Source organism: Sminthopsis crassicaudata, chromosome 1 (assembly GCF_048593235.1).
Source record: "Sminthopsis crassicaudata isolate SCR6 chromosome 1, ASM4859323v1, whole genome shotgun sequence".
Lineage (NCBI taxonomy): Eukaryota > Metazoa > Chordata > Mammalia > Dasyuromorphia > Dasyuridae > Sminthopsis > Sminthopsis crassicaudata.
The window spans coordinates 393,898,806-394,020,701 of NC_133617.1; the positions used below are offsets into that span (position 1 = coordinate 393,898,806).

Below are 121,896 nucleotides of genomic sequence, written 5' to 3' on the forward strand. Positions count from 1 at the left end.
TTCCAGGTACTATTCCTTCTCCAGTGGATTAAGGCAAGCAAAGTTAAGTGACTTGCCCGGCAGCTGGAATTGAACTCAGATCTTCCTGATTTTCCTGGTTCCAGGCTTAGTCTTATACCCATCAAGCCATCTAGCAACTCAGAGTCCCTTAATTTCTAGTCTCATACTCTCATTATGCCATACTTAATAAAGGATAGTACCTGGAATATATCTAGAACTTCAGGATTCAAAGGGAATTTAGAGGTCATGTAGTTCAATCTCTTTATTTTATAGGAGAGGAAAATTGAGACCTATAAAGAATAAAAGACTTCCTAGAGGCACACCTTTAAAAATGCATGATTACTGACTTCTCTCTTTGGGATTATAAAGTTCCAGCCTTGTCCCAAGCAGGTTTTCCCAGGTGCTTTCTGATTTAAGGAAATGTGAGCCTACCCTCCTGCAGAAGGAAGGACTCCATGCCTTCAAAAATCTTCCTCTGCTTCTCCACTTCCAGGCTTGAGTAGATGTCATTCAGGGCTGAGATGCTAGGGAGAAGAGCAAGTCAAACTTACTAGTGAATTCTAAGAGCTGCAAGGGACCTTAGGGGCCATCTGGTTCAAACTCTTACAAAGTATAGAAATCCCTTCCTTAGCATCCTTGAAAGGGGGTCACCTGTCCTCTGCTTGAACATACCCAGTGACTAGAAGCTCATCCCATTCTCTGCACTTCAGTGCTGCCAATCCCACAGTTGGATAGCATTTATTGCTAGGTGGGTTTTCCTTATATCCATTTATCTCCCTATAACGACTCTTTATCAGTCCTACTTCTGTCTAAGGTAGGAGCAGAATTCTCAAGAAGAAAGCTTATTGACTAAGGCAAAAATCTCTTTCAGTGGTCACTTACAGATTGTGGAAAGTCTGGCAGGATGTGTTTTGGGCAGTCAGACAGTCAAAGGCTACAGGGTGCAGGAGGAAAGGCTGGAGCCAGGACAGCAACTGGGACCGGGTAGCCTGGGTTTCCCTGGCCTGGAAAGCTGGCCCCAGTCTCATCCACAGGCCATTGAACAATACTGCTGCCCACTGGTCTGAGAGAACTGTTTGAGCGGATGACTGCAAGAGAAAAAAAAAATTTAACAAGGACCATGTCAAATCCAATTTGAATGATTTACAAAGTGTTCTCAAATCCCTTATTCTATTTAAGCATCAAAACAACCCTGAAATCTTGGCAGGACATTGATTATGATTTCTATTTTAAAGATGAGGAAAGAGAAGTCCAAAGAGAAGTAACTTTTTCCAAAATCATAAAGAGCTGACTCTTGTACGATGGACTCCTGATTCCCAGGACGGTATCCTGGTTACATAGGAAGGATTAATCAATCTATCAACCAATGGTTACTGAGCAATATGACCATAACTAAGAATCCAAGGATTACATATGCATACACATATGGGACCCAAGGGCCTGGGACCATTGCTAGAGGCTGTAGGACAAGGACAATATTCTTAAGAGATTGTGGGGTTTATACCATACACCTTGATGGGAAGGGATTTAGATAAAGCTGTTTCCTATCATGCAGATAAATGAGATTAGAGGCAAAAATGGAATGGCAATCCAAGGGTTGGATAGCAATTATTGCTAGGCTAGAATCACATATCTTTAAAAAGCACATAATTACTGACTTCTACTGCAGGTAGGTTTTCCTAGATGCTTTCAAGCTTAAGGAAATGTTAGCCTATCCTCCTGCAGAAGAAGGGCCTCCATGCCTTCAAAATCTTCCTTTGCTTCTTTACTTTCAGGCTTAAGTAGATGAGGGAGTCACGTATTTTTACAGAGGACACATAACCTAACCAAAGCTGACCTTGGTTGCCCATCAAGGGCTGAAGCCCACTGTGCCACCTACCTGCTGGGAAAATTTCTTCAATGTAGCCTCAATTACAAGGAGGTCAATTTTGGAGAAGAGCAGGATGGAGTATGCAGGGTCCAGAGCACTGGGCAGGCCACTGGCCATAAGGCAAGGATATAGGAGGGTCAGAAAATCTTCGTTCCAGACCTGGAGCCATGACCTCTGAGGGAAAGAAATCCCTTAGCTTCACACTCTAATTGCACTCCAGCTTGGAACCTCAAAAATGAACCCTAAATCTGGCCCCAGACTGACCTCTGACTCTAGCCCCAGATTGAAGTCTGATTTCAGCCCCAAAATGACCTTATTTAGCAGAAAGAAAAAGGTCACATGATGAATTATTAGTATACCCCAGGCTATGGCCAAAAAAGAAAAGCTAGAAGGAAAAAGGGGAAGAGATATTGAAATGGGTTGTTCATAATGAGGCTTTTTGGATCACTATAGGATTTCAGTCATACAGGCAAAGTTGGATCCTCACCGGGATGCAGGCATACTGGGCAAACGTCAGCTGGCAGGGGTAATGGTTCCCACTGAAGACTATCCTGACTTCCTCTTTACTGATACTGCAGAATGAAGGGAAGGTTTCAGTCAGGTCTGTCACCCAATAGCCACATACAACATGACCCTTCTCTCCCCTGATCCAGCCCAGTAAGAAGACTGTGGTAGCGAATGCACGAGGTTCAGTGCATGTAATTTAGAGTGCAAGACTGTATTTTCTAAATGGAACTCCCAGAATAAAGCCAGACACTCACCTCTGCACCAAGGAACAGACAGCGGCTTCTGTTCAAAGACACAAAGGAGTTGATGTTAATGGCTAATGTCCTCAGCATCAAAGAAAAATGAGCAAATTCATCAATTATGCTTCTGTTCATGCTTTTATTCTCAAAGCTAGTTATTCATTAAATGAAGGCCTTTTGTCTTTGTCAGGGGCATTGATACATAAAGCTTTTACTGAATACTCTTCTTGGCAAGAAATATAGGCAAGGGTATACTGGAAGCAGCTCCAACTAGTTCATAAACCCAATTGTTAAATTTTCAGCGTGAGCATTTACACTTCATATTAACAAAGACTAAAGAGCAAAGTTTGATTTCTTATTTTGTTGATTGTCTTCAGAAAATGATGGGGAAAATGTAAACAAGGCAGATTAAACTTAAAAATGTGTTGTGCTTACATTTTTTTTCAGAGAGCTTGTTGTTAAACATTTACCAACATACCCCTGTGAAATTCAAAGATGAAAGCAGAAATGCAAGGATGTTTTTATTTAGTAAGGGAAACAACCCAGGCTGAAGTTTAAGAATCAGAAGACTCAGTTTGCTGTAACTGGAAGTAACAGCTCCATTGCCCTGTGCTCTAGATAGTTCACATTTACAAAGCACTGGACCTGAAATCAGAAAATTTGGGATCCAACACTGGCTCCATTAGGCACTACCTAGATGACTTTGAGTAAATTATTTAACCTCCAAAGGGAGAAAGGAAGGGAGGGAAGGAGGGAGGGAGAAAGAAAGGGAGGAAAGAAGGGAAGGAAGGAGGGAGGGAAGGATGGAAGGAGGGAGGGAAGGGAGGAGGGAGAGAGAAAAAGGGAGGGAGGGGAAAAAAGGGAGAGAGGAAGGGAAGGAAAGGGAGGGAGGGAGGAAGGAAGAAAGACAAAGAGAAGGCTTAAACATTGTACTGGGAAAGAGGGACAAGGTTATGTTCTGCTTGCCCCCTGAGTAATGAGTAGATGTCACCAGAGGGTAGATTTCAGTGTCATGCAATTTTCTTAACAAATAGAACTATCCAAAAGCAAAATGGGGTATCTCTGGAGGCAGGGAGTAGGGTCTCCAAGCAGAGATTGGATTATCACTTACTAAGGATTTTATAGAAGGGATTCCTGTTTCAGGTAGGAGTTGGATGAAATGACCTCTGGGACTCGATGTTTTCACTTGATTTGTTTGCTTTATATTCAATCAAATCAAATTGCTTTGGGAATAGATGCTTCTTTCTTGTTCTCTCTATTAACTGAAACTTTGCAGTCATGCTGCAGTTTTCTAAGCCCAGTGCTTGCCTTCAGGAGTAGGACAGAAAGGAGCAGACTTACCATCAACAGATTCTGTGGTACACTGCAACAGGGAACATATCATTAGCACATGTAGCACATTACTCCCTGATACATACCCTACTCTCCAGTCAAACTGGCCTTCTTAATGTTTCCTATCTATACCTTTGCCCCAGCTGTGCCGTCTGTCTGGAATCTACTCACCTCTGTCTCTTAAAATCTGGTTTCTTTCAAGACTCAAACTCCAGCATAAACTTCTACCTCACTCTGCACCTTCCATCTGCTAGTGCCTTTCCTATCCCATATACCTAGAACTGCTTTTTAAAAAATATATCTATATATGCTGTCTTTCCCAGTTAGATTATGAACTCCTTGAGGAGAGGGACTGCTTGTTTTACTTTCATTTTTTTTTTTTTATCTCCGGTGCTTAATCCAGAGTTAGCCCTTAATAAATACTTGTGAATTGATTCTCTGGTTCTTCCAGTTCATTGATATGACAGCATTTTATATTCCCTTTATACACAAACCATAAATTCAGAGCTAGAAGAAAGATTTGAGATGCTCAAATACTTGATTTGACAGGTGTGGACATTGAGCTTCGAGAGGTTAAGTGACATAATTAGTAAACATCTGAAATGTGATATGAATCCAGGTTTTCTGTATCTTTCTATCCACTACACTATTCTAAACCAGATCAAAATGTAATTGGTAAATATTAAATTAAATAAATTAAAATACCATACAACATAGATAATGTTAATTTGTGGTTTTCTAAGTTAACATGCAGCCCTCATGAATTGTTTCTATTTGAGTTTAATACCACTGTACTATACACCATACTGCTCTTGCTTAGATCTTTGGAAGTATGTCTATTAGTACTTGGGTGTCTCCTCTCACCTACTAAATTGTTGTTTGTCTTTTGTTCTCCCTAAGAGGACCATGACAACAGGGAAATGATCCTATGACATGCATGTAAATTGGATTGAAGTGAGGGAGGGCTGTGCAAGGTCACCTGCCTCCTTTCCCCCTCCAGAACCATCTGGGACATGATAGATAAATCAACTGGAGATGGCCCTGGATGAAACAGGGACCTTAGCCTTTTTAAGCTGAGGTCTTTAATATGTTTGTTTGACTGAGGCAGCACCCATTCAGTGATTAAGGCTAGGCAGCAATTAAGGCAAAGAATCTCTTCTTTCACCTAGTTCAAAAAAAAAAATCTAAATAAATAAATGAATTAAAAGCTGCACAGAGAAAGGCTTATCACCCTTTTAATCCCTTTTGGAGTCCACTGCCTAGAAATTCCTTCTCTAAGGACCTGGAATCCTCTCTAGCCAAAGAGAACCTAATTCCATCAAAAAGAGCCTTCTTACCAGTTGGGTTCCTGGAGCTGCAGTACAGCCTAGAAGAAAGAATTGGAAATAAGGCTATTAGGAAAACAAAAAGCTTAGCTCTAGCTTCCCTCTATGTCTGAGGTTGGACTTGGACTTATGTCTGGGTCTGCCTAACTCATGAGCCACTCACAAGTCCACTCATATTTGCCCATAAGCAGGGCAAAGACCTGAGACCACAGTCAACACCTACGCCCTTGCTCCCTTATTCTCTGAGCACTTTTGTCTTCCTTTCATGCCCTCCTCTTTCCTAATATTCTGCTCCAGGGAATTCCACAGTGCCAGCATCTCTAGAACTCTTCCTTGCCAAAGGAATGGTCAGCAGCTGGGTTTGATTGAAGACCCAGAGGAAAAGAAGCTGTGGGGCTCCTGAAGTTTTAGAGGCCCAGGGCTTAGGTCATCCTACTGATGGGCACTGAGGGATGGCCGCTGTTGGTTATGGGAAATGAATCTGGGAGTGGTAAAGGAAGGATCAGATGAACTCCACTGCATCTCCAGGCCTGGTTAGCTTTTGAAGTTCTTCCTAACTCAATTTTCCAGTCTTATTAGATATTACTCCCCTTCCCAAACTGGCCTTCTCTGTGTTCTGAACACAGGAAATCTATCTTCCATCTCCATGCTTTTGAACTAGTCATACCCTGTGCCTGGAATGCACTCCTCATACCTCATGGAAACCCGCTCTTCCTTTAATATTCAGCTCAGGAACTCCACTCTACATGAAGCCTTCTCTCACTTTCTCCCATCTCCAGCTGCTTTTGGCCTCTCTTCTTTTGTAAATCACTTCTTTTTTATTTTCTTTAAACTACGTTGATTCTGCTTCTAGTTAATACCCAATACTTTGCCACTTTACCTCAACCACCTTCTCACTCACCTCTCCCCCTGTGACCTCTTGTCCCATTGGGAATTCCTCCCAAAAATCTTCATTTTAAGAAAGGGCCCCAGATCAGCCATCCTCCATTCTTCTTCCAGTTTTGTTTCTGAACTTTGCCCCCATGTCCCCAGTAAGTACCTTCCCCTTACTTTTCAGCTCTTTTGTATATGTTATTTTTCTTCAATAGAATGTAAGCTCCCTAAGGTAGAGGATTGTATTTCTTTTCACTTATATTTATTATAGTCCTTAGTATGTTAATAAATTCTTGTTTCTGCTGACTATTGATTTATTTTCTCTCTGTGTGTGTATATATACATATATGCGTACATATAAGCATATAAACATGAATACTCAAATACACATAAGTATATACCTATATGCACATATGCATATGTTCATACTCGTGTTGCATGTATACACACATGTACATACATATATCTGTGTCTGCCTTGCTAGAATAAATCCCTTGAGGTAGAGATGCTTCCATTCTTTTGTATTTGTACACCAGTACCCTTTCATTGTATGGGACAGAGAAGGTACTTAAGGAATACATACCAATTGACTGAGAGAATAGTTTTGTGATGAGAGAACAGGCTCTAGTTATTACATAAAACACTGAAGGACTCAGGAAGTACCTGCTTAGAGAGGGAGTTAGTGAGCCCAAATGCACAGAGAGTCCTGGTCTGGAAGAGACTGCCTTGTGACCAGGATCCTAACGCCCACTTTCCAGAGCAATATGAATACTAAGGAAGGAAGAGCAGTGATGGAAGGCTGTATGTAGAGCAGGGTTCTGACACTATATTATATCTGAACCAATCTTCTTCTGGAGAAGAGGTTTCCTGGGAAAGGGCATAGAGTGACTGGGACAGGACCCTATGTGGGTTTCTCTATAGATATAACCCTCCAACACACAAAGGAGTCAGAGGGGTCTAGTCACCCATTTCCACATCCCCATTCCAAGGAACCCTCCTTACTTTACAATTCCTCCACCAGAAAAGTGAAAATCATCCTATTATCAGCATATCATTCCTTCAGGATAAGTCTTCTCTAGCAAAACTCAAGCCACAGAATTATTGTATTTCAGAACTAGAAGGGAACTGAAACTTCATCTAGTCCAGGGCCTGTTAAACTTTCTTCACTAGTGACCCCTTTTTACCTGAGAAATTCTTATGTGACCCTGGGTATACAGGCATATGAAATAGGTATATAAAACAAATATTTGCTGAAAATAAAACATAATTTTGTGACCCTCACATTCAGTTATTTGGTTACAACTCACAGTTTAAGAAGTTTTGTTTTGATCTAGTTTCATCTATATCCTATTAGGAATTCCATTGTACAAAACCCCTGAGAAATGGCTATCTTGGGGGTACAATGGATAGAGAATTAGCTCTGTGCTCAAATTTGACCTCAGACACTTATTAGCTGTGAGACCCTGGGCAAGTAACTCATCCCTAATTGCCTAAAAAAAAAGTTGTTTATCTTCTACTTGAAGACTCCTCAGTGATGTGGCACTCCCTGCCTTTTGAGACAGCCCATACTATGATATGCACCTCCAATTCTTGGGAAATGTCTCCTCATTTCTAGCTGAAAATTTTCTTGTCAGTCTCCACCCATTTCTTTCAGTTCTTCCTTTAGGGGCCCTGTAGAACAAGTCCAGTGTCCCTTCTGCATGACAACCCTTCATATACTCCAAAACAGACCATGTGTTCATCAAACTGGAGCTTGACGGGAGCATAGAGGCTTCCCTTCATTGTGTATTGAGTCCCAATGCCCATTCAGCCTCTTTACTGACCCTATACCTCATGGAGGGGGCAGGAGAATAAAGACGGTGGGGAATATTGTCTGACTGAGACTATGAGAAGACCACTTCCTTATCCTGTCCTGGCAGCCTAAAGCATCTAGTGGTCTAGCCCACAGTCTATAGCCCACACCATAAACGCTACTTCAGCCTCACATTGTTAACCTCACCTTCCAGCAAGTGAAGGGAAGAGCTCTGCAAACCCCCAACCCAAGGCTCCCTCTACTACACCACACTGCACTCCAAGAATCCCAGCAAGGCAGTCCTCCTGGAACTTGAAGCCTTCTGCTCACAGGGACCAGAGAGCAAGTGGCTGACATGTAAGAGGCAAAAGGGATCTAAGAGCATTCGGTGTATAAAAGAGGGAATCAATGAGGATACAAAATCCAATCCCTACCCTTACCTCCCTTCTAAAAGAGCCTAGAGATATGTAGGGAGCCAGAGCTAGAGGGAACCTTAAAGATTATTTAGTCTGACCTTCTTTATTTAAATCTAGAGAAACTGAGTCTCAGGAAGGTAAAGTACTCTTTCCAAGACTACACATAGTTATAAGTGATATTGCCTAGACTGAATACAAAGCAGTATGACAATTTTTCATACAGATATGATCCATGTCTCGTATATAAATGTATATGATAGATGTTTAGTCCTAGAGAAGAAAAGGCTGAGGGGAAGGGAGGCAATAAATCACTGTACTCAATTATTTGAAGGGTTCGTAGAATTATAGATTTAGAGCTGGAGGGCACCTTTGGAATCATCTAACTTTCTCATCTTACAGATGAGGAAACAGAAGTAAACAAAGGTTAAGTGACTTGGCTTAGAGGTAGTGAGTTCCTATCACAGAATGTATTCAAGCAGAAGTTGGATAATTTATTAATCCAGGATTCTGTCAAGAAAACTTCTGCTCCAAGATGGAGAATCTACAGATGTGGAATATTTCATGCATTGTCATATTTTTTTCAGCATATTGTTTGGTTTTCCTGATTTTTCTTCCATTTTTTTCTTTAAAATGTGTTGTTTTATAGAATGGTTGTCTGGGAAAGGAAAAGAAAGGGATAAAGGGGGGAAATGCAGGTGATTTAAGAACAAAACTGCCAATACAATTTTTTTTCCTGCCAATACAATTTTAAAAAGATTTCTAGAAGCACTGTGGTAGTACAGTATATAGAGCACTGGTCCTGAAATCAGGAAGACCCATGCTCAAATCCGGTCTTAGATACTCAGTGCCTATGTGACCTGAATAAGTCACTTAATTCCAATTGCTTCCCACTCCTACCCCCCCCCCAAAAAAAAAAAGATTGCTTTTTTGAATCCTTTTTTGAAATTTGAAGATTCTTGCCCTGACATAGGTTGGCCTAGTTGTGTTCCAAGTCCCCTTCCATCTTTAAGATTCTGTAACGTGACTTGAACCAAGATCACAGGATTCTCAAATATAGTTCTCTTCCAAGATTTTGCAATCAGGGTAAAATCTGGCTGGGGATTATATGAGGCAGATTTGAAGTTGAACCAGAGGGCCAGGTGGTCTCCTAAAGCCCCTTCATCTAAGTCTAATTGGGATAAAAAGGTGATTCCCCATTTCATGACTCAGGCTCCTCCCTCCCCTAATTTTCTGAGGCTGAGAGTGCATCCAGCTTATCCATCATGGGAAGTTGACTGTGATCCTGCCACAAGCAGAAGCATGAATGGAATGAACCTAATTCTCAAGTCCTCAGACTCCCTTTGAACTCAAATTCTTCTAGAACCCAGATCTCAATGCTCAGCTGGGCAGAAGGCCTGGGTCAGACATCCCAATAGTCTTATTTCAGTCTGCCAGGCCTCCTAACCAACATCTCTCAGGGAATAAAGGAAGGGCCCTGACTCTATGGGCACTTAGGTGCTCAATTTAGGATTTTCCCAAGTCCCTAACTTTGGCTGGGCTAGCCCAAGTCCTTAATAGTCTGTCTGGGCTGGCCCACTCTGGAAGTGGTGAGGCTGGGGGTTGGGGGTGTGTGTGAAGGAACCTCATTCCAGGACTTGAGAAAACTGTAAAAAAAAAAGGAGCTAAGAAGAGAGTTCAGTTCTTCTAGTGATCCTACTGAATAAAGATCACCTTATGCTTTCTCCTCTATTAATTTCTCTGGATTTTCACAACAGTGCTAAGGTACAGGTATAGTACCCATCACCACCTCAGAGTGGGAAAATCACTTTTCCAAGGTTACAGAGTGAGTAATGGCTGAACCAGGCATCAGAACCCAGGTTTCCTAAGGCTCTATCCAGGAAAGCTGGTAATGAACAAATAAAACCGAACTCCAGAAGGATGCAGAGAAATTATCAGACCTGAAATAACAAAGATCTAGATTTAAGGCTTCACAAATTTGTTAGGTGGATTTGGAAAAGGCTGGCTGCGCCTCAGTTTACTCATGAGTGACATTGAGTAGGGTGATTTTGTCCCCAAGACCATAAATCTACTGAGGTCAAGGACCAGGGAAAAGAAAATAGATCCTCAGGGAATTCCTGAGACAAGAAAACACCTGTCCTCAGGTGAGCAAGAAAAAGAATTTGAGTTAGTGTCCCATCAGTCCTCTTTGTCCAGCTGTCCATCCATACTCACCCAATGCCAGGAAGAGGAGGAAGACCCCTGGACCACCGAGGAGGGAGCGCTTTGCTTGTGGAGAGGCCATCTGGGAGAGAACAGTGCCCACCTGATCTATAGGGAGGGAGTAAGAAGATAGGATCGGATCTCTGGGACTGAAAGGATCTGACCTATAGGAGCAAGGAGATTCAGTGGAACAGAGAGCAGATCTGGAAGGAATAATGGGGGAATTCTATGGAGCCCAGACTAGATCCTACCTTCATCCTGGAAAAAAAGGATCCTGTGAAGCACAGACAGGATCCCACTCTTGCCCTGTGAGAGAGTGATTGAATACCCAGCAAAGGGCAGTGAACAAGGAGGGAGACACCCAGACCTTTAACAGCCACTAATCAGACCTCTTCTCATTCTCCTCCATCATACCCGCAAGAAATCTGGGAGAAGCAGCACAACTCCTCATCCCACACAATCTTGGCTCCTTATCTTACAAAGTTTTCCCTACATCTTCCCCCAAATGCTACAGTTGCACCCAATAACAGTCACCTGTGACAGATAATCTATTAATGGAGCCATCTTTCCTGAGTCTCTCTGAGAGCACTTAGCTACCCTGGGAGGGGGCAGACACGACTCACTCCAGAGGACCTCCCATTTGGGCTATAGGAGAATGTCTTGTATTGGGGATTGGGGGGAGTTTCAGGCCATGGAAAAGGCAGAGACTGTCCGATTAGGATTCTTGCATCAAGGAAAATTCAAGGCACCCCAGGAGGAGAAAGGAAGAGTTTGGGATTGGGGCCAGAAAGGGAGAACCCCTGGAAGTATTTGGGAAAGGAGCAAGACAGGAAAAAAAAACAAACAACCCAGGGATGGGAAGGACTGGGAGCTAATCTACCCACGTACCTGAGCTGTTCCCTCCTGGAGCTTTGGGAGCCTGACCAGCAGCCCTGCACCTGCTTTTTCAGTCCTTAGTCAGAAGGTGTGGCTCCCTCTCCTCCCAAAAGCCCCGCCTAAGGCAGGAAATTCTACTTAGCGGTGCCTTGTACCCCAGCTGGGAAGGGAGAGTACGGGTTAGGGGGTGGAGAATGGGGCAGGGTGGGGTTGGGCTGACTGAAGAACTTGGACTAGGGGAGAACTTCCAGTGCAGAGAGACTTACCTCCTTTGCTCCTCTCTGTCTCAATTCTTCCATCTTTTAGGCACTGGAGCATGCAGAGAGAAAGTTAAGATCTGATTTCCTCTCTGATTTCATTCTATCCTATTACTCTATGATGCCATCGGTCCTCTTCAGAAATGAAATAGAGTATTGGCCCTGGAGTCAGGAGGAAGAGAGTTCAAATCCAGCCTCAGACACTTACTAGTGTGTGGTCCTGAAAAAGCCATTTAATACTAACTACTTCAACAACAACAACAACAAAAACATTCTATTTGTATTTTCTTTATCCCAGGAAGGAACTGACTCTCCTCTGAAGTCCTGTGATTCTAACTGAATGTCTCTTTTGACAACCTCTCTTCATTTACTACCAGTAAAACTACAGTAACTATTGGCAAAATAGCTAATATTAGCATCTGCCTCACGGGTCTGTTATCAGGATCCAGTCAAATAACTAAGCACTTATTAAGCAGCTACTATGTGCAAGGCACTGTACTAAGTGGATTACAGGAGATGATGCCCATAAAACATTTTATCAATTTTAAAAGTGCATATAAACATCTGCTATTATTATTATGGTGATGTCCTAAAGTAAGGATTTTAAAATATTTTTGTATTGTTTTTTGTGTCCTGTCTTGAAGTCTATTTTCCCCTTCTCAGAATCATGTTTTTCCCCATTTTTTAATTTAATTTATTTTTATTAAATCTTTTTATTTTTCAAATCATATGCATGGACAGAATCATGTTTCTAAATGCATAAAATAAAATGCACAGTATTACAAAGAATATTAATGATATTGAAACAGTTATCACTTAAAGGGAAAAAAAAAGTTCATGGCTCTAGGTTTAGAACACCAATTCTAAAGGTTCTTCCAGCTCTGTCATTCTATCACGTCATGTAGCTTGGAGTGTTGAGGTAACAGTTATGGGACATTATCTCTGAAAGAATTCAAGCTCAGCTAGTCTCCAAGACAAACAAAGGTATTTTGATGACATTATACACTTAGTGAATGGCCATGTTCCCTGAAGGAGTCAGCTATCCAGCAAAGCAAGACAAAGATTTTTATAGAGTAAATCACAAGATGTATAAATTTTGAGATTATGGGAGGAATTTGCTAACATGAAGAGGTCTTAAAGCCTTGGTGGAATTCTACATGTGGTGACCCAGAATGCATACAGAAAAAACCACATGTGGATATTAATTTATGCTGATAATATTATAACTATCATAGGTTCACAGCAAAAAAGAAGAGGGAATTGTGCAGGCACCATGTTGGGGGAAAGGTTTGAGGACTGCAATCCAGTGTCTTATTCTGCATCTTATTTTATCCTACTTTATTATTGGCTGATTTCTGTGTTATGTTTTATGGTAATCATCATGTGGTAACTTGGTGATGTGGTTACAGAATATGCTGGCGTGCTCATTATTCTAGTGAGACCCATGACTAATGATTACTGTGGGACTTGGGGAAAGAATCAGAATTCCATCATTCTCCCCTCAAAGAGCTAGGACCAAATTCATTTGGGAGAAAAATGGGCTTCTGTGACAAGAAAAAGAGAGGGGGCCAAGAATATCAGAGTGGGAAAAAGTCAACACACACTTGAATTGGGGTCTTGCTAGTTAGGTACATAAAGGAGAGAGAAAAAATGAAGGAAAAAATGTTGACAGTACACACAGCCCTCATCTGGAATCTTGGGTCAGCTGTCTCATCTGATTGTTGACTACTGATAGGTCTGTCCATTCAAGAGCAGGGCTTGCTTCAGATGAACTAGGTTTTAAACAATACAATAAAGTTTTACTCACAAATCCCATGATTGCATAATTATATGAAGTCAAGTACAAATTAAATTACTTAGAACAATCACAATGGACTAATTTTGAGTGGGGAGAGTTATATGTCACCAAAGTAACCAAGAAAACTTAAACATTCGTAGATGTTTCATGTAGTTATCTGGTCCCTAAGATATCTTTTCTTGGATGATATACTTTATTCTCAGGACAACTCTGAAAGGAGAATTGCTTCTTTGATCTCAAATCTAGATGTCCTTACCTAATGTAATATAATCACTTGAATTCAAGCTCAGATAATCTCCAACCCAAGCAAAGGTATTTTTTGAAATTTATGCACTCAGTGGGCAGGCCGAGTTCCCTGAAGGGGTCAGCAACCCAGCAAAATAAGACAAGCATTTTTATAGAGTAAATAGTGCTGATCACAAGATATGTAGAATTTGAGGTTACAGGAGGAGTTTTCTAACATGAAGAGATTCTTTTTTTTTTTTTTTTTTTTTTTTTTTTTTTTGGCAATTGGGGCTAAGTGACTTGCCTAGGGTCACACAGCTAGGAAGTGTTAAGTGTCTGAGACCAGATTTGAACTCGGGTCCTCCTGATTTCAGGGCTGGTGCTCTATCCACTGCACCACCTGACTGTCCCTCATGAAGAGATTCTAAAGCCTTGGTGGAATTCTGCATGTGGTGACCCAGAATGCATACAGAAAAGCCCACTTGGAGGGTATTAATTTATGGTAATCATATTAGGTACTTTTTAGCAAAAAGTAGTTTCCCTGTTTATCCCTTTTAATTAATTTAATTTAAATAATTATTTTTTATTTTGCTTTTTCTGAAATCATGATTGCTACCCCTTCTTTTTTTATTTTAGCTACTTCACTCCAGCTCCTTCAAGTGTGTTTCTTATAAACATATTATAAATAACATATTGGTTTTTAGGCCATTCTGCTGTCTACTTCCATTTTAAGGATCCCATTCACATTCACGCTTATGATTACTGTGTCTTTTTTTCCATCCTATTTTCCCTGTTTATCCTTCTCCATCCTTTGACCCTGTTCCTCCTGAAAAGTGTTTTACTGCTGACGACCATCTCCCCCCAAATACAACCTCCCTTCTCTCACCATACCTTCTTTTTATCTGTCTTTGCTCCTACTTGATTTCTCTCTGAGTAAATGTTATTCTTTCTTTGAATCAATTCTTCCCCTCCACAGTAAAAACTCTTTTGTAATCTCTTTTATGGAAAATAATTTATACTCATTCTACCTCTCCTTTTCCTCCTAATGTATTCCCTCCTTTTCATGTCTCAATTTTTTTTAGATATAATCCCATTTCAGTCAACTCATATCTGTACCCTCTGACTATGTACACTCCTCCTAACTATCCTGATAATGATAAAGTATTATCTTCTCATGTAGGAATGTAAACAGAGAGTGAGGAAGAATATGAGAGTTCTTTTGCTAAAATGAATTTTAATCATCTGTCTTTTGCCTTTCTTTGTATTCTTAGCACATAGCCCAGTTCCTTGCACATAGGTACTTAATAAATGTTTATTTGACTGACTTTAAATTTTATTTTAATTTTTTCCTTGTTTTATGACATTTTAAATTCTGAATTATCTCTCCCTCCTTCCCTTCTAGTACTAGAGAAAGCCAGCATGTGAGGCAGATTTATAAATATGTGTAAAACCATACTATGCATATTTCTATCCATCAATTCTTTCTTTGAAGGTCAATAGTATCTTCTGTTACACTTGATCTGAATATTTATATTACTCAGAATAACTTGGTTGTTCACAATTGCTCCTTCACAGGGCAAAGGGTTAGTGAACAGGCTGAGTGATCATTAAGACCCAAATCACAAATAAAGGAAGGCTTTTTTGGTCCATTTCAAGCTCAAAATTGATGGACACATGATCTGTTTTTGAATATATGGAGGGCTATCCTACAGAAGGGATACTGGATTTGTTCTACACAGCCCTTGAGGGGTAAACTTGGAGGAGTGGGTTGAAGCTGCCAAGAAAATTTTCAACTAGAAATAAAGAGACATTTCCCAAGATTTAAAGTTGTGTGAATATAGTACGGGCTCATATGGGCTCAAATATAGTATGGGTCCCTGAAGAAGAAGGGAGTACCTCATAAAGGAAGAGTCTTCAAATAGAGGATAAATAACTATTTCTTTTCTGTTTGTTTTTTAGGCAATCAGGGTTGAGTGATTTGCCCAGGAAGTGTCTAAGGTTGAATTTGAACAATTGTCTTCCACACTTCAGGACTGGTGCTCTATTTATTGTGCCAGCAACATGGCCATTTCTCAGGGATGCTGTAGAAGGGAATTCCTAATCTGGTACAGATTAGACTAGATTAAAACTTTTTGAACTGGAGGCCAAAACCCCATATGGGGCTGCATAACTGAATGCGAGGGTCATGGTTATGATTTATTGCCAGCAAAGTATTAAATTTATATACCTATATATCTGGGGTTGTATAAAAATTTCTCGGGTGCAAAGAAGTCACAAAGTGGGAAAAGTTTAAGAAACCTTGAGTAGATGACCTCCAAGCTCCCTTCTAGTTCTGAGATATAATAAATATAAATACAATAAAACATAAATAATGTTAATTTGTGGTTTTCTAAGTCAATATGCAGCCCTCAGGAAGCCAATTTCTATTTGGGTTTGATACCATTGTACTATACAGCATGCTGCACTTGCCTTGGAATCATCTCTATCCATACATGTGTCTCCTCCCACTTACTAAAATAAAAGCTGTATGTTACAGCATACTCTTTCTTGGATCTACTCATTTCATTTTTCATTATGCAAATCTTTCCATTTTTTTTTCTAAAATCAACTAGCTTATCACTTCTTATACCACATATATCACAGCAAGTTCATCCATTTCCCAGTATGTTCATTAATTTCCACTTCTTTGTGGTAACAAAAAGAACATATAAGTTCTTTTCCTGCCTCCCTTAATCACCTTGGAAAATAGACCCAAAAGTAGAATTGCTAGATCAAAACATATGACTGACTTTTAATTAATTGCAATGCATGGATAATCCAAAATAATAAAATTTGCTCCTATTTCAAATGTGTTTTTTTAATATCATCCTACATAACAGATTATTTTTTAAAAATATTAAATGAATGGTATACTCCAGTCATAGCGGCATGACTGGTGAGGGAAAGAAAGAAAACAAAGATGAAGTGAAGGGATTCATCAACGATTTTTCATTGAGTAGTTCACATTCAGGAGGTTAAGCTGGAAGCAAAAATGCTGCTGTCATGATCCTAGGTGAGTTACTTAACATCTCACTGTCCTATAGAATTCTCAAATACTATAAGTTATAGAACAGCAACACATATACAAAAAGGGAACTTCTTCACTGGAGAGAGTTCCCTTTAAATTCTTCCTAATAGTGAAATACAGGCTGGACCAGAACTGATAATGATGATTGATGATGACAACTAAAACTTGATTTCAGAAAAGCCTGGAAAGACTTACATAAATTGATGCTACATAAAATGACTAGAACCTAGAGAACATTGTACATAACAATAAGAAGATTATATGATGATCTGCTGTGATGGATTTGGTTCTTTTCAAAAATGCTGTAATTCAAGGCAATTCCAATAGGCTTGTGATAGAAACTGCCATCCACATCCAGAGAGTGAATTATGGAGACTGAATATGGATCAAAACAGTATTTTCACTTTATTTTTGTTGTTGTTTGCTTGCTTGCCTTTTTTCCCTCATTTTTTCATTCGCCTTTTAATATGATTTTTCTTGCCCAGAATGCTGAGTATGGAAATATGTTTAGAAGAATTGTATATGTTTAAGCGATATTGGATTGCTTGCTATCTATGGGAGGTAATGAGGGAGAGAGAAAAAATCAGAACACATTATTTTACAAAATGAATGTTAAAACTATCTTTGTATGTGTTTGGTAAAAATTAAAAGCTATTAAAAATGAAAAAAAAATCCAGCAAGAATAAATGGATAGAAGTGGTCCAAGTTTCCCATCTCCAGAGCAGGCATTCCTCTCCATCTCCCTATCTCCCTAGTCCTCTATCCGTGGATGAGCAATATTTCCTTGGCAAGAGTCCAGCCTAGCTGCGTGTCCTCATTTCTAAGCTACTTTGTCCAAGTAGAATGGGTGTGGGGAAGGGACATTCTGGCATCATGGTTTTGCTTGGAGAGAAGTAAAAAAAGTCAAAAGCCATTCATCAGGAGTCCCCACAATGCCGGTAAACAAAGGCCCTCTTGTCTACCTCATCCCTCACTATCAGGTTTCTATTACTGAAAGACTGACTGTTAAGGAGAAACCTCGGCTCCCTTAGGGATCCCAGTTAGGAACAGGTGTGCTGACCCCACCCACCAGATGGCATCTCTGAATCCTTTGGGTCTCTCCCCATAAGAATCAAAAGTTAGGTCTGTGACTCACACCTGTGACTCAGAAGAGGAGGGGGAGGTGTTCAATAGTCCTTAGTCATCCAAGAGAGCCAGTCCTGAGTCCCATGGTCAGTATCAACGTGGTTGATACTGGTAGAATTTGTAACTGCTTATATGGCTCACATATTGTTGTACGAGGGTCCTCCTACATCTAAATGTCTTCCTCCTGTGCCTAAAATCCCACCCTTAGAATTTCAGTCCTTATGGTTAGAGAATTGAAGGCCTTTGTTAATATTTACTAAGCCCCAATTTCTCAGGCTCTAAAGTAGAGACAGAAAGGAACAAGATTCAGTCATTTTCCTTGAGAAATTTTATAAAGTAGGTAACTAGAAAAGAGACACATTAAAGGATACCCTAAAGTGACGCTAATCTAAAAAGAGATTAATTGAATTTGATTTGCATCTATTCTGCACACCTGCCATTAAACAGATAATGGTAATATATATTTTTATTATTTTTAAGGTAAAAGTAGTATGTTATGAGCCACGTTCAATTCCAAAAGTCCTCTCTTTGGATGCTAAGTGACAATAACAATAACTGATTTTTATAAATCTTACTAAAGCTTAAAATATTTTGTTCATGTTGTCATGTCATCCTCAAAAGGATCCTATGAGGGTAGTGCTCTAGATATTATTATTCTCTTTTTTCTTTCTTTTTTTCTTTGCTGAGGCAATTGGGTTAAGTGACTTGCCCAGGGTGACACAGCTAGGAAGTGTTAAGTGTCTGAGGTCAAATTTGAACTCAGGTCCTCCTGACTTCAGGATTGGTGCTCTATCCACTGCGCCACCTAGCTGCCCTTTATTTTCTTTTTACAGAGGACAGGATAAGAAACTTTCCTAGAGTCACACAGCTAATAAATGAATATCTGAAGCAGAATTAAATCCCAGGTTTTCCTGTCTCCAAGTCAAAGCCTTTATCCATGATGCAGCCTACGGAGTAGTTCAGCAGGACTGGTGGAGAGTAGAGAGGGAAGGAAGAGATTATTTGTTCATTTGAAAAGGCCTTTAGGCCTTTTCCTTGGATGGAGTGGAGAAGGCCTAGATAGAAAGTCAAGAGCTTTAATTAGATTTTATTACTGACTAGCTAAGTGACCTTAGATAAGTCTTTTTCCCTTCTTTAACTACCCAGAGAATATAAATTCCTTGAGGGAAGAGACTCCTTCTTCTTCTTCTTCTTCTTCTTCTTCTTCTTCTTCTTCTTCTTCTTCTTCTTCTTCTTCTTCTTCTTCTTCTTCTTCTTCTCCTTCTTTTTCTTCTTCTTCTCCTCCTCCTCCTCCTCCTCCTTCTTCTCCTTCTTCTCCTCCTCCTTCTTCTCCTTCTTCTTCTTCTTCTTCTTCTTCTTCTTCTTCTTCTTCTTCTTCTTCTTCTTCTTCTTCTTCTTCTTCTTCTTCTTCTTCTTCTTCTTCTTCTTCTTCTTCTTCTTCTTCTTAATAATAACTTTTTATTTTTCAAAATACATGCAAAGACAGTTTTCAGTTTTCACTCTTACAAAACCTTGTGTTCCAAATTTTCCCCTTCCTATTCCCCTCATCTCTCCCCTAGATAGCAAGTAATCCAATATAGGTTAAACATATGCAATTCTTCTAAATGTATTTCCACATTTATCATGTTTCACACAAAAAAAATAAAAATGATTCTTTTTTATTGCTCTGTAAGAAATGACCAGCAGGATGATTTCAGAGAGGCTTGGAGAGACATCAATTGATGCTGAGTGAAATGAGCAGAACCAAGAGATCATTATACCCTTCAACAACAATACTGTAGTGTATTCTGATGGAAGTGGATGTCTTTGACAAAGAGAAGATCTAACCCAGATCCAATTGATCAATGATGGACAGAATCAGCTACACCCAGAGAAGGAACACTGAGAAATGAGTGCTAAACTGTTTGCATTTTTGTTTTTCTTCCCAGGTTATTTTTACCTTCCAAATCCAATTCTTCCTGTGCAACAACAAAAAAAAAAATGGTTCTGCACATATATATTGTATATAGGATATACTATAACATATTTAACATGTATGGGACTGCCTGCCATCTAGGGGAGCGGGTGGAGGGAAGGAGGGGGAAATTCAGAACAGAAGGGAGTACAAGGGATAATGTTGTAAAAAATTACCCATGCATATGTACTGTCAAAAAAAATGTTATAATTATAAAATTAATTTTTTTAAATGTTAAAAAAATTTTTTAAAGTTTTTTTTTTCCCCTTTGTTGTTGTTGTCTTGTAATACCTCCTTCTGGAAGACATCATGGAAGGAGTGCTCTGACAAGCAAGTAAATTGGATTTAAATGAGAGTGTGCACCAAGTACAAAGCCTGGTTCATAGTAAGCGCTTAATAAATGTTTTTTGAGTAACAACAGTTGCAAGTATTTTAAGGTCTATAAAGCACTTTATCAATATCATCTCCTTTGATTATCACCACATCCAGAGGAGGTAGGTACTATTATCACCCTGCATTTTGCAGATGAGGAAACTGAGTCAAAGCTTGAGTGATTTGTCCTCTCCTCCTATCAGAACTCGGACTCACAGTCTTCAGACTTTGGGCTCTCATTTCACCCAATACAATAGAGAGATGTTAGAATGGGTCCCTTCCAACATTGATTTTATGTGATTCTATATGGAAGGAATTCTATATGGAAGGGCAGGGCTTAATCAATCCTCCATTAATGGTGGAAGACTTATTTAATTATTTATTTTTAGCATTTTTGTTTTGACTGCATTTTAAATTCTTTCCCTCTCGCCTGCCCCTTCCCCACCCATTGAGAAAACAAACATTATGGTATCAATTATACTTGTGAAATCATGTAAAACATATTCATATTAGCTATATTACAAAAAAAAAGAAAAATAAAGTTTAATAAAGCATACTTCAATACGTATTCAGAGTTTATCAGTTCTCTCTCTAGAAGTGGAAAACATTTTTCATCATGGGTCCTTTGGAATTGTCTTGGATCATTGTATTGATCAGAATAGCTGTCTTTTGAAGTTGATCATCTGTATAATATTCCTATTTGCTGCATAAAATGGTCTGGTTCTCTGGTTCTGCTCACTTCACTCTGCACCAGTTGATATGGGTTGGGGGAGGAGAGGAGGAACTTCTTGGGAAAGGCAGAATTTGAATGTGAGAATGTATCATTTTATTGTATCATTTGATCAGAGCTAACAGGGACAGGGATTGCCTATGTTTAACTAAGGTCTCTAGGGCAGCTTCAATGTATCCACATTGACAAGGCAGGGAAAGTTCTTATTCACTGGAGATATTTCCAGGAAGTTGGATTCCCACAGGTATTTGCACATGGATTTCAGGATTGCATCAGCTGGGAGAAAAGAGAGCACAAGGTATTGCATGGAAAAAAAGACAGAAGGAAATGAGGGTTACAGAGGCACAGGAATGAGGTCTCCTGGGCTTAGCATCGAGAAAGTCCTGGGATATTTCTGAGAAGTTGGGAACAAAGGGATCTGCCCTGGAGTAAGACTACAGGAGGGATCCTGGAGAGATCAGTTAGAGAGGCAAACTTTGGGCTGTGCATGGAGTAGGAAATGGGAAGTCGTGAGGGAAAGGTGATGACCCTGAAACCAAGCCGAGTGGTTTTAGGAGATTCCCTTCTTTTCAGAGAGCTTAGCAGATCTCTTTATCATTCAACAAAAATGCAACTAAAAGAGATTGAGTACCAACTGACAATTTTCTTACTTCATTTCTCTGTGTTCAAAGTTTTCCCTAAGATTTTTCTATTGCATCTGCCACTCAAGAAGTAAAGGAGATTGCAATCTTTTTTGTATGAGCCAGAGAATGACTCAACCATTTGATTTTCTTTTGTTATTAACATTATTTTATGTCTTAATTAAATGCTTTCCCTATTGGATCTATTGTACAACAATAAAATGTTGTACAGAATGGGGGCTCGGGCCTTGATTTTTGTAATAAACTTGAAAAAAGTGTCATGGAAATCCAAAACCAGAGTCCCCAAAGCATGTCAAACTCAAGGCAGTTCTGGGGCCCTTTGAGAAAAGTAGCCCTAGCTATCTCCAAACCACACTTCAGCATTCTGACCTCATCACCATCATCATTTTCCTCCCCCTCCTCTTCTTCCTTCTGTTTCTTCTCCATCCAGAGAACTCACATTCCCAACCCTGAGAATCTAGGCTCTGATTGATGAGCTCTCACCTTTTATTAACTGGTCCCAAGCTCATCACACTACCATTTCCTGACCCCTGTTCTTCAAATTCTTTATCATCCTATTAATTCTAATAGGATATCTAATAGTAAAATCCCTGAGGACAGGGACTATCTTGTTTGCTTTTTTTTTTTTTTTTTTTTTTTTTTTTTTTGTCTTCCAAGGCTAAATTCTCAACAAAACTTCTTTTCATTCATAAGGATTTTATTATGCTCTATGAACCTTTTCCCATAGGGAAACTTTGGAGTTAGAATCAGCAGACCTGGGATTTTAGACATAGGATCATGGATTTGATTGCTGATATAGTCAATTATTCTGATAGTGTTATGCCCTGAATAAAATTATTATGACCACACACATCCCTTCCTTGCCATTAGGACCAGGAGAATTGAGTCATGAAAAACTTTGAAGCTCTGACTACTTTATTTTATATTTACTTTACTTCTCAATCCTTGCTGGGATAATTCCCCCTCCTTTTGAGTATTGCCCCTCCCCTCACCGTGTCCTGTCCTTGACATCTTGACCCCTATCCTGTCAGAATTAAGTTATGATCCTTTCCTGGAATTATGGCTTGTCTGTCCTCCCAGTGTCCTCACCCTCCCTTATCTGCCTTTGTTAAACCCTAGTTAGCAAAAACCCTATATAAATTCCCTGCCTCAGTTCCTCAGGGCCAAATGATTTTGAACATGAGTTCCATTTGGCTGACTAATCTAAATTCTCCATATCAAAAAAATTAAAAATCAATCTCTGTCTTGCCTCAGTTTCTCTGGCACTACAATGGTTCTAATATTGAACCAGCACTGCATTCTTGATATTAATCCCACTTGGTCATAATATATAATCCTTGTGCTATATTGCTGTAATCTCCTGCTAGTACTTTAAAAATTTTGCATCGATATTCATTAAGGGAATTGTCTATAGTTTTCTTATTCTGTTTTCACTCTTCCAGGTTTATGTATCAGCATCATATTTATGTTGTAAAAGGTATTTGGTAAGATTCATTCTTTGCCTATTTTCCCAAATTGGGATTAATTGTTCTTTAAGCGTCTGGTAGAATTTGCTTGTGAATTCATGTAGCCCTGAGCATATTTTCTTAGGTAGTTCATTGATTGCTTCTTCAATTTCTTTTTTCTAATTGTCTATGTTAACAAAAGAAGAAATATAATACTTAAATAAACTCAATTTAAGAATTGTATTTTCTCTTTTGTTAACATGGACAATTTATAATTTTGTAAATATTCTTCCATTTCGTTTAGATTGTCAGATTTATTGGCATCTCATTAGACAAACTAGCTTCTAATAATTGTTTTTAACAAGATCATAAATTTAGAACTGAAAGAGTCTTTGGAGATCATTAGGTCAATCCCTTCACATTATAAATAAGGAAAGCTACCCCCAGATTTCCCAGCAGAGCTCCCTGGATTCTTGGATGGGACGATAAAAAGTCTGGTTTGCCAAGTGAATTATCCTACTTGACTATATGCCAAGGCCTCAGACAAAAGACTGAGTGTCTGGGAACCCTCAGGGACATTGTTGTGGGGCCCAGGCAGGCTCTTGTCAGTCAGCCTTACCCTTAAACGTAATCTAGGGGACTTGCCTGTCAGATCATCTTTATTTCCTGCCTCTTCCCGCTGTGTCTGCTGTCTCCACCGTGGACCCAGAGCAGAAAGGCCACAAAGGATGGGGACTTTGACCAGATGCCAGAAAGGAGTTTCCTCTTACCCAGAGCCCTTTGGGCTTATCCCTGATGCCAGCACATAGAGCAGGGAATCAATCAATTCAGGCACAAGATGGTTTGTTCTCCCTGGAAATAATTAATTCTTGCTACTTAGAGAGTGCTTTATAGTTTACAAAGCAAACTACATCTACTCATGTGAATGTTACAATAATCCTTTGAGGGAATGGCACGGTATTATTGTTGTGATTTTATAGATGAGGAAATTGTGGCAATGATTTGTCTAAGATCACTCAGCTAATAAATGACAGAGTCAGAATTTGAACCACTTAGTACAGCCTATTTGGAATCAAAGTATCTTCATGGCCTTCATGATCCATCACTTAACCTCTCTGGGATTCCATTTAACCTCTATCTACCTCAATTCTCTCAACTGTAGAATGGGGGTAATAATAAGACCTACCTCCCAGTGTTGTCATGAGAATCAAATGAGATAACATTTGTAAATTGCTTAGCACAGTGCCTAGCACATAATAGGTACTCTATAAATACTTCCTTACTTTTCTTTCCTTCCCTCTCTCTCCTTCTTTCCTTCATTTCCTTTCCTCTTTCTTTCTTTCCTTTCCTTCCCTCCTTCCTTCCTTCCCTTCCCTCCTTCCCTCCTTTCTTCCATCTCTCCCTCCTTCCTTCACACATACACACATATGCACATCTATCTATTTATCTATATATCTTGTTTGCTTGTAGTGTCTGTCTCTCTGTGTCTATGTGTCTATTTTATTTGTCTGTCAGCATGTCTGTCTATCCTGTTTGTCTTTCTATCTATCCTATCTCTATGTGTATCTCTATCCTGTTTATCTCTTTGTGTCTATTTATGTCTGTCTATGAAGCTATTCTATTTGTCTGTCCGTCAGTCTGTCTAGCCATCTAGTCTGTTTGTCTGTCTGTCAATCATTCTAGCTATATATACATGCATATATATATATATATATATATGTATATGGGCATATATGTGGGTGTGTGTAAGCTAACATTTATAAGCACCTACTATGTGCCAGACACTGTCCTATTTACTTCACAACTATTATCTCATCTGATCCATACAATAACCTTGGGAAGTAAATATTATTATCCATATTTTACAGGTGAGGGAACTGAAGCAAACAGAGATTAAATGAATCGCCAAAGTCACATAGTTATTAAATGCTTGAGGGAGGATTTGAACTCAAGTCTTTCTGTCATTAGGCCCAGTGATCCATCCAATGAACCACCTAGCTGCTTCTTGAAAACACACACACAGTATGTACATGTATATAGGTAAACACATATGTTCTACATACATGGATATATACTTATATAATTAGACATAAGGCTGGAGACACCCACAATCACAGATGAACCTGAAGAAACCTCTGTGTGTGTATATGTATGTAGTTACAGAAATAAAAATATGCGTACACATGAGGACTCGTGACTACATATATGTAGAATCTCATAAGGATGTTAATTTCTATGACCAAAAATTTCCCCACTGATGTGGACTTCCTTCCCCTGTGAGGAAGAAGCCCGTCTGGTTATTATCAAATATAATCAAGCCCCAGACTATCCTGTTTGTACAGTGATTTGTGGATGGAACTCTTTAGACAGGTCTGGGACCTGGTCTGCCAGGCATTCCACCTGGCTCCTCCTTGACCCCTCCTGAGCTACCAAATTCTTTCTTAGTCCTAAGAAACCCCCAAGCCTAAATTTCCCCTATAAAAGATCTATCCATGATGAAGATCTTTGCTAAGTTTTTTAGGACTAAGCCCACTATGACATACTCTTTCTCTCCAGTGTCTTCCCTTTAATGGAGCTTTTCTCCTTCCTCTAAAAGTTAATCTGCTAAATTCCCTTATGGATCTAACCTTCCAGTCAATGGCATATTCACACCTCATGGAATATTCCTTTACCAGATTCTTCCGATTCTTTTCCTTGGTAGCCCTATCGATCTCCCAACTCCTTCATATTTGCCACACCTGGTGCCTATTTTGCATCTTATTTTGTCTGTCACTTTTTTCCCTAAATAAATTTACCCTTTGGCCTAGGGAATGGGCAAATTTGTAACATGTTTATTTCAAACTAGGAATTGCTACCCTGACCTCATCACCATGGAGTGGCTGTCCCTTTAACGCATATATCAGAGCACCCAGTCTAGGTTTAAGGCTGGGAAACTTCCCTAAAATTCAATTTGCTCTACCTGTGCTTTTCCTCTCAGACCTGTGTAAGCCTGACAGTCATTTCTCCCCTCCAGCCCTCAGTTTTTCCCTCTATAAGATGAGAATAATGTGGTGTAGCTCTTGTAGAGGATGTAACAATAACCCTAAAACTACCTGCCCTTCACCTTAAGGCTACCTGGCCTTGGGGGTGCTGTAGTTCTGCAAACATTGCTGGCTGTGAGAGAACAATCTGTTAATCAGTGATATCAAAGTTTCTGAGACAATAGCAAAGTGTATACCAGACTGATGAGATTCGGCTCCCCTTGATTCCCAGTCAGGGAACCAAATGAGGGGGTTTGGCGCAGGGCAGGGAGTTGTGGGAACCCCCTTCTGGCAACGCAGGTCCTTCATAAATAAATTTATAAACCCAAAAAGTTAAACTGGAAAAAGATTATTATTGGCATGGGAAGTCAGCCTTTACTAAAAAGACTGAATTCTTTGGTGGCAAGGTACCGACAGAGGGATATAAAGTTTTTAGCAGAAAAAGTCTATCCTAGCAGAGAAATCCCAGCAGGAAGGTAAAGAGGGCATAGTCTGGTAGGAAAATAGGTGAGAGAGATAAAGAGGGAGTAATGCTGAAAGAGAATGTCATTTCAGTGGGCAGAGGGTTGCAGCTTATGTCAAGGGGAGAAGGAGGTTCCTTGGCAGGGGATTGAGCTGAGGAAGCTTGTTTTATGGACAGCTCTTGGTGGGAGCTGGGAGCAGTTTGAGCTAGACTCAGAATGGAGAATCTTGGAATTGAATGAGTGTCTCTGGGCTAATTTCCAACTCAATAAAGTTGGACTCTTCAGCTCAGACTAAGTAAGAGTGGTACTGGACTCAACTAGTCCCACGAAGATAACAAAATGAAACCACTTTATCTTGATTCCCAAGGGAGAGCTTAGTGTTCCCCCAAAGTCATAGAGAGAAAGAAAGTTTTGGGGCTCCTCTCATCAAGACTATTCTTGAATTCCTGTGACATGAAGCACCTGGTCTCACTAACTTTTTCCTAAAAAAATTATCTTTTTGCTCTTGATTTTTTTCTAACTTCTTTTAGAACTTAGCCTGCTTTAATTGGCAATACAATTATAATAAACCTTGCCCCCTGACTTGGAGATGGGTCTGAGGCTGTAAATTCTTTTGAGATACCTCACAAAACCAGTCTGGAATCCCAACCTTTTGGGGTCCCCCTTGAACCCTAACATGAGGATTGGACTAGCCTTTTCACTTTCATCTCTCTTTCTTCCCACCCCACGCCCCCTCTGCTCTCCCTCTGAAAAGTACAGAATCTCTATTAGAAATCCTCAAAGATCTGCTGGAAGAGACGAGGAGAGGGGAGAGGAGAAGAGAGGCAGACTTTTGGGGAATTTGAGTTCAGTGCTTCTGGGTGGTCTATCTTTTTATTCACTGACTTGGACTCTCAGGACAAGGAGGGTGGTGGTGGTGATAGTATAACTATGACGCTGCCCCCTAGAATCTTCTCCCTCTACCCAAGGCCTGAAATCTCTATTTTTATCATCAACTTGTTAGAAACCAGAAGTTCTGTCACCACATTCTTTTCAGAACAACCTGGGGAAAAATGTTTAGATACTCCCTGCTTCTTCCCTGCATACCTGTCCTAATTACACTCAAACAAAGGACTTTTTAGAGTTCAAGGAAGGATTGCATAGAAGGAAAGAAGGGATCCTTGAATGGTTGAGGACTGGATAACTGGAATGGGCGAGGGGCCAAGGGTCAAGTTCTTTCATCATAGAGAGGTGGTAACCATGGTATGGGGAAGAAGGGTGGGAAAGGATAAGTAAAGAGAAGTGGAGGGAGGGATATTGGGGAGGGCAGGGAAAAAAGCTGCAAGGGGCAAGGAAGAAGGAAATAAAGGGTGATAAGGGATAAGGACAGCCAGAAGTAGTCATCCAGGGTGAGGTGCCCCCAAGGCCTCGGGCCAAGTTTTCTATTCACACTTCAGTGCCTTCTTTCAATAAACAAAAACCATACATAGACCTTTTTGCTTTCTCCCCAGCTAAACTCAAAGCCACATTCCCCTAGTGGGAGAGGCAGGAAGGTGCCATCAGCAAGCCAACTCCCTTGAAGAGGCCCTACCCCCAGAAGCCTAGAAAATGGGGGGTGGAAGAAAGGAAGATCTATTATAGAATAGGCCCCAGGTTCCCGTTCTAATCTAGGATCTGGGTTGATGGATTATAGGGGTACAGAAGAAGTATTGAACCCCAAAAATATATTAGGGTTTTAGGACTGTCCCATATGGTCCACCAATTGTTGGAGAGAGGGAGTTGAACCTCAAAAGTGTACTGGCCTATCTCAAGGTGTCTTAAAATAATTTGTAGATTTATACCAGATTTTTTTTTTTTTTTTAATTACACAATTGATTGGCAGGCTGAGTTCCAAAAGGGAGTTAGTGATCAACAAGGGCTAAGTCCCCTAACAACTGTCCATTAACAAAGGGGAAAGTGCCATAGGGTAGGCTAAATTCCTAAAAAGTTAATGGGGATGATACCATTGACTGATAGGCTTGCCCTAAAAGGAGTTAGAGTCCTAAAAGGAGTTAGGGATTATGATGCAAGTAAACAAGTAATGGGGAGTTAGTGGAGAAGTGGGTACCAGTAGGTTCTTTCCCAGGAGAAAAATAACTTGGGGATATTGACCATAACTTGTCCCTTAAATTGGATTAAATAACTGTGGGGTCATAATTTTGTCATTGCAAGGAATTCAACCCCCGCCCACCCCAATAAAGGCTTACTTTGAAGAAAACAAAAGATCCAGTTAAAGGGGATAATCCTGTCAGATTCCTCCCTGGTAGCCTCAGGGAGTAGGGTGGGCAGTAATTTAGGTTCTCTCCAGTTAATGCTCCTCCCTATGGCCTATCCACCACCCCCCTCATCAACAAAGACTTGGGGTCTTTATTCATCCCCAGCATGAGTTATCTCTAGCTTTATCTTAGTGAGTACTGAACAATTTAGAGTTCTGACTCTGGTAGCAACTGTTGAGGGATGAGACACCCTAACAGCATTTGGGGGTCCCCAGGTCAGTGTTGCAGGTATTTGGGAAAGAATTAGCAGAGCCAGTCTCCAAGTTGTATCACAGTTCCTTTTTATTGTCCTGCCTCAGTTTCCCTAAATTGTCTTGCCTCAGTTTCCCTAAATTATTCTGCCTCACTTCCTTGAATTGTTCTGCCTCAATCATCCTAGCTGCAATCTTTTTTTTTTTCTGTTCTTTAGAACTGAGATAATTAGGGTTGTGGAGCCAGACGATTAGACTCCAGATGTCCTATCTTAGATACCTAATTAACATTGTTTATACTCTAAGTTTCAGACTTCCTGGCTCTAGTTAGACACCTCCTAAATCCTCTAAATTTGTAATAATTTATAGTCCTACTCCCAATCTGAAAGAACCGAATTGATGGTTCCAGCCTAGAGATTCCAGCTCATCAGAGTTTGGACTCCACCCCCCTTTGTCTACCCAAGTTTAGAGCCATATATATGTCTTTGAGAACTCTCATTCGCTGCTGGGGCCATCGTGCCCCCAGGACAATCTCTCCCTATTCCAATCTTGTCTCAGTTTCTCCGGCATTACAAAATTGGCAAACAAACAAACAAACAAACAAAAAGGTTTATTTTGACACTGAGAATTCTCAGCTGGATAAATTCTTGATTGGAAAGTGGCAAATGACTGAAAGATAGAGTGTAATTTTATTTAATCTTCTGTAGTTTAAGGCTAAGGAGTATGTGTAGATTCCATGACCTGAGGCTAAGAAGCAATTTCTACATGAATTAAGGGTGGTGGGCTAGGTAGTAGTCTCCAGAAGAATTAAGGGCAGAGGATGGTGGGCCTAGGAGTAATCTCCAGTTGAATTAAGCGGTGGTGATTAACCTAGAAGTTTCCTGAAACTAAAAGCTAAAGGGTAATCTCTAGATGAATTAAGGATGGAGGGTAGTAGGCTAGGGAGTAGTTAGAATCAGTAGTTTTCTAAGCCAGAAAATTCAGGGTTTCCTGACCCAGATACCCCAAAAAGATCAGGGGACCATTTACATCAGCAACCACAGTTAAAAGTCCATAAGAAAACATCTATGGCTCATTTCCATTTTGCAGCTCCTAGATCCTAATCTTAATACATGCACACACATGGGTGCAATTGAAGATGCCCACAGATGGATCCGAAAAACCCATATGTGTTTATGTATATGTATGTCTGTAAGCACACAGGAAGATATGCCCCAGGCTAGGAAGATAAACACCTGCCCACACATATGTTGAGTCTTAAGAGCACATGAATTTTGGTGAACAAAAATGAACAAGTATACAAATATGAACATATATGTGAACACCCAGACTTGCTTTAGGGCTGGGAAACCTTCCCAAAATTCAACTTGCTCTTCCTGTGACTTGGATCCCACACCTCTGTGAATTGGCCTAGTCATTCCCCATCCAGACTTGCTGTTAATGTGCAAATGTTGAGGTTCAAAAGGATACCCCAAAAGGTTGGGGTGGCAGACTGGTGTTGCAAGGTATCACAAAAGAATTTTCAGGCTTAAACCCATTCCAAGTAAAGAGGCAAAGTGCATTAAAATTATAATGCCAATTGAATCAGTCTAAGTTCCAAAAAGATTTAGCAAAGAACCAGGAGAAAGAAGATAAATTTATAGGACAAAGAGAGGTCAGAGCTTCATGTTACTTTTTTGCTAATTTTATGGCTTACAGGTAGGTTTGAGGGGAGGTCTACTCATTATTGTCTCAGGGTCACTTGGTTTTCACTGACCAACAGACTGTTTATCTGACACTCAGCAATGTTTGTAGAACTATCCTAAGGCCAGAAGATTTTAGAATCATTGACATATTGTTAGAACAATATCACTCTAAGGTCAGGGGACCTCAGGATCACTGCTGTATTTCCCCTAGAAGTAGTACTCCATCACAATCACCACCTGCCCTCACAAGCATTCCAGTCTGTGATGTAAAGGATGGGGGAATTCCATTTTGTCTCATCACATTCAACCACCTCACCAACCCTCCCACTTTCTGTCTGGCCCTATACCAACCGCTGCTCTTTGCATTCATGAAGTCACTAGCGTCCTTGTAAGCAGCAGCAAGGTAAAGCACTCCTGGCCACCTCATCGATTGGTACCCAAGGTCCCCTGCCTGTCTCTTTCCCAAGTCCCTAGATTGATCCTGAGCCTTCTGATAGCTTTTCAAACTTCCCTCTTATCATGTGACATTAGAAATCATTTATTGAACTCCTACTTTATTCTAATCAGTATTAATCATTTTGGTAGAATCATATCAAAGTCTGTGATAGTTGGTTTTAATATAATGCCTCAGCTAACTACTTCCACACTTCTTTTTCCTTTCACCTAAGGATAGAAGGAAAATGCCAAAGTTAAGCAGAGATGCCCCTAAATTGTCACAGCCTGAGGTTGACACTGTTCCTCTTGCCTCCGTCCTTCTCCCTGATTCTTCTCATCTATAGCAGATCTATAGTATCTCCAAGAGGGTCTATCAATGTCTATTCCATACTGTTTCAGTTCCTGGATGAAGGCACCTGGGTAAATCCACTGAGTATTTTTCAGATGAAGATATCTCCTCAGTTCCAGGATAATAGAGTTACTAAAGAATAAACCATTAACATGGGTATATCAAACTTAGAGAAAAAGTGATAGATGCATGGAATCATGAAGATGAGCCTTCCTGATTCTGGGCCCTGTGGTCTATTCAATTGCCCAAGGTCACACAGCTAGGAAGTATCTGAGACCAGATTTGAACTCAGGTCCCCCTGACTTCAGCACCAGCACTCTATCCACTGCACCATCTATCTACCCCCGTTATTATATTTTAATGTGACCATTTATGCCTTAGAAATGAGCAAATCTACAAATTTACCATTTTGTTGATAATGAAAATGTCAATAATTTAGATTAAATTTTTAAAAGTGCTTTGAATACTTATTTTTTTCCTTTCATGAAAAGGCAGTTATTAAATATTTGTCACTACTCCCCTATACAGAAGGGACTGTGTCCTATCTATGACACCAAGCTGACTTCTGGGATCATAAAAGCATATGTTTAGAAAGTGTTAACAGGCATTCAAGCCAAACATAGATGAGTGTCAATCAAGTTCTCTGTGGGGGGAGATGGCATTTGGGATACTTCTTAGTGACTGCAGAGGGCAGCAGATCCATGAGGGATGGATGGCAGTAGCTGGGAAACTAGGTTCCATAAGCATGAATCATCATATGTCAAAGCTAAAAAGCACCGCAGAAGTCATCTAGTTCAGCTAGAAACTGAGGATATTCATGTCTTTCCAAAGTTCTAGGAGTGAATTATTAGTAGCAAAGGAAGAACTAGTTCCCAGGAGCAATGACTCCCCCTTCAGGTTTTTTTCCAGAAGATTAGAAGTGTGTCTGAATGCACATAATCAGCTAGTTAACACTTCCTAGCTATGTTTGTCTCACCAAAAAATAAACAAACAAATAAGTAAATGGATGGATGAATAAATATATAAACAAATAAACAAATAAATAAGTAAATGAATAGATAAATAAATGAATGAATAAATAAGTAAATAAATAAATAGATAGGCAGATAAATGAATGAATGAAGCCAGTGAGCTAGAATATACCAGTTGGTAGAGATACAGGGAACAAGGCAAGTCCTTAGGCAGTAGGAGATACGAGGTTAGATTGAAGGAGGAACATTCTGAATGGAGCAGCTAACAACAACCTCCCAAGCAGGGTTACATCTTGTTTGCTGGTGCATCTTTGTAGTACAGCATTGTTGTTGTATCATTCAGTCATGTCTGACTCTTCATGACCCCATGGACCACAATCCAAAGACACTGGAGTAGTTTGCCATTTCCTTCTCTAGTGGATTAAGGCAAGCAGATTTCTGATTCCAAGCCGATGCTCTATGCACTGTGCCAACTAAGTGCCCCATGTTCAGATCTTCACGATCCCTTTAAGTTTCTGTTTAATTTTATTTTTGGCAAAGTTACTGAAGTGGTTCCTTTAAGTTTCTGTTTAATTTTATTTTTGGCAAAGTTACTGAAGTGGTTCACCAGTTCCTTCTCCAGTTCATTTCCTAGATGAAGAAACTGAGGCACACAAGGTAAGGGTCAGAATGGATTTGAACTCAAGCTTTCCTGATTCCAGTTCTATCCACTGAGCCACTCAACTGCCTCCTAGAATAGTATTGTGTAAAATGGCTGAAGGAAGAAGTCCCCAGGATTTTATTTTCCATAATTTTCTTGGGGTTAAGAGATATCCATCATTGTGAAAAATTCCCAGGACAATGTTTCTCAGGAGTCAGTAGGTCTGGAGGCAGAATGGTTGGTCTGCCTCCAGAGAAGGAGGACTCTGATGATGAATGTTCTGAAAGACCGGAATTTTTAAAAGTGGAGTGACCAGTTACATGAGATGAGGGGACAAGGCAGATTGTGGTCAAAGGGACAAACATGAAGAAGAACCGAGGGGAATGATACTGCCATGGTATCTTTGAGACCAACACTACTGGCAGAATCAGATGTGCTAGAGCCACCTGAGCTCAGATAAGAGCAGATTGTTAAATTCTCAATGTAAGTATTTACAGCTCAGAAATCTGAAAATGCTACAAATCAAGACAATTTATTGTTTTGTTGATTATCTAGATTAAAGAAAGTGATGAGGAGAATGTTGATGCAGATTAAATACAAATATGCTGTATCTTTTTCTTCAGAGAACTGGTTGTTAAACATTTGCCTATAGAATCCTAACAAATCTAAACCAATAGGAAGCAAATGCCTCCTCTAAGAGCCTTCAACAGTTTCTGAACTGAAACCCCAGTTTTTTTCCACATCCACAGATGTATGAGTTTTGGAGACAATCATTTCCTTCCCCCACTTATGTGAGGGATTAGGGAAGATTAGAATATAATCTTCTGGCCGCCTTTAAAGGGATTACCCCCCTTTTTTTATTGTATTTGGCAGCTTTTTTAGAGTATAGGCATTTCCTCATCTTTATTTTAAGAGAGATATAATAATGAAAAACAGCCAAGAAGAACTAACAAAATGACTGTCTCCAACAGTATGCATGTTTCTCTACATTCCTCAGCCATCATCACTTAGAGTGAAACAGTATAATATTATACTTATCACAATTGGTTTAGCCATTATCTGACTGGTGAACTCCTATTTTATTTACAACTTACTAACATCACCAAAAAAATGTTGCTTTGTACTGGAGAAAATGAAGAACCTTTTCATCTTTGGGATTTATTATGCCCGGTAGTAGTTTAGTGACTTTTCTTGGATGTATTCATTTGTGTACTGGCAGTTGAGAATGATTCAGTTTGTTGAATTTCCCTTATTATTTACTTGGCTATTCTGTTAAAAATATTTTTAAAATTTGGTTTAAGGTTCTTTCCTAGGTATAGTATGGAATGTGAGGGCTCAAGCTACATGTATGTTACCCAGAATACCCAGAATACCCCATGTAGAATCCAGGTAACTCCTCATCAATCCAAGTCCTCCTCTTGAGACCCAAATCACTTTATCTCCAAACCTAGATGCATAGTCCTAGAAAATTTTCACAATATTTCAGAGTGGGATGGGTAACTCCATCCCATAATATTTGTGGTAATAAAAACAATAATAACAACAACTGGCATTTCCATAGTAACTTTAAGGTTTTAAAAATGCACTCCCACAACTGTTGAGCCACAGTTCCCTTTTACTGTCCTGCCTCAGTTTCCCTGAATTGTCCTGCCTCAGTTTCCCTGGTTGCAACCTCCCTTTTCTGCTCATTAGAACTAAGATAATTAGAGCTGTGGAGATTTGGCATTCCAGAAGCTAAAACTCCAGATGTCCTATCTCAGATACCTAATTAGTATCCTCTAAGACCAGACTTCCTGACTTTAGTTGGACACCTCCTTAACTCCCGGTTAGTAAGAATTTATGGTCCTACCCCCAATCTGTCAGAATTGGACTGATGGTCCTTGCCTGGAGATTCCCACTCACCAGAGTTTGGACTCCACCACACTTTGTCTGCCCAAGCTTAGAGCCATATATATGTCATTGAGAACTCACATTTGCTGTTGGATGCTTTAAGACATCAGCCCTGGGGCAGCATGCCCCAGCACAATCTCTCCCTCTCAAATAAAATATTAAAAACTCTCTAATCCCTATCTTGCCTCAGTTTCTCTGGAATTACACAACAATCCTTTAAGGTAAGTAGTACAAGTATTCCTACTTTACAAATGGAGAAATTGAGGCTCTAAAAGGTAAAATGAGCTGCTTGGTCTTATAACTAATAAGTGTAGGAGCTCATATTCAAACTCAGTTTTCTTAAATCTAAATCTAACACCCTTTCAAGTGTGCCATATTGCTTCTCCCTGAAAGAACGCCTAAAACAATACTGATCACATAGTGTAATCAACAGTTATTGAGTATCTGCTGCATTTTTTTCTTCCTCCTTCACTTTCCTCACACTCTACCTCCCTTTTCCTAATTTTTTTGGTTTTGCTGAGGCAATTGAGGTTAAGTGATCTGCCCAGAGTCATACAACTAGAAAGAGTTAAGTGTCTGAGGACAGATTTGAACTCAGGTCCTCCTGACTTCAAGGCTAGTGCTCTATCCACTGAGACACCTAGCTTCCCCTTCCTTTTTTTTTTTTTAAATTTAAAAAAATTTAGGCACATACATTTTAAAAATATTTCCATGAGTCATGTTAGGAGAGAAAAATCAGAATAAAAGGAAAAAACCATGAGGAAAAAAAGAGGACAAAAAAATGGTGAAAATAGTATGTGGTGATCAACATTCAGTCTCCAATTTCTCTGGATGCAGATGATGTTTTCCATCCATAATGCCTTATATCAATGAATTGCTGAAAAGAACCAAGTCTTTCATAATTGACCATCATGCAATCTTATTGTTGCTATATATAATATTGTCCTAGTTCTTCTTGCTTCACTAAGGATCAGTTCATGTAAATCTTTCCAGGCTTTTCTAAAATCAACCGTTCATCATTTTTAAACAAAAAATAACATTCCATTACTTTTGTCATAACTTATTCAGCCATTCCCCCAATTGATGGGTATCCACTCATTTTCCAGGACTCTGTATCCATAAAGAGAAAGGGATATGTGTGAGGGATGTTCTAAAGGCAAAAGGGACAAGATTTGGGAAGAAATTGTAATGAAAGTAAATGGAGTAAAGGGTGAAACTAAGGTTGTGAAGCTGCATGACTGTTTCTGTTCATTCTTTGCTTTGGAAGAGGACCAATGACATCATGAGCTTGATGCCTTCATTTTTTGAGTGAACTGGATCTAAATGAGGCACAGCTTTGAAAAGCCTGAGTGACTGGAAGGATGGAGGTATTTTTTTTTCAGGAAGATTCATTTTATTTTAACATTTTCTTTGACAGTACATATGCATAGGTAATTTTTTTTTTTACAACATTATCCCTTGTACTCCCTTCTGTCCCAAATTTTTCCCCTCCTTCCCTCCACCCCCTCCCCTAGATGGCAGGCATTCCCGTACATATTAAATATCTTATGGTATATCCTAGGTACAATATATATGTGCAGAACCGAATTTTGTTGTTGTTGCAAAGGAAGAATTGTATTCGTAAGGTAAAAATAATCTGGGAAGAAAAACAAAACAAAACAAAACAATGTTCACAGTTTATACTCATTTCCCAGTGTTCCTTCTCTGGATGTAGCTAATTCTGTCCATCATTGATCAATTGGAATTGGATTAGCTCTTCTCTATGTTGAAGATATCCACTTCGGATGGAAGTATTCTTAATAGTAATTGGTAAGTTCAGAATCAAAGAGTGTCTTAGTGGAAAGTTAATGAGCTCTGTTTTGAACATATTGAACTTAGAAAGCCTACAAGGCACCCAGTTTGCCATGTCTGAGAGGTAACTGGGTATGTATGACAGAGAGATAAGAGATAATTATAGAGATCTGAGAATCATCTTCATAAAGATAATGATAATTGAATTCATGGCTTCACCAAGTAAGATGGTAGAGACCAAAAAAAGAAGGGAGCCCTGGATAGATTCTTCAACCTACTCCTGTAGTTAGTGGGCATACCAAGGCTCTAAAAAAAGTGATTGGACAGATAAGAGGAGCTCCAGGAGAGAACAGTGTCTCAAAATTCCAGAGAGAATCTTTTGGGTTTTTTTTTTGCAATGATCCAAAACACAGGTGCTTCTTGCATTGCTGCAATCACTTTAACTAAAGAGGCCTCTCTCCCTAGTACTTTTCCATGTCTAGATAGAGTGAAATGTTTTATTAACTTTTATTACCAAGTAATGTTTCATATTAAAGAAGGTGGATTGAGTTTTAAAGACAAAGCACATTCGTGTATCTTCTCATAGATTAAATGAAATAAAATTAGTAAAACACTTAGCACAGTGCCTGATACATAGTAGGCATTCTATCAATATTTATTCCATCACTTCCTCTCTCCCCCACCCTAAAAAATTATTAGAAACTATTTAGATTTTTGGCCTAAAAGCCATCTTAACTTTAATAAACATCTTCCTTTTTTTTTAATTGGAGGGAGGCAGCTGGACTTTTGATTTTTATTAGAGAACTCCCAGTGAAGAAGTTTCTTTCACAATGCATATAAGCAAAAATAATCGTGAGCCCTTTCTAAACTTGCCCATGATATCCACAATGAATCGTAACCAGGGGTCTAAAAACTATAGCATGATTTATGGACGTGTTAGACTTTCTCATGGAGAATATTCTGAGTAGCAGCAAGGGAATTTTGCAAACTCATTCAAGACAAGGAAGCAGCTTAATATATTGAAACAGAATGGGCTACTTACTGCTTTCCTTTGAAAATTAGTTAATTGTAGAGACGAGGGTGTGGCAGCCCATGCAGCTGTTAAGTGGTTCCAGGTGAGTGAAGACTAGTTATAAGGTTACAAGAAACATCTTTTGTTGAACTAGACAATTCATTCAGAACTAAAAGACTTGATATTGGTACCCAGGATTGTCCCACCCTACTGGCTATAGCCTTGGCTGTGAACCCCATGACGGGATGAGGAATGAGTGGCAGCCACCTTCCTGACACTGATTACTCAGTATCCATGTCTTGGATGTGTCCATGACCTTATTAATGGATGAGGAATTGCCATTAGGTAACAGGTATCAGTCAGCCTGGTTCAATCCTCACTTGTAAATTGTGCTTTAGTTAGGTTGACTCAATGAATTTACATTGAGGTTGGCTCAATGAATTGGTAAGAGAACTTTAAAAGGGGGATAGTGTCTCAGAAAAGACTTGATAGAGGGAAAAGTTGAGATGACTCTAGGAGTAACTGAAGAGAAATTTCTGTCCTAGTTCTTTTTGCTTGAATTAGTAACAATACAAAGGAATTTGGGAAGTGGCTCAAGAAATAAAGAATGTATAAGAAATCACTAAGATGGAGTGATCAAATTCTAATTTTGTTTCCTAAAATTGTAAATGAATGTATTAGAGCTGAATTTCCTTACTTTAGAAGTAGCTTTTTTTAAAGTAACTGAGTTTCTTAAGTCTCTTGTAGTAGTAAATTGTAATAAGTATTGCTGTAGTAACTTATAATTTTAAAGAATCAAGATATGATACAAAACATTAATTCATAATTATTCTATAATTGAAAGTATCCTTGAACAAGAATTTTAAGTTTCTCTTTTTATTAATAAAATAAAATTTTATTTTTAAAATTATTGTGCATTTGTTTTTTCCCCTATCTCCCCCTTCTCAAAAGGAAAGAAGGAAACAAGAAAGGAAGAAAGGGAGGAAAGAAGAAGGGAGGGAGAGAGGGAAGAAAGGAGTCAGAGGGAGGGGAAAAACAGAAAGAAAGAAAGCAGGCAGGCTTCTTTACCTGAATCACATTGGCCCCTAATTTCCTCTTCCCATTCAATGATGGGGGTGATACTTCTGTTAATACAAGCCAGGAATTCAAAATCCAGAATTTTGGAGTTCATACCAGTTTATACCTTCTGTGCAAACGCCAAAGTAACTGCTCTTGATCTAAATACTTCATCTAATAAAATTGGTGTCTAACAGTTTCTTCTTCAGTTCCATAGAAATATATTTTTTATTAGAGTGGGAGAGAGGAGAAGATTGGAAAAAAAATTTTAATATGACTTTTATATTGTAGAAACATATTAATTGAATTGTACTAATTGCTTTAAGCCCCAAATAATACCAGATCTCTTCAGTGAGATTCATTGTTAATCAAAAAAGATTGGGCTAAAATGAATACAAAAAAAAAAAAAAGTGAATGAAGAATCTTTATGCAATTCGATGTATAACCTATTGGTACCTTTATTTTGGAAAGGCACAACTACTGGACAATATATTAGGCACTAAACTGAATAGAAATACATCAATTGATCTATCAACAAGGATATATATGTATGTATATGTAGCCCCTACTATGTGCCAGCCAACATGGCATAGTGGAATGAGACTACCTTGAAATTGGGAAGAACTCAATTCAAGTTCTACTTACTACTTACACTAGTGAGGTAACATGGGACAATGGCAGCATAATGGAACTGGAATCAGGAAGAACCAGGTTCAAATCCTATCTCAGACACTTAATAGCAATGTAACTCTAAGCATGCTAATTAACTCACATAGATCTCATTTTTTCACATCTGAAAAATGGGGGATAATAATAGCATCTACCTCCCAGAATTGTTGACAAGATAAAAAGAAATTCTATTCATAAAGCACTTTGCAAACCTTAATGCAGCATAAAAACATTGTGTTATTGTTATTATTATATTATCCTGGGCAAATACTTAACCTGGAAGAACCTCAGGTAACTCTCTAAGGTCATAAATGACATTCAAGTTATGTTTCTGTATTGGTAGAGGGAGTTTCTTTACTGGAAGTTCCCTATGCTAATTAAATAATAGATCTGGGTTTAGACCCATCTCATTCATATGTTGAGTTCTGGGGGATACAAAATACAAAAAGGAATCAGTTCCTGACCTCGGGGAGTTTAAGTTAATATAATATGTTCACATATAAATAAAATAAGATATACCCAAAAAAGAGAAAAATATAGATAGATGATAGATGCATGGAAAGATGGATAAATGAATGGATGGAAGGTGATTTTTTAAAGGGGCATTGATAACTAAGGAATTAATAAATGCCTCTTAAGGAAAGTGGCTTTTTCTAAATCATTGATTAGAGAAAAGCAAATTGAAATAACTCTGAGATACTACATCATACCTATCATATTGGCTAAGATGACAGGGAAATATAATAATAAAGGAGGTAATGTGGGAAAATTGGGATATTAATGCACTGTTGGTAGAGTTGTGAAATGATCTAACCATTCTGGAGAGCAAAGTGCTACAAAACTGTTCATATTCTTTGATCCAACAGTGTCACTACTTGGTCTGCAAACTTAAGAGATTATAAAAAATGGAAAAGGACCCACATGTACAAAAATGTTTGTGGCAGCTCTTTTTGTGGTAGCAAAGAATTGGAAAGTCAATAGGATGCCCCTCAACTGGAGAATGGCCAAATAACTTATGGTATATGAATATAAGGGAATATTATTGTGCTATAAGAAATTATGAACAAGATGATTTTAGAAAAGCCTGGAAAGATTTATATGAACTGATGCTGAGTTAAATGAGAAGAATCAGGAAAACGTGCACAGCAACAAGGTTGTGTGATGATCAATTATGATAAATTTGGTTCTTCTCAGCAACTCAGTGATCCAAGGCAATTCCAAAAAACTTTGGATGGAAAATACATCTGCAGCCAGAGAGAGAACTGTGAAGACTGAATGCAGATTGAAGCATTCTATTTTCACCCTTTTTTCCTCTTGTTTTTTCCTTTTTCATGGTTTTCCCCTTTTGTTCTTAGTTTTCCCAAGATGATTCACATGGAAATATGGAAAAAAATGAACTTGCATATATAACCTAAAAAATAAAACAAAACAACACAAAACAAAAAAAGTGGCTTTTAAGCAGATTCTTGAAGGGACTGAAGAGTTGCAGAAGGTGTAAGCTGGCTGGCCTTTTGGGAAATTGGTCATGCTTTCAATTATCTCAGTCTGTTCCAGACCACCAAAAAACTCATTTTTTCAACATCAGGAATCCCCTGGTGTTCCTGGATGTTTGTGAATCATAGAGAATCACTCTAGAAAATCAGATTTGCAGATGAAGCAAACAGCAATAGAAAAAAGCTTAATGAAAGATTTAAACAGATCAAGGACAGCAAGAATAGAAGAAATCATCTGAGAAATGTTCAAAAAAATAAGGTGGTAAGCAGGCCAGGAAGCAATCATAAGTAGCGAACGGATAGCCAGAGTTCTTTACTGATTCCCAGGGAAATGCTAAAAATTTTAGAGGAAAAATTCTGAAATTTGGGCTCTATAGGGGAAATTTATAAAAGTACACAAATGAAAAGGCAGAAAGAAATATGGATGGGATACAACCTGAACTCAGTGAAGAAAAACTCACATCACTGAGATTACAGATCATGTAAGGCAACATATTTAATGCAGGCCTTACCATTTCATTTTAAAAAGCCAGAATTCCAAGTTTCAGGATATTAAATAAACCCACATAAATCATCAATATTTCTATATTACTACAAAAGCACAGCAAGAAGAGGTTTTTTTTTTTAAGGGGTTTCAGTTAAGATAATTACAGACAATATAAAATACTTGGGAATCTGTCTACCAAGACAAACTCGGGAACTAGATTAACTCAATTACAAAATACTTTTCACACAAAAAAAGATAGATTTAAACTGAAAAAATTTATTGTTCATAGATAGAGCAAGCTAATATAATAAAAATGACAATTAGATTTTAGATTTTAATTGACTTATTTAGTGCCATACCAAACTACTAAAGAATTATTTTATAGAGCTAGGAAAAAAGCAACAAAAATTCATCTGGATGAACAAAAGATCAAGAAGATGAAAGGAATAAATGAAAGAAAAAACATGAAGGAAGGTGGCCTAGCAGTACCAGATTTTAAACTACATTACAAAGCAGTGCACTGGCCAAGTAACAGAGTAGTATATCAATGGAAATACAAATCAAAATAACTTTGAAGTATTGCCTCATACTTATTAGACTGGCCAACATAAAAGAAAAGGAAAATGATAAATGCTGGAGAAGGTACAAAAAAATAAAGATGAATATTACTGAATACTATGGCACTCTTGGTTAAATCGTGAACTGAGAATTGGAGAGCAATTTGGAATTATACCCAAAAGACTATAAAACTATACATACCCTTTGATCATACCACTACTAGGTCTATATCCCAAAGAGACCAAAGGAAAAGGAAAAGGATTTATGTATACAAAAATACCTATAGCAGTTCTCTTTGTGGTGGCAAAGAATTGGAAATTGAAGGGATTCCCATCAATTGGGGAATAGCTGAACAAGTTGTGATTTATGATTGTGATGGAGTACCAATGTGCTATAAGAAATAATGAGCAGGATAGTTTCAGAAAAACCTGGGAAGACATAAATAAAATGATACAGGGTGAAGTGAGAAGAACCAAGAGATCATAATACATCGTAATATCAATATTGAAATCACAATCAACTGTGAAATATTTGACTATTTTGATCAGTAAAATGATCCAAGGCAATTCCAAAAGACTTCATGATGAAAATACTTCCAGAGAGAAAACTGATGAATTCTGAGTAAAAATTATAATATAATTTATTTCACTTTTGGGGGGCTTTTTTTCAACATAGCTAATATAAAACTATATTTTACATGGTCTTACATGTATTGTTAATATCATATTTCTTGCCTTCTCAATGGATAGGCAAGGATCTGGTAGAAGAGAGAGAATTTGGAATTCAAACTTTTTAAAAATGACTGTTAATAATAATTATTCAAAAAAAAAAAAAGCTAGAGATCCCTAATATGTCAGGTTGATTTAGCTGTAGGGAACGAAATACATTCTTCTTTCTGCATGTGGTCTTATTACAAGCCACTAACCAATCTTCTTGCATTTTGTTCTAGATCATCCAATTGTTGAAGACTCCAGGAAACAGAAGCCATTAGCTTTTCTTGTATGAAAATAACCCCCAGATAAGCAGGGCATACATGCATGCACTGGGAGTTGTGTTTCTAGAAATGAGAATGAGCAGCACTGAGTCATCTGAACTTCCTTGTCCAGTTCCTTGTGAAGGACAGACTTTTTTGTGAACCAGGTCAGAAGTCAGTATTTCTAGAGTCTTAGAAGGATTTAAACCCAACTTTGACCTCAGCAACAAATTCACTAACAGGGATAGACAGTAATGAGACGAATCAGTCCAAATTACAAAAGGTTGGCCAAATTATAAAGAATTAGAAAGCTCATTGTAAGGATTATCAGCTAGCTTCCCTGCTTGCCTTATATTCAGGGAAATGGGAGATAATTTTGCTTAGGTGCTCTCCTTTTGTTCCCCTACGGTTTTTAGGCAGCTTTTTTTGATCACCCAGGGCCACAAAGGTCCTTTCTTCCTGCATTTCCTCATGTTGTTAGAGATTTACTCATGTATAGACTGTAAACTCACTGGGGGCCAGAATTACCTGATTCATTTCTGCCCCTGCATAAAGCTGAACACATAGCAGATGGTCATTAGCTATCTTTTGGGCTGATTCTCTAATTCTTCCATTATTCCTTTAAAGTCTGGTTTAGGAGATGATGATTTCAATCCTTTAAGAACTTGTTGTCCTGGACATCCTCTACTTAGCAATTCTTGCTTGGTACCAATGGAGACAAGATTTGGCTCCTTCTTTCACCAATGCCTCTCCATGTCCTCAGGGTCTTATCTGCAGTCTTTCATTTTTCTCTGGCTTTTGGTCCTCTAGAGACCAGAATGTTTTATGGCACCAGTGCAGAGAATGTTGAATTTAGAGTCAAGAAGCCCTTACTAGCTGTGTGACTGCTGGAAAGTCATTTAAATCCTCATAGCATTATTGTTATTCATGGAGGTATTGGTGGTGATCTATGGGCATGCAATAATACACATATATAATACATGTGATATATCATATTAATCATATATTAGGTACCTTATAAACCTGAAACTCTATGTAGATGTTTACTATTAATTATTATAATAAATATTTTAGTAAATACCTTTAACATATGCATATTTACTTATTTTAAAATTATAAATATGTACTAATAAGTATGTACATTATAAAACTTCAATAAGAAATTCAAAATTAGATTACAAAATAGTATTTTCACCTGTTTTGCTGTTGTTTCCTTACTTTTTTTTCTTTCTCATTTTTTTCCTTTTTCATTTGATTTTTCTTGTTCAGCATGATAAATGTGGAAATAGGTTTAGAAGAATTGCACATGTTTAACCTATATTGGATTACTTGCTGTCTAAAGGAGGATGGAGAAAAAATATGGAACACAAAGGTTTTCAAGGATGAATGTTGAAAACCATCTTTGCATGTATTTTGAAAATAAAAATCTATTATCAAAAATTTTAAAGAAAATAGAAATTTAAAAGATCTTACAATCAAAAGAGAATCATTGTTAGTTATTGAGCAGGAGAGTAACATGGGCAGATCTTAGCTTTTGGAAATCAGTTTGGCAACTGGGAGAAGATGTGAAGATTTAGTCTGAAACAGGTATAGTTTAAAGGAGAGGTGATCAGGTCCTGAACTAGTATGATGGCTGTGTGACTAGAGAGAAGGGACAGATGTAGAGTCCACAGTGACTGCTTCATAATTAGAATAAGATAAAATTTCTCTTTTCTTTCATTCCATTTTTCTGCCCCCACCCCATGTTCCTCCATTTTCCCAACTAGCATACTCTATAGATCTGTGTCTATCTCTGCTAGTACAAAACATGGACATTCATGGGTTAAAATGTCCCAGTTGGTGCCTCAGTTTCTGTGGTTTTATACTTTAGAAAGACTCTTTCTGGAAGGATATTATGTTTCCCCCTTTTCTCAGTCTCCCCATTTGACTTTTTGGTGTTGTAATTGGTAAGGACTCAAACTCTTAAGAAAAGATGGCTTCAGATCAGTAATAATGAGAGAAATGAAAATCAAAATTACTCTGAGATTTCACCTTATGCTATTGGTGAATTGGTAATTATGAGAAAAAAAGGAAAATAGTATCTTAAGTATTGCAGGATCAATCAATCAATAAGCATTTATTAAGCAACTGCTCTGTGCCAGGCACTGTGCTAAGTGTTTGGATTACAAAAAGAGTCAAAAACCAACCTTGTTCTCAAAGAGCAGGAACACTAAAGTTTTATTGAGGAAGCTGGGAATCAGTCTATACTGGAAAGCAATTTAAATTATGATTTTTTTATTTTAAAAAAAGGTGACCAAAATGTCCATGCTTTTTGACTCAAATACCTCACTGTCAAGCATGTACTCCCAAAGAATGATCTCAAGCACAAAAAAGAGTTCTTGGAAGAACTTAAAAAGGATATTATAAATTAGAGAAATCAAGAAAAAAAAATAAAAGCAATCCAAAAAAAATTATGAAAAGAAAGTCAATCAATGGGAAATAGAGAATCAAAAACTTAAGTAAAAAGCCAATTTCTTGAAAATTAAAATTGGGCAAGGGAAAACTAATGATGGTCTAAAATGCCAAGAAGTCATAAAACAAAATCAAAACAATGAAAAAAAAATAGAAGAGAAAATAAAACATCTTATAAGAAAAGCAACTGATCTAGAGAACAGATCAAGGAGAAATAATTTAAGACTCATTGGGCTACCTGAATATTATTATTTTAAAAAGAATCCTGATATGATGTTATAAGAAATTATCAAGGAAAATTGCCCTGAAGTTCTAGAATAAGAGGGAAAAGTAGAAATAGGAAAAACCCATGATCACTACCTGAAAGAGATATCAGGAAGAAAACTTACATGAATATAATAGCCAAAATTCAAAGTTTTCAGGTTAAGAAGAAAATCAAAGCAACAACAAAACAAAAACAATTTAAATATCATGAAGCTACAATAAGTATTACACAAGATCTAGAGGCTACTATGTTAAAGAACTGTATAGGTCTTGGAATACTATATTCCACAGAGCAAAAGAGTTAGTTACAATCAAGGGTAACTTAGTCAATAAAGTTAAGTATAATGCTGAATGGAAAAAATGGATATATAATGAACTCAAAGACTTTCAGCTTTTTGTAAGGGAAAATGCAACAATTATAAGGTGAGCATTAATGATCAATTATCAGGGACTCAATAAGCTCAAATTGTTTATATGTGTGAAAATTTTAGTAGTACTCTTAGGATTGTCATTTTAATTTAGGTAGTTTGAAAGAAAGGTATGGATTGAAATGAGTATGATGATACGATTCAGAAAAAAATAATGTAGGGAGAGATAAAAAGAGGTAATTATCTCACGAAAATGAGGCATAAAAGAAAAAAACTGATGCAGAAGAAGCAGAAGAGTGAATAGTGCTAGAACCTTACTCTCAGTGGAAATAGGTTAAAGAGGAACAATACACATACATCTATGTATATGTATAATATCTATATCTATCTATCTATCTATCTATCTATATATATATATATAGAACGGTACAAAAATCTAAATTCAGAAAGAAATAGGAGGGTAAAGGGATAGAGTGGGGGAGGGAATAAGGATGGGTAGATTAAAGAATAAGCGGACAAGGTGGTAAGTAGAAGTAAAGCAGAGGAGTGAAGAAGGATAGTATAAGAAGGAGTAAAAGGGAAAATAAGAAGGAGTAAAATACACAACAAGTAATTGTAATTTAGAATGTGAATGAGACAAATTTGCTTATATAACAGAAATGGATAACAGATTGAAAATTTGATCTCAACAATATTTAAAATACCTAGAGAGTAAATAATATCTAAGCATATATTTGCCAAACTATATGAATATAAATATAAATTACTTTTTATGCAAATAAACTTAGTTCTAAATAGTTAAAGTAATATTCATTGTTCATGGGTAGATAAAGTTTTTAGTTGTTTTGGGCTGGAAAATTATTTCATCCTTTCTTTTTGTTGGCTCTGCTGCTCCAGAATTCATTTTAAGGCATGATTTTAAAATTGTTTGGATGGAAATTTGGAAGAGCTCAGGTGAGTCCCTGTCTTTACTCTTCCACCTTGGCTCCATTCTCAATTCATTGATTTTTTTAAAAAGTTTAATTAATATCTTCTGTCCTCACTATCACCTACATTTCCCAACATATTTCTCTCCCTTTCCTACCAGACAACTGTTCCTTATGCTAAAGAATAAAAAAGAGGGGGAAAAATTCAGCAAAACTGACCCACAAAGTAACCAAGTCTTTTTCAATAAGCAGTATACCTCTAAAAAGGAAGGAAGGAGGTATTCTCATGTCTTATTTAGGTCCAAGTTTGGTCATTATAATTTTACAACACTCAGTTTTGATTTTATTGTCTCTGTTGTTCATTTATCATTATATCATTATTGTCATTGTTCATACTGTTTCCCAGACTTGTCATTTTATAAATAGAGAAACTAAGGACCAGAATAGGGAAGAGGCTAGTCTATGGTTAACGAACAAAATAGCATTAAAGATGAGTTTATGAACCTTGGTTAATAAGCAAGGTGAATTAGATATGGTAATATAGTGAGGCAAATTTGGTTTTAAAAATATCACTAAGATTTGATGGATGAGACTCATGAATTAGATTGATAAGTATGTGCTTTACTCAGGGCAGTTAGGTGGAAGAGAAGAAGAATTTTAAATTGCTTTAGGTTTGCAAAATATTTCCCAAACATTATTTCATTTTATCCTCAAGAAAACTCTGAGAATGATGAGGGAAGCTAAGGATAGTAAGGGTTATTTTTTCATAAATTATATTGTGACCAAAAAGGAGGTCTATTCCTCTTCTAATCCTTCTGTAATGAAGGAATAAAACTGATGTTTGGAGTAAATAACATGATAATAATTGAAGTCAGTAAAGGAAGAGCTTCTCAGGTCTTACAATATTTCTATTTCTCTATTAAAGATAAGAACTGGAAAGGACAGGACAAATAATGACCAAATGAGAGGTTGACATATGCCATAAGTAAGTAGAGTAAGAGCACCCAGCTGTTCTATCAAATGAGTTCAAGTCATCTGGCCCAGAGAAACAACATACTAAAAGAAGAGATAGTTGTGATTACAGAACCACTTCTATGATTCCTGAAAGACTGTGGAGAAAGACAAGGTATCATAGAATTGGAGATAGACAAATAACTCATAAATGAAGATATTGAAATCTGTAAATTATAGACTATTAAATTTATCTTGATTCCTGACAAAATTCTAGATGGTATTATTAAAGAAATGACTAGTGATGACCTTGAAAAGGAAGAATAGCATCCATCAAAATCAGGTCATGCTGGATAAAACTTATTTCCTTTTTTGTCATGGTTACTAAATTGGTTGATTGGGGAAATGATAGAGTTAGCCTAGATTTAACAACATCTTTGAAATCATCTCATGTTATTTCATGGAAATAATGAATGGACTGAATATTTGCACAACTAGGCAAGTTTCCATCTTTTGCTTCACTTGCAGAGTTACAACATGGAATCTTTGGATACTACAATTTATAATTAGTGTTTTTATAATGCTTTACGATTTGCCAAGAGCATTAAAAATATTTTTTTCGTTTGATTTTCATAGCAGCTCTGGAAGGTTGGTACTATTATTATTTCCATCTTACAGATGAAGAGGTTAAGTGACTTTCTTGGGATCATGCAACTAGTAACTATCTGAGACCAGTTGTGAATTTATGTTTTTCTGAGTCCAAGTCCAGTGCTTTATCCACTTTTGAGAAAAAAGAGAAGTGCTGGTTTAGTCTATGGCCAGATTGGTCAAATGGGTATATTCAAAGAGCAATCATTAATGGTTTATGTAAACCTTTAAAGGAGGTCTCCAGGGCAGTTTCCCAAGCAGTATCACTGACTTGGGTAAAGGCATAGGCAAAGCAAATTTGCTGCTGACCTCAATCTGGGAGAGATGACAAAATAAGGATTCAGAAAGATCTTAATAGGGCAGAACCATAGACTGGATCTAAAAGATGAATTAGGGATAAATGTAAAGTCTTATGTTTGGGTTTAAAGATTCACCCATACGGGTATGTCTAGATTGTAACTTGTCTGAAAAAAAAATTCAATGGTTTTTAAGGACTGCAAACTCAATCAATATGCCAGAAGGATAATATGGCACCTAAGAAAAGCTAAGAGGCTTACCTTCCAGGAGGAGGGCAGCTAAATGGGTATAGCTGATAGACTGGCTTTGGAATCAGGAAGATTGTTCTTCATGAATTCAAATCAGCCTCAGATACTCAGATTCCTGGCAAGTCACTTAACCCTGCTTACCTCAGTTTCTACATTTATAAAATGAACTGGAGAAGGAAATAGCAAATCACTCCAAAATCTTTGCCTTGAAAAAACCTAAACGGAATCACAAAGAGCCAGACATGACTGAAAAACAGCTAAACTGAGCAAGAGTTCTGGTAATATTGACCAGATCATGCCCCATCTGAAGTACTATGATCAGTTTTGTGAGCCACATTTTTGGGAAGAATATTGATGAACCAGACAGTATTCAAAGCAGCACAATCAGGATGGAGAAGGTTCTCTAGCCAATGATATCATATAGTCTTTGAGAAGTGAGCCTATGTCACATGAGGATCATTCAAAGGAAATATGGATTCCTAACAATGTCAACCAACAAACATTTATTAAACACTTGCTATGTGCCAGTCACTATGCTAAACTCTGGGAATACAAAGAAAGATAAAAGACATCCCCAGCCCTCCAGAAGATCACAATTTAATTGGAGAGACACCAAGCAAACAAACATGTACAAACAAGCCATATATAGGATACATAGGAAATAATTATCAGGAGGAAGGCACTAGAATTAAAAGGGAACTTAGTGACTTAGAGTCCTCAGAAAACCATAGCACACCCTCTCTGTTCCGGGTAGCTGGAGGGCAACAGAAAGGAGACAAAGTTTGGGACCTGGGTGTTTCCAAAGATTGTCCATCACACCTTCCTTCTCAATCTCCCCACCCAGCCCTGCCAGTCAAGAATTCAAACTATCCAGAAGTGTTTGAAAAGGGATTGTGCAGAACCCAAAGTCCTAACTCTGTCTGAAGTATTGAAGAATGATCGAAAATGAAGTCAGACCAGATTTCCTGCCAACCCCAGGGCAGGGCAGAGGTGAAGAGAGGGCAGAATTTGGGTCTCAAATACAAATGAATATTCTGGAACTTGACTATCCATGCTAATGATGCAGAAAGGGGGAGGAAGTTAATGAGGGAAGAGATGATATGGATGATACAAAAAAATTAAATAATGGATAATATAAAATTATTTTTATTTTAAAAGGTATACTATAAATATATGTTCTTGATTAGATTTGGATTAGTTACTCTCCTTACAAGGATTAATTTATCTTGCCCAAGGTGAGTGAAGAGTGAGTGGGAGAGGACTCGAGTGAAAGTCATCTCTGAAGAATTTTTGAGAGATATCCCCAACATTCTGGTAATACATTAATGTCACTAATGTTCCCAGACACTCTACCTTGATTTTGTCATAATGATGATCTCCAAGCACTTATTAATCATTAGGATGGATGGAAGAAAGCAAGTTGTTCAGGGATGTAGTTCCCATCACATAATAGCAAAATTAAGTAAGGCATAGGGAAGTAGCTGGCTGGAGATGCCCCCTCCCCTACTTGTGTTTTCTTTGGGGATCATCCCAGGTTACTCCCTCAGCAGGTGTGTGTGCCTATTCTATGGCTTACTCTGTCACAGTCAGTGGATATCAGTTGCAGCCTAATCCATTTCTTGCCAAAAGAAAACTGGGTGTTCAGCATTTTTGAAAGGTATTGAAACAAGTATTATTCTGATGACCTTTGGTCTTTATAATCCATTTCCTGACTTTAAGATTTTTCACAAGGCTGTCCCCCATACCTGGAAGAATCCCTCTCCTCATCCGCTTGGGTTTCATCAAGGCTTAGTTCAGATGCTGCCTTCTCCATGAAGTCTTTCCTGATTTCCCTAGTTAGTGTTTTCTCTTTTCTCAAATTCCTACTCACAGGACAGTTTTCCAGTAGAATGGAAGCTCCTTGAGGTCAGGGACCCCGTTTCCCCTTTTATCTTTGCATTCCCAATGTAAAGCACTATACATCATCACAGAGTTATTGTCATTGTTGTTTGGTTGTTTTCAATTGTGTCCAACTCTTCATGACTCCATCTGGGTTTTTTTTTTTGGCAAGGTAGGTGTTAAATTAAAGCTTTACTTAATTAAAATGGAATTGAGCTGTTCAAGGTCATTTAGCGAATTAGAGGCAGAATCCAGGTCTTCCTACTTGCAGATCAGTGCTCTTTCTGCTGCATAAACACAAGGCTTTGTGGCAGTTCTTTGGGAAGGTAGAAGGGGAAACCTAGGATCTTTGGGGTGACCAGAAACCTCCCTGAAAAGAAGAAGGGGACAGAGGAATTTCCCCTTTTTTATGCCCTGGACAATGGGGACAACTTTATGGAATCCAAGAACTAAACTGGAGCTCACTTCAGGGAAGGGACCCCAGCACTGGAGGGACTGGTTGGCTTCAGAGCTTGCTCCAGGCATCTCTATCTCTTCGGGGCAAAAGAATAGTCAGCTCACCTTGGATGTGATCCAGAGAGATGGACCCACTCAGTGTGACCCAAAGGGAGGGCAAAAAAAATCCACAACACCTTCTCCGTGTTATTTCCTGAACTCCCCAATCAGTAACGTTTGTTTTCTCCTCAATTATCTTGTATCATCATAGTCCTCTGAGGTCTCCAAAATTCTGTTTTGAGATTCCAGGGCCCCTGAAGATCAAGGGCTCTGAACCTCAAAGATCTGGAACAGGATTACTCACTCCAGGCAATCAATGTCAACACAAGATCCCAAGGAACCAAGATTTAGCTTCAGTGTCACAAACAAGCAAGAGAGTGCAGTGGACAGTTTTGAGCTTAGCATCAGGAAGAGTTCAAATCCTTTCTCAAGTTAGTAGGTAGAGATGGGATGGAAAGAGGAAAATGTGTTCCCTGGATGAGGAATGGCAAAGGCAAAAAGCTGGAGAGCAGGGAACAATTCAAAGCCCAGTTTGACTAGATCAGAATAAGAGGGATGAGGCTGGCGATGTATGTTGGTACCATACATTTGTGGAAGTATTTTATGGAATATTTTGAACCCTAGGCTAAGGGGTTTGTGTTTCATTCCTAGACAACTCAGTACTGCTTATATGGAACTGCTTGAAGGCTTTTCAGCATGGAAATTATATCATCAGACCTGTACATTAGGAATATCACCTTAACAGTTTGTGAGAAAAATTCACAGCAGGAAGGGTATAGAAGTATTTCTATTGAAATAGAAAGAATGAAGACCTGAATTAGATGATCTCAGGGAAAGAGGGGATGGATGGGAAAGTTTTTGAAGATTTAGAATCAATTAAGGAAGGACTGGCAATTAGTTAGATAAGGGGTGGAGAGATGAGGACCAAAGGCACTGAGGGACAGGGAAAAGTTGAAGCAGTATCTTCATTTTCAAGCTTGGGAAACTATGAGAATTGTCATCAATAGAAAAGGGAAATCCCACCAGGTGTAGTAGGGTGGAAGCTCTGGGATCTAGGACTCCAGCTCTTAGCTATTCCCACCCTTCCACATATCAAAAGGAAACTCATGCCAGGAAAGGGCAAAACCTTGGCTACTGTCCCTGAAACCTCATAATAGCATATTCCCCCAGCTAACTGTGAATTTTCTCAGAGTAGGCAGGAGCTGTCTCTTTTAATTCCCCAAGGATATGTGATATCCTTAGCTGGGCATGTGTGAACTGACTCAAACACCCATAAAAGAAAAATTGGAGACGAGAGCTAATAAGAAAAATGTAAGATGATCCCCCTTCCTAAAACCAGTCAACTCTGGGCCAGGGACTATTAATCTGGGATATAGTCCATGGATAGATTTTAGATGGGCTTTGAAGCTTTAGCCTCCTTCGCTTTCTTTCTTCCCCAGTGTACCTGAGCACATGGAGAAACTCAGTGCTAAGTGATGGATCGCTCTTTTGGACAAGTCAATTATTTCTATTATAAATGAAAATAAGGGAAAGATCACTGAGCGACACAGATCAGGACAGGAGACTTTGCCACAGTTTAGGATCACTTCCAATTTCAGCATCTTATCCCTGCCTCATTCAGTAGGGGCTTTAATAAACATTTTTCAATGTTGAATTTTCAGTTTGTGAAATGATTTCATATCTGAGTCTCATAACAGATTATGAGGAACTCATGGCAAGGATTATTATCTTCATTTTACACATCAGGAAACTGAGGCCCAGAGAGGGGGAAACAAAGAGGGTGGGGAATTTGTTCACAATCATAGGATTGCTAGGAGGCACTGCCAGTACTAGAATCTAGGTCTTCTGGCTCATTGAACTGAAAAAGAAGGGCACTGGACTATCATCCAGAAGAGTTCAGGTTCCAGTGTTGGCTCATTCATGGGATCTTGGACAACTACATTTGTTTTTTCAGAAAGGATGGGGATGGAGTATGCTGGACCTGTACCATCATGAGTACAGGGAGCTCCAGGTAAAGAAATTCCCTCTATCATGTTGTCCACCTAAGTATTGCATAATTTACAGTCTTATGAGAGTTGCCTTGGGGCATTAATGGTCAAACCAACAACATGCATATAGTAAAAATTGAAAATGCAAATAGAAGCAAAAAGATAATTCTAAAACCCTCAAAGAACTTACCTTCTAATGAAGAAAGGCAATACATAAAAAGAAACTGAGGGAAATGGAGATACACAGGAGTATGGTTAAGAAAAAAGTCTGGAGAAGTTAAGAGTAGGTCCAGAGAGATCTGAAAAGAGTAAATGTGGCTGCTCTGAGTCCTTCCTGCAAAAGGATTCCAGGAGGAAGTGACCAATCAGAAGAACCATAGTGTTGAAGGATCTTCTAGGGTGAGAAGAGTGCTGGGAAGTGGTAGAGAAAGGAAGTTAACTGATTTATCCAAAGTATATGTCAAAAGTGAGAATTGAATTCAGATGTCCTTGTTTCTGAAGTCAGCTCAGAAATAGCTCGGTGACACTGCCTCTGTCTACAAAATAGGATCCATAATACTTTATTCCATGTGCCAGAAAAACCTGTCATGAAATTCAAACCTGAAATCTAAACTTTTCCCATCCCACATTTCCAAGTTTGAAATTCTATCCGTGTTTTTGGGAGAGAGATAGATAATTGTGGTTGAATGACTTGCCCAGGGTCACACAACCAATAAGTGTTAAGTATCTAAGGTGGGATTTGAACTCACTGACTCCAGGACTATTTCTCTATCCACTGTGCCATTTAGCTGTCTCAAGTCTACCCAATTTTAAGGTTCGGTTTAAAGACTATCTCCCCTGACAGGACTCTTTTGGATTCCAGCGGAATGGAAACTCCTTGATGTCCTTTTAGAAAAGTCACTCAATATACATAGCAATAAATATCAGATATAGGACAGCTATTTATTTCTCTACCACAAAGAATATAATTTAAACAGGAAATGATAATCGATCACAAAGGATTCTCAGGAACCCTTAAACAGGTACAGAACGTACAGAAGGCTTTCAAAGGTCTCATAGAAATCCATAGTTAAACAGATATAGAAATATATGTTGCTCATTATGCTTATTGCAATCATCCAGGAGTAAAGACTCTCAGTAAACTTGTGCAACTGCTAGACAGATTTCACCTCCATTTCAACCTGTACTAAGTATGAATTCCAGATCCAGTTTTGGCCAGTTGGGTCAAGGATTAAGCTTATAGCTTCCAGGATGGTCCCATCCATGGGATCCATCATCCCTTTGTCTAAGAAATATTGCTTTTGCAAGAAACACCTTCCAAGCTTCTGTCAGCTCTTAAAATTTTGAACTCAGGAGGTAGCCACCAGGGCTAGAAAGATCCATCACAGGATCAGAAAAAAGAACATATTAGAAAAGTTAGTCAAGGAATTGAATTCCATTCTCAGGCTCATCTTGGCAAGCACATGTGCCATATGTGAGTAGCTGCCATGGAGAGGTAGGACAAAGAAATTCCCTCCTTCCCATTGAGAAGTCCAGGGCAAAGCTGTTGCAGTCATATATTGCAAAGAGCTGAAGAGACCACAAGTAGTTGTTTTTCCTTTTAAAGCCTACTGAATGGATCTCCTTCTGGAAGTAGGCAATACTTTTTTGACGTTGCCCTCCCCTCCCCATAACAGGGTCCAAGGTACCAGCCTGTCCTTTATCATAGGGCCATATTTTGGCTCCAGCTCTAAACATGGATTGACCTCCTTCATCCCCTGAATGCAAGTTAGCAGGACTAATAAAGGATTGCTACATCATCCCAAAACACAAGTCCATTCATTACCACTAGAGCATATATGGCCCACATACCCATACCTGCTTTTGGTGATGGTTCCAATATAGCAGGCTAAGGGGGTCTCTCCAATTACCCACAAATGATACATTTGTGTCTAAATACGCTTCCTCCTACTAAATAGTAAGATTTCTGGAGAAAATAGTGTACCATTTTGGACTCTTTCATAGTTCTAGCACCATATTGACACTGATTGCACCTGAATGGCTTAGTGCATAGAGCACTGGGTCTGGAATTAGAAAGACTTAAGTTAAAATTCAGTCTTAGACAATTACTGTGTGACCCTGGACATATCACTTAACCCTATTTGCCTCAGTTTCCTTATCTGTAAAATGAACTTGAGAAGGAAATGGCAAACCATTCCACAATCCCAAATGAGGTCATGATGAGTTGGATACAACTGAACAACTTTATTGTAATGAATCATTATTGTTAATTAAAGCAATATTGAAAATAAGGTGAATTAAACTAGTTGAATTAAAGCAGTTGATTTAAATGGAATCAAGATCAAACCCTTTGGTTCATTTGAGCTATTCAGCAACCTTTGGTTAATTGCCTATGATGTGCAAGACCCTGTCGGATGATAGGGATACAAAAGCAAAAATTTAATAATCCATTTGCTCAATGAACTTATATATGTATACACAGATAAATTGGTGGATCTGTCAGGAAGATCTAAGTTCTAATCCAGTCTTAAATATTTACTGTGTGACTTGGGCAACTCACTTAGCATCTCGGAATCTCAGTGTCCTGACCTATAAAATAGGGACAATAGTAGCACCTCTCAGGATTATTGCAAGAATAAAACGAGATGATATTTGTAAAGAGCTTTGCAAGCCTTAATGTATTATATCAGTTCTAGCTATTATTATTATTCTATTACATGATATCAGTTAGGTGGAAGTGTAGAAATGTATAGATCAAAGTGCAATAAGGAAATCTGAGGAGAGAAAGACCACTAATAACTAGGAAGATAACAGGAGGTCTTTAGTGTTAAATTGAACCTACTCTTTGAGAATGGACTTCAATCCAATGTAATTCAATAAACTTTTTCTAAGTGCTTACTTTATGCTAACACTGGGGATAAATGAAATTATTCCTGCCTTCAAAAAGCTTGTGTTCTGCTGGAGGAAACAACATATAAGCAGATAAGTCAAAATAAAATATACAGAAAATAAATACAAAACAATAAATATGAAGTAATTGGTGAAAGAGTAAAATCAACAGAAGAAACCTAGAAAGGCCTTGTTGAGGAGGTAGTACTTAAGCTAAATCTTGAAGAGAGCAAGGAATTCAATTCAGTTCAGTTCAGCAAATAGATTTATTAAGCATCTTCTATAAGAGGCAAAAGACAATTCCTGTCCTTAAGAAGCTTACAATTTAATCTAATCCCAGGAGATGGCAATGAGGATGGAGAGGAGTGGAAGTGAAGGAAATCCTATGCAGAAGCAAAGAGACAGGAGAGGGTATGGTAGGTATACACTAGCAAGTACATAAGTTTGACCAAAATCTACAATGTATCAAGGGAAACAATGTGAAGTCAGATTGGACAGCTAAATTAGGCTAGACACAGACCTTGAAGGACTTTCAAGGCCAAACCAAGGAGTTTGTACCAACTGTTTTCTGGAAGTAAAGAGGGAATCCCTGAAACTCCTTGAACAACAGGGTTGACATAGTCAAAACCATGCTTTAAGAATATCAATGTGGAAGCCATATAGGGAATAATATATTGGAGTTATATTGAAGAAGGATTTAATTCTACAAATAGGAAGACGAGATTATTGACTGAGTCCTCAGCCTCTTTGATGCTGATGACAAGTTGCAGCAATTCATGGTCACTTTTGTTCCCCTGGCTTAGAGCAATGGCAGGGTGGAATCATGGAGCCATAGAATGTCAGAGTTTGACAAGAATTCAGACATTTATCTCATACATGACCAAGGCTGTCCCTAGGGAGGGAAGCCCCCTGGGAGTCACAAAAGTCTATAGAAGCAGTGGCTTGGCTGAGTGTCCTTGGATAGAAGGATAGATGACATTATCAGCCCCAGAAAGCAGTGTGCCCAAGCCCTGGGCATGGCTGTCTGGCCTGGTTCTGCCCCAGTTTCTTTCCTTTTGAAAAGAACCCTCCCAGGCAACTGATGCCAGGAGAGACTCGGAGAACCAGTTCCCCCTGGAGGAAAAAGGTGCTGACCTTTGCTGAGCCCAAGCTTGGCTCTCCTGGCACTTCCAGGATGGAACCCTTCAGCCAGGTAGACCCCCCCACCTTGACCCCAGGTCTCTTAGCTTTGTTTGCTACTACAAATAGTGTTGATAAAAACATTTCTGATTATTTCACAGGGGGATTAGATAATATTCTGAAAGTTGGGAATGAGACCCTGAGTCTGAGATGATTCAGTTCTCATATCTACCCCTGGTACCTAACACACACACATACACACACACACACACACACACACACACACACACACACACACCTGCCTCTAGCTCTCCATGTGACCTTGGGGGAACTACTTCCCATCTCTGAATTTCATCTGTCAAATAGAAGAATGGATAAATAATCCTCAAGGCCCCTTACAATCATCCCATTCTATGTTCTGAGTTTATAAAACAAGAATGACGATGGCAAATAGATCCAATTCAGTCTTCCAGCTCTGATCCTCCCTGAGCCCAGATGAAGAATTCCAGACCCTTATCCCTGGCCCTCACAGCCTCTCATCTTTTCTCAAGGGTGAGCAGGGTGACAAATCACAAAAACTGATGTTAAAGGATAGGAATAGACAACTGGGGACCAGCTGGACTAACTCTCTCAGGATCTATTCAATAGAAATAAAACTAGGATGTGTCCAAAATAATTCTAATGTGACCTGGAATTCTAAAATTAGTGCTTCCCTCACAGACTCTTCAATTCAATTCAGCATTTCTGGAAATCTTCCCACAAGTCTGTGGGCAGTTCAGTCTTTCCTGTCCTGGTTCACTTTGGAAGAGGGAATGGCTAAGTTAGCCACTCACACCTTCTCGGCACAGATTAGTTGACAGTTGGGTATAAGGGTAGCTATGAAGGGCCAAGATGCATGGGAGTGGGGAGGGGAAAGGTAGGAAAGTTCTCTTCCATCAGTTTTTATGGGAGCTGAGGGTATATCTGAAGGGCAAAGTTGGGAACCTCTCTATTTATTTATTTATTATTTATCTTGTCATCTATTTATTTTATTTATCATTTATGTGTTTATATATTTATTTTATTGATTACTTATCTATCATTTTATTTGTTGTGTTTATTATTTACTTATTTTGTTATTTATTGTTTATTTATTATTTATTATATTATCCTTTTTCTTTCTCCAGAATCATTTTCCCTTCCTGTCTCACTTGGGCCTTAACCCTGTCACTGCCCAAACCATTTACCTCCCAAGGGTTGTACAAGTGCAAGTCCAAGGAGCCAACAACACTTTTTTTAAACAAACAGCAAGTGATTCTGCCCTTACAGAATCCAGGTGGGAGTATTACTATTTCTCCTATCATAGGATGACCCCTTCTAAATTCTCTGGAAGGTGGAGCTTCAGGTCAAGGCTGGGCCAGGGGAGGAGCTGCTGAGATCTAACCACATTCCTCCTTCCTGGACATAAAAGGTGCTGCAGTTTTGGCCAGGTACCCACCTGGCTTACCAGGAACCCAAGGGGAGGTGTCCAGACCTGCCTTCAGCTCCAACAGACAGGTTGGTGATGTGCTGTTGTCCCCAGGGGGAAGTAACTTTCTTTGGGTGAATGATGGTTCTTGGAAGCATGATGGTAGAAATCTCTTTCTAGATTTAGTTCCCACCAAATAGGTTTTAATTTATCCTCCACCGTATTTAGTCTTTCTCTGGGCACTGTAGGAAAGATCATAAGATATCCTCAGGAATCTCTTGAAGTTTAAAGAGAACCAATTAGAACTCCATTGTGTGCTAGAGTCATGGAGGTCAGAGCAAGTGCAGATCCTGGAAGTAGACTACAAAATCTTTCTAGATAGGACGAGATGATCAGGATCAGATGATCAGGATGGGAAACTCTGATAATTCCTTTCCATGGACTACTCTATCTCTATGTTAAGCAAGTTACTTAATATCTCTAAGCCTTTGTTTTACTTACCTGAAAATTAAGGAGATGGACTCCGAGACCTGTACATCCCTTTCCACTTATAATTATATGATCCTAGTATTTAAACAAGAGGAGGCAGATTCCAGGCAAAAGTGACCTGAGTAGAAAGTCAGAGTTGGCGAGGAAGGATGCATATCCAAGGCCACAAATTAGGAAGGAGAAGGCAGTTAGCACAGGAGAATCATGTCAAGGGAGATGGGCTCAGATGCCTCCTCTAAAAGACTAAACATTGGGTTGGTTATTATATGTGAGGAATTAGACATTCCCTCTCCAGACAAATGGGAGAATGAAATAAGCATTTATTTATTCCCTACTGTGTACCAAGCAGGTATTGTGCTCAGTGAGTTGATTCTCAAAACAACCCAGGAAGTTGGGTACCGTTATTATCCCCCCATCCCCTTTACAGTTGAGAAATCTGAGGCAAACAGAGGTTGTCACCCCTGGGATCTTCTGAGATCACCTAGCTACTAAGTACCTGAGGCCAGATTTGGGTTCTTCCTGACTTCAGACCCCGTACTCTATCTACTGCATCTAGCTGTCTGAAAAAAAAGCCATCAAGATATCCCCCAAATTCCCCATAGTCCCCTGGAGGTAACTTCACCATAACTGGGGCCATAGAAGTCTGAGAAATGGAAAAGCACGATAATCCAAAGGAAACCTGCTGTAATCCAACAGCCTTTAATTTGGGGAGCCAGCAAAACCAAGAGCTTCGTTTTTTCTTCTGCCCCACCCCATAAAAAGAAAACTGGAAGAAAAATCCCAGAAGGTCTGGGACCATATTCAAACTGGGAAGGATCATGGGCTGGACTGTGGATAGAAATGAATTTCTCCTGATATTCTTCCAGGTGCTGAAACCCAGATACCATGTGGGAGACAAAGGGGTCACTGCTGGCCCTGGTTTCTATGGCCATGTGGCTCCTTGGCGGTGAGTCCTCTGGGGACTGGGGAGTGGGAAGTGGATATGGGACAGTTGGGAGGATATGTGCATATGGAGAGGGTAGAATTACCCATTTCTGATCCCACCCTTCTCTGTTCTCCTCGACTACCCCCATAGGTCCCCCAGGAGCAGAGGCCCTGAATTCGGTAAGTTTATTTATTCCACCATCTCCTGTATTACCCCAGATGTTTAAACAGATGTGAACCAGATGTAGAACGTGGGAATCACTAATGTCACTAGGGATAGTGCTGGAGCCAGCAAGGTAGAGAGCTGCCTATAATACTTAACTAGGTAAATACTCTTGTGCCTGTCTATGGTAGAAAAAGCCCTGAAGCCCTGAATCATGAGTTCTGGTTTCCTGAGCCTGGTTCTGTCCCGGCTGAGGGCTGGCCCTGCACAACCTTAAACTGATCATTTAATGTCTTTGTATCTCAGTGGTTCTATTGGTAAATTAGATAAAATCCTTGGCTGACTCCCCTTCACAAAATTAAGAGAACTTCAGAGATCAAAGATGAAAGAAGATTTAGGCATTTATCCTTTCACTCAATCATCACCTTTTTATTGAGCAACTCTATACTTTAATAGTGGATTCTTTCTAAAAATGAGGATGAGTCTTCAGGGGTTTGAAATAGCTCTCTTTCCGTGACTTAACTGCTCTCTCTCAATCATGGAAGTAAAGCTCTAAGGGACAATGTCTTCTCATTCCTTTACTGACACTTAGTTTTCTCTTTCCTTTTCCCCCCAGTGTCCAGTTCTCCCCATATGTAAGTCAATCTTGTATTGAGTGGAAGGACTCATGGGTTGGGAATCTCTCTCTTCTCCTAACCTCCAGAACCTGGGCTAGAGATCCCTAGGAAGATGATGGGAAGAAATGGGATTGGGGGAGTGATAACAAGAGGAGACAAACGCAAAGTGGGAGGGGGACAAGTAAATATATCTTGGGAATATATCTTCTCCTGCCCTACTGTTCCCCTCATCTTCACCTACCCCTATGCAACTCTATACCAATCCCAGCCTTCCAGGCTCTTTCACTGATGCTTTAAGGCCTATTTTTCCTGCAGCTCCAACTTACTGTGCACCAGTAAACAGGTAAGATATAGAACTCTTGAGGTTCAGGGGACAGAAAAGATTCTTTCTGGGAAAGAGAAACCCTTATAGATGGGGGCAGCGGGTAATGGTTTAAGGCTTGATTGCTTTGGGAGTCTCTGGGAACAAGATTTTCCAGGAGACAGGTACAGAACATGGGGAGCATGCAGGCTGAGATTGCTCCTCTTTCAGTTTCCTGTAAAAACTGTTTCCTTGCAGTGCTAATGTGACTGTGCCTTCTGACCAGGAAGCTCTGTGTACAGCCTTTACTCTGCCTCAGTTTGCCTGTGCTAAGGTAAGGAGACCCTATGTTGTGATGACAGTTTGGGAAAGATGTGATTTCCATCTTAAACTTCCTATTTCCATTCATTCACTCATTCCTTTCTCCTTTATTCATCCATCCATTCAATAAATACTCCTTTGTGTCTGCTATATGGGAAGCTCTGTATTGGTCCATTCTACAGGGAAATAGATGAATAAGTCAGGGCCCTTGCCCTCAGTAAACTTACTATTTACCATGTGAATAAAGTGTGTGCCCAAATAACTGGGGTACAGCACAGGATGTGAGTAGTACAGGAAAGAAGAACAGGAAGCATTTCATGAAGGAGGGGTCACCTGAGGGGGGACTTGAAAACTAGATAGGATTTCCATAGCCAGAGGAAGGGAGGGAGAAAAGAAAAACCAACCTAAGTACATCATTCAACAGCATGAGAAAAATCTAGATATGTTTAAGAAACCATCCCAAGCTCCGTAATGTCCACTCTCAGCAGAGCATGAATCTGACCTCAAGCCAGCTTGCTGCAATTCTGAGCTGCCACATCACGGGGCCGGCTGCGGCCCTGGACCAGAATGCCTTCCTGCTGCTCTTCCACCAGGTCAGCGTGGAGACCCTCCGCGCTGCCCTGAATCACATCAGTGTGCAGGTAATGGCCCCTCCCCTTCGGCCCCATGAACAGCAACCTCTTAGGACCCTGTAAGCTCATTCTTCTTGACAGGGCTGCCAAGGATTGGGGTGGGGGTCCATGACACCTTCCATCCCACCTACTTCTGGCTTGAGCTCTCTCTGCTTAACTTCCTCATTATACAGATTGACAGTGCCCGGATCCCTGCGGATACCAAGCAGCTCATCCTGACAGCAGCGTGGGATGTGGCCAAGACTGACTCCCAGGCCAGAAGCGCAGGCTTCTTGGCGTCCTGGTTCGGGGAGACGCTCCATGCCTTCCTCCCAACCATAGACCTTGGCATCCTAGAGTGCCTGAGCCAGATGCCCATCCAGTGTGATGGACTGGCTGCCATGTAAGGGTTAGCCCTCCCAACCTGCTCCCCAAAGTCCCAGTCCAGAGATTCCCGGTCTTATTCCCTCTCCCCAACCCAAACCAATCTGTACCCCAAACCCTGTTCCATCTCCAGGCTCAAGAACCTTTTCATTTTTATCTTTTTCTGCTTTTCTTCAGATAAGATGCATCTTGGTCAGACTAAATCATTTGCTGTCCCTTGTCCTCATCCTGCTCCCTCCCACCTTTCTGCTTTCCCATTCCCTTCACCTCAGATGTTTCCTCCCCTATCTCTGCCTCTTAATAACTCCTTATGCTTATATGTCTTATACCTTATACAGCCCTTAAGGTTGGTAAATCACTTTCCTCATAACAGCTTGTGAAGCAGCCAGTGCAAACATTAATAATCCTCATTTTATAGATGAGGAAATGGAAGCTTTGGAGAGGTTAAAAGAGGCTCATGGCCAAGTGCCTAGCTCATAAATGCCACAACTGACGTCCAAACCCCAATCTCCTGACTCCACTATCAGTGTTCATTCCCCATGCCACTGTTTTTTTAATTAATTAATTTTTAATATTCATTTTTAAATTTAATTCCCTCAGCTCCTCTCTTATACGTTGAGAAGGCAAGCCATAAAACATATTTACATATTGGCCATGTTGCCCCCCAAAAAAAACCATAATGAATCAAGAAAAGTAAAGAAAAGGGGGGGGGAATATGCTTCAATCTCATGCTACCTGCTGAAATCTTTCTCTTCCGTGAAGTTCTCACCTTCTTCTCTGAAGCCTTCCCTGATAGTCCCTCACCCCTTCCCCATCCTCCAGGAGCAAAAAAATGGTCTCTTCTTTCTCAGATTTCTCATAGCCTATTGTCTGACTCTCTCCCACACATTTGTCACATTGTATTCCATATTAAGCTATTTAATTTCTCTGAGCTTGAATTTGTTCATCTCTAAAAGGAGAATAATAATAATGAGAAGCCGACAAACAGAATATAGACAGAATAGAGAAAGAGAGAATATAGAAAAAGACCTTTGTAAATCTTAAAGCAGTTTATTTGTTGACTAAAAGTATAGTTATTCCAGAATGTCTTATCATCCCCATTAGATTGCACATTTCTTAGGAAGAATTGAAATTTTGGCTTCAGTTTTATCCTCTATAAAACAGAGGAAAAATTTAAGAACCATAACTTTCCAAAGTGGGAAGAATTTTAGCAAGAGTCTGCTCTGACCCCCTCATTCTGATGTCATTGAGATTCTTTTCTGTGCAGAGTCCAGGCCTTGGACAGTGTGTATCCCAGTATGGACAGCAGCACACAGTGGGCAGTTGCCAGTTGGATCAAACGCTTCCTGACCATTTTTGGTGAGTGGCGCAGTCCCCCAAAGAGCCCCCTTTCCTCAGGCTGAAGAGTCGGAAGATAGCACGCACATCTCTTGTGCCTTTTTTCAGAATGCCCCAAGAGTTCTTCCAATGAGTGGGTCAGGGTCAACTGGAGACGCTTCCAAAACCACGTTTCCTATGCTGAGCTGGTGGGCACCTGGCGAGCCTTTAATGGGGTGAGTCTGCTTCAGGGTAGTGCTAACATGGATTAGAGGCGGAGCGCCGGACGTCCTCACACCTGACATACTTTTGTGCCCTATGTTATGTTTTCTCTTCTCCCCTCTCCAGGCAGATGCCCTGAGTGCCTTGACCGGCCCACAGCTGGCACAGTTTACCACCAGCCAGAATGCCTTGGCCAATGTCACCCTGGCCCATCAACTGTTCCAGCTTCTGAACCGCAGTGACATCCACTTCACTGAAGCCTTCCTGGAATCCTTTCCTAGTGCTCTCCAAAACACTGCAGAGTCCAAGGCTTTGCTGGAGGTCCTGCTGCATAAACTGGCTTACAACCTCCCTGATCTCTGCTCACCCACCCTCAAGCGCTGGTTTCAAGAGCTGCTGGTGGGTCTTCTGCCTGCCTTGGACATGGAACTGCTCAAGCTGCTGCCCACCCAGGTGGGCTGTACAGACTTCCAAGCCATGTGAGTTCCTCTCTGCCCCTCACCCCCATTACCAGCAGTAGCAATACCTTCCTATTTATCACATTTTCCTGTGGGGAAGGGGAGGCAGAACCTATTACTGCTAGAAAAACATGCTCAGAAGGACTTAGTCACTCATTAAAAGTCTCAGTGAATCAGTGGCACTGGCCTAGTACACGCATCCAGCCTTTTCTGGGGATCCTCGGTGTGCTTGGAGCACAGATAATTCACGGTCACTATGATCCCAGGCTGGGGGGTCAGGAAGACCGAGCTGGACCTTACTCTGAGGTCAGTCACAATATGGGAGGAAACAGAGAACAGACCTGAGAACTTCCCTCAGGGAACTCACAATTTAGAAAGAGAAAATGGGCCTTCCTGGCAAAATCAAGAAAAACAGACCTAAGTCCAGACTTTGGGGAGCTCTCAGCCTGAGTGACAAGGAGAGAGATCTGAGCCTTGCCTCCTTAGACTCTGCCCTGGGCTTTCTGAGGGTCCCACTCTGCTCTGTTCTCTGTGCCAAAAGGTGATCTCTCACTCAGGTACAAGGGCCTTGACCTTGTGCATGCTGTCCTGGCCCCATCCACCCAGCAGGCAGTGTTTCAGGCCAGGAAGAACTACCTGATACAACAAGCTTCCAAAGAAGGTGATGGGGGACTGGGCAATGAGAGATGCTCTCTGTTTTTTCCTTTGATTTCTACTCATCTGATTCTTCTCTCTATTTCTATTTCTAGTCCTCCCCCCCTCTCTTTCTCTCTCTCTTTTTTTCTCTCTCTTTCTATCTCTCTTTCCCTGTGTGTGTCTCTGTCTCTCCCCCTTTCTGTCTGTCTGTCTCTATCCCTCCCTCCTTCTTTCTTTTACTTTCTCCCTCTTTCCCTCTCTCCCCCTCTCTCTCCTTCTTCCTGTCTCTATCTTTGTCTCTGTCTCTCTCTGTTTCTCTGTCTTTCTGTCTCTGTCTCTATCTCTCTCCTCCCCCACATACTGAGCCTCCCCTAAGTCTCTTTTCTACTGATTCTTGTCCTCTAATTGTCCTGCTAATTTCCCATGATGATCCTTCTCATTCCTCCCTTTATGTCTCCCCCTTCTATATCTCCTCCTAACATTCCCATAGATCCAATCACTTTCCCCCCTGCAATCCTTCTACAGGTTCTGCATGTACATTCTCCTCTGCCAACAGTCGCATCTGGCTCCAAGACAACTTCGGCCTTTCCAGTGTGCTAGCCACCTACGGTGACTTCCTACAGCTAAACCCAGGCTTCAAAGGGGTGAGCTGGGAGAGCTAGGAGATAGTCTCCCCCATCTCTGACCCATGATGAGAACTGCAAGCCAGGGCACACATAGAGAAACCAAGGAGCTTATTCTGCTTGTGTTTGCTCTTTGTGTACCATGGCTCATCAAGGACCATTGCCATCACTTAAATAAAGAAACACTAATTAATTAAAATTCAGAGGTGCTAAAATGAGTATAGTCTTCCAATTGGATGATCCTCTGGTCTGAAGTAGGAGTCATGGCTCTGAAGAAAGAGCTTCTTTTCTTTCTTTTCTTTTTCTTCCCATCCCCCAAACACAGACCCTATAGACATTGCCTCCATGTTGCTAACTGAGCTTTCAACTTCCCTTTACCTGCCTGTAGTTTGAGGTGACAGACCTACTCACAGCCACCCAGCTTGGGGAACTACTGGTCTCCTCCAACATCCTCATGGACACCACCAAGGCAGATGCCGAATCAAATGCCCTCAAAGTGATTGAAACCTTTCAACAGAGGAATATTTCTGAGCTACAAATCTTCCTTCAGACTGTGACTTCTTTGGCTATTCAGGTGAACTCTTAAAGCTTGTCTAAGTAGTTGTAGTTAAGGGCAAGGAGCCAATCAGATCTAAGTATTTCTGACTCCACTTTCTTGGAACTCAAGATTGTTCTCTTCCCCCCTCCCCATTTTTACTGATGATTTGTTATAGTAATTTCATTTCCAAATATACACTCTCCCTTATCCTTTCCTGGGGAGTCATCATTTGTTACAAAACAAATTTAAAAGAAAAAGGAGGAGAAAGAAGAGGGAAAGGAGGAGGAGGAAGAGGAGGAGGAGGAGGAGAAGGAAAAGGAAGAGAAGGAGGAGGAGGAGGAGGAGGAGGAGGAGGAGGAGGAGGAGGAGGAGGAGGAGGAGGAGGAGGAGGAGGAGGAGGAGGAGGAGGAGGAGGAAGGGTGGGGAAAAAACGTTTAGCAAAACTAACCAAAATGTTAATCACAGAAGACACTGGTCCACATCCATAGTCCCCTCACCTCTGAAAAATGAAGAGGAAGCTTCATTTTCTTATTTCTTATTGGGACAAACCTTAGTCATTATAATAATACAATAATCAGTTTTTTGGTTTTGTTGTTATTTCATTTGAATTGTTTTAGTCATATTTGTTGATATTCTTTATCCACTTTGCATCAGTTCATAAATTTTCTCAGGCTTCTCTATCATTCCAAATTAATTTCCAAATTGAGTGGACCAATTCACAACTCTACCAACAGTACCTGTCTTTCCACAGTCCCTCCAATACTATTTCCCCTTTTTGTTATCTTTATCAGTTTGCCAGGGAGCAAGCAAAACCTTAGAGTTGCTTTAATTTGAATTTATTTTATCAAGGAATAAAGTCTTTCAAATGGTTGTCAATACTTTGCCATTCTTCTTCCTGAAACTTTATTCACATTCTTTGATTACTTATTCATGTTTTCCTTCTTTTTTTAGAAAAACATTACAGCCATCGCCAATGCCAGAGTGGGCAGAGCAATCCTCACAGGCATCTTCCAAGTCCTGAAAGTAGAATTACCCTCTATGAATCCAGCCAACATTGAAGCTTGGTTTGGTGGAAACTTGACCTTGTACCTATCATATATCACTTCCAGAGAGTTGACCATCCTACCCCCAGTTACCAGCTGCCAACAGCTGCAGGCCATGTGAGTATTTTCCCTCTTTCTCTCTTCCTTATCCTCTGTCCTTGAGGACTCCAATGGGCTGGGCTGGCTACTAAACACTGAGAGAAGTTGGAGGTTCACATCTGTGACATCTCAGAGGGAGCAGAGGAGGGAACTAGCCATTGTCCCCCAAATCCTAGATATTAATCAATCAATGAACATTTGTTACATACCAGACAAAAATGAATCAGAGCTTGTCCTCAAGGAGTTTATATTCTTTGAGGTGTTAGAACTAGCAGGGCCCCTGGGAGATGGATACAGAGGGAGATTCTAACTTACCCACACTGGCCCTTACAGATACATACATTTTACACAGCAAATACCTGTTTTTATGATTCACCTCCACCTTTCTCTTCCTCCCATAGTGTCAAGGGCATGGATTTAGCTTTTGACCAGATGGGCACAGACTCCAGAAGTGATGTGGCCCGATGGGTGGTAGGAGTCATCCCGAGCCTTGGTGAGTGTCTTTTCCACCAAGTAGGCTCCTAACTGAGGACTCTTTCTTTCCAGGCTGCATTACTTTGGTGGGTTCTTGATTTGTATACTACAGATGGACACTGAAGTAGGAATTGCTCTTTCTCTGGACAGAAACTATGTAGGGAAGGGAGCAATCTATTTTAGACCCTGGGCCCTAGGAGAAAGACCAAGGTGTTAACCAGAGATTGGGTCCCTTAAGTCCAACAGATTATCCTTCCCCCACCCCCATCAGCTTTCAGAATTCCCTGAACTCACAGGTTATGTAGCTTGCATAGATCACTTCTTTTCTCTAGCCCCTGATTCCCTAACCAGGGAAAAGAGAAAGAAAGACAGAGATACAGAAAGAAAGAGAGTCATAGAGAGAGACAGACAGATAGATAACAGAGACAGACAGACAGAGATAGAGACAGAGAGTATTTATGTGAAATGTGTGTGATGGCTGTGGTTTTGGAGGAAAGAGCAAAAATATTTTTTAGCACTAATTTTTTTTAATTCTTAGTTCTTGTCCCTACCATGGACATTGCCTATTGTCTCAACCTTCAAAGCAAATGTTGAACCTATAATGAATGGGGAATTTAACTCAGTATATTACTACTCACTCAATCAATATCTAACCAAGATTTTCAAATGTCTATCTACTCATAGAATGGTCTGCTAACATCTTTTATGACAAAGAAAGTGAAGGAAATAAAATTATAGTGGCTTCCTGGAGGAGGTATCATTGAATTACTTTAAAATATAGGGAAGACATGGAGTACTATGGGCAAAAAAAAATTATTTTGTTCAAGAGACACAAGCTGTGTGAAGACTTGAAGGTGATGGAGTTGAAACTGCTTTCTAGAAAGGGCAAAGGAGTATTTCTAACAGCAAAGGGAAAGGAAAGTTGAAAGATCCTCTTGGTCTCAGAGAAAAAGCATAGCACTGTACATTTTTGTACTGAGATTCCCCTCATGGACCACTGGTCCTCCCTCTCACTATTTCTAGGATGCAAAATCTCAGGAGATGGACTAGACCACACCTTCTGGAGATTCAAGACCATCGTGAACATCACTGACCTTGTTGCCATTGATCAGAACTTTGATGTGGTAAGGATGGACCTTAGGGTGTTAAATGACCAGGTCAATTCCAAAGAATCAAAGATGAGGAAGAAATTCCCTCCCCCAGCCCACCTAACATGTATTCCCAATATTAAAATTTAAAGTTCTTTGCCCCATATATTTCTCTCCCATACTTGTCTCTGTGTTTAACATGCTACCATTCATCCCTTTGCAGAAAGCATTGATTTCTTTAGAAGTTTCCCTTTTTAAATGTAAATCCTGTTATGCAGAGTAGTAGCTAGATACCCAGATTTAAGTACCCTTTACTATGACATGGCGGGTTGTTTCCTTGGCTAAATCTTGTTTTCCTATCTGTAAAAATGAACCAGATTTTTTAAAAGGTCTCTTCTAGTTCTGATGTTCTGTGACTAGTTATTCTAAGAGCAAATTAATCCCTCACACCAAATATGAAGCAAAAAGGTCCGGGCCAGCATCAGATATGAGCTAGATACTGTAGACCTTCTCTGAACTTTCCCTTTTCTACCTATCCACTCAATTGCAGACACAAAGAATTGAAGAGTTGATGCCATTCCAGCTGGGCCAGCTATGGAGGATCCCTGGAGCTATCTCTATAACCAGTGTCCAGAAGGTTTTTGACCGCCTGGCATCCATCCCTGGAGCCCAGACCCTGATTGACTTCTGGGATGAGCTCAGCAGCCCCCAGACAAAGGTGGAGAAAAGGAACAAGGGCGGGGAAAGGGACCACAACTCCAACCCCAGGGTTAATGCCTCATTCAGAGGTCAAAGAATTCTGCTTCCAAGAGTCACAAAGACCCTGGGGAGCTGATACCCAAAGGTTAGAGTGGGGAGATGCACCTGTCATCCTTATGGGAGCTGTCACACAGAAAGCATCTCTCTTTTTTTTTTTTAATAGTTTTTATTTACCAGATATATGCATGGGTAATTTTACAACATTGACAATTGCCAAACCTTTTGTTCTAATTTTTCCCCTCTTTCCCCCCCCCCCAGATGGCAGGTTGACCAATACATGTTAAATATGTTAAAGTATAAATTAAATACAGTTATTTAAGCATATCTCTTTTGAACAAAGGTGGCAATATAATTTTATCTGTTGATTTATAGTAGATCCCATCCATTCCATTGAACAGAAATATAGGAGAAAGAGACTCCTGAACTGAGAAATCATTTCTGTGTTTAGAGAAAGAACGTGAGTTTGAGCTGTGGCTTTGCCATGAACTAACTGTATGAGCCTGGAGGAGACAGATGAGTTTGGCTTCCTCATCCATGAATGAGAAGACTGGACTAGAAAGTCTCTAAGACTACTTCTAGTTCAGACAATGTTGTGTGATTCTATGAAATCCCCCAGGATCCCCATAATGTGTGCTCTGAACCTATGTTGCCAAAATGTTACTACTAGTTGGCTATCCAGAGAAATGAAGTTATTTCACGTAAGACACAGTATTTCCATATCCCAGGTTAAAGATTTTGCCTTCTGGGGTTGGTAAGAGATGAATCTTCCAGCCCAAGTGATTTTCTGAAGGGAATTGCCCTCTGATCTCCCCTTAGCCCTGGAATATCTCTGTGGACCTGAGACATACCATGTTGGTCCGGACCCTAGAGCAGCTAGAATCCCAGCTTTCTACTCTGGTTGAATCTGAGGCTCTCCAATGGTTTGAGAAACGGCTGGCATCTGTCTTGGACACCATTGATGCATCTGTGCTCCGTCACATCCCTGTCACCTTGCCTTGTGGTCCCTACAGAGCTCTGTGAGTTGGGACCAAGATGGGGAAGGAGGAGATAGAATTGGTTTGAAGAAGGGGAAGAGGTCCATGAAAGGGGAGCCAATGAGGCTCTGAAATTGAAGTTGATACTCAGAAGTATGTGCCCATGGTCACATAGCAATTAAAGAAAAGAGAATTTGAATTCAGGTCTCCTGAGTCTACACTAGTCTATGTTGTTTCTAGAGAACTATTTTCATAGACTAGGCTAGAGAGTCCACCCAGCCCAAATTTCAAAAAAGCCTTTCCCAGAGACAGAGGCCTGGAAGAGATGACCTCACAGGGTCATGGCATAGCTACCTGCAAGCCTAACAGCTTGACCCTTTGCCTCTTCCCAGAGTCACAGCCGTCAGCACCAAGTATGATGACCTGGTCCAGTCTCAGAAGACAGATGTGTTTAATTTTCTTGCATCATTTCTAACACAGAAAACCCCAAACACAGGTAACATCCCTCTCCTCACCTTGATTATATTCTCCTTATCCCCATTAGCTTTACTCTGTTCACACTCCTTCCCTCTGTCAGGAGAGACCCACTGCTCAATAATATTTTATTTTTCCAAATACATGTAAAGATAGTTTTCAACATTCATTTGTGTAAAACTTAGTGTTACAAATTTTTCTTCCTCCCTTCCTTATCTCCCCTCTTCCCAAGAGAATGAGCAATCTGATATACGTTAAATATGTGCAATCTTTTTAAACTTATTTCTATATTTGTCATTTTAAGCAGAAAAAGCAGATCAAAAGAGAAAAAAAGCAAGCAGACAAACAAAAAGCTAAAAATACCGTGCTTCCATCCACATTCAGTCTCCATAGTTTTCTCTCTGGATATAATTGATAGTTCCATCCCGAATCCATGGGAATTCTCTTGAATCACTACATTGTTGAGAAGAGCCAAGTCCATCGCCATCGATCATCACAATCTTGTTGCTGTGTACTATATTCTTGGTTCTTCTCGCTTCACTTAGCATCAGTTCATATAGGTCTTTTCAGACCTTTCTAAAATCAGACTAGAAAGTAGTATATTTAGAGACAAAAGCCTGGACTTAATCACTTAAGCCACTTTGCCCATTTCCCCTTTTGTAAAGTGAGGTTTGTGACCCAGGAGATCCCAAAGGTCCCTTTAGTTTCAGTTTGTGATTTAAGGCAGTGGGTAAGGGAGGTGAGATGCTGAGGTTAGTTTTAAGTGGGGCAGTGAAATGTTTTCCTCCCTTTCTCATCAGCTGCATAATAGGTAATAATAGCCAACTCATAATTGCTACCACATATGCCTTAAGGTTTGAGGAGCACTTGGTACATATTATCTCATTCCATTCTTATAATAACCCTGAGAAGGAAGGTACTGTTATTATCCCCATTTTACAGATGGAGAAATGGAGGCCAAGAGAAGCTAAATGACTTTTTTTTCTCTTTTTTTATGATAGCTTTTAACAAGATATATGCATGAGTAATTTTTCAGCATTGACAATTGCAAAACCTTTTGTTCCAATTTTTCCCCTCCTTCCCCCCACCCCATCCCCCGATGGCAAGTTGACCAATACATGTTAAATATGATAAAGTATAAGTTAAATACAATATATCTATACATGTCCATACAGTTATTTTGCTGTACAAAAGGCTAAATGATTTGATCAGGATCACACAAAAGTATATTTCTGAGGGAAGACTTGAACTCAGACCTTCTTGACTCAATCTTCTGTACCATTGCTTCTTAAACTTATTCCACTTATGACCCCTTTTCTCCTAAGAAATTTTTACATGACTCCAGGTATATAGGAATACAAGATAAGCATACAAATCAAATAATTAAGATAATAAATTATAATTTTGCAATCTCTATTTTCAGTTACACAAACCTATATGGGACTGCAAACCACAGTTTAAGAAACTGGGCTCCCTACCACAAGCTTCCTTGTAATACCTCTCAATTCACAGACATGATTCTGAGAGTTAGATGTTCTAAAGTCCCATGACATTCTTGATGTCACTATTTAATCACACCCCTTCACTTATTCTCCCTTTGGTTGCAAGCAGTGGTTGACCCTTCTATAATTCCCAGTTTCCCAGGAAGAGAAACTAGAGTGAATGTAAAGTCTCACAGATGGAAGCTGTCACAATTCAAGAAAGTTAAATAGGGAGAAGAGAACTGATTCTCACCTAGCTCTGAAGCCTTCCTGATGGCTTCCTGGTCCAAACCCCTGGGTCAGACACCTGGCTGACCACTATCAGCTTCCAAAAAAATTCCATCTCCTTAAGGAGACTTCCTCTTTGGCCCTGGGGCTCTCATGTTCCAGTACTTTGTAAACTTTCCAGATAAAAAAGGAGAAAGGACCCACATGTGCAAAAATGTTTGTAGCAGCCCTTTTGTAGTGGCTAGGAACTGGAAACTGAGTGATGCTCATTAATTGGGGAATAAATTATGGTATATGAATGTTATGGAATATTATTGTTCTATAAGAAACAATCAGCAGAATGTTTTCAGAGAGGTCTGGAGAGACTTACATGAACTGATGTTAACAAGATTATAGGATGATCAGTTCTGATGGATATGGCTCTTTTTAACAATGAAGTGATTCAGGGCAATTCCAACAGATTTGCGATAGAGAGAGCCATCTGCATCCAGAGAGGGGACTATGGGAACTGGATATGGATCACAACATAGTATTTTCACTTTTTTGGTTATTGTTATTGTTTGCTTGCTTGTTTTTTCTCTCATTCTTTTCTTTTTGATTTGATTTTTCCTATGCAGCATAATAAATATGGAAATATGTTTAGAAGAATTGTGCATGTTTAAACTTTATTATATTACTTGCTATCTAGGGGAGTGGGGAGATGAGGAAAGGAGGAAAAAATTTGAAACATAAGGCTTTGAAAGGGTGAATGTCTAAAACTATCTTTGCATGTATTTTGAAAAATAAAAGATATTAAAAAACCAAAAAAATAATGCTGATTAAACTAAAAGCATGGCCTATGTCATAAATTTGTTTTCCAGAGAGCCAATTGTTAAACATTTACCAGCACATCCCTGTTGCAGATTACCCCCCAAAAAAAATTCACAAAAGACAACCCTTTCCTTATAGACTTCACCCTAACTGAGACTTTGCCAAGTACTTACTTTTTGGAGACCCTCAACTGTCCTGCCCCTCAGGGCTACACCTTTTCTCTTAGCCTGCCATGTTGGGTATCTTTACTGTAGGTCCTTCTTGTGATCGACAAACCAACACTAGGAACTGGCTCACCAAGTATTTAGGAAGATTTTCCCAGGAGGCTACATACCTTCAGCTGGTCAACTACCACCAAAAGTTTGACGTGGTGAGTTTGGTTGTCAGAGTGGTCCCATGGAGCAGCTTCCAGAATAGGATTACTGAAGGACTCTGTAGGCTTCAGCCTGCATCTAACACTAGGTTACAGCAGGAGTTATTGGAGGTTTGAGTCCATTTTGGGGGGAGGAGAGGGAGGATGTGGCAATTGGGGTTAAATTACTTTCCCAGTCACAATGCTCAATACACAAGTGTTTGAGTCCAGATCTGAACTCAGATTCTCCTAGCTTCTGGTACCATTAATATCTGTATCTATTGTGCCATCTAGCCGTCCTGAGCCAATTCTTTAAGAGGGGGTAGATATGATATTGGGGGCTCTAGAGTGGGAAGAGGGCTAGGGAGGTATAGAGGGAAAATAGCCCTGCCCTTAAGCATTCCAGAAAAAAGGTGGCTCTCCTGATCTCAGGAAGAGATACACCTATACTACAGGAGAAGGGGAGAAGAGACCGTCCTCCTTGAGTTTGAGACAGGTAGACTTTTGAGAAGAGAGGAGTATTAGAAGCATTAAGTGAGCAACACCGGTCTGCTCTGAGAAGGAATTTCAAGCAGCCTTTATTCCCCCAGGGGGCTGTACTGGACATCCTAACCAACAACCAGCTGGGGGATGCTCTGGCCTGTTCCGACCTGCTGACCACAACTGAGCTGGATCCTCGTTTCACACGGTTCTTCCAGCAAAGTTCTACCCAGGCCATACACCAGATCCTGACCACGTTCACCAGGACGGCCCGACTGGTAGGCAGGAGAAGGACTGTTCTAAGGTTTCTTCTCTAAAGTTTTGATTTGGACTCATGGCCGGGTCCCCTATGACAGGATGGGTGTCAAAGTGGAAGAGGTATCACCTTCTCAAGAGTCTTCAGCCAGGGAGAGAACTTTAAGACAATTTATCAATTTTTTTTCAATGAAATGATTGGTTTACTTGATTTCTTTTTTTCCTTCCTCTTTTTCTTTTATATATATATATATCTGTGTGTGTGTGTTTACAAGTATATTGACTTTTTAAAATATATGTTTCTTTAGTATTGAGAGAGAAAAATCAAAACAAAAAGGGAAAACCATAACAGAAGGGGGGAAAAAAAGAGAAAAAAGAAGTGAACATAGCATGCATTGATTTACATTCAATCTCCATGGTTCTCTCTCTGGATGCAAATGTCTTTTTCTATCCAAAGTTTATTGGGATTGAATCCTTTCTCTTTTTCTTAAAAAACAAACAAAAAAACCAAAACAAAACAAAACTCTATAACAAGGGATAGCTTTCTCAGAAGGTGAGGAGGAGGGAATTAGGGGAAAATCGAGATGATATAAAACAAAACAGATCAATAAAAATTTATTTTCCAAAGATTATTCTCCTCCCTCTTAGCAGAGACATTTAAGGTCTTCTGGACGGATGAATCAGTTAAGTGATTTGTTCTTTTAACCTCATCTTGATCATCTATCTCAATGACAGCTTTCCCCATCAAGAAGTTTTTCCTCATGTCTATCTAATAGGTTCCCTTGATGCAGGGAAAGGTCTAAATTTTACTTTACACCTTTCTCACTTCAGGGCTCGTCTCAGTGCAAAATCGAAGTCCTGCCTCCTGCAGAACCTGCAAGGTGGCTCCTGACAAGTTTCTTGTCCCTCACATCAATCGAGAGGGAGACCTTCACCTCCGCAGACTGGAACACTACCTTCCAGGAAGAGCTGCTCTTCTTTCTGCCCATGTTTAATGAATCCACATTGGCTTTAGTTGTCCCCCGGGATGTTCCCTCCCTGGTCACTATGTAAGTCCTGTGCTCAGCTTCTAATTAGTCTTCAGGGAGTGTCCGCGTCTGTCTGGCTAGCTAGGTAGGAGTTCTCTATCCTCAGGTCTATGGACGGAGACCAGACCACCCTCTTTAGCTCCAAGAAATATTTGCTGAGAGGCCGACACAGTATTTAGATGGTGGAGGCAGACACCTTTGACCAAAAAGTCAGTCTTATTTCTGAACACTGCCGTGTCACAAGGCAGCCATGATGCTTTCCTAATGCCTGGAGATGCCAGGATAATTGATGGAATGTAGTGAGAATGCAAGCTTCTTGAGGGCAGGGATGGTTTCATTAATGGGCTTGTCTCTCCAGGAAACATGGTAGATAGTAAAATGATTTTGGAGCCAGGTAAGACCTGGGTTCAATCTCCAATCCTTGACATACGTTGACCTTGAATAAATCAACCAACCTCTCAGTGACTAGAAAACTCTCTAAAACTATAAATTGCAGAACAAATCTCTATCTGCATTGGTAAAGAAAGTATCTTTGCCAGGTATTCCCAATATAAATAAGATCACAGGTTTAGACTAAGAACTTCTTGAGAAAAGAGACTGAATTTTTTGCCTTTCTTTGTGTCCCCAATATTTAGCACAGTCCCTGGCACAGGTGCTTAAGAAGTACTTGTTGACTGATTTGTTTCAGACTGATTGAAAAATCAATCTCCAATATCTCAGTTTTCAGCATATAGGAGGAGATTCATAAGTGCTTGTTGTATTGAGTTGAATTGATTGTCATCATAGCTGCCAGAATGTCACCATAGTTTCATAGATGTAGTCATAAAGTGACTGGAATAGTGATAAGGGATCACGAGAGCCACAAGTATAGCATGACAACAGCTGCCTTATTGCAATGGTTTTTGGAATCCTGTGATAGTGCCATGCTCTCAAGGTCAGGGAATCCACTGACAATGACAAGTACAGTCCTGGACTTGTTTCTCAGCCCCTCCACCAGGAAGAGCACACCAACTAAGTTCAGGGGGCTGCCCTTTCCTACCTGTTGTAGGCTTGGGGTCTCTCATCACGTCCAAAGTTACTATTGTTCTTTCCTGTTTCCCAGTGTGTCAAGCTTGAACATGGCTCACAGCCTCATGCCTGCAGCCTCCCGGAGAGCAGTTGCCCTGTGGATCCTGCAGCATCTCAGGACCCTGCAGGGTATGTAATTCCCTGGTGATGCCAGAATTCAACCACTCCTTGCTTGATGTGGTTGGGAGATGAGATCTAGATCTCAAGGCTAAGCCTGGATCTCTTCCCACTGAGCTAAGGGAGTTAATGACCTCCTTTTTCTCTCAGTTATCCCTGTGGAGCCCTTCACTGAGTGGATAAAGAGCACATGGGGTTCCTTCTTCTCAGAGCTGACACTGGAAGAAGTGAAGTCTCTTGGTGGAAATTTCAGTCCAGTAAGTGTTTCTCACCAGTAGGTTCTCCTAGGAACATGTTATAATGGAGACTGGGCTGGGAACCCCAGTGATTCGATTTTTGGTTTACAGAGCCCCAGGTCATGTATTGGTCCTTAACAGACTGAGCCCTTAATCCTGGATCCTGGTTGAGGCTTGAGCCTCAGCCACCACTGCAAGGTCCCTAATCTACACATCCTTCTTCACAGGCTGAGGTTCTAAGCTACTTGGATGTCCGACAACGGGTAGAATTTATGGTTACCCCAGACGTGCTCTCCAATGTCACCACAGTGAGGGCTGTTCTAGAGAGCCTGGTGTCCAACCAGGATAGGATCCCATTGGCCACAATGGACCAGTTCTTGGCTGAGTTCAACCTGGCTCTCACCAAGGTGAGCAATCCCGCTCTAAAACCGGTGACTACTAGGGAGGAGGACACTGTCTTGACCTCTAGCTTAAATGAGGTTTTTCAGACCCTTGGAATCTATGAATTTTTAAGCTTTAGAATTTGCAGATCGCATAGGACAAGACTCGCTGGCAGAGGTGGAATAGTGGGAAGAGTATTAGGTTTTCACTAGCATGGTAGAAACAGTGTTAGATCTAGAGATCTAAGTTCAAGAGACCTGGACTTAGTAATTTATGGGGTGATGTGAACTAGAGAAATTGCTTCCTTTTTCTGGATTTTGGTTTCCTCATCTTTAAAATGAAGGCAGTGGTCTAGATAATCCTTAATGTCCCTTCCGTCTCTAAAATGTAGCACCCAAAGACAAATGGGCCTGCTTTGGAACTCTTTCCTAGGGTAAAGAGGAACCTCAGTCTTAAGCCTCAGACATGAGTCCTCTGAGCTTGATCCTCTTAGGGTCGGGCCCACAGGCTCAGAGAGCCAAGAAATTTAATGTGACATCAAAAATAAAAATAAGCCCTTCCATGTGCATAGTATTTACAGAGCCATTCGGGATATTAGCAAGTGATGTAGGGAGTTTTAGCTGGAAACCAGCAGGCCTTCTTCCATTGCCTTAGTGTGCAATTTTAGGTAAGTCTTTTCTGATAACCCATCCCCCAGCCTCATTTTTCTTCTCTGGAAAAGAATGGGGCGGACTAAATGATCCTTACAGTTTCTTCCAGGTCTCCCTATTTAGTATGGGAGTCATTTGAGACAGGAGTGGTAAAGGGGAATCCAGAGGACTGGGTAGGAATAGGGGCAGGGGCACCTAGAAAAATGGCAAGCTTGGAGGATGGCTGGGCTTTGCGGGGTAGGGAAGGACAGTGCGTCCCACAGCCCTATTTTCTCACCTTAGGCCAACAGCCCTACCCTTCCAGCCCATGTGAGACAAAGCATCCTGGACATGCTGCTTCCCAGCCTGGCCTTGCACTTCGTGGCCTTCTCCGAGAAGGACTATGAGCTCTGGTTCCAAAACCTGCGTCTCCTGCTTCCTAGCATTAATGCCCAGGGCCTCAGTCTGCTCCCACTAGACCTCAGCTATTCTTCTTACAGTGCCATGTGAGTCTCTTTGGGGCCTGAGGGCACAGATCCCTGGCTGGGCACAAAGTCACATGAACATGAAGAAATAGGAGAGATGGGACATTCATCTGCTCCAGCCCCACCTGGGGAACCGACCCTGAACTGGACTAGATGGGGAGCAGGTGGGGAAGGAGGGATAAACAGAAGGAGAAACCATTCGCGTGTTTTATCCATAGTAGGTGTTGAATGAAGGAACAGATGAAGGAATAAGGGAAGGAAACAAGCATTTATTTGGCACAGTGGACAGAGTTCCGGTCTTCGACTTTACTAACAGTGTGACTCTGGATGAGACATTTCACCTCTGTTTGACTCAGTTTTCTCATCTGTAAATCTGGTACATAATAAGCACTATGTACATGTCAGCAACAATATTATTACTTCATGTTACTTACACATTGCCAGCAATGTGCTAAGTTCTTCACAAATATTATCTCATTTGATCCTCACCACAACACTGGGAGACTAGTGTTATTATTATCCCCATTTTACAGTGGAGGAAACTGAGGCAGACAGAAGTTTAAGTGGCTTATGTATAATCACACAACTAATAAATCTCTGGGATTTGATTTGAACTCGGGTCTTCCTGACTCCAGACCTAGTATGCTATCCACTGTGACTCTGCCTTCCCTTTAGGAGCTCTTAGTCTAGTTGCATCTTAGATCTCAGTCTAATTAGACAAATGCCTATTGAGTGCCTACTATATTCAAGGGGCTGTTCTGGACTCTCAAAGAAACACAAAACCAGAGAAGCAGCATATAATCCCATATGTAAGCTAAGGGGACTTTTGCCCCTTTTCTGATGCTCTTGGTTAGGTTTTCCCACCTGGACACCTTCCTGTTTTCTGATTGGTTCTAATTTGCCATAAACCTGCAAGCCAATATCAGGTCACTATGACAACCCTTTCACTCCATCCTTTCTCATTTCTCATGATTAAACTGCTTGTCTCCATTTCCACCCCTTATCACAGAGTTGGTGCATTCAATGATGTCTCCTCCCAGTGTTCTCTTCAGACATCCCAGAATATCTACGACTTCATCCAAAATGTCCTGAGTTACCAGCTTAGAGTCTCAGGTACATATTTTGACCCCTGCTTTGCCCGTTGACCCTAGGTAGGGGCAACCACATGCTACATAGCAGCATGTCCAGGACAGGTCCTAAGAACCTCCCTCAATAATAGGGAAAACAGAGTTGGGGATAGTGAAGGGTTCATAGAATCATAGAATATGAGAGTTGAAAAGATAAATTCCCATTTTATGGAAGGAGAAACTGAAGCCCAGATGGGAGAAAAGTCTTGCCCAGTATTATAAAGCAAAAGAAATAGCCAGATTGGGATAGATTAGAGGTCCACCCATATAGGGGTCAGCATCCTTCAAGAAATGGACTGACTCTTTCCTTCTGGCATGCCGGGACCCACAGGGAAGAGGGGCAGGAAGAAGATGGAGGCAATGTGGTCTCTGGCAAGTACTAGAATTCAAACCCAGGCCATGGGGTTCTAGTCCTGGCTGTGGCACTGACTAGTGCATGGTCTTAGGTGGGAAGCCTAAGAGAGTATGGTTGAGGGTTTAATGGGTATTGAAGAAAATACAGAAGCAGCAGTGAATTTGGAATCTGAAAACCCAAGATCTGTCATCTACAAGCATTGTGACCTTGTACTAAGAGCTTAATTTTTTTTTCTTTGTTTCAGCATCTCAATCTGTAAAATGGGAATAATAATATAATAATTGCTTCTAATAAATAACTTATCTCACAGGGTAATTGTCAGATCAACAAAAACAAGGAGTATTAAGCACTTCTATAAACTTTACATTTCTGTATAGAGATATGCAATTTTTATAATAAAAATTTTTAGAGATTGTGTGAAGTAGTGGATAGAGAGGAAGACCTGGGCTCAAGGGACTCTTTCTGGCATAGAGGTGCTATGTAACTATGGGTGAGTCACTTGAACATAGTCATTAAAACTATGAGTTATCATCAGTTGTGGGGGCACATCCTTGTGATCCCTGCTTCTGGGGAATACTGAGGCTAGTGTATCACTTGACTTCAGGAATTCTGAGCTGCAGTCAAGTCAACGCTAATCAGGTGACTGTATTAGGTCTAATACGGATATAAGAAAGGGTGCTACCATCTGCCTAAGGAAGGATGAACCCACCCAGGTTAAAAACAAAGTAGGTTAAAGTTTTGCAGTGGGGTGAGCCCTTTGAGTGGCCACAGTACTTCCAACGTGGCCAATCTAAAATTAAATAATTAAATTAAATTTTCTCTCTCTAAATTAAAAAAAAGATCATAAATTACAGATAAGTTCCTAATTTACAAAGATAAAAGAAGTTCCCTGTGTGGGAATCTGCTATCCTGATAGAATCGCAGATCCTGACAAAAAAAAAAAAAAAGGGGGGGTCCCTTTGGTGGGGTTTTTTGGTGAAAGCAAACTGTAAATTGAAAAGGACTATAGAAATGTGGGTAATTATTATTAATAACTCTTATTGGCTTTAGAATAATTGATGGCAATCTAAAGTTGTTGGTCAGGGAGGCTGGATAAAATATAGCTGGGAATATAACACCTGGATAAAAGGGAAATGGGGGACTTTGATATCAGCAGGATCCTAACCATTCTCCTTTCCTCTTATTTCCTGATGGGGCAGGCTCTGTGTTCCCTGAAGCCTACAACAACAGCCAGAGTTATCTTCAGCTCTTTGGCCAATTTCTAAGCTTTGCCAACTACACTGAACTCATCACTTTCTACCCAGCATTTAATGGGGTAGGTATAGACCACCAGTCCTCACAGTTTCAGGAGCCCATAGGAATCAGAGCAGCCTAGTTCCCCAGAAAATTAAGGGCAGAGGGACCTTCTAAGCAGCTTTTGCTAGCCATAGACTTCTCTTCCTATCCTCTACCCAAGAGTAGGGAACATTTTTTCTGCTAAGGTCCATTTGGATAGTTATAGCATCAATCATGGGCTATATAAAATTATCAATTTTTAGAACTCAAGCCCTGGGAGGTTGGTATACTTGGTTTTCAGTTCATCATCGCCTGCAGTTGTCTTAGCAAATGATTTTATGGACTTTATATAGACTTCAGGCTGGACATTCTCTATCCCTGCTCTACCCCATTTCTGGACCCTTGAGAAGACAGTAGTCTTCAGAAAACTTCAGTTAGATCCCAGTAAACATTATAGTCACATAAGGTGGGATTAGACCTGGACTTGAATTTGTGTTTTGCTACTAACTCCCTTACACAAGTTTCTTAGTCAATCCATGCACTTTTACTTCCAATTAATTTCAATTTTATTAAGTGCCTACTCTGTGTCAAGCATTGATGATACAAATTTAAACACTAGAATAATTTGCACATTTTACCAGAGGAGAAAACAAAGACATACATAAGTATACACAAAATAAATACAAAGAGGATAAATGCAAGGTAATTTAGACACAAGTAATTAAATGCAAAGTTAGCTACAAACTTGAGAGGGAACATGCTAGCAGTTAAGAAAATTGGGAAAGTTCTCACAGAAAAGGTAAAATACTTTCATTAGAATTTAAACTAATGGTGAATAGGAATTTTTGTTTTGTGTTGTTTTCCACTTGTATCCAAAGATGTGCTCAAATCAGCTGAGGAGAGCCAATTGCTAAATTTTCCCTGTGAACATTGACACTGGAAATAAGCAAATCATGGCTTGATTTATTGTTTTGTTGATTATCTAGGCTTCAGAACATGGTAAAGAAAGTATTAATAATTCAAATTAAACTTATGATTTTTTTTAAATAAGTCTGGCTAAGCATTTACTAATGCAGCACAGCTTATATCCATTTTGCCTAGCATTTGGACCTGGCTAATAGTAGGTACTTAATAAATACTTGTGAATTGGTTGATTGATTAGTGTTTCATCTGGATTTTAAAGGAAGAAGGGTGTTGATGAGGAGAAATAAGGACAGCCAGGGCTAGAAGAGCTTGGTCAAAAGGGAGTAGGAGATTGCAGGACTGGAGGAATCTGGAAGGTAGGGTTAGTGCTCAGGCCTAAAGGACAGGGAAGGCTTAGATAGAGGGAAAAAATAGGTGGTAAAAAGCATTCCAGGCAGAGGAAAACTATATGAACAAAGTGATCTTGGACTCCAGGGCAGATTAATAAATGGCCAATAACTGTAAGTACTAATATTTTATTGTCAAAAAATTAATACATGGTCAATGAAGGAATGTTTTGTTTGTCTATATCTATTTTTACAAGGGTTTTTTTTTTTCTTTTTACTTTTCCCCCAGTAGAAAGAGAAAGGGAAAGGCAGAGGAAATGAACTTTTTCCTTTTTTTCTTTTGGACTTTTTTCTTTAAAAGCAATAAAATTTTAAAAAGAAAAAAAAGGTAGAAATAATTTAGTTTGTGCAGGAGACTGTAAGGAAACCGGCCAGGGAGATAGTTTGTGCTTCAATTTCTCATTTGTCAAATGGGAACATCAAATGGGAAATGGAAAAGGACAGCGTATTGACTGGGAAGATGACAGATATCAATCTACCTTCTCTCCTCATCCTTCATCCTAGTTCGAAGTCTTGAATAGGCTCTCAGCCCAGCAACTTGGGGAGATGATGCTAGTAGTAGGTGCAATAAGGAGCGAGCGCTTAACCATCAGAATTCTGGCTGAGATGGAGGAGCGACCCTTCAGGGACATGGCTGAATTCCTGGCCAGATTCAATGCAGTGGCCCAGCTGGTAAGCATTCCTCCCCTCTGTCTTGTCTCCAAAAGCTGACTTTGCTTTATTGTTGGCAACAACCTCTGCCCAGTTCCTTATCAGTGCCCTCCTCCTCTTGCCCTTCAATGTAGCCCATCAGAAGTTGTTGCTTCCCTATCTGAGCTTCTAGGAAAGTTCCTGTCATCTCTCTTTCCATCAGGATAAATGCATCCTGGCTGATGTGCTAACAGGAGAGGATTAACTCCTAGGGAATTTCATGACTTGAATAGGTCAGACACTTTGTTCCTCGGATCCCTTTGTTTAAAAATGGTCAGTCCTCACATCGAGACGGTACTTTGAACTTTCCACAGTGCTTCCTTTCTTTTTAAAAGATCTGGTTCCAGACTGTGCCTCTAGGAATACCTTTCTGATTCTTTTTTCCATAAGTCAAAATATCCCCTTAATCATACTGATCATTATACAGTCTTGAACATGACTCTGTCTGTGACAAAGCCTGGGGCAGGGCTGAGGGATGGGAACAGAAAGGGCAAGGGAGGAATGGGGGGGAAAGGGGATGGACTTATACCCAGTAAGTTCTCAGCAAACTTTTTAATTGACTGACCAATCTCATCCTTACCTCACTCCTAAACATAACCAGTTTTCTCTTTAATTGGACTTTTCAGAGTATTCTTGACTCATTAGCACGATATTCCTAGCTTTGTGTAGCTGTTGTGCATCTGATGTCATTTACACAGAAGGAAATTGAGACAAGGTCTTAAAGCTCTCAAGTGCTCTGCCCAAGTAAGAGTAGCTTTCCTCTTCTAGCCTTGTATGAAATAAAGACACAGCAAAGAAGGGACTAGTTGGGGAGTCTGGAGACCCAGACCTGAGCCCCTGCTTTGGAGTCAGCTGTGGGACTTGAAGCAGGTCACTCATCTCTGCGCTTCAGTTTTATCCTCTATAAAATGGGCTTTCCTCTGCTTTGACCTACAGAGGGGCGTCACCATCCTGCCTGATGCCCGCGTCCGGACCTTCACCCTCGAGACCATCTTCCAGCTACTCCCATTCCGCACCTTCACAGCTCAGGATTATGATTTCTGGTTTGGCCACCTGATGTCCCTCTTCTTGCCCAGCATCGACAGCAGACTCCTACGGCTCATTCCCCAAGACATCGACTGCCAGGCGCAGCAGAGCTTGTGAGCCCCAGCCCCAGCTCCATCCAGCATCTTACTCTAGGGTCATATAGGAATGGAACCGCTGCCTCTGGCCTCTTAGCCCAGACTTCCTTAGCATATCATACCAATCTCCAAAGGCCCGAGAACTCGGGACTTGGGCCAAACTGGTGGCCTAGAAATGTTCCACTCAAGGTCTTTCCTTTCTCCTCCCCAGGTCTCTCTGCCTCCCTGTCTTCTCAATCCCATCAATGGTAGGAAGGCAGTAAGGAAAAATACTGGGCTTGGAATCAGGAGACCTGGTTTTAAATCCTCATTCTGACACTTACTCTGTTCTCAAGAGCCTCAATTTCCCTGAGTCTCAATTTTCCCATCTGTAAGATGGAAGCAGTAATAGTTGAACTATCTTTTGGACGGGGCTATTGTGAGGAAAGCCCTCTATATACCCTAAAAGCACTGTATAAGTGTTCATTTCTGCTTTTATTATTATTATTATATTATATTATTGTTATCTCTACAATGCAGGGTGGCTGCCCTAGATGGTGTATTTGATCACTTAACAGACGACCAAAGGAGATTAATCCATGGCTGGATCCGAAGCTATCTTGAGGCCCATCTTCAGACACAAGGTTTTCATCCTCACTGCCCACTGAGGGCACCCCATCCCCTGGCTGACTGATGAACTGGGCTTTTAGAGTGACACATGGAATTGTAGTTAGGGACCAGATGGATGGCTGGCACCGAGTTGGGTCAGGACTGTGTCTGGAATCAGGGACAGACCTGAATCTGTGAACGGGATAAGGGCATCAAGCCAGAGCTAAGATCAGAGGGATCTGCTAGGGTCACAGGTCAGCCTGGAGTCAGTGGTCTTTGTGGGGAGGGGCCATCACCCCAACTTCAGCCAAACGGGGTGGGAAGCGTTTGGGAGCTAACCTGCAGGCTCCTCTCCATAGGTGCCACCTGCTCTGCGGATGCTACCAGCAGCCTCTGGATCTCCCACAATTACAAGAGTTTCCGAGGATTTGCCACTGTGGAAGAATTCTCAGCCCTTAACCCAAATTTTGAGGGGGTAGGTACCATGGTCCCAAGCTCCTTATCTTTCCCTCTACAATTGCATTCCTCAATGTGTAATTGGACAGGAAAAGCATACAAAACTTGGGAGGAACGGCAGTCCCATGCAGACACAATCATTCCATCAACTCCAAATATCAAAAAGGGAAATAGAAAAAATTACATTATCTCCTAATTATTCCTGCCAGGACAACCAGGCTGAAATCCCATCTCCCATGTCTCCCTTCCGAGTTTCGCTCATCTATAAAATAGGGCTGATAATACACTTTCAGGATTGTTGCAAGAAAAATGCATGGAAAACCTTTAAGCATTAGAAATATTATTTGGACAAACAACTGAAAATGTCAGGATGACCAGAAATCCGAGTGTCGTTTCAGCTAGGAGCCATAGGATCTTGCCACGGGTTCTGCTTCCTAACTGAGCTATGAGTTTGCCTTATTTACGTTGAGGAGGAAATTTTATAGCCGTATACCTGACCACTGTGTTTCCTACTGGTAGATTCCGGCACTGACCGAGCTATCTGCAGGCCAGCTGGCCCAGCTCATGGTGCAGACAGGAGCAATAGCTGACGAAGAGACCGTCCTGAAAGTCATGGACCAGATAAATTCAACTTTGCACCTGGCACAATTTTTTAATAGCCTCAATGCCCTCTCCCCAGTGAGTATTTTCTCTCAGGCCTCCTAGTCTTAGTGCTGAGAAAGATTAGGGAGGGAACTCCATGGGTTTTCTCTATGAGGGATGAATTTTCCTCTGGGATCATTGCATAGACATTCTAGGACATAGTGCTAAGAGTTATCAAGTCTGTTCTGGCGTTGGGATAGCGGTTATTATTGTGAGAATAAAGAAGCAAAAATAATTGGGAGGGTCTCACGGATGCAGTTAGGGAGTCGAGCCTGAGCCAACCCAGGGCCTATGAAGGCAATATTGAACAAGGCAATATTGGTCTTGCAGGCCCAGCTCCAAGGCAGCGTCCACACCGGCCTCCTGCTCAGCCTCGCCTTCCAGCACCTCTCTCTCCACTTTCCCAAGTTCCAGAGCTCAGACTTTGCCTACTGGTTCCAGAGTGGCCTCCAGCATGTATTACAGGCAGTGAACGAGACCTTTATTGCCCAGATCCCCCTGACCATCTCATGTGATGGCTACCAGAACATGTAGGTCCTGAGCCTGGCCGGGAGGATTCCCTGTCTGTCCCCAGAGACAAGACCATAGGGAAGATCATACAGGAATCTCTTCTTCCTAGGGAAAGGGACGGATCAGGAGAATACAGATTTGTACTAGTCCAATCCCCCATTTACAGATTACAAATCTCAGAGAGGTTAATTTTTTTCCTACATATAACTAGTAGGTACCTGAAGTAAGATTTGAATCCAGGACTTCTTGCCTCCAAACCCAGTCCTACCCACTTCCCCATGGAATTCTTCTACAATCCTTCTAGACACATATCTCACTGCAGGATTAGTTAGCTACTCCCTACATGGAGAGGAACTAGCTCAACCAGAATGGAGAACAACTTAGAACCAAAGCGAGGGAAGGAATTAATTCAATTCTTTCAGTCGCCATTCATTAAACACCTACCATGTATGAAGTACATCTGGATACTGGGGATGAAAAGACCAAAACAAACTAGCAAACAAAAAATCCCTGTTCTCAAAGAGTTAATGTACAGAAGTAATCCAGAATTAGACGGAGACTATGTGAGGTAGAAAAGACCTAAATATCTAGAATATTTTTAGAACTGGAAGAGACCTTGGGAATTATCTAGTCCAATGCCCCCCTTAAAGTCCAATGTCTCAAGTAGGGAAGTGGCTGCAATTGTCTCCTGGTTTTCAGTGTAACGATTCTTCCACTGTACCATCCTGCCCTCTGTCTGATCAGGTCACATCAGAATGTCGTATTTTAGAAAATTGAAGAAAGAGCAGATTAGTAAAGGGACTAGAATGTACACCGCTATATGAAGATTGGGCGAAAAAGTCCAAGAGGATTAGCTGGAAAATACAGGGAAATCTGATTACCGTCTCCAAATATATATGTGTATGTGTATATATATTCTCCAAATATATCCAAAGTTGTTATTAGATGGAAGATGGATTAGGAGTGTCCTATCAAGTCTCAGAAGGCAGAAAGAACTGGGAACAGTGGGTGGGAGTACCAGAAAGTCCCATTCACCAAAGGAAAAACTTCCTGACAATTAGAGAAGTCCAAGAGAAGAATGGGCTTTATTTCAGAAACTGGGTGCAGGTGCTGTTCAGACCCAGCTCAGATGTCTCCCTGCCAGAGACAGCTCAGGGCTTCCCTATGCCAGGAAGATTGCCATAATTGACTTCCGAAGTCAGTCCCTTTCAGTTCTGAGATTCTCCAAGGAGATTCACGTGAGGGACTGGAGGAAACAGAACTGGGGGACCCATGGTGCTAGCTTTGTTACTCGATTACCCAGGTCTGCGCCCGATATCCACAACCTGTTAAATGGTCTCTTGACACCCAGAGAGAAAGGGATTTTTGCCCTCCCTTGGGCCTCATTTACTGCTAGGGAGGGATGGAAGCCCCAAGGAATGGGCCAGCCTCAAACAAAAACAGGACAGAAATATCCCTTTAAATGTTTTCCAAGTGCCTCATTAGCTGTTGCAACTTATGTTTGTTCCCTACATCAGAAAAGTTGTTGTTTTGTTTTGTTTTGCTTTTTCAAAAATAAAATTTCCATAATTTGGTTTCAGTTCAGATCAGAAGAATGAATCCCCCTTATTGCATTCATTCATCTGACCCACAGTTTGACCCAAAATGTGCAGAGAACTGTGTCAAACACTAAGGGACAAAAATACATAAAACTGGCTCTGTGACTTACTAGCTGCGTGCCTTCGGGTAAGTCACTTAGCTATAAAATAAGTAGTTTGGACTAGATGAATTCTCAAGTCCTCTACTTTATTTTATCTTTTGCAAGGCTCAGAATCATACAGCTAGTAAGTGTCTGAGATCAATTTGAACTCAGATCCACCTAGGCCTCAGCTACCATCCCACCCCCTCCCCAGTCAATTCTTGTAGGTGCTATTCTGTGTATAGTGCTTACTGCTTCAACTCTGAGTTAGCAAACTCTCTGGGGCCAGAAATTGGTTCTTAGTGTCACAGGATGATAGATTTAGAGTTGTATAAGACCTGAGGGGCAGCTAAGTGGATTAGCTGATAGAATACCAGCCCTGGAGTCAGGAGTTCCTCAATTCAAGACATTTGATACTAACAATGTGACCCTGGACAAGTTACTTAACCCTGTTTGTCTTCCCCACCCCCCCCAAAAAAAGGATGGATTTTTTTTTTCCATAATCAGGTTAAGGATAGGATTTCTTGTTCCTTTTATAGTCCCTTAAGGACAAATATTTTAGTAGAGTTTCATAAAAGATTTGAGGGACCTGGGACCTAGCTCTTAAAGTGGCACACCCACGAAATGGAGCACAATGTCTGGCATATAGTGGGTGTTTAATTAAAAAAAAGTATTGATTGATCAGACGTTTGAAGCAGGTCATTTCAACACTCTGCATATTAATTCTTTTTGAGGATAGGGATTTTTTTTTTTGTTTTGGTGTGTTTATCTAGGTGTACACCTTGTATATGTAAGTATTTAAGGTTTCAATTACTCCATGTGTGAAATGATGGGGGTTGAACTAGAAGCCATTCCATGTCTCACAACTTCACCCTCCATTTCTGTGTTTCTCCTCACAGATTAAAAGGATTCAATAATGTCTACCAGCTCATTCCTGCCCCCAATTCCCCCAGCGTATATGGATTTTGCAAAGCCTTCCTCACAGCCAAAGCTCAGTCAGGTATGTGACCAAGACCAGAATGTCCGTGCCAGTATCTTCAGTATCTTCTATGCTCCCTCCTTCATGGACTTTGTCCCTTGCAATGGGTACCAGCTGCATTTGAATCCAGAATTGAGCTAGATGATCCTGGACAGAGTGTTGGGGCTTTAGTTAAATCAGGGTTAGGAATCAGTCTGAGACTAAGACTAGTTGACAATTTAGATGTAAGAGTCAGACTGAAAGCACAAGTAAGGAGCTATCTTTGAACTCTGGTTAAGGGTCTGTGAGAACAGTTTCTGAATGGTGAATAAATGTTTTATCTGACTCAAACGGGGCTAACACAATTCTCTGGTCCACATTTGCACCCAGCTCACCTATGGCTGGAAAAATGAAAAAGGCCTTCCTTGCTTACTCTTCTCCATTCATGTCACAACATCCTAGAATCTTAAGTTGGAAAGGCCCTAAGTGTCCTGTCCCAGAAGACTAGGTTTCCAGCCTCTGCCCCTGACAGGAAGGATTGATGAGCAATGAGGCATCTAGAGGATGGGTATATCTACAGGGGACAGGATCCCAGGGAGCCAAAATGATTGCAGCCAGGTCAAGTCCCTCATCCAGACTTGTACCTCTTAAGGAACACCATGCGGAGCCGACATTCCCAGCTCTAAGGTGTGGCTGGACACATACCTGGGGAACTTCAGTATTTTCGCTGATTATCAGGACCTGCTGCTTTGGAATGGGAAATTTCAAGGGGTGAGTGGTCCCTGCTCAGGTGAGTTGGGCATGGATTCAGTAGGAAGGTAAGCTCTCTCTCCCTTTCTTCTCAGGAACCCCAGAACCTATTCCATTGCCTTCTTTCAGATGTTGAGGTCAAATTAAGTCTCTTCTCCTTTCACATATCTCTACATTTGGGGCTTTGCCTGAATTATCTGATTGGAGGTTGGGTATGCTAGGACCACTGGGGCTACTGCAATTGTTCCAATCAGTATGGTTTTTTAAAAAATATATAAACAAAAAAAAGTCTGTTTGACTCCAGAATGTAACCATAAGAACTTGAACAAGTGACTTCTCCCCAAACCTCAGTTTCCTTATTTGGAAAATGAGGGATTTAGATGAGATGGCTTCTAAAGTCCTTTCCATATTGATCTACTTATGATCCTTCTGACTTAGTGTAGAATGGGGCTGTCAAAATGGGGCTGCAGACTCTGCAGTCCCCCCCACTTCTCAGGCCCAGGATCTCTGCTACAGGGGGCTTCTGGCTCACTTTATCCCTACATCTTCTATAGCTCTCTTTGCTGGACAAAATGACCCCCGTCCAGTTGGCCTCCTTTGCCATACAGTCTGGTACCATCAGCCTTGAAAAAGACATGGATCTGGTCCTTGCCAGGCTGCAGAACATGCCTACAGAAGCTGTGAACCAATTCCTGAGCCAACTCACCACGGAACTCCAGCTGGTGAGATTTCTACTGACCCTGAGGTTGCCAGTAACTGGAAGGAGGCAGTTGATGGGATGATCATAGCCTGGAAAATCCAAGGGTCCCCTGAAGGTTTAAACTGCTTCCCTTTTGTCTACCATCCCCCCTGGTTTTGGAATTCCTGAAGTCCCCCAGTGGCCCAATCCTTTCCCTCCCCCACTGCTTTGGACCATCTCTATAGTATGCAACAAGTGTATCCTCCCAGGGACACATTCAAGTCCCAAAATTGTTTTTCTCTCCTCCCAACCCCTATCCAAATTCACATTCCTAAATGAAGATATTACTGGGAAAAGTGACTTGATAAACTAATTCCTTCTGATATAAATGACTAAAAAGAGGAGAAAAGCAGCCCCACCCCCCAGAAGGTTTCTATTCTCAGACCAAGGAGGCTTCTCTTTCCCATTCCAATCCTCTGCTACGCCCCATTCATTCTCTTCTCCTGCTTCCATCAGTCAAATGGGACCATCCAAAATGCAGTGGTCAGAAGGAAGATGCTCAAGCAACTGGTGGGCCAGATTCAAGGAGAATTCTTAAGCTGGAGACCACGAGACTGGACCCTATTCCTTTCAACCAAGCTCCTGCCTCTCCTTCCCAGCCTGGGTGCCGAGGATGCCCAGCTCCTTTTGTCCTATGTGTCTGGATGTGACAACTTCCAAGCTTTGTGAGTGGATGTCAAAAGGACCCTAAGCCAAAGCAAGGCAATGAGGAAGGACCCTGGAGGGAGGAAAGATTAATGCCAAGAGTTGGCCTTTTTCCTGATGATAGACCAGTCCAGCCAGCTTTTATTAAAGTCCACAATGCACCAGGTTCTATGCTAGACAGTGCCATGAGAAAGATTAAAAATAGTAGAGTTTCTGCCCTCAAGAATCTTATAATCTGTTATCAATCAACAAATATTTATTTAGTGTTTACACTGTGCCAGACACTGTTCATTGCTTAGCATAATATCTGGCATAATGTTTGTTGATTGATTAATTGATTAATTGATCATGAAAATACAAAGAATGAAACAATCCCTGCTTTCAAAGAGAATCTATTCTTATGGAAAAAGCATTCATATAAATAAGCAATTTTTTTATTATTGTTCAATCATTTAACTCACAAACCACTCTTTGTGAACCCATTTGGGATTTTCTTGTCAAAGATAGTGAAATGGTTTGCCATTTCCTTCTCTAGAACATTTTAGAGATCAGAAAATATTTTAGAAATGAGTCCACGTTAGGTGGCTTTCTCAGGATCACACAGCTAGTAAGTATCTAAGTATCTATTTTAAATTCATAAAGATGAGTCCTCTTGATTCCAGGCTCGGAACTCTATGTAACCATGTAACATGGAAGTTACAAGGAAGGAAGGAAGGAAGGAAGGAAGGAAGGAAGGAAGGAAGGAAGGAAGGAAGGAAGGAAGGAAGGAAGGAAGGAAGGAAGGAAGGAAGGAAGGAAGGAAGGAAGGAAGGAGGGAGGGAAGGAGGGAGGGAAGGAGGGAGGGAGGGAGGGAGGGAAAGAAGGGAAGGGAAGGAGGGAGGGAAGAAGGAAGGAAGGAAGGAGATGAAGAAGAAGAGAAAGTAGTAGCCCAAATAAGCATAGTCAGAAGGAATTTTAAAAAATAAACATAAATGACACATGATAGTTAAAAACAGAGTTGTTTGGGAGGAAAAGGTCAGGAAAGGTTTCAGACAGAAAATGGTGCTGGAGCTGAATCTTAAAGGAAGTGAGGAGAGAGAGAATTCTATAAGGCTGCAGTGAGAAGGAAGCATATTGCAGGCAGAGAACATGGCCAGTCCAAAGACATGGAGATAGGAGATATACATAAACAGAATAGAATATGTTAAGAGCAAAGGAGATATCTTGCATGCTCTAGGAAAAATCTTAAGAAATAGAGACTATTTTCAACTTCATGGGAGTGAGGAGGAAGATCAAGGAAGGATTGTTAGAAGATGGTCCCTGAACTAATTCTTGAATGAAAAGAAAGATTTCAGTGGTGGATTTGAAGGCATGACATTTCAGGGATGGACACCCAAAAAACTTACCATGCAGTTTAGAGCTGGAAAGAACCATAGAAATCATCCAGTCTCAACTGCTTTTTTGTGAGTGAGAATGAAACCTATATTATATTATTCTATGACATGACTAAGGACATAGAGATTATAAATAAAATTTTCTTTGTGCTAGAGCTACCAAAGGAGTCAGCTATTAAGGGCTTCCTGGTGGAATTAAGAACGGATCCTTAATGGGAGCCAAGAACCTGGACTCTTTCAGTAAAAATCAGTTCTTTTTCTAAAAGGCCCAAGTTTGGTTTTTTGTTTGTTTAGGTTTTTTTTTTTAATCTTTAAATAAGGGTGTCAGATTGAAGAATCTTGGATATCTCTTCTAGTTCTCAGATGCTATGATTCTTAGATTCTGCTGAACATGGAAGGGTTAGATTCCGGGGGTCTGGGTGACAGTGAGCCTGCCTCAATGCCATCTGGCATTCTTCCCTCAGTGTGGCATCTCTTGGGGCTGCCTACTCCTCCATGGCACCTGAAAACAGACAAGGTGTGGCTCAGGCCTTGGTGGCTTTTCTTGGAATCCAGGCAAACACTACAGGTAATCCTAGAGGCCCAAAGGAGAAGGGAAACAAGGGAAGGAGGGAGGTTTGATCCAAAGCATCTTCTAGGAAGGCACTCTGGGTGGGCCTGGACTTAATGAAAATGCCTGGAGTTCTGGGTCTACTTCAGGAAAATGTCCTGTTCCCACAGGTTCGGCCTGTGGTGGAACCCTGGAGGCCTCAATGAGTACTCAGGACTGGCTTTGGAAGAATTTTGGACCATTTGCATTTGATGTTGATTATGGAGATTTCATGAAACTGAAGGATGACTTCAATGGAGTGAGTCTTGCTGCAAAGAATAATCAACTGCCCCCCAAGGGTTTATTGAGCCACTTATGTGGGTCCATGGGGAGTCAGGAGAAGGGGGAAATCCAGGATTTGCCTAGGCAACAACACAGCAACTGGGACCACAGGACTCATGCATGCAGTACAGAAATGAATAGAAGGCAGTGCACAATAGGTGCCTAATGAGTGCTTCTGACTAGAAATGTCATCAAGAGGAGAACAGCATTGTCAGATCACAAATTACAGAATGTTTCATGAAGACAGTAAGACTTGCGTAATTAACAGATCTTCAAGAATAGTTAAGATTTTAAAATAAAGAGGAGGATGGAGAGAATTTCAATGGAGAGAATTCCAAATCAGAAGAATAAGTAAAAGCAGTGAGTTCAAATCCCACTTTTGACACAAGGATTCATTTAACAAGTAATTTAGCCTCCTTGGGTTTCAGTTTCCTCATTTTTTTAAAATAAGGAGATTGAAGTAGCCTCGTTCAATACTATGATCCTTTGAATAGGGTAAGCCAGTAGCGTATGCCGTGGTCTATACTGAGTCCTGTGGGAGAAAGCTAAAATGCAGTGATTCTATCTCTTTGCCAGTTTGATGTCCAGGAAAATCTCACGTCGACACAGCTGGCCCACGTGTTCTTCACTCCTGGGGTCCTAGAAGACTCTGGTCTTGTGAGCATCCTCCTATCGACACTAGAGAACAGAACTACATCCAGCATGATTGCTTTTGTCACAGAATTTGTCTCCGTGGCCCAGCAGGTAACCAAAACCTTCAGTGTCTTAGAACACTAAGGGCAACTAGATGCTAAATATCCATGCAAGCAGACTGGAGCAGCTACCCCTGGTGAACTGGAGATATCTAGGTGGATGTGGGGATTTTCCAGGGAACTGGAGGGATCAGAAGCAAGAAAAAAGCCCATGCCCCCATGGCAACAACAGAGATGCCCATTGTTATCACATTTTCTGCACAGCCTTGGTTACTGCCCTTGGGTAGGGCTTTTAGCAATTAGGCAAAAAGCATTTATTAAGCACCTACCATATTCCAGGTCTTATGCTGGACAAAGAATAAATACAAAGATAAAAACTGTCCCTGTATTCACATAGATTTTATACTGTTCAAATGTAGCCAATCTTCCCCATACCCCGCTATCCTGGGGTCAAAATTCAGATGAAATAAAGCAGCATTTAATGAAGTACCTGATTGAGTACTGGATACAAGAGGGATAAGAGAAGGATGATAAATAAAGTCTGGTGTCAGAGAATATATGGTCAGGAGAGAAAGAGAAGATAGGGAGAGACAGAGAAGCAGAGAAAGAAAGAGAGACAGAGGCAGACAGAGACAGAGAAAGAGAGAAGCAGAGAGGGAAAAAAGAGAGACAGACAGACATAAAGAGAAAGAGAGACAGAGACAGAAACAGACAGAGAGAGAGGGAGGGAGAGAGAGAGAGAGACAAAGAGAGGCAGAGAGAGAGGGAGGGAGGAAGAGAGAAAGAAAAAGAGAGAAAAGAAAGGAAGGAAGGAGGGAAGGGGAGGGAGAAGGAGGAAGGAGGAAAGGAAGGAAGGAAAGAAGGAGATGAAGGAGATGAAGAGGGGAAAGGAGGATAACAAGACTTGTACATATAAGGAAAGTATATGGGTTATACAATGCATAGAGGATTGGGCTAAAGAGTTTGACTCCTACCTCAGACACTTACGGCTATGTGATCTTGAGAAAATTGTCTAGCCTCTCAGTCTCAGTTTCCTCATTTGTAAAATAAGGATAATTACACCTACCTCTCAGGGTTGTTGTGAGGATCAAATGGGATAATGTGTAAAATGATTTGCAAAATGACATTTAGTAGAACTCATACTCATAGGGAAACAGTGCAGGGTAGAATCACTCATTGAATTGAATATGATGAAGGCCCAAAATTATGTATGGGAGTCTGATCCCCACAAATGGCACTGTTGGGTCTCTGCTCCTGGGAGGGTGGGGACCTGGAAAGCCCAGTCTGTGACTCTGGTGGCCCCAAGCTCCCTGTGTTTGACAGCAAGGAATCTCAGCCCTGACCAGCGTGCCCGTCCGTGACGCCATGTTTGCTGCCATCTTCCACAAAGTGCGTTCCCGCCTCAGCCGCCTCAGCCCCCTCAGCCCCCAGGAGTACAAGGACTGGTTCAGACACAAGCTCGGCCTCTGGCTCCCTAGCATCACTGCTGAAGCCCTTGCCAGCCTCCCCAGGAACATGCCCTGTGGCATTTTCCAAATTGTGTAAGCAACCTGATGTTTCCTGCCCAACGGACACTGGAACTTAGCCCCCACAAGTTCCCAGGGTTCTCAAAAAGTGTTAAGTTTGTCCTTCAAAACACACACACACACACACACACACACACACACACACACACACACCCTTTGTTTTCTCCCCATATTTAATCATATTGTTGGGGGTCCATGGAGCTATATACTTGAGAGGACAACATACCTTTGACAGGTGCCATGAAAGATTAGCTAGGGCCCTGGGCCTAGTGTGGAAAACCTGAGTTATAATCCTGCCTCAGATATTTGCTATCTGTATGACCCTAAGCAAGTAATTTAGTCTCTGAGGGCTGCAGTTTCCTTATCTCCCATCCATCTCCAGTCTCCAGATCTAGATGGCTGGGGGGGGGGGGGGAGGGAAGGGGGGAAACTGAGGCAATGACCTTGCCCAGCCCTCCCTCACTTCAATCCAATTTACTTGGATGTCATGGTCTCACCTCCCTGATGACGTGGTCTTCTTCTTAGATACTATCTAAGTTTACATATCTATAGTGGGAGAGGGAAAAGGTTAGCCCTGATGTCTATGGGACCTGGCCCGAAGCATAGGACCACTTTCTCCTGGCTGACTGACCCATTTCCTGAGGTCAGACAAGAAAAGGGAATCTCCATAGGCTCATTTCTCCTCTAGAGTAGGTAGGGGTGACCACCTCTCCATAAACACGACTTTTGGGTCTGTTCCATGCTTTCATCTTCTGTAGGGTTTAATTCATCAGGAAAATAGAGGGCAAGAGCTGACCTTGATCTTCCTCAAGCCCAAAGGGGCTATGGCCATGTCTGCACATGAAAGGGATCATAATAATTTCTCCAGGCTCCAAGCCTGGCACTTCTAGGTTTGGGGAGGAATTTTTATGGTCCTGACACCTACCATACCAGGAAGAAGAAGGCATGGGACAGCAGATAGTAGGCAGGAACAAGCCAGAAAAATGGGTAGATAGCATCTAAGACAGGGTTGAACTCAAGGCCTTCTGACTCCAAATCAGGGCAGGGGTCCTAAGAAAAGAGAGCCCTGAATGTTCCCTTCTGCCAACAGCATGGGTGGCCTGGAGCAGAGCTTCCCCCAGATGGCTCTTAGCACCCGGCAGGATGTGTTCAACTTTGCCAAAGGCTACCTGGTCTCCCGCCCCAGTGCAGACAGGTAAGACAGATGGCATTCTTGAAGTTCACTTTTGAGAACTTCACCAGATCTCACCCTTCTGTCTAGGAAGAAGCAAGTCTGTGATTTAAAGGCCACATCAGTTCATTGGTCCTGTAGAGAGCTTAGGGCTATTGGGAGGGGGGTTAGCAGTCCTAGGGCCATAGTGACCCCCTTATGGCCATGCTCACACCTGGAAAGTGAAGCCTTACCTGGTCTGAGCTGAGCCCCTACCTTACAGAGCCCCTGGTCTGGAGGGAGAAAAACACACAACTAGCCCTAAAGCCCACACCCCAGCTGCTACCTGACATGCTGCCCCTCTTTTCCAGGTGCACCCTGCTCTGAAAATACCCAGGGTAGCCTTGGATGGTTGCAGGCAAACCTGGGCTCCTTCAGTTCCCTAGCCCACCTACACTGACCTTGTCAGACTATACCAAGATTTCAATGCTGTAAGTAATACTGAGACCCTCAGAAGGGATCCCCTTAGCAGGTCATATGGGTCTGCATCATGATTATATTTTAGAAGCTGTTCAGGAAGACCTTCCTTAACCTTCTTTGTAGCATTCACCATTCTTACCCCGGGAAGTCCTTCAGTTTGAATCTGCTCCCTTCCATTTGCTCCATAAAAATGAGGGCTGGCAGGGTCCAGAGAGATCAGCAACAACCTGAAACGACTTCCAATCTCTTATCCCAATACTTATTGAGGTCTCTCTTCTAAGACTTTCCCCTTATCTTCCTATATCTGATTGAAAATTAGTCCGTCACTGAATAAGCATTTACCATGTATCAGACCATGCTAACTACTGGGGATACAAAGAAAGACAAAAATAGCTCCTATCAAGGAGCTTACATTCTTTTTATTTTGTTATTTTATTTTATTTTTTGGTGAGACAATTGGAGTTTAAGTGACTTGACTAGTAAGTATTAAGTGTCTGAGGCTGATTTTGAATTCATAACTTCGGGAGCAGTGCTCCATCCACTGTGCCCATCTAACTACCCCAATGAACTTAGATTTTAATGTGGGAGAGACAATATGCAAAGAAATGTACATACAAGTTATATATAGTGGAAGGGAAAGGTGATCTCAGAGGGAAGCATTAACCTTGGGGAAGAGAGAGAAAAAGACTTCCTGCAAACGGTGAAACATCGCTTTACTTTCTCCAGTGCTCAAGAGGCTAATAATAACAGCAATAATTAGAGTAACCAATAGTTACATAGAGCTTTAAGATTAAAAAGAGGGGCACCAGCTGGGTGACACACACTGGCTCTGCAGTTAAGAAGACCTGAATTCAAATCTAGCCTCAGATACTTAACTAACTGTGTGACTCTGGACAAGTCACTTAACCTTGATTGCCTCAAAAAATTAAAATAAAATTTTAAAAAAAAGAGTTTACACGATTTTAACCTCCCTGAGCTGGACTCCCCCTTTTTTTTACCCTTTTCTTAACCCCGTTTTCCATGTCTCTCCCCATAGATGGACACACTGAGCATTCTCACTCCTCAACAAGTTGCAGGATTTTTAGTGACAGGCGACATCCTGAGAGACAGCATCCAAGCAGGCAAGATCATGGCAGCCCTGAATGCTGCTGACATTGGGCCATTCTTGGATGCCTTCAACAAGGAGGCTCAGGAGGTAAGGGAGCTCTTACTACTAACCCACAGGGCCCTTGGTCCTCCTTATGCCCGGCTTACTCACTCACCAAACCCCTGATCTTAGCCCCTAATCATAGAGCATCCTTGCTCAGACCACATCTGTGTACCTTAACTACTAGATCCAGGCCTCTCCTTTGTCCCCAGGGGCCAGGCTGGCCCTAATATGCTTTTGGACTCTCCTGACCACAGCATCACCTGGCCCAGCTTCCAAATGCTGAAGTGGGACGTACCATCCTGGGGCAGATCCTTTGCCACCTGAGCCCATCAATGCTAGTGTTCGGCCCAGAGGAGTACACCTCCTGGTTTGGAGACAGACTGGCCCTCTTCCTGACTGGTCTGGATGCGCAGAACTTTGGCTCTCTACCCATCGACATGTCTTGCGACTCCCTAGCTGCCTTGTAAGCCTGGATGAAACTGGAGGCGGTGATGAGGGCTGTAAAATAACCAATTAATTCCATAGCTCTCACTAAGTACCTACTGGGTGTCCAGTACTATATGAGTTTTTTTGGGGGGAGACAAAGCATAAGACTTAATAATTAAGGGAGATAAAATGTATAGATTTAGAAAGAGTACTGATGTCACCAGATTTTGTATATTGAGACCCAAATGAGGGATATAGGGATAAATGAGATCTGAGGAGGGGAAATCACTGAGTGGCCTGGGGTACTCCTGGGGAGAAGAGTTTGAATCATTTTGAAGGTGAAGGATTAGGATTTGAATAAGAGAGGAGATCGTAGAACACTTGAAGGAGGGATAGTAAGAGACAGAAAGGTAAACTGAGGGTCAGATTGTAGAGCATTCGGAATACCAGATAAAGAATTTGGATTCTATCATAGACTTTTAGATCTAGATAGGAAAGGGGCCTCAGAATGACAGTCCAAATCTCTTCCTTTTATAGATGTGGAAACTGAGGCTGAAGGAAGTTAAGTTACTTAGAGGCTAGACAACACAGTCTAGAGGAACTGAGTTCAAATCCAGCCTCAAACACTTAACACTTACTAGCTGTGTGACTCTGGGCACTTAAGCTCAATTGCTTTGCTAAAAAATAAAGTCACCAAGAGTGTTATGTTACTTATCCAAGTTTGTAAGCATCAAAGGTAGGATTTGAACTCAGATCTTCTGACTCCTGAAATCATTAATGCTTTTATTGTACCAGACTGTCTTTTAGACAATAGGAAAGAATTAGTGGTTTCTTAGGAGAGGAAGTATATGTATAGAGTTATATTCTAAGAAAATCCCAATGCTGTACCATCACTCGCTGGGGGGGCTAAACATTGCCCTTTCTACTCCTCTTTTTTTTTTTAATGCAAACTCTTCTAGGAAAGGTACCCATTCAGTCCTTCACACCATAGTGTAAATCATTTTATCAAAGACTTCCCTCCATATAGAGATCCCAAAGTCTATTCAGTAGGAATAGCAAATCAGTGAGTCAACTTAGCCTCAGCCTAAGGGATAATCAATAAAATTGCCTCTCTGTTCTTTAATATATTAACCCTGTACTTTCTAGGGTCCAAGTTCTGGACATTCACCAGGCTAATGGAACATATGAACATCCAACAGACATTTATGCTTTCGTGCAGCGAGTACTGATGACCCAGCAGCAAAACACAGGTGCCCAAGAGGGGGGCTGCTAAGGAAACTTCAGAGATTCACTGGGAAAACCAACCATCATGCCTCGATATTTCCCTATTCCCAGACCAATTTATTCTGTGGGGTTTCTAAAATATGGTCACCAGAACTGTAACTCTATTCTGATCAAAGGCAGGCATGGACCTCAAACCCTCAGCCCAATCATGAGGGAGAGCTCACTTTCTTCCCTGCCATCTGTAGCAGGAGCCAGTGGGGATGGTCTTTGGGGATCGAATCTGCCCTGAAGCATGAAATGAAAGATGGAATGCTACCAGTTTCTGCTACAATTTTTAAAAAACGACTTCTGGTACCCACAGAATGTGCCCAGAAATCTAGATGGCCCCTTTCCTCTCTAGATCCCAGGTCTTGTTACAGAATGTAAGGAGCCAGGTCACAGACTTCATCATCCATCCATCCATTCCCCCTAACTCAGTACTGATAATTTCAGTCCTGCTATCACCTCCTTTCCTGGGGCAGAGCCGGCTCCAGGAATCCTCCCAACACTCCTTCTTCCCACAGGCTCTGCTTGTGCCCGGGATGCTGTGAGTGACCAGCAGTGGCTGCACAAATACTTTGGCCCCTTCAGTTCCTATGCCTCTTACAAAGACATTATTTCACTCAAAAGTGATTTCAAGGGGGTGAGTATCATTCTGAAATCCTTTGCATTCGGGGACCCAAGGGTGTACATTTCAATTAATCAATGTAATCTAATCAATCTAATATAACCAGAATGCAGTAATATAGGAAAAACCGTGTATACATTTCAACCAATTAATCTAATAACAAATGGTATAAACATGGGTTTTCATAGGGGACTGCTGGCATCATTAAGCATTTGACTTTATTAAGATATGAAAAAGGAATCAGTGAACACTAAACATCTGGTTCATGCAGAATAAATCAGATCAAATTATTCCCAATTTGTCTTTTGACAAGATTGCTAGAGATAAGCAGAATGGGTATAATAGTGAGAACACTGGGTTTGGAATCAGGAAGACTTACCTTCAGGAGTCCAAGTCCCACCTCAGACACTTACTAGTTGTGTGACCCCAAGCAAGCCACTTAATCCTGTTTGCCTCAGTTTTCTCATCTGTAAAATGATCTGGAGAAGGAAATGGCAAACCATTACAGTATCTCTGCCAAGAAAATTCCAAATGGAATCATAAAGTCATTGGACATGATTGAAATGAGTGAGCAATAATGTCTCAAGGCTAGCCTTTTGGAAAAGCTAAAGTTTGGACTAGGAGCTAGTATAATCAGAGATGGTAGACCCAATGGCAACTTGGAGAAGGGCCATGGGGCTCTGTAATTAATTTTCAAAAGTTTGACAGATAAGGCCATTAACTTGAAAAAAGGCCGAGAAGGCATATATATCCATTTTATGGATTTCATGAAAGTAGGGAGATAGTTCGTCTGATAGGTGATAGGATTAGTAAAAAATAAAGCATGCGAGAAACAAATTATTGATAAAATGTTTAAAAAGGACCCTGCCCACATGTAGTCATTCACACATAGACAGCTATGTACATATATTTGAGACCCACAGAAATGTACATACTAGTAACACAATACACATCTAGTTACTTCTACATACTCCTGGATACAAAAGAACAAACGTGTTTGTGTAGCTGTGTAGCGTACACAGTTACATTCTAGCACTCTCACACTTGCATACACATATCCACACTCATTCTCAAGAGATGCCGTGCTTCTTGTCTGTCCTAACAAACTGCCAACTTTTAGCTGGATTCCCTGGACCTTGTCTCAGCCAGTGTGCTAGCCCAAATGACTATCCACAGTGGCCTCATCAACAACCCCTCTGGAGCTGGTTCTGTCCTTGAGGCTATCAGCATCCGGAATGATCCACTGAGCCACCTTTCCTCCTACCTGGAAGACTTTAACACCTTCATTTTAAAGGTAAGCCCAGAGTTACTCTCACCTGGGACTTTTCTTCCAGGGGACAAGTAAGGCTCCCACTTCTCACTTTCCTGGCTCTTCTCATTTCCTTCCCCCCCCCACTCCCTTTTGTTTTCTCCTATTACCCCTCTTTTGTTCCTTGGGCTTACTTACTAAGTGCTCTCTCCTTCTCCATTCAATCAAGAATTTATTAAGTGTCCTACTATGGGTCAGGCCTTGTACTAAGCACTGGGGATATCAAAAACAAAAAAGGCAAAAGAAATCCCAGATCACATTTAAATGGGAAAAGACAATTTTTTAAAAAGATGAAAAAGGAGAGGGGGAAGGGTAGCCCACACAGGAGTATGATGAAGTCCTGATGGATGCAACGAGATGGGAAATGAAGAGATAATTAGTATGGCTAACCACATTAAAAGGAGTATCTCTCTTTAATAAAGAGAGGGGCTCCACAGGCCGGGGCACTTATAATGAGTTGACATGATCTTGCCAAAACATGAGGTTTAGGGAGGGGGGATTCAACCCTCTGGGACCTTCATCCAATGAAAAAATTCTGATCTAAGCCTTCACTGTCTGAGTCATTATCATTAATGGCAGAGAATCTATACTGATATTCTTCATCAGATCAAGACTCAGAAAGACAGGGAAGGGCCCAGATCCTTGGCCCCTGTCCTGTCCTATTCACTCCTCTTCCTGTCTTCTTCCTCCACTTCTGTCCCCATTACTCTCTACCCCATAGATTCTCAACTTCTTTTTATGTCCTGGTCCCCTTTGGGAGTCTGATGAAATTTATGAACCCCTTCTCACAATAATGTTTTTTAATTGGGGTGTTTAATTTTATTTCCTTATTATTTATTTTCTTTTTTTCACAATAATGTTTTTAATCCATAAAAGGAAACACAGGATTGTGAAGGAAATGAAGTTATCAAAATATTTTTTAAATCTAAATTCAAATTTTGGTGTACATTAAAACTTCTTAAACTATGGATCACAATCCCATATGGAGCCACATAACTGAATGGGGGAGTCACAAAATGATTTATTATCAGTAAATATAAACATTATTATATATGCTTATATATCATGTAAAAATTTTACAGCATCATGTAAAAATTTCTCAGGCAAAAAAGGGTCGCAAAAAAGTTTAAGAAGCCTCGGTCTGTACCAGGTCTAACAGAATGGGTTGGGAAAATGAAGTGCATTCTGTTCTAGTTAGTCCTTCTTAGCCAGCCACACCTGCTCTCTAATTAGCATCCCCCTCTGCTCTAATTGACTTAATTTGGCTCCCCCCTTCTCTTCTTGCCCTTGTCTGCAGCTTATCCCAGGTCATAAAAATGGATTTTCTAGGATTTAATTAAAAGGAAAAAGAGAAAATAGTAACTCAGAAATAAGACTCCAGCATAAGGCAATTAGAAATCTAGATAAAAGAAAAACACATTATCCTAATCAGAATGGTACCCATTCTTTCTAAACTTACTATACCCCAATTACACTTTTCTGACCTAGTTGGTCCTTAATTCTTACTAGATAGTTTTCTGTCTGCACAACTGTCCAGCCTTATGAATGAATTAGGCTTTGTGTATAATCAGGAAAAAAAAAAATAATAAAACAAGTGAAATTTAGAGGAAAAGATTGCTGCAAAGGAAAGTTGGGTCCAAAACATATCTGAATAACCAGAATATATCAAAGGTCTTAGCCATTCTGCAATGTGTCCTTATTACTTAAGTATAGCCATTCACACAAGACCCATTAACCAGTGCCCCCAAGATACAGCTGTACCATCATCTGGCCCAGGTTAAATAAGCATGGGCTTACTATGTATATTTTTTTGTTTCTGTTTTTGTTTTTCCCTCTCTCGGGTATGAATGCAATGTAGAGTCCTGACTGGCTAGCCAGCTCCAAAGTACGAGATGCCATGATGTCCAAGGCAGCAGATATGATCTTTCCAAAAGTCCCTACTATGTCCTTGGAAGAAGCCAGCACGTGGTTTGGCCGCCTGAAGGTCCTGCTCCCTGGGGTGAACATCACCAGCCTAGAGATGCTTCCACTCTCTGTGACATGTTCCCATTATCAGGCCTTGTAAGTACTGCATTGGACCTTAGAACTGGAGATATTCATTGTTGCTTTGGAGATTCATAGAATCTGAATTGGAAAGATCTTAGAGATAATGGTATCCAACTTCCCTCCTAGTGGAAAAAAATTCTCCTCATTCTCCCTAAAGGAGGATCACCTCTATCTGATTAAATACCTCCAGTACCAGGTTTTAAAGAAACCAATTCTATTCCTAGGTTTTGATTTCTTTGTAAATTTTAGCCATTTTTTCCTTCTAGTCCTATTCTCTAGGGCCAGCAAGACAAGTAGAATGTTTCTTTCACATGGTAATCCTTCAAATATTTGAATATAACTGTCATCATCTATGGCAGCTAAGTAGTGCTATAATGGACAGAGTGCTGGGCTTGGAACCAAGAAGACTCATATCCTTACTGACTGTGACCCCTGTTTGCCTCAGTTTCCCCATCTGTGAAGTGTTCTGGAGAAGGAAATGGCAAACCATGTCACTTTCTTTCCAAGTAAACTACAAATGGGATCACAAAGAGTTGGACATGACTAAAACAATTGAATACTATAAAAGAAAAAAGTCTGGACTAGATATTCTGCAATGTAACTTCCAGCTCAAAATCTAGGGATTCTATATCTTTCCCACAATCCATGCCTTAAATCTTGTGTTCAGGCTAAAAAAAAAAAAACAAAACTCAATTGCTTTCAGTAGTCATTATATGATATTAAATCAAATCCCTTCATTAATTTATTAGTATTCTTCTGGACTCCTTTGTCTATCTCCCTCCTAAAATGTGATACTCAGAATTGGCTATGGTAAGTCAGGTATGAACTGATCAGAGCAGAGGGGGGCTTCATTCTTTTATTTTTTAATTTTATTTATATTATTCTGAACTTAAGAAATAAAAAAGGTATTTCTTTTTTAAAAATTTAATAGTATTTTATTTTTCCAAATATATATAAAAATAGTTTTCAACATTCATCTTTGCAAAACATATATTTCTATACTATATTAGAAAACAACAGAAAAGATGATTGTCCATGAAATTCAAAATCTTCTATGTACAACTTGCCATTCTTTTTAAATATATAATATGACATTGCTCTCCTACTAATGAAGTCTAAAATCATGAGGGTTTTTTTGGTCACAATAGCATTCTGTCTTATATCAATGATTTCATATTAAGCTTCTGGTCAATTAAGACCTTTAAGTTTTCTTCTGAATATATGTTTTTTTGGCAGTGGGGCTAAAATAGTAATAGTAATCAATAGACCCATTTATTTATATACATTTTAAGTTTGCTCTCGTTTCCTCTAGTAGACACTATGTGCCCTATAAGAATATCCAAGATGATACACAATTCATATACATACAGGTGTGCCTCACTTTTATAGAACAGCCACCATCTAATCAAAAAAAAGTTTAGATTTGGAGGCAGAGGACTTTATGTCTTGGCTCTACTAATTACCATCTGTTTGATTTTGGTTAATTCACTTAATTTCCCTGAATCTCAATTTATTCAATTTGTAAAATGTAAAGGGCATTAAAGTAGATGATCTCTAAGATACTATCTTGTTAAAAATTCTATGATTTGAGAAATGAATATAAAGGGAATCTTACTTTCATAATGACCTCAACTCAAAAATTAAAGGTTTATTTCCTCTGGGGAGACAACACTTCCTAAAACTGACTTGAAAACTTGACAAAGATGCTAAGAGAGTGCTCACTCTGAACACTATAAGACATCCATAAGTGCAGCCTGCTAGTTTTATTTTGTAATACTCTAATAATTTTTAGCTCTTTCCTTAACTCTGCATCCCCTCTCCCACTAATAATTCCTTTCTTCTTTAATTATCTAACCTCATTTACACACATATATTGTATCTAGGTTATATTGTAACACATGTAAAATGTATGGGATTACCTGTCATTGGGGGGAGGGAGTGGAGGGAGGGAGGGGATAATGTGGAAAAATGAATACAAGGGATAATATAAAAAAAATTTAAAAAAATTATCTAACCTCAATTAGGGAATTTCTCTCATTCCTAAAGATCATCTTCCTCAGACTTCCTAAGATTTGACACCTTTTCTCATTTTTTTTGAGATATTTGCAATGGTTAGTAGAGCTGGATCACAATATCACTGTTAGCCAATAGGTACCACCATCCAACACACATTGTATTACTCCCTGAAAATGTCTTCCTTCCCATTTTTCTTAGCTTTCTCTTGCTGTGTAGAGATGAGCTGGGAGGATCTTATTAGAGGAAGGCCTTGGTAAGGTATTTAGACCTGACCACCAATCTGGCGGTTTGTTTTCTAGCATAAAAGCCATTGGGGAAGTGTTCCAGGAATTGTCACCTCAGCAGAAACAAGCTGTATATGGATTTCAGAAGAGGTACTTGGCTGCACAATTTGCTGAGACAGGTAGGACCTAAAATCCCTAACCAATGATTTAATAACCTATGTCCACAATGATGGTGGTAGTGATAATAAACAATAAGTATTTAAATAGAGTTTTAGTTTTAAAAAGCTATATCCTCCTGAATGGTTTTAAGTTTACAGATTATTTTTATGGCTTTATAAAGTATTTCTTTTCTTTCTTTTCTTTTTCTTCTCTTCCCGCTCTCTTTTCATCATCTCTCTTCTTTCCTTCTCTTTCTCCCCTCTTTTTCTCTTCCCCCTTCCCCTCACCCCTCTCCTTTCTTCTTTTTTTTCTCTCTCCCCCTCATTTTTCCTCTTTTTTTTAAAAAAGATTAGCCCTCCCTATCTAACTCAACATCGCACATCCAGGCCTACACTAATTGTCACAGAAGCATGACCTCCCTTTCTAACCTGGGCCAATTCACCTCTCCCTAGAAAACCTGAATGTTCATCACATTAATGCCCAACTTAGTGAGAACAATTTATATACCTCTTCTTGGTAGCTGAGATTACAGAGGGGCTTCAGCATATCCAACACTCTATATATTTTCAAAGCACTTTCCCCCACACCATCTCATTGGACCATCTAGTGCCCGTTTTACAGATGATGCTGGTAAGTTGACATTCCAGGTCATTAGAGAGTTAGTGAAAAAGCTGAAACCATAACCCAGGTTCTCTCCCCCACACACACACACACAAAAAGGCATTACAGCCAGATTTCCAGCAGAGTGAGCTAGGCACCCAAACTTGTTTTTTGTACTGAAATCTCTCTAACTGCCCATCTTTGGTTCCACAGGCACAGCATGTAGCAGACAAAGCTCTGACACCAGGGACTGGTTGCAAATGAATCTGGGTCCATTCTGCTCTCAGGCTGTGCTCAGTGACCTGCAGGCTCTTTACCCAGACTTCGATGGAGTAAGTTTTTCCAGCCGGTGCCTCAACAACAGCACCAGTCTCAGCATTTAGCATCAAGGATTTTTGCTCCTAACAGGGCCCAGAGAACCCCACCTTTCTTCCCTTCCTAGGTGGGACAGTATTACTCCTCCTCCAACCTCAGCATGGATATCTCCAAACAGACTAGTCCTGAAGGCAGGAATCAGGCTAGAGTAAGGTGGCAAAGGGAATAAGGGTTGCCATATAAAACAAGAGCTGTTTCATTGCTTTAAGCTTTCCAAGAAATTCTTCTTTGTCTCATCTCTGGGACAATATCTGATTATATGTTTATCGGATCCTGCTTCTATATCTCCCAATACTCTGAGCCCAGGACAGACCTCAGATCTAATGGAGCTTATATCTCCACTGACCATCTCTCAGATCTGAGGTTTGTGCCCAAGCTATATAGCTTATCTGGGAATGCTTTCCATCATTCCAGGATTAAATTTGTATTTGAGGATCACTTTCCACCAGTATGGACCTCAGTTTCTCCATCTATAAAAAGGTGTTAGACTAGAGGCATATTGAAGTACCTTCTACTTCTGACATTCTGTATTTCTCTGATTTTTGCGTTTTCAACTCACTCATCCTTCAAAACTACCAGTGAAATCTCCCTCAATTTTAGTGAAATCAGTAGCAACGAATTTGGTTATTCCAACATTCTGGTGAGACCAAATCACTTCATTTGAAATACTGTTCAATTCAACAAGTCCCCACAGAACCCTGCTGTGTACTCAGCTTTGTACTGGGTACCTTCAAAAAGTATTTGTCTTGGCCCTGGATAACAAGGATTTTGATTAAGGAAAAGACTGAAATATATCTCTTCTGGGAATTGATTTTATCAGTAATTCAAATTTATTTTTTCCTAATACCTCCATGACTTAGGATAACCTTGAAATTGAGATCAATGATGGTAGGAAGGAGGCTGGGAACCCCTAGACAGGGCAGTATAGAATGCTCCATAGAGACCTCTCTTATTAAGTGCTTAGACTCCTTTATGGCAACAGTGAGGGTTGCAAAGAGAAGAACTAGGATCAGTGGGGAGAAATTAAAAGGGAAAGACTTTTGGTCCAATATGAAAAAGAATTCAATAATTCAGGGATACCTCAGAAGATAGAAAATGGGATACCTCGATCAGAAGCTAGCTGGCTCCCTGTTGGAGGAGGTTATAGAGAAAATTCCTTTTCATCTATGAGTTGGACTAGGTAATGACCTCTAAGGTACTTTCCAACTTGGAGATTCTAAGATTCTATTTCTATAAATGAGTGTGTATCACACATCTGGCCAACTGTGTGACCTGAGTTGCCTCCCAAATGTTCTCTGTACCACACAGATCTGCCATCTACTATGTAATTGTTTCTTAACTTGCCAATAAAGCTTGCTTCTACAAACTGACTGGCTAAATTCATAATGGTATTTATTTAAGGGATTGGATTTTCTTTTTAGTTTTATTTAAATACCAATAATAACAACCATCTCATGTCCCTTCTCAATGCTTTCAGTCAATTTTGTCTGAGGGTGGAACACCAGCCCCTATTCTTCCTATAGATATCCCCTTAGGAACCTTCCTAAGTCATGTACAAATTTAGTTCCCTTTAAACTCTCCTAGAACATATTGCCGTTCCAAGGCTTATAATCTCCCCAATTTGTACCACTCCTGGAAGCAGTCAAACCATCATCACCAGCTTAAGTAAATCACATGCTACTGGTTGAACTAAAATTACTTAAGAGATATCAAAGAGTTGGGGGATATTTGAAGAAGAGAAAGTTGAATGATGCAGGAGATGTGGGAGTCACTGGGGTGAAGGGGACAAATTATATTCAGCTATATAATGTCAAACTATACTTCTGAAGAATTCTGAGCACCACATTAGAGGAGTAACATTATTATTAAGTATTGGTTTTCCAGAAAAAGGTGATCAAGATAGTGAAGGAATTCAAAACTGGCCATATGGGAATCAAAGAAATTAACTGGGGAGATTTAGTATGGAGAAAGAAAAATTCATGGGAAAGGGAAAGCTAGTCTTCAGGTAACTGTATGGAAAGATAATTATATGGAAAAAAAGATTAGACTTATTCTGTTCCATAGTGTCCTGTCCATAGGCATTTGGCAAATGTTGCTGGCACAGTGGATAGAGGACTGGGCTTGAAATCGGACAAATTCATCTTAAACACACTCAGGTAAACACCTTAGCCATGTGACCTGAGCAAATTACTTAACCCTATTTGCTAGTTCTTCATCTGTAAAATGAGCTGGAGAAGGAAATGGCAAACCACTCCAGTATCTTTGCCAAGAAAACTCCAAAATGAGGTCACCAAGAGTTAGAAATGATTGATGAGACTAAACAACAATAACAAATGTTAGTGGAATTTTACCAAATTACAATCTATAGAGAGAAATTTAAAAGGAAATTTTCCACTCAATTTGAATACTGCTAATAATAATAATACCTAAAAAATTAGGAGGTATTAAAAGTTTGCAAAGCACATATCATATATTGATCTCATCTGAGCCTCATAACTCAGTGAGAGATATATTATTATATTATTACCATTATACAGATGAAAAAACTGAGGCTGAGAGGGAGTAAGTGAGAGGAATTTTCTGACAGAACTGTCCAAAAGTAGAACAGCATGGCTTGTAAGGTATTGAGTTCTCTACCACCATATTCAGTGCTCTACCACCGTATTCAGCAGGAGACAGATGATTAAATGTCAAAGACATACTGTAGATGAACTTCCTGCATAGGAGTAGGGATGGAGGATAAAAGGACAGAAAGTCAGTTGAATTGAATGGACTCTAGTCCCAGAGATTCTATCTGTCACTAAAATCAGGACTTTTCAACATGAAAGGATAGAATAAAATGCAAAAGAACACTAGAAAAGGGGTTAGGGAGTTAGAGGAAAGTCTGAGACAAGCTCTCTCTCTATCCACTATACCATACTGCCTCCTTGATTTAATATTGTCACTTCTACAATCGTGGTTCTTGTTCATCAAACCCCAGATACTAGAACTAGGGCCTCCCTTGAAGTTGGAAGGAGACAACTTCAGGTGAATCAAGATCTGACCATACTCCTTCACTCAGAGAGAGTAAACACTGTGAGTTCCTTTCTGGTAAATAACAGAGGCTGGAGATATCAATAGGATCCAAAAACATCTTAGGATCATAGATCTAGAACTGAAAGGGACCTCTGAGGCTTTCTGACCCAATTCCCTCACTTTGCATATCAGGAAACTGAGTTCTAGAGGGTTGAACAAGACCAAGACTACACAGGAATTGTCACCAAAGTGGGATTCTTTTGCTCTAAAATCAAAGTTCTTTCCACTTTAGTGTGAATGCATCCATAGCAGCTGGCTGATTGAGAAATTCTTTGGGGGATGTTTAAGATGCAGCCTTAACCTGTGAGGATAAATACCATGAAAACAATCATACTTTCCTACAACCTATTTCCACCAAAGTCCCTCAGCAGGGATAGAACCCAGGTTCAGAAATGCTGTCAGACCACCCTAGAAGGGCCCTGCTAATTTCCATAGTGTGCAATGTCAAGATGGAAATTCAACAAATTCAAATCCAATAAGTACTTACTAAGTACCTAATATGGTCCATGGGGAAATAAAAATGGAATAAAAGACATTCCTTGTCTTTAAGGGACTTATAATCTAATAGAAAGTATAACAATATTACAAATGATCTGCCTTCCACATCAGAAGATAGTTTTCTTTTTAAAAATAATATTTATTTATTTTTTAAATACACATTTCTTTATAAATCACATTGGAAGAGAAAAATCAGAACAAAGGGGGAAAACCACATGAGAGGAAAAAAGCAGGAAAAAGAGGTGAACATAGCATGTAGTTGATTTACATTCAATCTCCATAATTCTTTTTCTGGATTCAGATGGCGTTTTCTATCCAAAGTTTATTGGGATTGTTTTGGATGGAAGATAATTTTTAAAAACACAGAGAATAATCTTCCTTGAATTTGTGATCTGGATGTGATTTGACAGGAAACTCCCTATGCTGATGCTGATTAGCGATTATTATTAAATTTGTAGTCTTAGAAAGAAATCTAAAATACCGAGAGATTAAATAATTTGCTCAGGGTCAGAGATGGGACTAGAACAAAATCTTCACAACTCTATCCACTACACCATGCTGCTTCTCTTATTTAATAGTGTTATCTTTAGGGACAGCTAGATAGTAAAGTGAATAAAGCACCAGTTCAGAAGTCCCCAAGTTCAAATCCAGCCTCAGACACTTAACACTCACAAATTATGTGACTATAGGCCAATCATTTAACCCAAATGGTCTCACAAAACAACAAACAAAATAGTGTCACATTTATTAAGGGTTGTAAAAGTGAATGAAGGAAAGGGCAGAACAATCCAGGGGATTCTAGTTCCATCACTTTCATTAATCAGTGAACAGTATCCCATGTCTTTACAAGGATACAATCAACATTCCTAGGGCAGCCTATGCTGGCCAACAAGCATTGCCATCTATCATCCTTACCTTGCCCCTTCTGAGTCTAAGGAGTAATACAGTATGGATCACTGAAAAGAGTGCTTGAATTAAGAGTCAAGGGTTCAAGTCCTAGTTCTGTGATCTTACTCATGATAATTTCTTTGAGACTCAATTTCTTCATCTGTAAAATGAGGAAGTTCAATTAGTTGATCTCTGAGATCCTTTCTAATTTTAAATCTATGAAACTATGCTGACCATAAAGGAAGGGAGAAATAATAAGAATTTATAACAAACTAGCTAAACCTGGGCATCCATGTACCCAACAGAACCAATTTAAAGACTAAGAAATTCAGAAAATACCATAGGAAGATCTCGCAGATGAGTAGTCATTTGAATTAAATTTTATGTTTTTCAACAAAAATCTATTTCCTCTCCTCTCTATTAGGGGAAAAAAGAAAAAGAAAACCTTTATCACAAATTAGCCAATTCAGGTCAACAAATACTAAAAGCCGCTATGTTTCAAGACCTGCCTTCAAGGAGTTTCCTGTCTATTGAGAACATAACAATTTCTAATATGCAATATTATACATAAAGATGCAAAACAAAGTGCTAACAATAAGGAGTCTTTTCATATCTATTAAAGTGAGTACAATTGGGGCTGTTTTAGCATGAGTAAATCATACCACCCCATTCTTCTCTAAAATTCTCTGGCAAAGATGTGCTAGAAAATATTCAACAACCAATTCTCTGATAGGGAGAGGGAGAAGATGCATAAACAACATACTCTTAAGGTTAATCTGCTTTAATAGCGTTGTCTCCATCAATTTTTAAAGTTTAGACAATCAAGCCCCAATTTGGAGCATTTTCTAGTTTCCAAAGTGTAGAGGCTACACTGAAACTTTAAAATTGGGTGGTAATACCCAGCATATCTGAGCCAGAAAAGGCAAGTGAGTTTTGTAACTTGCTTGCAATTTGATCAAGGTCATGGGGCAGAGATAGGGCATTGAGGCAGCCTCTCCCCAGGACCCTCCCTGCCTCTGGCTAATCCCTATGGTATGACAAGCATGTAACAAGATAGAACCTGTAGAGCAACCCAGAGAGAAGACCAATATATGTTAGCAATGTTCTAGAATTGATAGGACAGTTTTTACAATCCATCAGATGGGGCAGTACCCTCCTCTCTCAGGCAGCAAGATTCCTCACTCTCCCTCCTGGAGTAATACAAAGTTCTAGATTGACAGTCAGGGATCCTAGTCAAGTTCTAGAACCATAGAACTCCAATGGGGAAACTGAGACCTAGTGAGGGAGAGATGTGTCTATGGTCAGATTGAAGATTAGGGACAGATCTGGACTAGACCCCAGATCCCCTAATTCCCAAACCATGAATTGTTAATGATGTGACTACAACTTTAAAACTAGGTGTAATATCTTATTAGAGGAGGTAAAAGTCATTAGGTCATTACCAAGCCTTTCCTGCTTTCTACAATGTACTTAGCCCAGTGCTTAACCAAAAGGGGAAGCAGGTGATAAAAGGAAGAAAAAAAGATAAAAGGAAGAAAATTTCTCCTCTCTGGGGATAAGCAGCATGAATTTCATGTGACATTTTAAATATTTGAAAATTAAGACTCACCTATACAGAACAGTTAGAGAATTAGGACAAAGTAGCAAGGACAGAACAAAGTGCTACAATGTATGTTTTCAGCTAAGTGTTCATAGGATTTCACAACAGAAAGATCAATACCAGGCAGGGAAAGCTGCCTGAAAAGATGAGCCTGAAAGGATGGGAGGGTTTAGATGGGATAAGGGGTTGTTTCTTCTTCCAATCTACATATCTGTAGTTTTTTGCTTTCTTGCTTGAATTTGTTTCCCTAGGTTCAAGGTATTGACGTCGAGACCCCCAAGCAAATGGCACATCTGATTGTGACCTCAAATCTGCACAGCCTGGAGCGCTCACAGAACATCTTGCAGGTGCTAAGCAGAGATCTGTGCCTGGATGTCTCTACCTTTATGATCCACTTTAATAAGTATGCCCAGCAGGTGAGTGTCAACAAGATTCTTGGCCTTTGCTTCCAAGTTCATCCACAGGCAGAGGGAACAGCTTCACCTTTTAAAACTCTGGCAATCATCATGATGCTGATTGTTCTTAACTTCTGGTGAAAACTAGCTGCATATTCTGTTCTTCAATACTCCAACCCAGCTGGAGGAGTATCTATACTAGCTATAACCTCAGCATTTAGGCTTCATAATAAGGGCAGTTTTCTTTAGGGCATCAGAATTCATTTTATCAGAGAGTGGGTTTACATGGCCATCAATAGTTTACATGTCAGACTGTGCAAATAACAATAGAAGTTCATGCTTTCTATAGTATCTTACTATTTACAAATAACTAACTTTCCATTTATGTGGCATAATATAAAATAATGGATTTGAAGCTAATAGCTCTTTTACCTTCAGCTTAGGAAAATCCTGCTCCCTTTCTGGGCTTCAGTTTATTCACCTTAAAAACAAAGAGATTAAACTAGATAATGTGGGTTCAAATCCACTGAAACTGACTACCCATGAGACATTGGGCAAGTCACTTTTCTTGGGCCTTAGTTTCTTCATCTGTAAAATAAAGTATTTGGACTAGATTGTCTCTCAAGTCTTTTCCAGCTATAAATCCATATTCTTCTGTGACTGGTAGGGAAGACCTCAGACTCCCACAATGGTCTAAGTTTACATGGCACAACCCTGGGAGATATGTAGTGCAACCATTTCCCCTATTATATAGACAAAAAAAACTGAGACCCAAGGTCACACCACTAGGAAGTAGTAATTGAAACTCAAATCCAGACTCCAAAGGCCTTTTCCAAATATATTGAATGAATTCCAATTCCAACTTTAGACACTTTATGTTAACAGCCCTCTCACTGGTTTAAGTTTTTCTTTTAGTGTTTCCTTTCCTCTAGTCAAGACCATCTTGCTCCTCTTAATCTGTCATATAGAGTTTTCCTAGCATCCCTTATCTACTGACATCCTTTCTTGGAGGAGAATTTTCAATGATAATAATGCTGTTGTTGACAACTATGAGTTTATTGGTGTGGTGGTTGCCTCTCAGAGTTGAATATTATTTTGTTTACAAAGTTCTTTATAAAGATTATCTCACTTGATCCTCATAACAATCTAAGTTTCAGGTAATACAATCTCATTATCTCCATTTTGTTATCATTCAGTTATTTTCATCATCTCTAACTCTTCATGACCCCATTTAGGGTTTTATTGGCAGAGATACTGGAGTGGTTTGCAATTTCCTTCTCCAGATCATTTTACAGATGAGGAAACTGAGACAAAGTTAAGTAACTTGCCCAGGTCATCTAGCTAGCATATGGCTGAAATCAGATTTGAAGTCAGTAAAATGATTCTTCCTGACTCTGGGCCTAGCACTCTATCCACTATACCTACCCCCATTTTACAGATGCAGAAATGGAAGCTCATAGTCTCAACCCTCATTGACCAGTGTTATACATTTAGTGGATAGCAGAATCAAGATCTGAAAGCTGATTTCAAGATACCAAGAACGAGACTCATTCCACATGATCCCACTGCCTCCATCTTCTATAACATATTCAAATAATTGTGGTTACCCTAATTTTTAGTTCACCCTAAGAACAGGACAAATGGAATACAGAAGACAAAATCATCCTAATGTCTTGGGTGATAGAACCTTAGGACTGAACTCATTGAAGTTTTCCATTTTAACATCAAATCTTATTTCTCAGAAAGGGATTATGGCAACTAGGCTCCCAGGGTGTAACAGAAATTTGGCATAGGGCATTTGGTCAAAGCTGTAATTAGGAAAAGTTATCAGGGCTTTGGTAGAGGCCATCAAATTTTAAAGGGGTCTTCAAACTTTAAGTTCTTCAATAATTTAGGAAAAGAATGATCATGGGTGATCTTAATAAGAATAATTCATTAAAAATAGAAAGCTACCAGATCATTACTTCTAACCTCTAGTAGCTACAATCCAAGTGATCTTCTTTTCAGTCTTCTTCAACATAAATCTTGGCCCCAGCAGTGACTTCTCTAGCTGTGATCTCTAGCACACATACCTCCCAAACCAAATTGAGACTACATTCTATGCTACTTGCCCCAAGAACAAAATATTCTAGTTATGGCTCTGCATTTCTCTTCCTCCCCCTTGAGGCTGGCTTCCTAAATCTAGAGAGCAAAAGTAATGAGACTAACTGTGTTTAATTGTACAAAATGATAGGATCTCCATAAACCAGAAGCATAGAAAACAATCAAAATAAAGCAGGATGGGAAAGTAAGGGAGGGGCTTTGTTAAATAAGAGTAGTTTTGAATAACATTTGTCAAAATAATGTAATGGAGAAAGTATGTATTGAATTGATGCAACAAATTGCTTCCCCGCTCAGGGCCACCAATTTTGTTCATCAATATAAATGAGTGTTGGCTTAGATTTTTTTTAATAGTATTTTATTTTTCTAAATGTAAGTAAGATAATTTTCAAAATTCATTTTTTTAAAAGTTTGTGTTCTAAATGTTTTTCTCTCCCTTACCTCCCCATCCACCCCAAAACAGCATGCAATCTGATACAAGTTAAATATGTGCAATCCTTTTAAACACAGTTCCATATTTGTCATGCTGTTCAAGAAAATTAGACCCAAAGTGAGAAAAATACAATAAAGAAACAAACAAACAAACAAAAAGGCAAAAAAACTATACTTGAATCCAGTCAGTCTTCATAGTCTTCTCTCTGGATGAGATTGGCATCCAAGTCTTTTGGAATTTTGGTTTAGTTTTCTATAAATCCTTCCTGTGCTTTAGTAAGGAAGTTTGAGGGAGATTGCTATCTCCCAGTATTCTTCCTTGAGAGAAAAGATGATCTTGGGGGAGAGGAAAAGGTCTGACTTAGCTTCTCACTCCAAAACAAAAATCTAAATCTGAATCATCTTGCCCTTCACAACTGGACCTATTTAAGTCCATCTCCCAATCCTGGCCTCCCACTGAGGCAGGCCATCAGGACTCTCTTGCAGGGGTGTTCATTCTCCCAGGAATTTAAGAGCTCCTTTGTGCCAGTGTCAAAGGGATTCAGAGGGAGAAACACAAATTCACTCAAGAATCAGTTGATTTCAGAATACATAATCATAAAAGTCAAAGCAAAGGTTCTGCCAAGCTCCTATCTAGAGCATACTGGGAAAAGGTAGAGAATGGTGTGATTAATGGGCCCTTTCCTAATATGAAAAAAAATTTTAATTATTAAATTAAGACCCTATTATATAGTACCAGGCAAGTAGTGGTTCCTTGGATAGAGCACTAGGTTTGGAATCGGGAAGATTCATTTTCATGAATTCAAATCTGGCCTCAAACACTTACTAGCTATGTGATCCTGGGCAAGTCACTTAATTTATTTCTCCTCAGATTCCTCATCTGCAAAAATGAGTTGGAGAAGAAAATGGCAAACCATACTAGTATTTTTGCCAAGAAAAGGCCAAATAGGTCATGAGGAGTCATCAGACACAACTGAAAATGACTGAGTAACAGTAATTATGTAGTATATAATAGATGCTGCAGGAAATGCAAAGTTTAAAAATAATATAGTAGAGTACTGGACCTGGAATAAAGAAGACTTAACAGTTGTATGACCTTGAACTAGACACTTAACTTTTGTCTTAGTTTCCTCATCTGTAAAGATGTAGGAATGAGGATAAATGTAAATGAGAATAGTAATAGTGCCTAACTTCCAGGTTTATTATAAGGATTAAAATGAGATTATTGTAAAGCACTTAGCAAGTCTTAAAATGCTATATAAATGCTAGCTGTATGAAGTAAGAAAACAGTCTGCTCTTGAGAAACAGAATAACATCAACAGTCAGATTTGAAGTCAGAAAGAGCTGTGTTCAAATCCTGTCTCTGGCATATACAGGCTGTAGAATTCTGAGCAAGTTGTATCCTTTCAGTGTTAGTGACTAAAGCTCTAGGTTGCAGACAAGATGATGGCCTGCATTAATAAAAAGTTTCCTCTTCAAGGAACTCCGTATATTAATGAAATCACAGATCTAGTCCTTAGACCTTGTCTTGTTTAAGGAAGGCCTTCAAGAGTGCACTTTGTTTTACTGAGTCAAATGTTTATTTTTAAAAATCAGTCGATTATAGACATAATCCTAGAAAGAAAAGAGAAAAATGATAGAGGGAAGGAAGGAAAGGAAGGGAGGGAAGGAGGGAGGGAGGGAAGAAGGGAGGGAAGATAAGAGGAAGGAAAGGAGGGAGGGAAGGAGGGAGAGAGGAGAAGAGGAAGGGATGGAGGGAGAAAGGGAGGGGGGAAGGGAGGGAGAGAGGAAGGAAGGAAAGAAAGAACCTAGCCTACAAAGGTCAGAGAGTTTAGGGCAGCAGAGTTCCAAGTATTGTATTGTATTGAGGAACTACATTCGATCTGTTGCATGGAAGCAGCCTTGTTGACCACAGAGACTATGCTTCTGACCAAAAGGAGGTTAGAGACACTACAGAAACTCCCCTGACTTTGCCCATTATGTGGTGGGTCAGTATAGTACCAACCAGATCCACTTTTGTGCATCCCCTGAGCCTCTCCCTCCCACTCCCAACCTCCATCTTGTTCTACAGGCTCACCTGAGTGCCTTGCCCAATGCTACAGTCGGGGCCGCCATCCTGAGGGCTGTTCTAGACAGGCTGAACCCTAACTCCCACCTCTTCCCTGCCTCCTTGTGGGCAGAGTGGTTCCAGCATCAGCTCCCCCTGCTCCTCCCGTATGTGACAACAACTACCCTTGCCAGACTCAGCACGAATATCTCCTGTGACTCCTACCAAGCTGTGTGAGTGCCAAGACACTCCTCTGATACCCAGCAGAATCTTGGGTTCCCAGAGGGGCTCAGGGGCATACAGATGTTTTCCAGGATGTCTAAAGGCATCTGCTCATAACAATCATACATTGGTCCTATGTTTCTATTGTGCTTCAGAATTTATAAAATGCTTTCCTCGCTGCAATCTCATAAAGGAAGAGTAGCAGAAGTACCAGGAGTTCTCTAAGCCAAGGCTTAGAGAAGTCATTTGACTTGTCCCAAGAGCAGAGGATATCTAATTTTCTGTTTTTGAATACCCAGTGCCTACCACAGTATTGGTACTTAGTACTTAGTAGGTGCTTCATAAATGCTTGTTGATTGATTGATTGCCCATGGGCACATGGCTTATAAGTCCAATATTTGCATACAATTGCTCAAAATGCCCAAGGATTGATAAGAGCTTTCTTTAATTTCAAAAAGAAAAAATTGGGGGAAGGAGACTAGAAAGGAACTGGCAGGATTTTCTTTATCATACTGCACACAGAAGATTTAGAGAATCATCTTTTAGTCCAATCTTCTATGCCTTTCTTGTCCCTGGATGCTGCTCCTGGCCTTCTCAAATAGGCATTCCCCTACACTTCCCTTTGAAACACTGACCTATCCCTAGACACTGCCTACTGGTCTATCCAAATGGACATTTCCTCCTCACCTTTCCTTGAGAAAGCTGCCTGCCCTGAGTATGTTATAGCTCCTAGAATTCCACTGGGAATTTAGAGTCAGACCCAAAGTCAAGCAGCTTCCCAGAATCTCGGGATACAAAAGCTTATAGCAAGTCCTCTTTAACTGCCTGAGAAGCCACACAGTATATCAGAGATGGGGAGTAGGAGACAACCTGGTCAGCTGCTGCAGCAAATGAGATGTGAAGTGGCAAACCTCAGATTTGTCCATAAAATAAAAGCATCAAGAATACTAAGTGATCCCTCTAGTTCTATCCCAGCCTAATATTGTAGTTTCTAGGTCTTTCCCACCAATTCTCTATTTTTCTATGATTTTATAATTTTACACAGTATGGAAAAACCAAAATATGACTTTAAGGGGATAAGGAAATTCCCTCTACCAATACAGATCAGAGTTTTAGAAAGTTCTCTGGATCTGAGAAGGGAAGTGATTGTTCCTATCTTTTAAATCCTGCTCTCTTTCCACTGTGCAAAGATGCCTCTTTGACAAAGTTCAGTGATATGAGCTAGCAGGATGTTCAGTGACATGTAGTTTCATCATGGCCATGAAAGGCAGAGGGAGAACCTGACACTGAGATTTGGAGAACCCATTTAGCTTCCAACTCTTAAAAGTTTCCATTATGTATAAAGTTCTGGGCAAAGACACCACCCTTTTGTGTTCTTATTTTTTTTTCAGAGTGAAGGGATTCAATGCAGTTTATGAAACTCTCTCAACCACAGTAAGAAGTGACATCTACAACGAATATATGAGGAAATACTTATTACAACAAACTGGTTCAACAGGTGTGTCATTTGTCCCATTCCTGGGAGTTTTGGGCTGTTTTCTGAGGTTGGTGGCATTGGAGAGGAGGAAATGGGGTAACTGCATGAAGGCCAGGACCTTCTTACTGCCCAATTCCTCTTGAGTAAGTAGTAGTATAATTATCGTAATTATCATCTCATTCCTCTCATCTCTAGAATTCAGAGAGAAACTTATCTTCAGATAAGTTGCTACTCTGCTATTATTCTTAATATTAATATTCTTAATATCCTGTAAGGAGAGCGATAACTTTTTTGTATCAAAATGAATAAAATATGGGGATGTCAGCTCATCTTCTATAGGCTTACTAAAAAGCATCTCTGAGACAACTTGAAGAGTAGAGAGGATAAAGGAGATTATACAAAGAGCAGCTTTGATCTCTAAAATTTGTTAAAGAATAAAATCTCATTAACAGTGTTAGGCCATCCTGTAGACACTTGCTCCTTTTTTCACATATTTTTAATTTCTCCTATTAGTTCTCTAAATTTTGAAAAACTTTTATTCTGTAATTGAGAGATGCATATTGTTAAAAGTAATTATACTTCAATACTTTTAAAAGTTCATTAGTTCATTAGTGTAGATATTCTTTCTGTCAATTACCAATGAAGTTATTTTAATCCTATCTACTCATTAATTCTTGAATTGCAAATGACCAAAAAAATAAAAATAATCAATATCCTGGCAACCATCCTCCTAAGGAGAAGCATCATTGACCTTGCTTAGCCAGGATGTTCCTTATAGGACAGAGTCTCTAGTTAAGACCCCAGTGATGTAGAACTGTCTGGAGCTTACATTTCACTAGCATTGCCTTGCAGGATTTTGGATCTCTTTAATACCACAATGAGATACCAAAGAAGAAATTCAGTGGAGAAATAATAATACCTATCACACCTGATGCTTATACAACACTTTACCATTTAGATTTGGGAAGGGTTTGG

The 121,896-nt window shown here is 40.2% G+C and overlaps 3 protein-coding genes across 12 annotated transcripts in view; 2 read left to right on the plus strand and 1 right to left on the minus strand.

The window, feature by feature from the left end:
• Positions 1–11,564, minus strand: part of MSLN (mesothelin) — a 31,889-nt gene extending 20,325 nt beyond the window's left edge. For 2 of the 10 annotated variants that reach the window (XM_074279737.1, XM_074279734.1), the window contains exons 1-7: positions 11,442–11,564; positions 10,566–10,661; positions 5,258–5,314; positions 2,358–2,473; positions 1,880–2,044; positions 883–1,088; positions 433–524 (exon numbers count right to left, since the gene is read on the minus strand). In XM_074279737.1, the coding sequence (XP_074135838.1) occupies positions 433–524; positions 883–1,088; positions 1,880–2,044; positions 2,358–2,473; positions 5,258–5,314; positions 10,566–10,635 (706 nt within the window). In that variant the 5' untranslated portion in view covers positions 10,636–10,661; positions 11,442–11,564. Of the gene's footprint in view, positions 1–432; positions 525–882; positions 1,089–1,879; positions 2,045–2,357; positions 2,515–2,631; positions 2,702–3,957; positions 3,980–5,230; positions 5,315–10,561; positions 10,662–11,441 lie in introns of all 10 variants that reach the window. The other 8 variants (XM_074279743.1, XM_074279741.1, XM_074279742.1 and 5 more) reach the window with 6 other exon arrangements.
• A 52,687-nt stretch (positions 11,565–64,251) lies between these two features.
• LOC141550064 (uncharacterized) lies at positions 64,252–97,996 on the plus strand. Its single transcript, XM_074280277.1, has 36 exons — positions 64,252–64,353; positions 64,466–64,818; positions 65,355–65,458; positions 65,959–66,077; positions 66,445–66,630; positions 67,546–67,754; positions 68,138–68,229; positions 69,234–69,334; positions 69,849–70,016; positions 70,874–71,073; positions 71,424–71,527; positions 74,279–74,394; positions 74,967–75,134; positions 75,943–76,160; positions 77,242–77,336; positions 77,475–77,581; positions 77,788–77,967; positions 78,874–79,076; positions 80,065–80,168; positions 81,737–81,852; positions 83,627–83,794; positions 84,749–84,951; positions 85,453–85,556; positions 85,881–85,996; positions 86,497–86,655; positions 86,950–87,149; positions 89,707–89,807; positions 90,418–90,536; positions 91,070–91,237; positions 91,711–91,919; positions 93,737–93,840; positions 93,993–94,120; positions 94,720–94,887; positions 96,159–96,376; positions 97,452–97,556; positions 97,883–97,996. Exons 2-36 carry the CDS (start codon positions 64,763–64,765, stop codon positions 97,896–97,898), a joined length of 4,932 nt encoding a protein of 1,643 aa, XP_074136378.1. The 5' UTR covers positions 64,252–64,353; positions 64,466–64,762; the 3' UTR covers positions 97,899–97,996.
• On the plus strand, positions 97,912–119,459 carry LOC141550069 (uncharacterized). Its single transcript, XM_074280290.1, has 11 exons — positions 97,912–98,002; positions 99,028–99,186; positions 99,396–99,604; positions 100,714–100,817; positions 101,355–101,473; positions 102,579–102,752; positions 104,626–104,828; positions 107,129–107,232; positions 108,026–108,144; positions 114,500–114,664; positions 119,247–119,459. Exons 2-11 carry the CDS (start codon positions 99,028–99,030, stop codon positions 119,457–119,459), a joined length of 1,569 nt encoding a protein of 522 aa, XP_074136391.1. The 5' UTR covers positions 97,912–98,002.
• Positions 119,460–121,896: the final 2,437 nt, after the last annotated feature.

Coding starts and splice junctions, on each gene's coding strand:
- LOC141550064 (XM_074280277.1), top strand. CDS start 64,763: ATGGAACTGCTCAAGCTGCTGCCCACCCAGGTGGGCTGTACAGACTTC. Junction 93,841..93,992: donor AATCCAGGCAAACACTACAG/GTAATCCTAGAG, acceptor CTGTTCCCACAG/GTTCGGCCTGTGGTGGAACC. Junction 94,888..96,158: donor TTGTCTCCGTGGCCCAGCAG/GTAACCAAAACC, acceptor TGTGTTTGACAG/CAAGGAATCTCAGCCCTGAC.
- LOC141550069 (XM_074280290.1), top strand. CDS start 99,028: ATGGACACACTGAGCATTCTCACTCCTCAACAAGTTGCAGGATTTTTA. Junction 101,474..102,578: donor TCAAAAGTGATTTCAAGGGG/GTGAGTATCATT, acceptor GCCAACTTTTAG/CTGGATTCCCTGGACCTTGT. Junction 102,753..104,625: donor TTAACACCTTCATTTTAAAG/GTAAGCCCAGAG, acceptor AATGCAATGTAG/AGTCCTGACTGGCTAGCCAG.